This window comes from Arachis hypogaea, chromosome 3 (assembly GCF_003086295.3).
Source record: "Arachis hypogaea cultivar Tifrunner chromosome 3, arahy.Tifrunner.gnm2.J5K5, whole genome shotgun sequence".
Lineage (NCBI taxonomy): Eukaryota > Viridiplantae > Streptophyta > Magnoliopsida > Fabales > Fabaceae > Arachis > Arachis hypogaea.
This window is the reverse complement of record NC_092038.1, coordinates 5817905-5956697: the sequence shown is the minus strand read 5'-3', so window position 1 is coordinate 5956697 and position 138793 is coordinate 5817905. Positions and strand designations below refer to the sequence as shown.

Here is a 138793-nt window from a genome sequence, read left to right as displayed (position 1 = left end):
CTATGTCATGATATCATTCATTTCAAAAGCTTCAACTGATGAAAAAAATTAATACTAATAATTATATCTCTAATACTCCCTAAACCTCCATTGTACATATTGTACAAATATTCCATTGGCTCCCTATACTTTATATATATATATATATATATATATATATATATATATATATATATATATATATATATATATATAAACTTAGGGAATTTGTAAAAAGTGTTAGTAAAATATTTGCATTAAAAAGTTAAATATTTAAAATTTAAATGTAGTATTTTTGTATGTAATAGAAAAAACTTAAAAAAATTAAACCCTTTTTAATTGATACTAATTAGTAACATTATTAACAAACAAGTGTCTTTAGAATAATTCCTAGAATAAAATCCTAAAACTAATAATTATTACTCTAAAAAAAACACGCATTTGTATTGGAAAATTTAGTTAATAATTTAAGAATTTAATTTTGATATATTGATATTGTGGAAATGTTAGTTCAGAGAGAGGGAAGGTTCAAGAACAGAGAGAGTTTACAGAGGAAGCCCTAGGTCAAAAGCAAGTTACTTCTGACTGAGGCAAGAAAAATGAGACTTACAAGAGCAAAAACTCAAAACTCTAATTACTCCATCTACTATATATACTTCCTTAACTAAATCTGCTAACTAACCGTTCACCACTATTAACAACTGTATAACAAACTTTTCCAAAACTGCAAAGTGTGTAACTAACTTGCTAATTAATCTGACTCCTCATGTGATAGCCCCTCTCAAGCTGGAATTGGCAAAATCAACCATTCCAAGCTTGCTATGACATCTCTCAAAAATTCTTGGAGCTAGAGCCTTTGTAAATATGTCTGCAGTTTGGTTTGCAGTGGAGATTGGGAGTAATTTGATAACGTTTTCTTGCCATTTATCTCTCACTATATGACAATCCATCTCAATGTGCTTTGTTCTCTCATGGAAGACTGGGTTTGCTGCAATGTGTAATGCTGATTGGTTGTCGCAATATATGGCTATTGGCTTCTCCAACTTCACTTTCAAGTCTTGCAAGATGTAGGTCAGCCACTGAGCTTCCCTAGTTGCCATTGCTAATGCCCTGTACTCTGCTTCGCATGATGAACTTGCAACTGTATTTTGTTTCTTACTCTTCCAAGATACAATTGAAGTTCCAAAAAAAAAACAATACCCAGATATTGATCTTCTACTATCCGAACATGTCCCCCAATCACTGTCTGAGTATCCCACTGGCTCTAAGTCTGAATGAGCTGAAAACATCAACCCAAGTGATGGTGCTCCCTTGAGATACCTTAATACTCTAATGGCAGCTTCAAAGTGTTTATCTGTGGCACAATCCAAGAATTGACTGAGTTTTCCAACTGCATATCCAATCTCCGGTCTGGTGTTGGTCAAGTACAACAATTTTCCAACTAACTTCCTGTATTCTGAAGTTGAGCTTAATGGAGTTCCAGAATTCTTTGACAACGGCACTGTGTAGTCCATAGGTGTCGAAACTGTTTTGGCTTCGAGTAATCCATACTCTTTGAGAAGGTCGATGCAATATTTTCTCTGACATACAGTGATGCCCCTCCTGCATCGAGCCACCTCCAACCCCAAGAAGAATTTAAGCTCTCCCAGGTCCTTGATTCTGAATAGCTCATGCAAGTGATGCTTGATGAATTCAATCTCCCTTAAATCTGTCCCTGTTACAATCAAATCGTCAACATAAACTAAAATAACAGTGAATCCTCCTTTTGAATCTTTAGTGAACAGGCTGTAATCATTTCTGGATTGTTGGAAGCCAACTGCTCTTAGAGCATCACACAACTTTGAATTCCACTGCCTGCTTGCCTGTTTTAGGCCATAAAGAGATCTGTCCAACCTACACACCATGTTTGGTGAAGAAACATTCAACCCGGGTGGAGGTTTCATGTAAACTTCCTCCAAAAGATCACCATGTAAGAAGGCCGTATTTACATCTAGTTGATGTAAGTGCCAGTTCTGCACAACTGCAATGGATAGCACAATCCGCAATGTACTCATCTTCACTACTGGACTATAGGTTTCGAAATAATCAACACCAGCAGTTTGTGTAAAGCCCTGTGCCACCAACCTGGCTTTGTACCTGTCAATGCTACCATCAGAATTCATTTTGAGCTTGAACACCCATTTGCAGCCTACCGCCTTTTTTCCATTAGGTAGAGAAGTCAAAGTCCAAGTCTTATTTTCTTTCAATGCAGAGAGTTCAGCCTCAATTGCCGCTTGCCAACATGGATCACTGATGGCCTCAGCATAGCATTGTGGTTCTTTAATGGGATTTGGCAATAGAGGGTTTGTAGAGTGTTGAATTTGTATATTATGAAATTGAGACTGTGACTCACAAAAGAGAATAGTTGACTCTTCAAAAAAAATTTCAAAAACTTTAGGATAAAAATCTTGTAAAATTCCAGGATTGAATTGAAGATTATTGATGTAGTTGTGATTTATATCCGATACAGTGGTCATACAATGATAGTCTGCTAAATATGATGGTTTTCTCCTGGTCCTATTTGATTGTCTAATGACTAAGTGTTGATGTGTTTGTGTTGGTGCATTGTATATGATCGAGTTGTCATTTCCAATGGTTTCATGAGATGCTAATGGATAATTGTGTTCTGGTCGTACCACAGAACTTGATAGATGCAGGTCTTGTCTAGTTGAATGAACTAAAGAGCCATGTGATGTATGTGATGAATCATTGAATGAATTAGATGAATGCAGGTATGTTCTATTTGAGTGGTTTAAAGGGGCTTGTGCTGTATGTGAGGGCTCAATGAATGGATCCTCAAAATTTACCATGATACTTGGTTTTGGAGTTAGTGTCATAGTGTCAGATACTTGGTTATTGCCATTGTTGAAATATGATAGAAAGGGAAATTCATGCTCATAGAAGTATGTGTCTCTAGATAAGAATATCTTCTTTTCATTTAAATCATACAAGATGTAACCCTTAACTCCACTTTGATATCCTAGAAACACACACTTCTTTGCTCTTCCATCCAATTTGGATCTGCGAGCGTTCAGCGTTGAGGCATAAACCAAGCACGCAAAGACCTTCAAATAACCCAAGTCTGGTAACTTTCCTTTTAAAATTTGATAAGGTGAAGTGTTTTTCAGCAATGCACTTGGAATCCTATTAATCAAATGAATCGCATGTGCTGCTGCAAAATTCCAAAAACGTTTTGGCAAGTTAGACTGAAACAACAAAGCTCTTGTGACAGTCAAGATATGTTGATGTTTCCTCTCCACAATGCCATTTTGTTGAGGAGTCTCAACACAAGAAGTTTGATGCAAAATTCCTTTTGAAGCAAAAAATTTTAAAAGTTTAAATTCAGGTCCATTCTCTGACCTAATGCATTTTATTCTTGTATCAAATTGTGTCTCAATCATGTTTACAAAATTCTGAATTAAAATTCCAGTTTCACTCTTGGTTTTCATGAAGAACAACCAAGTGAACCTACTTTTATCTTCAACTACTGTCAAAAAATATCTATGACCTGACAAAGTTGCTGTACCTATAGGTCCCCATATATCCATGTGCACTATGTCAAACAATTTTTCTGATTTTGTAAGTCTTATTGGAAATGGTAATCTTTTTTGTTTAGCATAGTGACACGGATCACAAGGTTTATTGCAATTTGTGTTTTTCAGGAACTCATAGTCCCTTTTCATTACATTTATTCTCTCATTTGGCAGGTGCCCAAGTCTGAGATGCCACAGAGTGCTTTCAGCAGTTTGTGAGGGTTGTGAGATGTGTGTTGTGAGTGCAGATGCATGCGCAATGTTGTTATGTGTAGCTGGAACAGGAATTAGACTTTTAAATGCATAGAGTCCCATTCTTTGTTCAGCTACACCAATAATCTTCGTGGTAGCTTTGTCCTGAATTTCACAATTATCCTCATCAAAAACCAATTTGCATTTTAAATCTTTAGTCAACTTTGACACAGCAATCAGATTAAACTTAAAGTTTGGTATGAAAACACATGGTTCAAGAAAAACTGGTCTGAAAACATCACCTTTCCTGCTAATTTGGCTATGGTGTGTGAATCATCTGGCATATTTATCAAAACAGGTTTAATTTCTTCAAGAGTTTGAAAGGACTTAGTTGAAAAAGCAACATGATTAGTAGCCCCTGAGTCAATTACCCAGGAACCTGGAGAAAATACTGAAAGAGACATGATGTATGAAATACCTTCATTGGATGGAAGAGTTGTGGTATAGATCTGGTTAATGCTATGCCTTGGTTGTGCATCCTGTTGGTTCAAACAGACACTTGGTGCTTCTCTTTGTTCTGAATTAAAATCAAACTTCGAATTTGCTTCACTATCCTTTTGGATTTCATTGCTGATTTCATCACTGTTCTCATCAGCTATCACATTATTGATTGCATTCCCACTGCCTCCATTTTTCAAGTGTGGGGGAAATCCATGTTTCCTATAACAAACATCCACCAAATGACCATTCTTGCCACAAAAAGTGCAGTACCTTGAGTTTCTTCCACCTCTTCCAGAATTTCCTCTTCCAATTCCTGATCTGCCTCTGCCTCTTCCTCTAAAACCTCCAGAATTTGCCATTAAAATTCTGTCTTCTACCATCTCACCCGCGTTCAGTTGCCTTTCTTGTTGCAGCAACAAAGAAAATGCTTCATCTATACCTGGCAGTGGCTTTGTCATCATGAGCTGTGGTCTCGCAGTGGAGAATTGTTCATTCAGCCCCCTTAGGAGCCTCACGACACAAGAATCCTCTTTGTATCCTCTAACCACGCTGTATTCACAATTGCATCTTCCTCTACAGTGAGAGCACTGAGGGATTGGGCGATAGTTATCCAATTCTTCCCAAATTCTTTTCAATTTCGTGTAGTATCCCGTGATCGAGAGATCACCTTGCTTCACAGCGAATAACTCTTCTTCTAGCTCAGCAATTCTGAAGATATCACCTTGTTGATACCTGTGTTGTAGCTCCTTCCAAAGCTCCATGGCTGAATCGATCCATAGCACACTTTGAGCAATTTCTGAACTCAAAGATAGGCTTATCCATGAAATCACATAGGTATTGCACCTTTCCCACGCTTCAAACAAATAATCACTACTTTCTGGTTTCTCAATTGAGCCATCTATGAATTTTACTTTGTTCTTCGATCTCAACGCACGCCACATCGCTCTTTCCCAAAGATGATAGTTGTTCGTTCCAAGAATTGTAGAGATTAATGGTGTACCTGGACTTTCTCCAGGATGAAGGAAATACGGACTTGTAGGATCCAGAGATGGATTCATCGCTGTTCTGTTATGACTTTGCAAGATATTGATCTGATTCACCAGATTCGCGAGCGTTTGAACGTCAATCGGCGAAAATGACGATGCTGAGTTGCCTGAGGATGCTGAGTCGCGATCCATGGTTTGAATCTTCAAGGATTCTGGTTCTGCTCAATGCTCCTTCCAATTTTCGCTGTTGATTCCTTCTTTCTCCCTTCCACGCTCACCGCACCATGTGGAAATGTTAGTTCAGAGAGAGGGAAGGTTCAAGAACAAAGAGAGTTTACAGAGGAAGCCCTAGATCAAAAGCAAGTTACTTCTGACTGAGGCAAGAAAAATGAGACTTACAAGAGCAAAAATTCAAAACTCTAATTACTCCATCTACTATATATACTTCCTTAACTAAATTTGCTAACTAACCGTTCACCACTATTAACAGCTGTATAACAAACCTTTCCAAAACTGCAAAGTGTGTAACTAACTTGCTAATTAATCTGACTCCTCATGTGATAAATATTATAAAAATTATTTATGAAGTTAATATAAAAAAATAATTATTTTTATCGATGTTAAAATATATAATTAAATATGCATATAAAACTATTTTATACTAATAGTACCTTAAAATAAAATTCAAAAATAAAGTAAATAACTATAAAATAGAATAGTTGGAGGCTATCCAAAAGCTAAAAATAATTTTGAGTCATAGTTCATACTAAATATATATTTCACTTAATTCATTTGTAATTGATAAGAAAATTGAGTTCTGAATGAAATTAATATAGATTAATATTATATAGAGCATGGGAGAATTGAAAAGGAAGAAGCACTTTCCATTGCATATGCATGGGGCGTTGTTGAATTATATTGCCTAATGGCTGGTACCACCTTCCAAAAAGTAGGGATATCTTGCTTTCATAATTAACTAATTAACAAACACTAACGTGATTAAGGTATGAGTTAGGCATCTATCTATCTCTTCAATTTCTTCCAGACAAAGTGGGGTTGGCACTACTTATTATTATTTAGCAATACATACAACTTGTACAAAATTTTCTTTTTCTCGTTATGGTGGTAATTATTGTTTCCTCTCTAATTTGACGACTTAATCATTCATAAGCACACACTTCTCCACATAATAAGATAACCATGGATATATATTTACATTATATTATCCAATGCAACATACACAACTTGGAAAATTCACAAGATACCAAAATGTAAACGTGATACTTCAAAATTCTTCAACCTATATATATATATATATATATATATATATATATATATATATATATATATATATATATATATGCCTACCTACTCATCACCAACGATGATGAATCTCCGCAGATTTGGATCACCGTTAATGGTAATAATATAATTAACAATTCAAAATAAACACTATAATCTTCTAGAGGGCCGGGATCTATTATCAAACCTCACAAGTGATGTAGACTTATTTAAAATAAAGTATTAATTTACGAACTTTAATAATAAGGAGCTGGTTAATATATAATTAATTTATACTCTATCTACTCCAAAAATAATATATAAGTGCTGTATAGCGAGGATAAATTCTATTTATTTTTTAAATATTATTTTTTATCTAATCACTAATTTTTTAATTAATTATGTTTTTTATTTTTAAGAATTTATTATTATTTAATTAAATTAAATATTTATTATTTTACGGTATTAATTGTTTAAAAAATAAAAAATTGTTTTTAATTTTTTAATTTTTTTCTCCTTTAATGCACCACCGTCGCATTACATTTATAGATTTCTCTCGAATTCTTTCTCTTTTAATATATTTTTGAGTTACTGTTTTTTTAAATTTTTAGGATTTGAATCTTTTAAATTTTAAATTTTATTTTAGAGATAAAGTATGATTTATCATCATTTATTTTATAAGTAAAATAAAAAAATATAAATAAAAAATATTTAATAATAAAAAATTATATTTTATTTTTTAAAATAAAAGTCTAAAATTTAGATGATATAAATTTAAAATTTTATCATTTTGAGGTAAAGTATACAAACTTCCTCTTATATTTACGATGCATTTTCCATTTATTTTACTGTTTATTATTCTTTATTTCTATTGTTAGTATTAGCTGGTATATATGAGTATTGCTGTGTTTCTTAATTTTGATGTCTTGTACTAAGTTTTTATTTAATTAAATTCAATTCTTCCATTACGGATAAAAAAATATTTTAATTTACATAGACGTTGTAATATTGTAAACATATGTAAATTGAAATATTAGGCATTTTTAAATTTGCAATTCAAGAGTTATACGGTATATACTGATAGAGTTTGGATACAACTTATCATTTTTAGAGTATTTATCTATTTTGGTTTTTAAAGAATTTTATATTAGATATTTTAATTTTTAATTAAAATTAATTATTCGATTGGTCGCTAACAATTAACTTCATCAGTTACTTAGGTCTTTTATTTTGTAAATTTTAACAAAAGACAAAATAATCCTTGAAAATTCTAACAGAGGACAAAATGGTCCATGATCCCTTCTATTCGGAAACGACACTGTTCTCCCTCAATTTTCGTTATATCTCGCATAACTCTAGCATTTATATTATCTTTCTTCACCTTCACAATCCTTTTTTTCCATCTTTTCCTTCCTTCTCTTTAGTTCTAAGATCAAGTCATGGTTTAAATGCCACGCGTGTCGCACCTACTTCAACATGTCATGGACCATACACTTTCCAAATCTCTATAACTTGTACACCTATCTTTTCTGTACTTTATCCACCAGAAGCATCCACCTCCACATTCTTGATAACAGCATCACCTCCAACCCTGACAATGTCCACCACATCCTCAATACCAAATTCTACAACTACCCTAAGGGCACACCTTTTTCCATTCTCTGACAAATAATATAGATTGTTGGACATTAGGACATCATGAGAAGATTCTTCTTCGACATCATATGCAAATTCTCATTTAGAATAGACCTTGAATGCTTTATTCCTTCACTTCCATACTCCAAGCTGGCAGACAGCTTCGATCTTACATCCAAGCTATCAGTACAGCAAGTAATGTCGTCGTAGAAGAAGCTGAAGGAAGCAATTAGAGTGGTGGACAATGTAACCATGGAGATGATAAGATAGAGGAGGGGGAGATGGCGACGATGACGGGTTTTAACAAATCGAACTTGCTGTCTAGAATCACGGGATCCATCAAAGACGACAAATACTTGAGAGACATAGTCCTTAGTTTCCTGAGTATGAATTGGTTGAGAACAAGTTGAGGATTTTTTTTTATTGTGAACATTGAAATTGCAGAGTGTGCATTGTGTAGCCTGAAATTGTACTGTTAGACTGTTAAGGTTATGCGAGATATGATAGAAATTGGGAGAAAATAGTGTCGTTTCTGAACATATGGGGTCAGGGACTATTTTGTCCCCTGTTAGAGTTGTCAGGGAATATTTTGTCTTCCATTAGAGTTGACGGAGCAAAAAACCTAAGTGACAGACGAAATTAATTGTTAGGGACTAATTGAGTAATTAATTTTAGTTGGAGACTAAAGTGTCTGATTTAAAATTCTTTAGGGACTAAAATAGGTAAATACTCTAATTTTTAATTCTTTCGATTATAACACATCTGAAATTATATAATTACACACAATATTTTCTGCACACATCTAAAATATTACAAAAAAATTAAAATTTAAAAATAAAATATAATACCTTATTTTATTATTAGTTGAGTTTTTTCATTATTTATTTGAACACTACTATTTTTTGGACCAACACAAATATTTTTGTTGTTGGTATTTTTGGGTATAGACTACATGTTGGATATAAAAAACTAAACTTAAATACACATTCAAATAATTTGTTTAAGCATTTAAAATGATAATAATACACGCTAATTATTTTATCAACACATTCAAAACTCATATTCATATGATTTGTTTACAAATCCAAATTTATAAGATTACACATTTAAATTTATAATAAGATTACATAATCAAAATCACAAGATTATTATACACTAATAAATAATTGATAGACATAAAAAATTACCAATAAAAATGAACAAATTCTTAATACAAATATATGAGAATAGAACAATTAGACAACTCTAAAACATTGAACTCGGATCCTTTGTGATTAACAAACAATGTAGCAAATTAATCTTTCATGCTAACAAACAAATAGAGAGGCATTCAAAGAGAATCATTACAAAAAGACCAAAATTAAACTCAAAAATCACAGCCTCTCAAATGATTTTTTCTTGTTACTCTCAACCCAATATTCAAGCATCTTTCAATTACATAATTTTTTTTTCAGACAATTAAAACTCACATAATTGATTTTTTCACACAATAAATTCTTTGAGTCACTCATACTTTTTTTCTTTCAATTGCAAATCCCACTAACAAAATTTTTAAGCTAATGAATACTTTCAAGAACAATAAAACTCTCATACATAATTTTTAAAAAATTAGAAATGGCACAACACAAAAATATAAACACATCTAATATTAATATGAATAATATAAACACATTTAAAATTAAATCATTACATATCTAAATTACACTAATATTTCAAACTCGAAATTAACATAGTAATAAAAGTTAGATGTTTAATGTAGAATTGTAAATGTGCTCAAAACACATATACAATAACAAGTATATATAATGCCTTCAAAACAAATACTCAAGCTCATTGTTTGATCTCACAAATCTTATATAAAATTATACAGATACACAAATATATCTATAATTAATTAGACAACATAAACACATACAAAATTAGGGTTTAGCATATCTAAATTATATTCATACTATAAAATCTTTCAATCATATATAGTTGTGCAAGTAGAATTATCAGAGACAAAGAAAGAACACGATGGTAGAAAAGACTCGAGACAGAGGAGGCACGCATGGACGGAGGAGACGCGCGTTGCCGATGGAGCTGCACCTCGTGGATGGAGAAGTCCTCCGCGGGGGAGGTGGGGGGTGCGCGGTGCGGGAGAAGATAGACGGCGAGAAGAGGAGGCGCTGCAGCTCTGAATTTTTATTTTTTACGGAAGAAAGGTTTTTTTATTGTTATTGTAAAGGAGAGGTAACTAGCTAAAATCTGTTTAAAATAATATTTAGAATTTTATTTAAGATGTGTTAGTGTTTATAAGATATAAATTTAAAATTTAAAATTTTAATTTAGTTATTCTGTTTTTTTATATTTGTATTTAAATTAAAAAAACAATAAATTTATTTAGATGTATTTATTTTAATTTTTTAATTAATATCATAAAAAAATTAAATAAAAGACAATATTTAAAAAATATCTAATTACATTTTATATATAATACGCGCCTTATCGTTCTTAAAAGTAAATTATATATTTTAATATTTTAAGTTTGGTTCATAAGCCTAAAATTTTCTATCAAAAACTTGTTTGAGAGGGGAAAATATCCAAAATAAAGTAACAAATTTCAATTGAAAAACGACTCTGGTGTTTCAAATTGGAAATTAAATCTCAAAAGAATATTAATTACTAGGTAAAGTACTAGCAGCTATTATAGGAGTAAGATGATGATAATTACGAAATTTTAATCAAATTTATATCCCCTTGATATAAATAATAGAAGAGGATGCTTTTGGTTATTTAGATGGACAATAATGGTTTATTTTATTTAGTTGAAGATTGTGGTCACATGGTGTTTCCAACAAAGTTCAGATTCTAAACAGCATGGTATTAAAGAAAGTTTCAAATTTTTAGTGCTAAATTATTGATCTGAAGCTGATAAGTTGTGTAACATGATCCTCCCATCAATCCGTTTTAAAAAAATTAAAGAATTTTATAACAGCACGAATATCTTGAACTAATAGGGTTATAGCAACCAAAAGTATTTGCATATATCATACTTTTTACAAGGTTGGTTTTGCTAACTATAGTGCCAACAAAGTTTAGTTTTACACTATTGATTATCTAATGAATCTTTTCTGAAGTGATTCAAATAGTTTATATTAAAAATTATTTTTATTAATGTAAACAGGAACGGATGCAAAGAGGGTGAATAGTAGTCTCAATTTCCCAAAATTAAAAATAAATTATATCTATATATGAGATATATATGTGCTTATGTAATTTAGTGACTATATATATATATGTCTTAATTATTACTTTGTTTATTAAAAATTTTCACTTAATTAATTTAATATCATACACTAAAATTTTTATATTTTTTAAATTGATTTCTACATACTCATTTTTATATCTATTTTTTTTAAAAAATTGTTTTTTCTAATAATAATATTAAAACATTAACATATTTAATACTATATTATTATATAAATATTAATAATAACTTACATCGTTATATATATTTTAATAATCACATTATATATTTTAGATATTTTTTTAAATATATATTATATTTAAATTATTTTTATGTAATAAAAAATATAATAAAAAAAGAATAATTAAAAAGTTCATATAAAATTTGATTCTTTCGTATTAAAATTTCTAATTCGTCCTTGTGTAAATAATATATATATATATATATATATTAAAATATATAAACTTCATATATTTTCGTTTGTTAGTTTAAATTTTTTTAAATAAGTAATTTTATAATATAATATTTTAATTTGTAAAAAAAATTAAAATTTAATCCTGATTTATTCTCTCAAAAATAAATTTAACCTAAAATAAAAAATTTACAGAAGTTAATGCTAATTGAAAAGAATTTGTAGGTAGAAAATGGTTAAAGATGTAATAATTTGTTACTATACAAGTTAAACTGATGAAATGAAATGATAGGGCAATTTACTTATTTAAATAAAATGACAGAATCCTTTACTTAAATATGCAAAACGGATTGTTGTTACGTGCATGTGCAAAACTCTATTCTATGTAATCCGTGGCAACCCACCACGGTTTTTGAATTGTGCATAAACCGTGGCAGGCTGGGACGGTTTATGGGAAAACTTATATGCTTGTAAACCGTGGGAGGTTCCAGCGGTTTATGAAGGGGGCGTGGAAGGCATAAACCGTGGTAGGTTACCACGGTTTATCAAGAAGGTGCACTAAATGTAAAACCCTGTAACCCACCGCGGTTTATGAAGAATAAATTAAGAATAAATTAATTTAAACTAAGAATAAATTAATTTAAGAAAATTAAAATTTTTAACTTTTCTAAAAATATTTTTTTTATTTTTTTATTCATCGGATAATGCTATACCCAAACAGTTGACTTTTTTTGCTGTAGTTGTTTACAAATTAAGAATAAATTAATTTAAAAAAATTTAAAATTTTTCAATTTTTTATTTTTTAGATATTCTTGGAATCATTTATTTTTCGACTATTAGAAAAATATTTTTATTTTTTTATTCATCGGATAAGGCTACACCCGGACAGTTGAATTTTTTTGCTACAATTGTTTACAAATTAAGAATAAATTAATTAAAAAAAATAAATTTTTTCAATTTTTTATTTTTTAGATTTTTTGGAATTTTTTATTTTTTGACTATTAGAAGAAAAGTATTTTTTTAGTTTAAAATTTAAAAAAAATAAATTTACAGATTTGTTATTTACTAGATATTGCTTGACTTTATTTTATTTTTTTAATTTAAATAAAAATATTTAATCTTATAATCTAAAAATATAAAAATAAAAAGTTAGGTTTTTAAATTTTTTAATTTTTCTAAAAATATTTTTTTATTCTTTTTATTCACCGGATAATGCTACACCCGGAGAGTTGACTTTCTTTGCTGCACTTGTTTACAAATTAAGAGTAAATTAATTTTAAAAAAATAAAATTGTTCAATTTTTTATTTTTTTGATATTCTTAGAATTTTTTATTTTTCTACAATTAGAAAAAAGAATTATTTTTTAGTTTAAAAATTAAAAACTAATAAATTTACAGATCTGCTGTTTACAAGATATTGCTGGCCTTTATTTTATTTCTCAATTTTAATTAAAAAAAATTAATCTTACAATCTAAAAATATAAAAATAAGAAATTTAGGTTTTTAAAATTTTTAAATTTTGTAAAAATATTTTTTTATTTTTTTATTCATCGGATAATGCTATACCCGGACAGTTGACTTGTTTTTATGTAATTGGTTACAAATTAAGAATACATTAATTTAAAAAAATTAAAATTTTTCAATTTTTTATTTTTTAGATATTCTTGTAATTTTTTATTTTTCTGCTATTAGAAAAAAAATACTTTTTTTAGTTTAAAAATTAAAAAAATAATAAATTTACATATCTGTTGTTTATTGGATAGCTGGACTTTATTTTATTTTTCTAATTTAAATAAAAATATTTAATCTTATATTCTAAAAGTATAAAAATAAAAAATTTAGGTTTTTAAATTTTTTATTTTTCTAAAAATGACTTATTTTGCTGCCGTCTTCATAAAACCGCGGTGAGTTACAGGGTTTTACATTTAGTGCACCTTCTTCATAAAACGTGGTAACTTACCACGGTTTATGCCTTCCACGCCTCTTTCATAAACCGCTGGAACCTCCCACGGTTTACAAGCATCTAAGTTTTTTCATAAACCGTCCCAGCCTGCCACGGTTTATGCACAATTCAAAAACCGTAGTGGGTTGCCACGGATTACATAGAATAGGATTTTGCACATGCACGTAACAACAATCCGTTTTGCACATTTAGGTAAAGGATTCTATCATTTTATTTATATAAGTAAATTGCCCGAAATGATATATAGGAATTGATAGATATTGTTAGAAGATTATCCTTAGAAATAAAAGATTATCCAAAGAGTGTATGAATATAAATGAATGAAGGTGAAGATTGAGTTTAGAATGGTTGAAGGCTACCAACTCGTTTGTTTGTTGATGAAGGAGTACGGGTAGTTGGTAGCCACATGTGCGTTGCTGCACCACCTAGCCCTAGTGGGCTCCCCCTCCCAACCACCGTCCATCACCGCTCTGGCCCCCCTCCATCCCCACCGCCCCACCTTAATCATCACCTCATATAATACATCATGCATTAATCTTTCATTAATACATGCCCTTCAAATTCTATTTTTATGATGACAATCTTTTATCTTATAAATAAAAAATAGAGAAATATAAGGAGCCAATAGAATATTTGTACAATGTGTATAATGGAGATTTATGGATATCTGATTCAGTATTAGAGATATAACTATTAGTATTACCTTTTTTCAATAGCTAAAACTTTTGAAATGAGTAGTATCATGATATGGTATTAGAGTTCTAAATCTAAAAGATCAAGAGTTCGATTTTTGAAGAACCCCAAAATCAGTTTAAGTTCATTTTTTAACTTTTTTTTGTATCAACTAATACAACCATACAATGGACTATTTGTACAATGAGCTATTGAGTTACAAAATGAACATCTTCCATACTATTTAGAATAACCATCCGAATACTAGGGACCCATACTATCTAGAATAACCATCTGAATACTAGGGATAATAAACATCTTCTCAAAAGAAAGAACTAATTTTGGAGTTCGATTTTGACCTTTCAGATCTAGCGCTCTAATACCATATCATGATACTACTCATCCCAAGAACTTTCGCTGATGAAAAAAGGTAACACTAATGGTTATATCTCTAATACTCCATAAACCTCCATTATACATATTGTATAAATATTCCATTTGCTCTTCATATTTTTCCTAAATTAACACTACAATAATATAGATTATTTTTTAAGGTTATATGTGTAAAAAAAAGAATTAAAATTTATCAAAAAAATAAAATTTGACACTTTTAACTATGAAAATATGTTAATAAAAATTTTGTCAAAAATAGTATTTTTAACATATAAGCAATTGTGAAAAAAGTTTAAATCTTATTTTGATAAATATTGGCTGTCAAAAATAATTTGTTAGAAAAATTTAAGAACATATTTTCTATGATACTTATTAACCATCAAAAATACTATTTATTTTGACACTTATTGATCATAAAAAATTCTCAACAAAAATTTTTAACAAAGAATGAGATGAGATCTTGAAACTGAAGAAAAAACTGAGATTTTGAGAGCAGTGTGATGCTAAAATTGACGGAGTCCAAAGAAAAAGAGGAATAATGGAGTAAACTGAAAATAAATGAATGTCAAAATTGATGAGTAATTTTTACTTATCAAATTATTCATCAAAAAAACATAAAAAATTTGACATTTGTGATATTTATTAAAAATATATATTAATTTTTATATTTAATTATGACTGTTAAAAAAAATGTTAAAATAACTTTTTTTTTGTAGTGTAATTATTCGACCAACTCAAATTTTGATTCTCCTCCAATCCATCCTAATCAACATGCTCTTCCCATGATCTCAGCACACTATGTAATCAAACAATCTAATCTCGGTTTTAAGAAAAGTCTATAGCTAATTAATTGAGACTTGATTTAAATTAAGCCATATAATTGTTCTGTCTCTACTCTCCATATATGGTACGTTGTTGATCGATGATGATGACGATGGAACGGGCGTAGAAAAAGTTTATGGATTAAGTGATGTAATCAGCTATAAAAAAATAATTAAATGATTAAATTAAATTAATTAAAAGATATTTTTAAAAAAATTATATATTATTATATATCGTGGTTTTTGTTGTCTTCTTTATAGTTTCTATAATGACCAAGCTAATATTTAACATATCTAGCGATATAGGTAGATTTAGTACGCATCGCAGTTGGTTTAATTTGAAAGTTCCCCTTGTTTCTTAGTCTTGTTTAATCTCCAAGGACTTACTAGAAGCTAGTATTATAAAATAATCCCATAGAATCAAAAATATTTCATTCTTTTATAGTTTTGCCATGTTAGTTTAATATATATGCAATAATTGCTAAGCGACAGTAAGTGGTCCTCGTCTAGATTTTTCTTCCAATTATGATAATTAATCTAGTGACACTTGGTTTCATGACTAATTTCATCTTCGAATATAATCTAATACTTCACTGCATTATTCTAGCGGTACAAGCCAAAGTACTTTTCTTAAAATAGCCATAATCAAGTTAATGCAAAATATAATTAATTTGAATTTTTCACTTATTTGTTTAAAAAATATCGAATATTTTAATTTTATTTTATGTATGTAATAATTTATTGGTCAATAACAAATTTTTAAATAGAACTGACAAATTAATTATTGACCTACTTAGACTGAAAAATACCGTAAAACATCCAAAATATTAAAAACCCAAAACTATTATCAAAATTTAATTATCTTAATTAATTATCAAACTACAATGGAACTTTTTATTTAATATTAGATCCAGTAGTATGGTTTTACAGTGTTGTGTAATACGCCGTTGTGGAAGATAGTAACAGTCAACTACAACTTGTCAACGCCGTTTAAACGGAAAATGACATTGCCGTTACTCTCTCTCCCACCCATAATTAACCTGAAATCATTTTCATCTACTCTCATTTTTTCGTCTTCTTGGGTCCTCTCCTACACCCTAACTGGCTGAATAAAATGTCAAGGGAGGCTAAATCACTAACTCAATCACTAAAGTAAATATTTTATTGTTTATTATTATATTAGTAGTTAGTTATTGTGATTATTTAACCTTTTTAAGTTGAAAGTAGTTAAAAAAAAGGTTTATAATTTATTAATATTATTTTGCTGTTGATTAATACTAAATAAAGTTGTTGTTAATTACTTGATTAGGACTAGTAAAAAAACATTGTTTTTTGTTGTATAGCTGTAGCTAGTAATAGTATTAGTATTAATGTTAGTTAATTGTTGTTAGTATATATTATTAATATTAATTGTTATTACATATTTTTATTAATTTTTATTTTGTTTTAAATATTTTTTTCAAAAACAGATTTATTTATTTATTTAATCGTTGTTATTAGTAACATGTTTTTTAGTAATGTAGCTTTTATGTTAACATTTATTAAAATAAATATGCTAGCTTTGATTATTATTAATAATTAGTATTTATTTTTAGAATTTTTTTATTTTACATAAATGTTAGAAGTTTCAAGTATTATTAATTTATCTTTTTAGTTATTATTTTAGTTTTATTTTAAATATTTATTAATAAAATTGAATTATTATTAATTGTTAGCACATAATTTTAAAATTTTGTCACTCCCTTCATATGTTATTGACTACTTCTATTTTTATAATTAAAAAATAAATAAAACAACAAAATGATGACAATACCGTTTTTATATTTTCAAAATTTTTAAGCGACATCGTTTTGCTCTTAATGATTTTTATTTTTCTTTTTGCTACACACAAAATGACACTGACATTTTGTATCTTTTAAAAAGTAAAAATTCTTACATATAGTAGTATAAAACTCACATGCATAAAAATAATAAAGAATATCACACATCTTTTTTCAATATAAATTTTTTTTTGAGTCTGCTACAATGTATATATCTATAATTTTTTTATTTAAATTTTCATTTAACCGATGTTACTTTGACGTATATTATTAGCAAAACTATTTTTTTATTCTTTAGAAACATTAATATAAATGAGAGAGTCATAATTGAGTATCAGAAAATACTGAGACCAAGTATATTTACATTTGTATTATTTCTGGCTATTTATGTTTTTTCATTCTGCACTTTTGGTTGGTACCAAATTTTTGTAGCATATCTGGGGTCAGTTGGGGGCAAATTGGATGCACCACCCTCATTAAATACTATAATTGGATTATATCTCTCATCTTTTTTCCCTTTCCTTGTTCTTATTCTTCAACAATAAACACTGCCCGAATTTGTGATGCAATGAAATAACAACTTCATAGTTTCAAAGCCATGCCACTTGTCAGAGATTGAAAGGAACATCCCAACCCTTCCCTGCTTCCCAATTCTTATAAATGCAAGACTGTGATACTTTCTTGTTTGAATTCAATTTACAAGTTACATGTTTATTTGTTCCATTAATATCATTTATTTGACATCATCAGATTTTTTGTTTTTGCTATCTATAACCATTTATTTAATTAGCAAAACTTGAAAAAAGTCAAGACTCAAGACTACCTCTTCCCACCCATAACTTAAAAGTGCTTTAATATGCTTTCATTTTCCTTATTAGCTTCATAGCAATTATAAATATACATTATTTAATTCATTTTTAATATATACTTATCTTTTAACATATAACATGATATTTTTTTATTTATTTAAATGGGTTTAATAATGTAGGGCATTATTTGTTAGGTCTTGCTTGGTAGCAGTAGCAATGGGAGCAATTAAATAGAGTTGGGCCACAGAGGGAACTGAGTGTACCAAACCATGACAATGACAATGACAATGGGACACAAAAAGCAGCATTATGAGCACTATGCGCAAGATAGCAAATATGTAGCTGGTAGGAAAAGTTCATTTAGTTTGGTGAGATGTCTGTTATTAAAATAATGGCCTCATTCAGATAAGTATAGAACAAAAAGATAAAAAATATATATAATTTAAAATGGGTCTATGAGGATTTGTATGTTCTACAACCACATAGAGATTTATGTTCTTTTTTATTATTCTAGGGACTTTGTAATAAAAAATTTTACACTACTCCTATAAATATTTTTAAATTATTTTTGTATCATATCTTAAGAATTTATCTAAAATTTAAAAGTGAAATAAAAAACAGGGCTAGAGTATATAATATATGTTATATGATAGGATATGGATATTATATTATGAATTATGATAGTATGTGGAAGATAAGCATGGGTGGCCATGTTGTTTGGTAGTGTATTGGTTGGGTTTAGGGATTGTGATTGGTGTGAGTATGATCCTCTCTATATAGGCCCATCCATCTCCAATCTTATACGTATACTTTAATTTCTACAGTCAACTATCTATCCCTTTCACTCAACAGAATCCATATATAAATATAACACTTCTTCCTTATTTATTTATTTTTTCATTAATTATTATGAGCTATAATTGTTATTGCATCCTCGGCTACAAATTTTACTAACCAAAAGTTCGTCTTATCTATCTATCTATTTAATTTTGATCACACGTCTTCCATTTTCCTTTACCTGCCCAACATAATAATAATCATCTTGCCAAGTATTTTGAACAAGAATAATATATTGAGAATACGACTAAATGAAAATATTATGTTACTAATTTAATAAAAATTAATACATATTTTATTAATACGAATAAAGTTGTTAAATTATGAAACTGTCGTGACATCTAAAATACATGTTAAAAGTTAAAAAAAATTAATAAATAACACATTGTTTATTATTGTTTTTGTTTATACGTTCTGGGGAACAAGTCAGCTCTCAGTAATGGATGATTGTCGAGCTGTCGCTTTTAATACCGAATTATAGATTTTGCTAGTTCTAACTCTTCCTTTAATTGCGAGCGATAAAGAGAGGAAGAATGTATCTGCAAAGACACTTCAATGATTAAGTCAGTATTATGTTCTAATTCTGTCCGAAGAAATACTTTACCTTGTTTTTATATATAGTGAGGTCTTTGTCGATTACATTTCGAGCAATTAACTCGATTTGAGAAAGATTTGTAACGTATCTAATTATTGTGCCGTTTGGTCGGACGTTGGAATCATGAGTATTGTTTAATCAAATTATAGCTCCTTAATCTGAACTATAACGCATAATACCGAATTATAATTTATATTTGTAACTGCCATATCAACTATTATTATTAAAAAATATTATTGACTTAAATATCAAAATATTTTTACAGATTATCCTAAATTACCCTAACTTAATCTCAACAATACTCAAGTTAGGATTTTCGAATTTCGTAAACTGCTGGCCTCACCAAAAGTACAAACACCAACATTAATTTTCCTCTTTTAACCCTGTAGACTATAGTTCATGGGAAGATTAAACTGATTTTATATATGATGGAATTTTAATAATTTCTCTAAGGATGAGATATCGGTAGGGCTCATGAAATTGAAATTATGTGGTCCATTTGACGCCAATTCTTAAACTTGGAAAAGTAGTCCTTTTGAGATATTATATATACATGCGCAGTCAAGATGGACGTTTATTTTCTTATTTTCTTAGTTTGGTAAATCTTTTACTTTTTAAAAGTAGCTTATAAAAGTTAATTTTTAAAAGATGGCTTTTTAAAAGTTGTAGCATTTATGTTTGGTAAATCAAATCAAAAACAACTTTTAATAAACATAAGTAACATCAATTGTGTTTGGTAAAATAGCTTTTAAAATTTAAAAATACTATAATAGACATAAATGCAAACATTAAATTTGAAAATTAGTTAACATATGAGGTTATATTAGACTTTTAAATTTTGAAAAGCACAAGCCAACTTTGAAAAGTTCTATCCTAGGTGCTTTCAAAAGTACCCCGATCTTTTAAAAGCTGCAAGCACAAGCACATGATCTTTTTAATTTACCAAACACAAAATGAGGAGCTTAAGTTTTTAAAAAGCACAAGCACATCTTCAAAAAGCTTTACCAAACCAAGCCTAAGTTGAGTTACTTATTTTTTATTTGTTTAAGATATTTGCATTTGATTAAAAATATGATAGTGAGAATGCCAACTATTAGGCTTGTTAATCCTAACTAAAAAAAGTTAAGATTATTATTCTTAATTATTCTATGTAATAATTTAGTGGTGAGTGACAAATTCTTAAATAGAATTCAATACCACGATGAATTAGTTCTTGAGCTATTGAATTGAGAGATACCGTATAAAAGAAAATAAAGAGCTTAACAAGTATTTGAGATTAGTATCCGTTAGGATAACAGAACAAATATAGTGATATATATCATTTGGAATTTGATACTATGATTATTGGTCAAGTTTGGTCCTCCGAAATTTGGCAAATTTCAGTTTCGGGACCTTACATAATACTTTAATTAAACTTTGTTGCTGACCCCAAAAATCCTTTGAGTAAATTCCAAACATCTCTGAATCTGAATAAAGCTCCAAATTAGAATTGGCCAAATATTTTTATGAACACATGATATTGGCATCACATGGTGTTGAGGGACCTCTTTATCTCCTAACAATTAAAACTAAACTTTCCTAGACATAACACCAACTTGTCTCCAATTGTGACATTGTTGACATTTTTAAAACGGCTCAAGCTACAATAATAATTATTGGATTTAATTCTTTTCTCTCAGTTTCTACACTTCCACCCATACGTTCACATGTTCAAGTGTTGTTTCATATCTCAATTCCCACCACTTTAGCTTAAGAAACAAGATAAGTTAATGTATATCATGTATGTAATAAAGGTTATGTTATTATTATTATTATATTTAGATTTAACAACCGCTAGAGTTGAGTTTGACAAATTTAAAAATGTGTTAGCTCTTGTACCAACTAGCACAATCAATCAATTTGATATCATTACAATCACTGCTTGCTTGGATTGGGATGTGGATGTGACATTAGGGTTTTGGATCATTTGGGGCACAATATTAACTCCTCTATACCAACCAACCAACCAACCAGCTTTCTAATTTGATTCCACACAATTCACTTCCCATTTATGTTCATCTTTCCTCATGTGATAATAAGTAGCCACTCCATAAAGCAATGTGAACATTGAGTAACTTCAAAATCAAGCTATTCCCCTCCTCAATTCTAAGTCTTTTAAAATCACTAAACTTCAATTTATTAGCAATTAATAATGAAAGCCAATACTTTATCTATATAATAAATAAATTGGTAAAGTTTGTTTTTTGTCACCGATGTTTGTGATTTTCTTTAAAAATATTTCTAATGTTTAATTACATTTAATTGTCTCTAACGTTTTTGGTTTGTATCAAAATTATCCTGAATGTTAATTTCATTTGAAATGTTGGGGACAAAGTTGAAAACGTTTAGAGATGGTTTTAAAACAAATCGAAAACGTCAATGACAAAATTGAATAAAATTAAAAGTTAGAAATACTTTTGAAAAAAATTACAAACTTTAAGGACAAAAAATATATTTTATCCTAAAAAAAAAAAGTCAAATGGGGTGTTGTAATTTATAAGCATGACCTTGCTAGCGAGCTCTAATTTAGATTCTAAACTCACTTTTAACTAAACTGCAAAGTAACATGCTTGACAAATTATTTTAAGAAACTTTAGTTTCAAACAAAGAGACATCAAAGTTATTAGCGAATTAGATATCACAGAGCAAAAATGATTTGTATAGAGGCCTATTGCGTCACCCCACCAAATAAATAAAAACAAATTATTAATTTCCAACCCAACAACTATTATAACCAATAAGTCAATAACGGTTTTTATTGTATCCCTTAACACGAACATAATTTTCTAATAAAGGTTTACATGTCAACAATTCAAACTTGAGGATCACAAAAATATATACAATTAGCTTCATGTTATCTCTTGCGTTTCAAACACTACTAGAATTAAAAATAAATAAATAAATCATTCACAGGATAGAAAAATCAAATCAAATAAATAATTAATTTTATAATGAGAAAGTGAAGAAAATAAAACTACATGTGCCTACAGAAAGAGATTGCTTATAGAAGCATTGAAAAAAAAGGAAACTGGACATTTCGTAAAAATAAGAAAAGTCCATTTATAATATTTTGGGCTCAAAAGTTGTTTGGGCTTTAAAAATAAAAAATAGGCCATAGTATATGCTTGGCCGAATATTGAGAAAGAAAGACTGGGACAATAAGCTGGGTCTGGATTCGATCCATATCTTAATAATTTTGTATAATGGATCCTTAATTCATTATTTAGATCCAATTTGGGCCCAAAACTAGCTCTATATATTAATTTAATTTTTAATTTAGCCTCTAATTTATTTACAAGCTTGCTCACGTTATTTCCAAACCCAACTTTTTATTGCTGTGTACCAGTAATTAGTCAGAATAGTATGTGATTGGATTATTAGTTTAATTATTAAATTATTAGTTGAACTGATGATTATTTTAGTTATAATTAAATAATTATATAAAATTATATTTTATTTTTTATAATAATAATTTTAAATATTAATTTTATATATTAATTATTTTATATTTATTATACTTTTAAGTATTTATTTTTTTATTCATAGATATTTAGTAACATTTAATATTATTTTAGTAATCATGTATAATTAAAAATATAATTAATTTAAAAAAGAATTAGTATAAGAGTAAAACTAAAATTAAATAAATATGAAACACAAAGTTTAATTTAAGATTTTAAGTAATACGTCTTAAAATTTGATTTGATAAAGAAATTTTTTTTAAGTTTTACGTAATATATATACTTATAAAAATAAAAATTTGTATATAATTATTTTTATATAAAATTAATATTTAAAAATTATTAAATAATTTAATAAATTTTACTAAATTGTAATTATTAATTTTATATAAAAATAATCGCATGTGACATTTTACTTTACTAATTAGCTCATGTAATAGCAAAGGCAAAGTTGATGCAGTGGTGAAGTATGCTTGCTAAACTTCCACGTTGCAAGTTTGGATTTTTTTACCCGTGAGAAATGGATATGGGAACCGTGAAAGAAATGGAATTAGGGCCGGTAAGAATGTTTATGAGAATGGATAATTTGATTATTCGTCTAAAATCGATCCAATTTTATTATATTAGTTTTGGATTTTTACGGATAATGGGTATAATTAAATTTAACTTTTAATCAAACTCGACTTTAATTGGTTTAAGTATGTATTATAAAATCGTAAAATTCGAATCTACTCAATTATTTAATTAAATTAATATTAATAAAAAAATAAATAAAATCTAGTAATATATATACAAATTTATCTCTTAATTCTAAAGTCTTTTAAATTATAAGTGATTTAAGTTTAAATCGATGATATATTATTTTTTTAAAAAAAATACTATTCGTACATTAAAATTATTCATTAAAATCAGTCACTAATATATATATTTGTGTATAAATATATGTGTAGTTTAATTTATTTTTAATGTATATTTATATTTTAACATGTATTTTATATTGATAATTGATTTTAGTGTACATGTAATATGATTTTTTTTAATATTATTATTACATATTTATAGTATTTAGATGTTTTTATAATTTTTCTTTCAAATTTTTTTAAATTCATTTTCAATCAGGTATCCAATTATCCGAACCGATTCAACCCAAGTTTAATCGGTTCTGAATAGTTTGGATTTACTCATTAAAAATCACAAATTCAAACTAACCTAAATCAATTAAAATTTAATTGGTTCGGTTGTTATTTTTTTCTAAATCCGAATCAGTCCGACCCATGAGCCCCCTTAGGAGCTAGGGCAGCTATATCCTCTTTTTTTTTTTTTAAATTAAGAAAGTAAAGTGTAATCTCTAACATTTAAATGCTTTCTCTTTCATGTTTTTTCTTAATTTCACTTATAAAAATAATGGTGAGAGATCACATTTTACTTTTTCTAGTGAGAAAAAATTTTGAGAGAATCCATTCCCAAAGTGAGGTACCCATATAATACCCGTGTATAGAAACAATTCCGCTACATATCCAAAATTTTTTAATAACTAAGTCCAACAAAGTTGGCTCGTACCCAACAAAAACTACTTTCATTACACGTGTGCACGCATGCGCGCTTCACTAACACAAACGAAACATCCACTTCACTGACGTTTCGGATGCCGCGTTCAAATAATATGAAAAATGGTTCCTATCTTAGTGTGTCCCCTCTTTTTTCTATTGGTGGTGTTGTATTTTGTTTTTGTTTATTCTCCTCCTTTTTTTTATGTTATTTCAGTCGCTTATTCTTTCTTTTCGATTTTTTTCTTTTTTTTTTGTTTAGTTTTATTTCTCTCAAGAGTAAAACAAGAAGAATTATGAAAAATTAAAATAAGAAAAAAGAAGAAGAAGAAGAAAACAAAGCAAAAAATGAAGAGGAGGAGGAAGAGTTTTGAATTGTATAAAATTTATCAGAAATATAACACTAAAATTTTTTAATAATAACACACAATTGTCTTAATTTTTATACTAAATTTTTGTTACAAAAGCACAAAAATTATATTTTTTAATACTATTCTATCTTCTTTCTTTTTTTCTTTTACTCTTCTTTTAGTAGCATTGTTTCTCGTATTAGGTTTGAATGAACATGTTTTTATCTGCGCGACAGTTAGATTTGAAACACTTGGTTGTACTTGATTGAGACTTGAATTCGAAACTTTTAGATAAAGTGAAAAGACTATGCCATTTGAGTTATAGTTCGTTAGCAGTTCTAGAATCTTTATTATTGAGATAGTAAATCACTAAAATATTCTTATTATTTTTATATATATATATTTTCTTTTTTTGTTTTTTTTTTTTTTTGAGAAAGAAAACCCTAAAATTCAAATCCTCTTTCAATCATAGTGGTAAGAATCCGATCAGATCGGTCGGTTCGATCGAAAAATCGGTGAATCGGTCATTTGACCGGTCCCTTTAAGTAATCTAATCGGATAAGGAACAGAACCGGGTTGAACCGTCCGATTTTGTGAAAACCGGAGAACCGGCGGTTTTGAATAACCCATCCGGTTCGAAGCTCTTTTTTTTTTCTCCCTTAGCCAAAGCAACGTCGTTTTGGGTTTTATATATAAAAAAGAATAATAATAAACACACAAAGCACTCGAACCTACCATCCCCATCCCCATCTCCATTGACCCATTCCCCCATTCCCCCTAACCCTAATCCCCAACGGCACCCATTCCCCAGTAAGGCAGCAAGCCAGCAACCCCTCCAGGCTCCAACCCCGCCGGCCGTCTCGTCGTCTTCGTCCCTCCAGACACGGTGCGGCTCCGACGAACTCCTTGCACGTCGCGTTTTGGCTCGCAGCCTCGCAGGTCGTCTTCTTCATCGCAGCTCCTTGCTCCGTCGGCGTCGTCGTCGCGTCCTCTCTGTCCACTGCCTCATCTGTCGGACAGGTTGGTCCGTTGGTGGTCTCCTCGCATTATGCCATTATCTCTGTTTTTGTAGTTATTATGTTCTGTTTATGTTAAATGTTTAATTATAATTGGTTGAATTTGTGGATTCTTGATTATGAAATTACTGAATTTGTTGAATTTCTTATTGTGCATCTGTTTAGTGTAGTGATTGCTGGATTGCTGGATTTTTTTATTAATTTTTTATTATGCCATTATGCCTGTTTGCTTTAGAAGATGGATTGCTGGATTTTCTAGCAATTTTTGTTGAATTATGTGCTGTTGAACTATTATGCCATTGTGCATCTGTTTAGTGTAGTGACTCTGAGTCTTTTTGTCGAATTATTTGCTGTTGAACTACTATGGTGTTGCTTTTAAATGTGTGTTGACTTGAATGGTTATTTTCAAGTTGAATGCAACTATTTTACTTGTGAGTTAAGTGCTTGTTATTCATTCATCAATTTCTCATGGTTGTATGTCTTTGTTAGGTACCAATCTTGTTCATAATTTAAATCATTCGGCAAATTTAGGCTTGAAAACATGTCGGCAAAACTGGTTTTATGTCCAAAACAGATTTTAGTGAATGCATATATGGTTGCTTTTGTCTTGCTTAACCCGAACCCTTTGAATTGAACTGTTGGAAATAGGTTATGCTCCCAACATTGAACAATTGATGTGAATTTGTATTTTGTAATAGCTTTTGTTTTATACCTTTGCTATTATATTTTTTATTTATGTGAAACCGGTTTTACCGGTTTAACCAATAATTTATTGGTTGAACCAATAAACCAGTAAATCAGTAACCTGATCGGTTTGATCACCGGTTCGGTTCTTACAACTATGCTTTCAATTTCAGCCCCGAAAGTCAGGCCTCTCCGGCTTTTCTCTCACCGCCGTCTGCCATCCTCCTCCCCTCTCACTGTCACGCTCGCCCCCTCTTACCGCTACCGTCTCTCACTCTCACAGTCTCACCGCAGAATCATCGTCTTCTCACGTCTGAGGCAGAATCGTCGTCTCAGCCTGAACATCGCCGCCTCCAGTCCGGTCTTAATCGCAGCTTCCAGTCCGGTCTCCGTCGCCGCCTCCAGCAAGATCTTGGCCGGTCTTCATCGCCACTGCAGCAGCATCTTTGCCGGTCTTCATTGCAGCTCGTCCATCAGCCTCTTCGCCATTCGCCGCTCTTCCTTCCGGTAAGTCTTCTGTGATTTTATTCGGTGTGTGTGTGCGTCTCTTGTGCATGTGTCTTCTGACCTTGATGGAGTGTGGTAATTGAAGACAAAGGAATGCTGATGAAGAAGATTGGAACCATTCTTATAGCAAGAATGTTGTTGAGGGTGCTGTTTAGTTTTAGTGATTGATGATGATGATGATGATGAGATGATTGTGGGTGTTGTTGCTGAAGAAGCACTATTACTTGTGTTTGTTGTTTTTTTTTCAAACAGAGTTAAGGATGATTAAACAAAATGGTTCAGTGTGTGTGCCTATTCTGCCTTTTGTGCCATTGTTGAATTTGAATTAACAAATTAGTCAGCTGCAGTGCAAACAACTAGCTTGTGCCATTGTTGAATTTGAATTTATCGTTGTCAGTTGTCACGCATATTTGTATCTTGAAGTTTTTGGGTTTGGGAGTGGTAATAAGAATTGAATACGCAACGGAATTACACAAGATATGCTAGGGGAGATGACAATTCAGCTACTTGTTAACTATTTGGTTTATGTATATCAATATATGTTAGAGACAGTCTTTGTTTCTCTAGTTGATTTTATTGAAACATCCACTATAAACATGGATGGATAAAAGTGGAATTTAACTTGAATGTCTCATTGATATAAAATTATTTACAAGGGTATAATATTATTTAAGGTTTTTATGAATTGACTGTTAGTTAATTTTGCAGGATTTTCTAGATGTATTATCTTCAAAAAATAAATTATAACATGATTATCAAAGCTTTTCGAAAGTAAGTATGATAATTTCTTATATGATTTTTCATATGACATACGTATGTGTGTAGGTGTGTTTTGTATTTGCAATGTAGATCTTATTGCCAATCCAAAACCTATAAATACCCAATCCCGAGCTACTTCATCTTTCTCTGCTTTGTTTTGAACCCTATTCCCAAAATTCTCTTCATTTTTCATTGTTGATTAACCTCTTGTCTTACTTGACCTTGGCAGCTACAGGAACTCGTCTTTATTTGTTCTTTGAGTAATATCAGCTGCATTTCTTTTTAAAAACATTGTTTCATGTAACATGTGGTGATTAAAGACTTATGGATTGATACAAATTAATTTGGATCATAAAAAGAGTGTTTTCTTTGCTTTGTGTTCAAACAGAGGCAAAGAAGGTAGGTGAAATGAGCAAGTACGGCTTAAACCTTAGGCCTGCAAAACAGAAGCAACAGCCAAAAAGGCCTCCCCTTGCAGCACCATTTGGATTCAATGATGAAGAAGAGAATGACGTTGAGAGAGAAATCGCTCTCCAAGCTAACAAGAAAAAGACTCTTAAGGACGTAAGTTGATGCTTCTCTAGTATAATAGAACTTGTGAATTACATGGTTATTATATTTTTTAGTTTATTTGCTTAAGTAAATATAATGCCGACCCCACCAAGTGGAACAAGTCTTTGTTGTTGTTGTTTGTTGCTTAAGTAAATATAATCTCACATCCTTGTGTGTGTGGGTGTTGTTTGTTAAACTTGAAGGTTGAAGAGCAGCAAAAGAAAGCCTTAGAAGAAGATCCAACTGTATTTGATTATGATGGAGTCTATGACAAAATGAAAGAGAAAGTTGCCCGCCCATTGATACAAGATCGCGAAGAGAGAAAAGTATGGTAATTATTTTCAGAATGACGTGATCTTTGTTCTTTTAAATCATTTTTGTGGACTAATTTTCAGCATGTAGAATTTCAATACTTTATGCAACATAATCTTTTGCCAAATTTTCTTCTCAAATCCCCTTTGTTTCGGGGCTTGAATTATGATACAGAACAGTGAAGATGGACACATTCGCATAGGAAAAATCCAATTTATAAAGATATAACAACATAACCTAAAATTATATATATATCAAGTATGCAAGTAGCATATGAAGCTCTATATCTAAGATTAATAAATGTAATATGGTAGTGGTAGTGGGATTCTCACAATGACATGCAGCCCTTCTTGAAGCAGGGTTGATTCGTAAGCAGCACTTTGTTTTAATACTTTAGTCTTTGGTCTATATGCTTCTTGTTTTATGGTTAAAAATTAATTTTTCGTGTTATAATTTTGTGAATTAGTTATTATTGTTATTATTATTATTTCTATTGTTTTTCCAAAAAAAAAAAAAATTCAGTTTCATGCCAATTGACATTGCCACTCATCAGTCATCATCCTGCAAATTTTGTGATGCAGCCAAGGTATATCCAAAATCTGATTAAAAAGGCAAAAGAGCGAGAACAGTATCGCGATATTGTTTATGAGAAAAAGATTGCCAAAGAGAGAAGCAAAGATGACCACCTCTATGCTGACAAAGACAAATTTATTACTGAAGCTTACAGAAAGAAGCTTGCTGAACGTGAGAGACAGATGGAGCTAGAACGATTGCGTGAACTTCAAGAGGAGAGAGATGATGTAGGTTCTAGCATTTTAAACATTTCCCATATTAATTATCATGTCTTGGTTGCCAACTTGATTGGTAATGGAAGAACAGTCTTGCTTTTCGTTTTCTTCCATATCGCCTAATTGAATTGATGTACTTCTCTATGGTTCAATTCCTATATTTCCAATTCTCTGTTTCTTGCATACTGCTGACATACAATTTTCATATTTGTATATAGGTTACAAAGAAGAAGGACTTTTTGCTTGATTTTTATACAAACCTTGATAAAAATGTTGCATATGGTGCACAAGATCCTTGGGGGAGGAAACATGAGAATCGAGCTGAGCAAAGAACTGCAGAGACACGCGAAGACACAAAGCATGATGCACCTGATCAACACCAGCATAATGATGTGCCAGATGAATTGCAGAATTCACCTGTGAAGTCTTCCATGAAAAACGATGTGGATCAGGGTGAAACTTCTAATCCTTCCAACAGAACCGTTGATCACTCAGATATGAAGCCAAATTCTGAAGCGTCTGTGGAAGGAAAGGATTCAGTTGAACAGTCATCAACTTGCCAGCCAAAGCCTGATCATCACAAAAGAAGTCAAGATGCTGTGGCCGCAGCAAAAGAACGGTTTTTGGCCCGTAAGAAAGCAAAGGATAAGGATAAGGAGCTCTGATTTTTTCTTTTCCCTTTCTAGGCTTTGTCCAACGTCGGGTGACAGATCTTTTATTCATTAGTGGATGATATTATGTTCCTACCTACATTGTCAAAGAGCTTAATCGGGAAGAAATAGTAATGTAAGTTATTTTGCCAAGTTTTTATGGTATGCAATATTGGTATCGGTTTCTGAATTCATCATATTGATTCCCCCGAGTAACATTGGTGATCACATGTTGAATTCATGAAAGTAGAGTTTGAAATTAGGACCTCCTTTATATTGTTCAAATATCTAACTGTATATCATTTTCCAATATAAATTTTTCCGTTTTGTTTTTGGTTGGTATGTTCATTGTACTTTTCTCATAGCAATTCACTTGGTTTAATTTTCAATATTATTTATCGATGAAGTGAGCAGTGACATGAGGGCAACGATGCGATAAAGTGGTAATATCAAAATTTTGCAGCTTCAAAGCAAAATTTAGCCTCTAATTTATTTACAAGATTGGCCACGTTATTTCCAAACCCAACTCTTTATTGTTGTGTGAGCATGGTTTGTACTTTGTAGCATAACACAAAATCCAGAAGACAAAAGAAAGTATTCAAGTGAGAAAATTAATAAACCCAGCTATTAGAACCACAATTTCTCATTTGATCCAGGCTAAAAGACTTTGTTAAGGAACTATATAATAAGATTTTTCTTTTTTATATATTAACAGAGACAAGTATTTTAAAATTTTACTTCATTTTGTGCGATAAAATGGTTTGGCTTCCATCCATTTTAGACAGTACTCCCCGTTCGTTTGCATAGTTACATAAAACTTGTAGGTAAAAACTCGTGTAAACATATCTTAATGAAAGATAATTAAAAACTACTAAATAATTTAATATATTTGATTAAATTACTTAATATAATATATATTAATATTTTAATTATTATCTTCACATATAAAAATATTTTTATTTGAGTATAGGCACGCAAAAAAACTTATAATCTATCTACATTCTTCAATGGAGTGACTAAGTGGGAGGCACACGAATATAACCTAAGAATCAGGCTTTGATACACGTGGAAATTAGTTTTTGGATTTATTCAGAACCATACTCAGGAACTTAACCTATTCGTCAAGTTGACATGACCTAATAGTTATTACATTGTTGATCATAAGCTTATTTTCTTGATTGAACCGATTATCTTTTTCTCTTCTTCATAATCTCCAATAATCTCTTACAGTTATTGTCAACTGTGCATCCGTGTTTATCATATAGAATATAATAATAATTCCCCTACTCCACCAATATCAAGCAGCATTGGTTTTTGGTACAATAATCACCACTTATATTATTGTTACCTTTTCTTTTACTGATCAAACTAAGGTAGGTTAAACACCCATGTTTAAGCACACTTACACGACATGGAATATCTTGGATTAGATATCGGATATGGATAAATATGACAAATTAATTAAAAGCAGCTAATAACTTCTAAATTTTGAATATGTAATGTTTTAATTTTTGGATCTGTTAATTTGTTAGTGACATTATTTTATGAAAGGCTTTGTTTGTCGTTGTTATTGTTGTTTTTTTTTTGCAAGTGGTGTTGTGTTATTGGCACATGCATGAAAAATTAAAATCAATTTTTTAAAACTTTTTTAAGTGGTGTTTTGTCATCGGCACAGGAGAAAAAAAAGGTAAAAAATCCAAATAAATCAGAGAATTTTTTTATTTAAATCAGTCAAAATAAAATTTTTTTCGGCAATCAACCAATGACCATTTAAATGTAATTCGAATCAACATGTAATTCAAATCATATAGATTTGAATTACTCACTGATATTCAAAGCAATAGAATTCGAATTCAGCTGATTCGAATTAAGCAGCAACATATAATTCGAATCAAGTTGATTCGAACTACTTCCATGCATGCCATTCAACGTAATTCGAAGTGGATTAATTCGAACTACAGCTGAATATTTTTTTATAAATTTTTTTAATAAATTTATTTAAATTATACCACAAAAAAAATATTTTATTATATACAAAATAATTTTAAAAAATGACTTAAAATATGTTATGAGTACTACAAAAATTTGTAATGTTCTAATGACTTAGAATATTAAAGAAATACTCTACATAGTCAACAATAATTTAAAAATTAAAATAAATATAGTTATGATCAATATTTACTTAAATTACTAGAATATTACAAACTTTTATAGTACTCCTAATATTTTTTAAGCCATTTTTTAAAATTGTTTTGCATAGAAAATGGCTTAAAATGGCTTAAAATGCCCTTTGTTCTATAGAAAATAATTTTAAAAAAAATGGCTTAAAAAATGTTAGGAGTACTACAAAAGTTTGTAATGTCCTAATGACTTAGAACATTAAAGAAATACTCTACATAGTCAATAATAATTTAAAATTTAAAATAAATATAGTTATAACCCGTATTTACCTAAAATACCAGAATATTACAAACTTTTATAGTACTCCTAATATTGTTTAAGCCATTTTTTTAAAATGTTTTGCATAGAAAATGGCTTAAAATGGCTTTAAATGCCCTTTATTCTATGGAAAATAATTTTTAAAAAATGGCTTAAAAAATGTTAGGAGTACTATAAAAGTTTGTAATGTCCTAATGACTTAGAATATTAAAGAAATACTTTACATAGTCAATAATAATTTAAAAATTAAAATAAATATAGTTATAACCCGTATTTACCTAAAATACCAGAATATTACGAACTTTTATAGTACTCCTAACATTTTTTAAGCCATTTTTTAAAAATTGTTTTGCATAGAAAATAGCTTAAAATAGCTTAAAATGGCTTAAAATGCCCTTTATTTTATGCAAAACAATTTTTAAAAAAATGGTTTAAAAAATATTAGGAGTACTATAAAAATTTGTAATATCCTAATGACTTAGGACATTAAAGAAATACTCTACATAGTCGATAATAATTTAAAAATTAAAATAAATATAGTTATAACCTGTATTTACCTAAATTACTAAAATATTACAAATTTTTATAGTACTCCTAACATTTTTTAAGCCATTTTTAAAAAAATTATTTTGCATAGAACAAAGGGCATTTTAAGCCATTTTAAGCCATTTTCTATGCAAAACAATTTAAAAAAATGGCTTAAAAAAAATATTAGTAGTACTATAAAAGTTTGTAATATTCTAGTATTTTAGGTAAATACGGGTTATAACTATATTTATTTTAATTTTTAAATTATTGTTGACTATGTAGAGTATTTCTTTAATATCCTAAGTCATTAGGACATTACAAACTTTTATAGTACTCCTAACATTTTTTAAGCCATTTTTTTAAAAATTGTTTTCCATAGAACAAAGGGCATTTTAAGCCATTTTAAGCCATTTTCTATGCAAAACAATTTTAAAAAAATGACTTAAAAAGTGGTAGGAGTACTATAAAAATTTGTAATATTCTAGTAATTTAGGTAAATACTAGTTATAACTATATTTATTTTAATTTTTAAATTATTGTTGATTATGTAGAGTATTTCTTTAATATCCTAAGTCATTAGAACATTACAAATTTTTATAGTACTCCTAACATTTTTTAAGCCATTTTTTAAAATTATTTTGTATATAATAAAATATTTTTTTTTGGTATAATTTAAATAAATTTATTAAAAAAAATTATAAAAAAATATTTAGGTGTAGTTCGAATTAATCCACTTCGAATTATGTTGAATAGCATGCATGAAAGTAGTTCGAATCAACTTGATTCGAATTACATGTTGCTGTCTAATGCGAATCAGCTGAATTCGAATTATGTTACTTTGAGTGTTAGTGAGTAATTCGAATCTATATGATTCGAATTACATGAAATCCAAGTTCGAATCATGTTGATTCAAATTACATTTAAATGGTCATTAGTTGATTGTTGAAAAAAATTTTATTTTGGCTGATTTGGATAAAAAAATTCTCAGCTTAGTTTATTTGGGTTTTTTATCAAAAAAAAAATTAACATTCTGCCTTTTCCTCGTGAAGAATAGTCAAAGGGCATGTCTTTTCTTTTAATAGTTTTGTTTTTCACCGAATACTCATCATTATTATCCTAGGTTACAAGAAGTATGGTGGAGGGAACTAGTCACCATAACATGCAAGTGTTGGATTCATTTGTTGTTGACTGTTTAATTTGTAGAAGTAACTTACTAAGAGAAAAGTTATTATTAGCACGCTTTTAAATTTCTATAACAAAAATAGTAGTTCTTTATATAGAAGCTGTATTAGTTTAATTTCTTAAGAAAACTTAGGTAGAAATGATTATTTGTATGAATAAGATGCGTCATCAAAAGGTTCAAAAGTAATGTTACACAAGTAGTGGACTAATTATTACTAAACTAAGTGGATTAGGGAGGTCAGAGCAAGATTATCCCCAATATTGCTACACAGAGAATAGTAATCTTAAGCCTGAGATTGTATTTTATGAATGGAACACTCGAGAGGTCAATGTTTTGTTGAGAATAATAATATCCTAGGATTACTATCTTCTTCCAATTCTGCAAAATCAAGTCTACAATTTTTTGTTTTTATTCAATTCTTCCCTTCATGTCTAATACCTAATAGAATACTTATTTTCTGATGAATAAGGGTTGTAAAGTGAATTTGGTATATTAGAGACCAAAATTTAAAGACGTTATTTATACTTGACTATTATTTTTAATTAAATTCTGAAAATCTAAATAAAATAATTAATATAGTTATACTTATTTAAATCTATAAATATATCTCAGAAAATAGATAAAGAAAATAAAATATCCTAATATGTCTGTAGATATTAATAAAGTAATTGTTCATGGACCCATGCACAGATGCAGTTCTTGGCAGCTTGTAATCCTCAAATGAAACATGGTCCAAATGGGCATTGATTGGAAGCTAAAAACTAAAAAGTAAAAGCTAATCTTTCCCATAAGGGAGTAATAATTCATATTCTGGAATGATTATAATGTTCTACCTAACAATGAAACGTGTTACATAGAAGGAAAGTGCACAATTGCACATAATATAAAGTGTTTTCACATCACACTTTACTAACAGTAATACAGTTTCAACGCATATTTACCTATAAAACCCCATCTATTTTCTTTATAAAAGTATCCCTCACATTTTATCCACTTTCTTCTAATCAATAATTAACCATGTTGTCAAGAAGTAGAACACTTCCTAGCAGAATTCACCACGGAATTGTAAGACCAAGTTAACAAATATTCACTCTATCATTGTCCTTAGTTTAATCATGACGTTGGGTTATACTAATGTTTGTTACTTGTTTGTATATAACAGATAGAAGAGAGGCATGATGTGAAGCATTACTTACAAGTAGAAGTGCAGCCAAAAAAGCCAACGGAAGCTGAAAAACCAATTAACATTCTCTCCAATTATTCTAAGTGCTTCGATGATGATGGTCGCTCCAAAAGAACAGGTTATAAACATCACATTTATTTTATAACATACCTGCATATGACTTTCAACATTCAAAGCTGATGACATTTATTTTACTTTATTATTGTAGGGACATTTTGGACAGCAAGTGCTCATATCATAACTGCAGTGATAGGGTCAGGAGTGCTCTCACTAGCATGGTCAGTGGCTCAACTTGGTTGGATTGCAGGACCTCTTGTCATGCTTCTCTTTGCATTGGTCAACCTCTATACTTCCAACCTACTTACACTTTGTTACAGAACCACTGATTCTGTCACTGGACACAGAAATTACACCTACATGGAAGCAGTCAAGAACATCTTGGGGGGTAGAAAGGTCAAGATATCTGGCCTAATCCAATATTTCAATCTCTTTGGAATTGCAATTGGGTATACTATTGCTGCCTCTGTCAGTATGATGTGAGTAATAATAGCATGTTAAATGATTCAAGTATACTAAAAATATCAGTATTCGAGACTAATGACTAAAATTACCAAAATATCTGTTACAATTGAAAACTTTCCTTAATTCTATATGTTTTACTCATTAATGTGAATGAATTTTGTTCTTATATATATATAGGGCAATAAAAAGGTCAAACTGCTATCATAAGAGCCATGGAGAAGATCCATGCCACATGTCAAGCAATGGGTACATGATAACATTTGGTACAGCAGAGGTGATATTCTCTCAAATACCTGACTTTGATCAAGTATGGTGGCTGTCCATAGTTGCAGCAATCATGTCCTTTACATATTCATCAGTTGGATTGGGCCTTGGCATTGGAAAAGTAGCAGAAAACAGAAGCTTCAAAGGAAGCCTAACAGGAATAAGCATTGGAACAGTGACACAAGCTGGAACAGTCACAGACACACAGAAGATATGGAGAAGTATGCAAGCTCTGGGAGCAATGGCTTTTGCATACTCCTTCTCCATTATCCTCATTGAAATTCAGGACACCATAAAATCTCCCCCTGCAGAGTACAAGACCATGAGGAAGGCCACTGTGCTGAGCGTGGCAGTCACCACCGTTTTCTATCTGCTCTGTGGATGCATGGGATATGCAGCCTTTGGAGACAATGCACCTGGAAACCTCTTAACTGGTTTTGGATTCTATAATCCTTACTGGCTTCTTGACATTGCCAACTTTGCAATTGTTGTGCATCTTGTTGGTGCATATCAGGTATTACTCATTACTCTTATCATATATTGTATTAATTTTGATCCATTTTGTTTGTTCTTTCAATAAACTTGCAGAATATGCAGGTATTTTGCCAGCCTTTATTTGCATTTGTTGAGAAATGGTGTGCAAGAAAATGGGCAAAGAATGGTTTTGTGACCTCAGAATATAAAATTGCTGTTCCTTTTCTTGGAGTATACCAATTGAACTTGTTCCGGTTAGTATGCAGGACCGGTTTTGTGTTGTCAACAACCATCATAGCCATGCTCATGCCTTTCTTCAACGATGTAGTTGGAATACTTGGAGCATTTGGTTTCTGGCCCTTAACAGTTTACTTCCCAATAGACATGTACATTTCACAGAGGAAGATTCCTAGATGGAGTAATCGATGGCTTGGACTTCAGTTACTCAGTTTCACTTGCCTTATTGTTTCAGTTGTAGCTGCTGTAGGTTCAATGGCTGGGGTAGTGTTGGATCTCAAGACTTATAAGCCATTTAAAACTAGTTATTAAGCTTGTTAAATCTTGTGCTTATAACCTGCTTAGTACTCAAAAGTTAAGAACAGTAGGTGATGATGATGATGATGATAAAGAAAACTACACATAAGTAATTGTTATTATCTCAAGTTGTATGTGAGTTATTATCACTTTTTTGAAGTTACCATGAATAATTGTATACAAGGGTAACCTTTTTTGGCCATTTTTTTCATCTCCTCAAGGTTGCTACTTACCTACTACCTTTTTCTTCATTATATTAGATTTTAACTTCTGCTATAGGACATTATAATTAAACGAATCATAATTCATTTTCCAGAACATCTATTATTACCTGAACTTGAATACAGTCCTATCATTCAATACTATATCTTTGATCTGAGTGCTTTCCAAATCTTGAATACAGTCCATGCTGTCCCCATTGCATGCCCCGCTGCATCAAGCCCTTCATTTATCACCTTACCTGCTTCCTCTCCATATATACAAAATAGAGTCAAAGCCAATAGTACTACTACATCATAGGACATATAATTGACAATGAACAAACACTTGGTTGGAGAAGGGAACTTACTTATGGGAAACAAGTTCTGTGGTAACAACAGATGAAGTAGACATTACATTCCTTCCAGCTACTTCCACAGCATCACACACCTTATCTGCAGTCACACAAACACACAACATCCAAAATCCAATTCCTTTGCTTCTATGCATTATGCATGCAGATACGTAAAGTAATCAAGAAACTCACTGAATCCATCCATGGTAGCAAAAACAACTTCCCCCGGAAGAAAGCTAAAGAATTTTTTCCCTGCTTTAGAATTCACTGCAGAACTTGTGAAGAACCCAGGCACCTTCACCACCCCAGATAGGACACCTATGGCCACTTTCTCTGACATCTCCGTCAACCTCTTAACCCTGTCCAAATCCAAATAAATATTACACTACATCATAAAACTGAATACATAACAGAGAAATGAATAGAATAGAATAGGTTAATTTCTTGGAAGGAAGAGAAACCTTTTCAGGCTCTCCATTGCTCGAGGACTAATCTGAGATTGGGAAGAAGCAGGTTGCATCCTCCTCTTGAAGAAGTCATTGCCGGACTTTAACCTCTCAACAGTAACATCCCCACACCAAAGAATCCCCCTCACAACCTGCCCCGAACCAGCGGCTATCCACCGAGCGAACCGGCTACTGTAGTCCTCCACGTTGGGTGCCACCGTGGTCCAGTAAGCTGCAGAGCTCTCCTCCACCAACTCCCTCTTCTCGCCGGAAATCTTCATCTCCTCCGGCGAGGTCTCCCTCGGCGCCACCACCTCCCATCCTAGCACATTCTCCAACTTCTCCACTGAAAGAATACTATACCTTTCCAGAGCCTCATCGAGTTCCTTCAGGACACCCTCTTGACCCTTTGAAGCCACGGTCAAACCATAGCTCAACACATCGTAATCTTCCTCTCCTTCTTTCTGATTATTATTGGGAACGCGAAGCGTGAAGAAGTAGTGGGACTCGTCGAGTTTTACAGCGGAAACATCCTTCGTCAACGGCCACTGAACTTGGTCGCCGACGCGAGCGATGACAGCGACAACGCTTTCAGCTTCGTTTATGGTGGTTATGGTGAGATCGCCGGAAGCAAGTTGGAGGCTAGAGTAATTCTGTATGAGGTGGACGAAGACGCCGGGAATTGTAACAAGAACATGGTCGAGTGGTTGCTGTGACGATGACATTATTGTTTGGATACAGGAAAGAAAGTGGAAGGAAAGAAAGTGGGACGAAAAGTAGAGTTATTTGTATATTGTTTGGATTAAGAGAAAATAGATGAAAAAAAATAGAAAATTTTTTTTTTTTGTTGGATGAAAAGAAAAATAAAAAAAATAATCATAATAATATAAAATTACATTAATATTTTTATATATTATATATAAATTATAATATATTAATATATTTAAATTATTTTTTTAATAAAAAAAGTGTTTCTAATTATATTTTAGAATTTTAATATATTATTATTATAAACAATAATACTTTTTAAATTTATTTTTTTTATTTTTTATTAAATATTATAAATTTGTTTTTAATTTTAATAATGGACATGTTAATAATTTTACTTTTACTTTGAAACTCTCAGCAGTTTTCTTCCCAAGTTGGGAAAGAAAATTTGGATGTGAGCCCTACGTTACTATTTTCCTTTTCCATCTAATTTCTGTGCTGATCCAATCAAGAGAAAATTCCATTTTCCTTCAATTTTCCTTCCTTCAGTTTTCTTTTCTTCTAATTTCCATTGATCCAAACATAATGTTAAGAGAGCAATGAAAATGAGTAAAAACACAAACGACAAACCAGCTCCTTCTCCATTTTCACTTCAGACAATAAAATACGAGTAGTGTTAGAAGGGTGGAAATTTTGTGATTTGTAGTTATTAATTATTTTAATAATGTAAAATTTTATTTAAAGATGTGAAATTACTCATTTTATTTTTAATATCTTACTAATCAAGTCCGAACAAAATTTTAATAAAACTGCTAGTTTCTATACTTTTTTATAAAGTATATATTTTGACTCTAAATATTATTATTTTAAAAAAAATCTTTTTTTTTTAAAAATCAATTAAATAAGAATAAAAATTAATTTTAATGATGTTTTTATTTATAATTCAAGTACTCGAGGATTATTGTTGAAAATGGCCATGTTGATGGTGGTAGCTATTGATATTAATAATTGGATAATTTACATCAACAAATTAAATAGAGAATAATATTACATGAATATTTTAAAACGAAAAAGCTTATATACGCATATCTGTTTTTCACAGACCTTTATGTAAATAGAAGCTATTAAACTTACTATTTCTATAAATTATTATAAATTATTAATTTTTTTAAAATTAAAAATAACAAATAATTATATAATATACAATAATAAATTTTATTTATATAATATATAATTTGATAAATAATTAAAATATTATATTAATTAAATTATCATTTAATTCGTAAAATTCAAATTTTGAGTCAAATGTCATTAAAATAATAAGTTTTATATTTAATTTTATAAAATAAATAATAATTAATTGATATAATATTTTCTTTAACTCTTATATTATTTTGGAGGGTTCTACTTAATATTAATTTTTTTAACATAAAAAATTCTGATAGAGTTAAAGGATAATTTTTAATAATTAGAAATCGTTTATCATTCATGTTATACCCACACAAAAAAAGAGAAAATAGAAGTGCATAGTCACGTGGGTGGCACATGCCCCCACTTAAACCCCTTCCCCCTCTTTATTCTCTGGAGCCTTCATTGATCCCTCCCTCTTTCTTTTATTTTCATTTCCTTCATACAAATCAAAACCAAACCCTCTCTTTTCCTTCATCTCCTCTTCCATTCCATCTTCTTCGTTTCAAAATCTTCATCCAACCACAACACACCAAATTTCATTTTACCCTTTTATTTTATCTCTATTTTAATATATCATCTATATCCAAAGTAAATTTTTATTTTTCACAACCCCAAATCAAGAAGCTCATATTAATGAGTGAAGGAAGCATTTAAATTTGAGTTCCAATTATTATTGAGACTTCAAGGTAACTCTTTGACTCAATAATTAGCAATATTCCCAATTTTTGTCATCTATATATTTATGGGTATGTATAAATCCGAATTAGGGTTATTAGGGTTAGAAAATTTGGGGCTTTGTCAAGGTGAGTAAGATTATGTTAATTGACAATATTAGTAGCTCACAAATATCATTATTGTCATATTTCTAGAGTTGTAGAACTATTGGACATCATTTGGTAGCTCGTTGATGCGCTCAGAGTTGCTTCCGGTTCTTTTGAATCAAGTTGTGAGTGGATATTATATCTATAATTGTTTTTAAATATATTATTATCAATATCTATGTTGAATCATTAATTTTGGAGTTTGAAAATATTTTATTATTGTGATTTTGAATTTCTAAAAATAAATATTGATTTGTGAAACTTACAATTTTATAAAAATACACACGAGACGATATTTATATATTTTGTAAAGTATAAATATTTTCTTATTTGACTTATTTAAATTTTAATTAAATTTTAGTATGCAATCTTATATATATTAATTTGCTATGGAATTTGGTAGTATGTTACAAGTGATTTGGTTTGGATTGGTTTGGGAGACTCTGACTAGAAACCCGTAGTTAACGGCGATTATGACGTTAACCTAGATGCATCTGGCTCAGACCTCAGCTAGCAGGGGCGTTGCTAACCTAACGTGTAGGCCACACGTTGGATCTGTTATACCGTACGGGCACACTAGAGGAAAGGGCTACCCTTAGAGGTGGAGCCGCCCTAGGTGTGTAATATTTGATTTGATTTGACTTCTTGAATGAGAACTCCCATTTCAGTTCATCCGCTTAACTATTTATCTAATGTTTGTATAATTAATTAATATGAATTCCTCATCTCTGAAAAGAAATATAATTTTCAAGGTAAACTCTATATTGTCTCGTGTGGGTTATAGATGTAATGTTTGCTCACTGAGTTGCAAAACTCACCCTATTATATTCCCATGTTTTTCAGATACAGGAGTCATTTCAGGTTCCATTCCACCTGCCCCTCAGTAGATCTTAGTCATTTTGGTGAGCCCTTCTTCTTTCCAAGGGCTAAATAATTATGTAATGGAACCTTTGCTCAAAATCTAGACTATGTCAATGCTCCATATGTCACAGGCAGGATCTTCGTGTGGGTTATGTTATTTTGAATCTTGAACTGTTTAGGTAGTGATTATGATTTGGTTATGTAAGACTTAGGGTTTTAACTATATACTCTAGTTATCAACTTGATATATATATATATATATATATATATATATATATATATATATATATATATATATATATATGATGCGTATTTTGGATATATTTGGTTATAGATATAATTTGGAGTATGTTGTTGTTGTTGTCTTGGAAATGGAGGTTTATTATTAATACAGGGAGTTAATATTTATGTTGGTAAGGTCCTAGAAACAGAGGAGATTCTGTCCATTTTTCTGAAAATTTGGTCGTTTGGCTTGCTGAGGGACTTGTCCCTTGAGCGCCAGTCATGGCTTGGTTCGGGCCATGACAAAGTGGTATCAGAGCTTTAGGTTTTCCTGTGTAATATGGAGCAAGTGTCCTTTAGTAAGATCACAATTGTGCAAATAGAAGCCGGCCCATTTTCATAAAGTGTGATATTACTAGAGGCCTATAGGAAGTTGTCCTCAATCTTTTGGTCTCATAATTCTTTCTGTCTGTCCTATTGTCTTCGAACTCCATATATATATGTCGTTGATGATTCAATCGCTCTACTTACTCGATAGGTAGAAGATGCCACCTAAGAAAAGACGTGGTGGAACTGTTGGTGCTCCTGATACTGCTGAATCCAATAGGGCAGTTTCTCCGCCACTTGGAGCGCTTCGACAAAGGCCAAGGAGCCAAAGGATAGCTGATAGGCGCGAAGGAGAGATACCCCGCGAGAGAGTTCAAGAGAACCCCGCAGTAAGAGAGGCTCAACCGGACTTAGCAGCTGAATTGAGGGGAATGAATCAAACTCTTAATGCGGTGTTACAGGTTCTAACAAATCAAAATAGGGGTGAAGCGAGACTTCCTAATGCGCCAAATCCTCAGCCTCATAGGGTTCATCAATTGTTTGGGGATCAAGAGCCGCCAATTGAAAAGTATTTGAAGTTGAATTCGTCCACTTTCAATGGAGATTCATTGGATGAAGATCCACAACAATATCTAGAGGATGCAAAGAAAGCTATTCGAGCTCTCAAGTGCACCAAAGAATGGGCTGTTGAGTTAGTATCCTACAACTTATGTGGTTCAGCAAGATATTGGTATGAGTCTCTTCTTGAGAGCAAAGAAGCAGCTGGACTTCCTCCTCCTTCCTGGGAAGAGTTTACTGAAGAGTTTCTTGCTCAATTCTATCCAGCTAACAAGCAAGCAGAAGATGCAATTGCCTTTGAAAGATTAAGGCAAGAGAATATGACAGTGACTGAGTATGCTAAGGAGTTTACTAGACTTTCTAAGAGTGCTCCGTACTTGGTGAATTCAGAAGAGATGAAAGTTCGTTGTTTCGTTCGTGGATTGGCAGAACCTATGTTCACTACTCTTATGCCTGAAGTCGGACGCATGTCTTTTAAGGATGTCCTAAACTCTGCCTATGGAATTGAAGCTGGGATAGCGGAGAGAAATGCTTTTAAGGATGTTGGCAAGAAGCCCAAGATGAAGGGACAATTTTCTGGTGGATCTAGTTTAGGAGGATTTCAGTCTCATCATGGTCAAACTAATCAACAAGGTTATTCGGGGTATCGAGCTCGTCCTCAAGCATCTTTTGGTGGGGTTGATTCTTCTGGATCTGCTCCCATGAGTGTTTCGAATCCCAGACCTTTTGTTAAGAGCACCTCTCAATCTAGTGCACAGGGTTCAAATCAGACAAGGCCAGCTCAGCCCTATTGTCTTCAGTGTGGGAGTTACCATTCCGGTATATGTTTCAAGGCTACTGGTGCATGTTTTGGTTGTGGTCAATCTGGTCATCTTTGGAGGGATTGTCCAAATCCTAGAGGAGGCTTTGCTCCAGGTATTGCACGTCCTACAACACCAATGCCATCATCTTCAGCTATGTCTCTTGGAAATTCTTCTGGTCCTAGTGGCAGAGGAGCAGGTGGCAGGGGTCAGATTTATAACAGAGGAGGGAGCCAAAGAGGAAGAGGTCAGGCACGTGTGTATGCCTTAACACGTCAAGATGCTCAAGCTTCTCATGCTGTGGTGGCAGGTACTTTACAAGTTTGTTCTTTAGATGCTCGAGTGTTATTTGATACGGGTTCTCATTATTCATATGTATCTCCACATCTTGCATCTCGTTTCGATAAACAACCTGAACTGTTATCCCACCCATTTCATGTTGGCACTCCGCTTGGAGTCTCCACGATGGTTCGAGTCGTATTTCGGTCTTGTGTTGTTAGAATTAATACCGTTGAAACCTTAGCTGATTTGATCCTTTTAGAACCAATGGAAGATATTGACGTCATCTTAGGCATGGATTGGTTAGCAGCTTGTCATGCTGATGTGGGCTGTTACTCTAAAACTGTGAAGTTTGACATACCGGGTATCTCACCTTTTGTTTTTAAGGGTGATGACTGTCCCACTTTAGCTAGCATCATCTCATCTATGAGTGCTATGCAATTGATGGATAAGGGAAACCAAGGATTTCTGGCAGTTGTTAGAGATGTTGATGCCGAAGTGCCTAGTCTTGATCAGGTTCCTATTGTTAGAGAATTCCCTGACGTGTTCCCTAATGAGCTACCGGGGATGCTGCCTGACCGTGAAGTTGAGTTTTCTATAGAATTGGCTCCGGGAGTTCAACCTGTGTCCATTCCTCCCTATCGTATGGCTCCAACTGAGTTACGAGAATTAAAATTTCAATTGGAAGATATGCTAGAGAAAGGATTCATTCATCCTAGCACTTCTCCGTGGGGAGCTCCTGTTCTATTCGTAAAGAAGAAGGATGGAACGATGCGACTATGTGTGGATTATCGTCAGCTCAATAAGATAACTGTTCGCAACAAGTATCCATTGCCAAGGATTGATGATTTGTTTGATCAACTTCAAGGAGCTACCTGTTTCTCAAAAATCGACCTGTGTTCAGGGTACCATCAATTGAAGATAAAAGAGGAAGACATTCCAAAAACTGCTTTTCGTACTCGCTATGGGCACTATGAGTTCTTAGTAATGTCCTTTGGTCTGACGAATGCGCCTGCAACTTTCATGGACTTAATGAATCGAGTCTTTAAACCTTTCTTAGATCGTTTTGTTATCGTCTTCATCGATGATATCTTGGTGTATTCGAAAAGTGCTACGGAGCATGAGTATCATTTGAGGATTGTGTTACAAACCTTAAGGGATCACAAGCTCTATGCTAAGTTTTCTAAATGTGAGTTTTGGCTTGATCAAGTGACATTCTTGGGGCATGTGGTATCAAAAGATGGAATCATGGTGGATCCAAAGAAGGTTGAAGCCGTTCAGAAGTGGCCAAGGCCTACTACAGTGACAGAAATTCGTAGCTTTCTAGGGTTGGCCGGCTACTATCGGCGATTCATCAAGGACTTCTCGAGAATTTCTGCACCATTAACCAAGTTAACTCAGAAGAATGTAAAGTTTCAATGGTCAGAAGCTTGTGAGGAAAGTTTCCAGACACTTAAGGCTTGTCTAACCTCAGCACCAGTTCTTGTTTTACCTTCTGGGTCTGGGGGATTCTCAGTCTTTTGCGATGCATCTCGGATAGGACTTGGTTGTGTATTAATGCAGCATGGCCGTGTTATTGCCTATGCCTCGCGACAACTCAAGAAGCATGAGCAGAATTATCCAACTCATGACCTGGAGATGGCAGCGGTCGTCTTTGCTTTAAAGATTTGGAGACATTACCTTTATGGTGAGACCTGTGAGATCTATACGGATCACAAGAATTTGAAGTATATATTCCAACAAAAGAATTTAAATTTAAGGCAACGGAGATGGATGGAGTTGCTAAAAGATTATGATTGTACCATTTTCTATCATCCTGGAAAGGCAAATGTTGTAGCAGATGCCCTCAGTAGGAAATCTATGGGTAGCTTGGCCCATATCACTCTTGGAAGGAGACCAATTGTTGAAGAAGTCCATCAATTGGAGGCCAGTGGAATTCAATTTGATCTTGGAGAATCAGGAGTTTTCTTAGCACATGTTCGAACCCAATCTTCCCTGATAGAACAAATCAAGGTTGCACAAAATGATTATCCGAAACTAAGAAAGCTTATGGAAGATGTTCGCAATGGGAGGAACTCAGACTTTTCTCTTGATCAAGATGTTTTGCGTTGTGGTCAATGCTTATGTGTGCCAGATAACCCCGACTTGAAGAAAGCTATTTTGGAGGAGGCTCACAATTCTAAGTATACCATTCATCCAGGCTCCAATAAGATGTATCAAGATTTGAAACAATTGTTTTGGTGGGAAGGCATGAAGAAAGACATAGGAGTTTTTGTTTCTCATTGCTTAACTTGCCAACAAGTTAAAGCTGAACATCAAAGACCTGCTGGGTTATTACAACAGACTGAGATACCTGAATAGAAGTGGGAAAGGATTATAATGGATTTTGTAACAGGTTTACCTCGTAGTTTTAAAGGTTTTGATTCAATTTGGGTAATTATGGATAGAATGACGAAGTCAGCTCACTTTCTTCCGGTGAAAACAACTTTCAGTGCAGCTCAGTATGCTCAACTTTATGTTGATGAGATAGTTAAGCTACATGGAATTCCAGTGTGTTTCAGATCGCGGGCCCCAGTTCACCTCTCATTTTTGGAAATCTTTTCAAAAAGTGTTAGGAACTTGTCTAGATCTTAGCACAGCTTTTCACCCTCAAACTGATGGGCAATCAGAGAGGACGATCCAGATATTGGAAGACATGTTAAGGTGTTGTGTTCTAGATTTTGGTGGGAATTGGGACAGCTATCTACCTTTGATCGAGTTCTCTTATAATAATAATTATCAAGCCAGCATTCAAATGGCACCATTTGAGGCTCTTTATGGGAGAAGATGCAGGTCACCTATTGGGTGGTTTGAGGTTGGTGAGGTTAAGCTTTTAGGGCCAAATTTGGTACAAGATGCGGTTGAGAAGGTTCGCATAATAAGAGAACGTTTATTAGCAGCTCAGAGTAGGCAGAAGGCTTATGTTGATAACAGAAGGCGTAATTTAGAGTTTTCAGTGGGTGCTCAGGTATTTCTGAGAGTGTCGCCTATGAAGGGAGTGATGAGGTTTGGGAAAAGAGGCAAGCTTAGTCCTCGATACATTAGTCCATTTGAGATACTGGACAGAATAGGTGCAGTTGCTTACCGCTTGGCTTTGCCGCCTGAGTTGCCTATGATTCATCCAGTCTTTCATGTATCAATGTTGCGCAAATACCTTCCTGACCCATCTCATGTGCTTGCACCACAAGCCATAGAGCTACAGGAGGATTTATCATTTGAAGAGGAACCAGTGGCTATAGTTGATCGCCAAGTAAAGAAACTGCGTTCTAAAGAGATAGCATCTGTGAAAGTTGTTTGGAAGAATCATTCGGTAGAAGAAGCAACTTGGGAAATGGAGGATACCATGCGCGACAAATATCCATATTTATTTGAGTCCGAAGGTAATAATTACATCTATCGTAGTATATAAGTCCAAAATTCGGGGACCGAATTTTTTTAAGGGGGAGAAAATGTTATACCCACAAAAAAAAAAGGAAACAGAAGTGCATAGTCACGTGGGTGGCACATGCCCCACTTAAACCCCTTCCCCCTCCTTATTCTCTCGAGCCTTCCCTGATCCCTCCCTCTCTCTTTTATTTTTATTTTCTTCATACAAATCAAAACCAAACCCTCTCTTTTCCTTCATCTCCTCTTCCATTCCGTCTTCTTCATTTCAAAATCTTCATCCAACCACAACACACCAGATTTCATTTTACCCTTTTATTTTATCTCTATTTTAATATATCATCTATATCCAAAGTAAATTTTTATTTTTCACAACCCCAAATCAAGAAGCTCATACTAATGAGTGAAGGAAGCATTTAAATTTGAGTTCCAATTATTATTGAGACTTCAAGGTAACTCTTTGACTCAATAATTAGCCATATTCCCAATTTTTGTCATCTATATATTTATGGGTATGTATAAATCCGAATTAGGGTTATTAGGGTTAGAAAATTTGGGGCTTTGTCAAGGTGAGTAAGATTATGTTAATTGACAATATTAGTAGCTCACAAATATCATTATTGTCATATTTCTAGAGTTGTAGAACTATTGGACATCATTTGGTAGCTCGTTGAGGCGCTCAGAGTTGCTTCCGGTTCTTTTGAATCAAGTTGTGAGTGGATATTATATCTATAATTGTTTTTAAATATATTATTATCAATATCTATGTTGAATCATTAATTTTGGAGTTTGAAAATATTTTATTATTGTGATTTTGAATTTCTAAAAATAAATATTGATTTGTGAAACTTACAATTTTATAAAAATACACACGAGACGATATTTATATATTTTGTAAAGTATAAATATTTTCTTATTTGACTTATTTAAATTTTAATTAAATTTTAGTATGCAATCTTATATATATTAATTTGCTATGGAATTTGGTAGTATGTTACAAGTGATTTGGTTTGGATTGGTTTGGGAGACTCTGACTAGAAACCCGTAGTTAACGGCGGTTATGACGTTAACCTAGATGCATCTGGCTCAGACCTCAGCTAGCAGGGGCGTTGCTAACCTAACGTGTAGGCCACACGTTGGATCTGTTATACCGTACGGGCACACTAGAGGAAAGGGCTACCCTTAGAGGTGGAGCCGCCCTAGGTGTGTAATATTTGATTTGATTTGACTTCTTGAATGAGAACTCCCATTTCAGTTCATCCGCTTAACTATTTATCTAATGTTTGTATAATTAATTAATATGAATTCCTCATCTCTGAAAAGAAATATAATTTTCAAGGTAAACTCTGTATTGTCTCGTGTGGGTTATAGATGTAATGTTTGCTCACTGAGTTGCAAAACTCACCCTATTATATTCCCATGTTTTTCAGATACAGGAGTCATTTCAGGTTCCATTCCACCTGCCCCTCAGTAGATCTTAGTCATTTTGGTGAGCCCTTCTTCTTTCCAAGGGCTAAATAATTATGTAATGGAACCTTTACTCAAAATCTAGATTATGTCAATGCTCCATATGTCACAGGCAGGATCCTCGTGTGGGTTATGTTATTTTGAATCTTGAACTGTTTAGGTAATGATTATGATTTGGTTATGTAAGACTTAGGGTTTTAACTATATACTCTAGTTATCAACTTGATATATATATATATATATATATATGATGCGTATTTTGGATATATTTGGTTGTAGATATAATTTGGAGTATGTTGTTGTTGTTGTCTTGAAAATGGAGGTTTATTATTAATACAGGGAGTTAATATTTATGTTGGTAAGGTCCTAGAAACAGAGGAGATTCTGTCCGTTTTTCTGAAAATTTGGTCGTTTGGCTTGCTGAGGGACTTGTCCCTTGAGCGCCAGTCATGGCTTGGTTCGGGCCATGACAGTTCATAAGTTTATAAAAATATAGATTTTTTTGAAATTTTAACTAAAACAAAAATTGTATACTTATTCTTATTTGTTTTAATTTTTTTATATTTTATTTAAATACAAATGAGGGTATTTTTTTATTGACATTTATGTTTTAAATTAAAAAATATTAATAATTTATACAAATAATAAATCGAATCAATTAGATTGAATTTACATGCATATGCTGCAGAAATATTTAATCCAAGAGTTGATTTGATTTATCATGTGCTTTTATTATAATATAATGGATTCCATTTATATTAAAAATGTGTAAATCAAGTTTAATTGTTTCGATTTATATAAATTTATTTTAGAACATGCATATAAACTAATTCACTTTAGTACATTCACTACATTGGTATGATTTTGATCCTCAAATAATTGGTATGAATTACCTGAATTTTGTTAATAATATAACCTTACTTTTATTAAAAAAAAAATACTAGATAATCAAATATTTTTAATAGCCAAATTCAACCAAATCTTGTTATACATGACTATAGCTATACTTACGTGGCTTCCTCCTCCACCTTCTCCCTCTTGTTGGTACATATCAGGTATTAGTGTATTGCTCTCTGTCTCTATCATACATTATATCAACTTTGATCCATTTTTGTTTGTTCATTCAATAAACTTGAAGAACATACGTGCAGGTATTTTGCCAACCTTTATTTGCATTTGTTGAGAAATGGTGTGCAAGAAAATGGGCGAAGGATGGTTTTGCGACCATAGAATATAAAATTGCTCTTCCTTGCATACCAACTGAAATTGTTCCGGTTAGTTGGAGGACAGTTGTTTTTGTATTTTCAACAACCATCATAGACATGCTCATGCCTTTCTTCAACGATGTAGTTGGAATACTTGGAGCATTTGGTTTCTGGCCCTTAACGGTTTACTTCCCAATAGACATGTACATTTCAAAGAGGAAGATTCCTAGATGGAGTAATCGATGGCTTGGACTTCAGTTACTCAGTTTCACTACTTGAGTTCTTGTTTCAGTTGTAGCTGCTGTAGGTTCAATGGATGGGGTAGTTTTGGATCTCAAAACCTATATAAGCCATTTAAACCTAGTTATTAATCATGTTCAGTCATGTGCTTATAACCTGCTTAGAACTCAAAAGAACAGCAGGTGATGATGATGATAAAGAAAACTATAAATATACCAAGAAATTGTTATTATCTCATGTTATATGTGAGCTATTATCACTTCTTATTTTTGAAGTTACCATGAATAATCTTGTATAAATGTGTTGATGTGTAACCTTTTTTGGCCATTTTGTTCATCTCATCTACCACCCTTCTTTTTCCCCTTCATTATTAGATTTTAAATTCAGCTACAAGACATTATGGATCACAATAAATGAAATGAAAACAATTCATTTTAGAGAACATCTATCTATATCATTCAATACTAAAATGCTAGACACGTTGAAAAATATTGGAGAGATGAATTGAACATTAAACAAACAAACTGGAATAGCAAAACAACTATGAATCCCTTTACTACGCTAGATATCAAAATTTTGCAGCATTTAACTACTGGTTTGCTTTGAGTTGAGCAGAATTTGCTTTGGCAGCAGCTTTGGCTAGTGTAGTAGGCTTCATGACACTCTTTGGATTGAGTGCTTTCCTAATCTTGAATACAGTCCATGCTGTCCCCATTGCATGCCCTGCTGCACCAAGCCCTTCATTTGTCACCTTCCCTGCTTCCTCTCCATATCTACAAGATACACTCAAAAGTCAATATTACTACAACATCATCGGACATTTAACTACCACACACTTGGTTGGAGAATAGAACTTACTTATGGGAAACAAGTTCTGTGGTGACAACAGATGAAGTAGACATTACATTCCTTCCAGCTACTTCCACAGCATCACACACCTTATCTGCAATCACACAAACACAACATTTCAAAACCCAACTCATATAATGATAATCAAAGATGTGTAAAGTCATCAAGTAACTCACTGAATCCATCCATAGTAGCAAGAACAATTTCCCCTGGCAGAAAGCTAAAGAATTTTTTCCCTGCTTTAGAATTCACTACAGAACTTGTGAAGAACCCAGACACCTTCACCACCCCAGAAAGGATACCGGTGGCCACCTTCTCTGACATCTTTGTCAACCTCTTAACCCTGTCCATATGCAAATAAATATTCATAAAACTGAAAACATAACACAGAATTTAATAGAATAGAATAGAATAGTTTAATTTCTTGGAAGGAAGAGAAACCTTTTCAGGCTCTCAATTTTTCGAGGACTAATCTGAGATCGAGAAGAAGCAGGTTGCATCCTCCTCTTGAAGAAGTCATTGCCGGACTTCAACCTCTCGACAGTAACATCCCCACACCAAAGAATCCCCCTCACAACCTGCCCCGAACCAGCGGCTATCCACCGAGCGAACCGGCTACTGTAGTCCTCCACGTTGGGTGCCACCGTGGTCCAGTAAGCTGCAGAGCTCTCCTCAACTAACTCCCTCTTCTCGCCGGAAACCTTCATGTCCTCCGGCGAGGTCTCCCTCGGCACCACCACCTCCCATCCTTGCACGCTCTCTACCTTCTCCACTGAAAGAATACTATACCTTTCCAGAACCTCATCGAGTTCCTTCAGCACACCCTCTTGACCCTTTGAAGCCACGGTCAAACCATAGCTCAACACATCGTAATCTTCCTCTCCTTCTTTCTGATTATTATTGGGAACGCGAAGCGTGAAGAAGTAGTGGGACTCGTCGAGTTTTACAGCGGAAACATCCTTCGTCAACGGCCACCGGACTTGTTCGCCGATTCCAGCGATAACGGCAACGCCGTTTTCACCTTCGTATATGGTGGTTATGGTGAGGTCTCCGGAAGCAAGTTCGACGCTGGAGTCATTCTCTATGAGGTGGAGGAAGACGCCGGGAACTGTAACAAGAACATGCTCGAATGGTTGCTGTGACGAAGACATGGTTGTGAACTTGTGATTGGAGTATAATCAATGCGATGATGATGACGGTAAGTTAAGAAAGCGTTCTTATATAGCGTAGCATTGATGGATAAACCGACATGTTGAGAAAGGGACACGTGGCAAGTAGCGCGGTGGAGCAGGCGTGTTACAACCGTGGAGGTGGAGATGTCTGCCATGTGTGACGGTTACATTGGCAGTTACTTACCCACAAAGAAAGAAGGAAAGAAACACAACTAAAAAAAAAATTCCCGCGTCTTCAAGTATGGGCCCAACAAAGCATACAGTTGTTTATATTGGGCTTTTGACAAAAACTGGGCCCAAATAGTACAAATTCAAGACGAAAAAAATTTAACAAGGGAGTGAGGGAGGGACCACAAAAAAAAGCTGAGAAAAGGGGAGAACGTATCAGAAGTGTGGTGGTTTTCTCTGACGATCAGTGGACATGGTTGTCAACATATGCGGATTCTCTATAGCTTACAAAACAAGACCTGTTATATTCGTTGGAGCAATACAGAATCAGAGTAAATAAATGGCAAGAGCAAAATGGAAGCCTTGTAACTACCAATCGCATCAAAGGGAAGGACCAATCTATATAACGTTTTTCTACTACATGCTCCCTAAATTATTATAGTCGTGAATCATGACGAACATAACAAGAAATGAAAAATACTACTACTTCTAGTACAATTAATTAATAATGTATGATATAATGAATCTCCCATGACGCCAAGTATCAGATTTCCTTTGCTTTTAGTAGCTAATAAGATTTATGTTATGGACCCAACGTCTGCCATGTATGAACCAACAATAATGGATTAAGAAATTAGGGTAGTTATTGTAATTCGTTAAAAAACTATATCTAGTAAGAAAAATGAATGAATAAAGGTTGTTTTTCCCAACTACTTCAACCTCATTTCCGTTAACAGTGTGGGTGCCCCAAAAGAAAATGGAATAAATAATTCAGAGTTAACGGTAACATCATTTATATAATGATCCCTGATGACTTATTGTAATCGCGTACTTGTGTTGCTCAATGCGCAAATCCAAAAACTTTTACCAAGAATATTTATTTAACAATTAGGATAAGAGTTGAGATACCATGTGAACCGGTAAAAAGACGGAGAGAACAGAAACAACAACAGGACAAGATAAGATGAAGATTCTAAACAACCCTGGTTACTTCAATATGGAATTATTTATTGTGATAAAATTAGGAATATATTGGGAATTGAGGGGAAGCTAGCAAATCCCAAATGGCATCGTAATTTAGGTTTGTTGTTCTTATATTCCTAGAGTATAAATAAAACATTGATAAATTCGTAGTGATGACTAATGGTTTATATTCCTAGAGTATGAATAAATCAATGATTCCTTCACGATATTATTTAGAACAACTTAAATTTGACATTTAAACCACTAGTGCTTATGCAGTTATGCACTCGTGTTTCCTTCAGCTATCATCATCTACTAATAGAATTGAAGAAAAGGAAACGACTGAATGGGGGCCATCAAACTTAAAAAGCTAGAAAATATGGTAAGTACTAATTAAATATGATATTGAAGTCTTGAAGGTGTTCGCGTATTACTCTCTGTATAAAGGAATTATCGTTCTTTCACTCTTTCCTAAACTCACAAGTCAAAACAGCTTTCAACTTCTACTGCGTACGTATGACATAAGATGTCCAAAAATTCAGTAAATAAATAAATAAATAAAATTGAATATTTGAAAAAAAAAATGCACTTTAGATGGGAACTTTAATAAAGTATAAACAACCAATTAACACTAGCCAGCTTGTTAATGTTAATCCCTATCGAGTCGAGTCTTGTATTGTTCCCCATTCAAACTTGAAGTCAGTTAGGTCTACAGGGTTTGGGGGACATCCTTTGATGTTAAAGTCTATTTTAGATAATAATATTTCTAGATAATTTAGCAAGAATTAGAAACTACACACTGAGATTAATTAAAACTATAACAACAGCAGAAGCAAGATGACTCGTGCTCTATTGAGACACAATTAAAATTCATGCCACAATTTTCTTTTTTTTTTCGGTATAAATAGACATCTACATGCCTACAAATACATTATAGAGCTATAGCAAACCCGAAACATTATCTTATCAAAAAAAATAAAAAAGGAGTGAAACAACAGAACTACATCTCCTCCGTAGTTGTAATCGTTTTAACAAAGGGGTTACACACATCCCTAATTAAAATAATAATAAAAAAGAAAAAAAAGCTTAAGAAATAAGAGGAATCTCTATTGTGTCTATTGGTGGGAACAGGAACAAGAACAAGTTACGGAAGTGACACTCCCGAGTGAGCATCGATCAAAGCGACAATGACCGAAAGCGCTTTATAACGGTTCTATTTGAGTAAGGACGATGGGGCTCCGAACCACGTGCTTTCCATCCGTCCACGAAAGCGACCCGAATAACGCCCCGGAAGGACCCATTTTCAGATTTCGAGTATCCCCCGTCACCGTCACCACATAGCTCCGCTTCTTCACTGATTCAGTGAACACCAACCGCGATGGCCTCACCGACACCGTCACACCCGTCGCCGGCGCCTGCACCCTTACGATGTAAACCGAGTTAGCAGGTCCAACGTTCGTCACAGTCCTAATAAACATCTTCGTCGACGATCCCCTCGAAGACGCCGGGAACATTGCCACGAGCGAAGGATAGTTTAGATTTTCCGGTAATGGCTTCCTCGCCGGGCAATTCGCCGGTGATCGAGTAATCACTTGAATCACCTTTGGACCATAACCAATCGCACATAGGAAATCAACATAATCATTGTTGGTGATATCGTAAACCAAGCCAGGATCCATTGCAAGACCTAAATTCAAATGTCCAGCACCGAAATCGTAGGGCGTGGAAGCGTTTCCGGTGGCTTCATCGATCATAGGCTGGTTTCTGTTGTCAAGTATGGTGGCGGTGGTCATCATGGCGGATCTTATAGCGGCGGGACTCCAATCAGGATGCGCTGATTTCAGCAACGCGGCGGCGCCACTCACGTGAGGAGCAGCCATTGAAGTTCCAGAAAGGATGTTGAATTCGGTTCTCCTCGAATCTGAATCGAGACCTGTAGGTCCAACAGCATCGGTCCAAGCCGCGAGGATGTTGACACCAGGAGCAATCAAATCTGGTTTGAGAATCTCAGGGTTCAAGCCGTTAGGTCCTCTTGCAGAGAACGATGCCAGAACCGGTGCCGGTTTGATTCCGAGGATCGTTCCTTTGAATTCGAGAGTTGCAGTAGGATTTGCGGTAGATGAGATGTAGGATTTGATTATGTCGCCTTCATCTGCGCCCACGGCGCACGTCGGAATTAGGTGAGCGTCGCCGACGAGGCCCTCACCGTTGGAGATTCCGTTTGCCAGGATCATTCCAACTCCACCGGCTTTCTTCACCACCAAACCCTTGGCAACCCTAGGGCTACTTCCCCGATCGCAAACCACGATTTTGCCTCTCACTAGTCTCGGATCCAGTGAATTCTCCATGCAGAGTGAATCAGATAGAACACCAGATTTCCCAGGGTACACTAATTGGTACATTTTCCCCCTCAATGGAGCTCCGGCATATAGCGATACTCCGGACAGTGTCTTTCCGTTTCCGAGAATCACCTCGGAGGGAAAATCGCGATCGATTGTGCCAGCTCCCACTGTCGTCAGCCACGGAGCAAGGTTCGTCACTGACATTCCACTAGGTCCGTCGTTACCGGCGGATGAGGACACAAAAACTCCCCTGGAAACGGCGCCGTATGAACCAATTGCAATTGGATCAAGGTAGTAAGGGGAGGCAATACCGTCACCGCCGCCGATGGAAATAGAAATCACATCAACGCCATCGTTGACGGCGGCATCGAAGGCGGCAAGGATATCAGAATCAAAGCAACCAGCATTTTTCCAGCAAACCTTGTAAACCGCCAATCGCGCTTTCGGAGCCACGCCTTTCGCGATTCCTGAAGCGTAACCGGACATGTTAGCCTGGAAAGCGTATCTACCAGCGGCGGTGGAAGCTGTGTGAGTTCCGTGGCCATCAGCGTCGCGAGGTGAACGGAATTCGATTGTTTCGTTGATTGGATTCAACGGACCAGAACTAGCACCAGCTTCGTGTCCTTTGGAGAAGTACCTTGCTCCGATGAGCTTCTTGTTGCAGCTTCTGGGCGAGAATCTCGCTCCCCTTTCACAGACACCTTTCCATCGGCTAGGGATGGGACCAAGGTTCAAGTCGGAGAAGCTCCGTCGCTCCGGCCATACACCGGTATCAAATACTCCGATGATGACGTCGGAGCCATAATCGGACTCTGACCAGAGGCCACGCTGGTTGCGGAGGCCAAGGAACTGGGGGGAGCGAGTGGTGTGGAGTTGGCGGCGGCGATCCTCGAATACAGCGAGAACCGAGGGGTGTTGGCTTATGGATGCAACCTGGTCGTCCGTGAGGACCGCAGAGAAGCCATGGAAAACGGTGTCGTATACATGGAGGATGCGGTGTTGGTCGGTGAACTCTGAAGTGTACCAGTGATAGTGTGTAGGGAAAATGGAGGGCTTGGATTGAGAATCAACACGGAAGATGAAGGTCTTCTTGGAAGGTTGATCTGAAGCGTAAGCAAAAAGGGTTTGTGAGAGTAAAATTGCAAGAATTACGGTGAAAAGAAGTGGTGGTGGTGTGGATTTCCACACAAGCTTTCCCATTGTTTCAGTAAGTACAGAGAAGCAGTGGGGGAAGTGAGTGAGAGCGAGTGTGGACTGAGAAGAAGGCTGTGTTATAATGTCCACTCAGAGTGGGACACCCCTTTCTTTTCTTTTCTTTTTTATTTTTTAAATTCACTAAAAAGTACTAAGTGAAATAATAATTGCTGCTTGTTTCTATTAACTTGATTAATTAATTAATGTGGCTACGTGTCAATAGTGTATCTCTGTGGATATTGGATCCTCTGCATAGGAGCTTCATTTGTCGTCACTCAAGTCTAATGAGTCAGCTAAATTATCCGTTGAACATTGTTTTCTGACGAAAAAAGGAAATAAATTGGGCAACGTAATAGTACAAAACTTACTCGTATCCGTATTCGTACTACCTTTATAAATTTCGTTTAGATTTCATAGTTATTACCTTATTGATATGATTAAGAACTTTTAATAAGGTTATGTGCAATTAAATTCTCTAAGTAATGGTAATGATAGAAACATAATATTTAAATTTATTTTATATAATATAATATAAAATTAATTAGTAAATTTCGATTTAGGGTTGTTGGTAGTAAATCTACCTTATTAGATTCGATTTACCTAGTATGTTGAGTGTACTAAAGTAAATTGAATGAAGTGGGTTTGATTTACGTAAGAAAAGACTATAAAAAAATCGACTATTTTATCATTTATAAACAACCATATTAAATCGAATTAATTAGGTTTAGACTATACGTTCAACTTATATAAATACCAACAACATGTTGAATCCGTAATGGAGTTACACTCAACATGACTATGGAGGATAGCTTTCTAGTTCATGTGCACTACAAAGGCACGATTGAGATAAAAACACAATCAAAAATTAAGTATGCTGATAAAAATTCGTTGAGAGTCTTTCTCAGACTTTCTATGGGTGATGGGTCTGGTTGATTTTTATAATACCGTACTATAAAAATTGGGACCGCATGGAATGAAACGAATCGATAAGTTATATTAACGAATACCTATTTCTGTTGTTCGAGATTGGGTAAATTACGACTCGTTTGTGATAGGCAGTGACGAAAATTTGCAAGTTTTATTTCATTATCATCGCCAATTTTCGAAAGTGAGAATTCCTGAACTATTGGCAAAGCTTGTGAATGTGGTCTCTAATTCAGGAAGATCGAACCGGAATCATCAATTAGTACCTTTGACAGCAGCCTCCAGTTCAACCCCTGTTGTTGCAACTTCATCTGTACCTGTAATTACATCTGCGGGAGATATGGTGGCATCTCCATCTTTTACAACTGAGCTACACCGTGACGAGATTGCAAAACAAGGTGCTAACATGAATACCCCTGTTAAGATTTCGATTTTTGGGGCGGTTGGAGAAATGGAGGCGATGGAAGATGTCCTAAGGGATGACAATGATGTAGAGCCTGCCACAATTGCTGATGACAGCGATGATGATATAGGGAGGAGTATTCTTGTTGGGCCTGGTTGAGCATAGAACTCGGAAACTCAGCAGGGGCCACACTTTTCAACTCTAGGTTTTGATGCGATGAGACCAGAGGGTTTCCGGATGTACAGTCTGATTTTGGCGCGAGAGATTCACAGGACACCGCAGGTCTAGCTGAGTTCCAAGTCGGTCAACAATTTCAGAATAAAGAGGAAGTCGTCTTATGCGTGAAGACTTATAGCATCTGTCGTGGGGTTGAGTATAAAGTGATGGAATCGAACCATTATAAGTATTCCAGCAAGTGCAAGTAGTTCGGAAATAGTTGCAAATAGTTGATTCGGATTACGCTGCGGTGGCGGAAGGGCATCTGGTGGAAGGTCAGATGATATAACATACCTCATACATGTTTGGTCACCTCGATCTCTAGTAATCACAAAAAACTTGACTATCATGTGATATCTGCTTATACCCTTCCTATGATCAGAGTTTATGCATTCGTATCCATCAAAATTCTGCAGAATGCAACGAAGACACATTTTGAGTTCAGACCTACATACAAGAATGTATGATTGGCTAAGCAGAAGGTATTTAACTAAAGCATAGGAATTATATTAAATTTAAAAAGTTAAACTAATTTGCATCATTTTCTTATTTGTACTGTCTATTTAACCTAAGAAACCTACTTAAACTCCTGAAAAACTACTAATTTAGTTAATCACTACTCTAACTAAGTATTGTTAATCAGTAAACAACTAATCTAACTACCATTTGTAGTTTAATCACAATAGTACATATAACAAAATTCTAAGCCACTTAACATCACAAACTATTATTGATATTCAATTTCAGAAACTAACTTTTTCGTCGATCGAACCAGCAATGTGGGCGATACCGTCTAACCAATAGATATGGTTGGGATCGTCTTCAATTTTCACAGTTTCAATCCTAGCGTTTTTTGGCGCAAATGTTCTCTGCATTTGATTTTTTGGATTCGAATTCCTTATATAAGCATAGAAGTACTAACCACTAGCTTCCATTCGATTTACTAGTGTTGAATTTGAATCCAATCAATTTAAATTACTAGGGCCAAAAACTATGATTTTAATTCGAAGCTAATGGTTTCGATTTGCAATGGATGAAGTTCAAAATAGTAGTTGATTCGATTTATAGAAATTTCTAATAATTTAAATTTAATTAATTCAATTTATTACTACAATGTCTAAATCAATTTTAATATATTTGATTTACATAAAAGTGTGTATTAGAATATACACTTAACGTTTTCTACTTTAGAAAATTCATATAATTTTGTTCACCAATTAATTTGTTTAAGTGATTTGTCCTTAAAATTATATTATTATTTTAAAAATAATTAATAAATATTAAATAAGATAAATTTAAACTAATATTTTATTATTAATCGAATATTATTAATAAAATAAAAAGTGAATGGAAAAATATCAGTATAAGTACAGTGATGCTGCAATACAAAACAAGACTTAACACTTCGAATGCCGGCATGAATACGACGTTGGCTGAGGCTTTCCAGTGTCCCCAATCCCATTCTCATTAGGTTTGGATCAACCCCGGCCCGTTAAATGTCAGCACTGTAATTCTTCCATATCTAGATAAGATCGTCGTGATAACAAAAAGAAAAACTAAGACAACGATATTGTACAGTTATATGGGCCAGAATTTGGATGGAAATTAATGCCATGTATTGGTCCTTAAAATCACAAGATTTGTGCTAATTATACTATACTAGCTATTAGATCAATTCCATGCTTTATAAGATCGCATAGCATCAAGATGATGTTGCATGTTCCTCTCTTTAGTCTTTATTTACTTTTTCTTTCATGGAAAAAGAAACACATTAACAACAGAATGATGTTTACCCACATTTAATAATGATGTTTATTTTGGCTAGGAAAGAAAACCGAAAATCATGTCAGAAAATCATGTGGAACATAATGAACCGTGTGGGAGCCAAATACAACCAATAACTCTGGCCCATCACATACATCCTATTCTATCCCTACATTGTCATACTTTATCCATCTTTCAATTCTTTAGGATAATGAATAATTAATGACAAGAAGATTAATATTGCTTCTAAACCACTTACTTAGATCTCATCAACAAGATTAATTAGTTGCTATAAGATTTTAACAAATTCCTTTTCATTCAGGCTCAGGTGGCTATGTACGTAGAGTTCCATTCTACATGCAAGGAGATTATACGTGTCATCATGGATGCGGCATGAGTTATCTTCTGCCCATTGAAGATAGTTCATGCACTTTTCTCCACATGCATGCCAATTAAGAGCCTTAACTACGATAACATTTTACCCATTCATATGAGAATAAGGTTCGTCATCAACTTTAAATTCTCTAATCCAATGAGTAGCGAATTACTCTTACTACTATGTATACATTATCCACTTCGAAATTTAATTTTTCAATCTGCTTAATTATCCAGTCATTAGTGAAATCTTATTAATTATTATGATTATTAAATTCTATTTCACAAAATTGAATCTATCATTTTATTAAAATACCAACAAATCAAGTACGAGTGTGCAGGATTTTTAATTTTAACCAAAAACTTCGGAAGAGATTAATACGAACGAAGACAGTTTTCTCTTTCCGATACCACATGCAATGTGGGAGTGAAAACAGAGGATCAGAAAGGTTGGAAGTTCTGCACGCAACAAAGCCAAAAGAATTAAAATTTCAAAACTAAAATCTGACCTTTTTTTTAATAGATTTAGTTTTGTCCCAATTTTTATTATATAATAAATAGGGAAAGTCTATGGTAATTAACACAACCGACAGATGTATCATTCTCTCTGTTCTTTTTTTGTGTCAACCGACAGACACATTATGAAAGCTGAATATTCGGTCACTTAATTTGATCTTCTTTTCCAAATGTTTGCCACATGATTTTTTTAGCATTTATAAAGAAAAATAAAGAAACAGCCTGATAGAGAAATCCAATTAGAATGAAAAGCAAGTGAAAAAGAAAGATTTAATAAAAGATAACAGTAAATACTAGTACCAAACTAAGCAAAGTTAAATTGCAGTACTTCTATCATCATCACAGACTTAAGCCAATTTTTTCCGAACTAATAATTGAACACGTCAATTATATAAAAATGTGAAAAATTTACTCTCTTGCGGTCAAGCTGTGTAACAAACACACGAAGAATGTTCCGACTTCCGAGTATCATTTGCTTGTCTGCAATTAAAAATTAAAGATAAAAAATAAAATATTTTAATTTTGATAATTTATTTTAAAAAAAAATTCTTAATTCTTTTTTTTTTAATTTATATAGCTAGTTGATAAAGGATAAAAATAGAAAATGAAAAATAAAAAACGCATGATTGAAAAAGCGCTAGAAATAATTAGAAGTGGATTTGTGATATTTAACTATGCATTTGTTCCTAATACTTGACTAGCAGCAGGATAAAATAGAAATAGATTAGTCTTGGCCATTATTTTATATGTGACGGTTGATATGAGTGAGTGGACTATCATCATTGAAAATCAACGATGGTGGCCGATTACTTTGTAGAGAAATTTGTGGAGCATATAATAAATATAAAAAATAAAACAAAATTAATTTTTATGATTTATTCTAAAAAAAATTCTTGAAAATTTTTTTTAGATTTGCATAGCTGGTTGATGAGAGGATAAAAATAAAAATGTAAAAGTTAGAAACATGTGGCTGAAAGGGTGCGTATAAATAATTGAAAGGAGTTTTGTGATGTTCGACTATGCATTTGCCCCTACTTAATTAGCAGCGAAAAAAAGGCAGAGGTATCAGAAAAAAAGTAGAGGTAGACTAGTGTTGTCCATTATACTATATCGAACGGTTGATACGAGTGAGTGAGCCATCATTATTGAAAATCAACAATAGCTTATTGCTTTAGTGAAAACTTGTGGGGCGTACACTAAAGATAAAAAATAAAAATATTTTGATTTTGGTGATTTGTTCTAAATTTTTTTTTTAAAAAAGTTCTTTAGGTTTGCATAGCTGGTTGATCAGAGGTTAAAAACAAAAAATGTGAAAGTTAGAATCTTGTGGTTGAAAGGGTGCGTAGAAACAATTAGAAGAGGTTTTGTGATATTCGACTATGCATTTGTCGTTACTTGACTAGCAACAGAGAAAAAGTAGAAGTATATAAAAAAAAGCAGAGGTAGATTAGTGTTGCCCATTATACTGAATCTGACAGTTGATACGAGTGAATAGGCCATCATCATTGGAGATCAACAATGGCTGATTGCTTTTCAGAGAAACTTGTGGGGAGTGCACTAAAGATGAAAAATAAAAATATTTTACTTTTGGTAATTTATTTTAAAAAAATCTTTAAATTTGTATAGTTGGTTGATGAGGGATAAAAATAGAAAATGTGAAAGTTAAAAGCGCGTGGTTGAAAGGGCGTGTAGAAACAATTAGAAGAGGCTTTGTGATATCCGGCTATGCCTTTTCCCTTACTTGACTAGCAGTAAAAAAAAAGTAGAGGTATCAGAGAAAAAGCAGAGGTAGGCTAGTATTACAGATTATCCTATATTTGACAGTTGATACAAGTGAGTGGGTCATCATAATTGGAGATCAAAGATGGCTAATTGCTTTGCAGAGAAACTTGTGGGGTCGCATTAAAGATAAAAAATAAAAATATTTTAATTTTGGTGATTTATTCTTTAAAAAAAAATTAGATTTGTATAACTCATTGATGAGGGGTAAAAACAGAAAATGTGAAAGTTAAAAGCGCATGGTTGAAATGGCGAATAGAAACAACTAAAAGAGGCTTTGTGATATTCGATTATGTATTTGTCCCTACTTGACTTGTAGCAGCAAAAAAGTAGAAGTAGGCCAATATTGTTCATTAACTTATATCTGATGATTGATACAAGTGAGTGGCCCATCATCATTGGAGATCAACGGTGGCTGATTTCTTTGTAGAGAAACTTATGGGATGTGCACTAAAGAATAAAAATAAAAATATTTTAATTTTGGTGATTTATTCTTAAAAAAATATTCTTAAAATATTCTTTAAATTTGTATAGATGATTGATGAGAGGGTAAAAACAAAAAATTGAAAGTTAGAAGTGCATGGCTGAAAGGACGTGGAAATAATTGGAAGAGGTTTTGTGATATTTTATTATGCATTTGTCCCTACTTGACTAGCAGTAGGAAAAATGCAGAGGTATCAGAAGAAAGCAGAGGTAGGTTAGTGCTGTCGATTATCCTGTATCTGACGGTTGATACGAGTGAGTGGGCCATTATTACTGAAGATCAACGGTGGCTGATTGTTTTGCAGAGAAATTTGTGGAGTTTGCACTAAAGATAAAAAAATAAATATATTTTAATTTTGGTAATTTTTTCTCAAAGAAAAAATTTTGAAAATTTTTTTTAGATTTGTATAGCTGGTTGATGAGGAAGTAAAAATAGAAAATCTGAAAGTTAGAAGCGCATGGTTGAACGTTGCGTAGAAACAATTGAAAGAGGTTTTGTGATATTCGACTATGTATTTCTCCTACTTGACTAGCAGCAGAAAAAAAGTGACCATTGATACGAGTGAGTGGATCATCATCATTGGAGATCAACAATGGCTGATTGCTTTTGTAAAGAAACTTGTGGGGCGTGCACTAAAGATAAAACATAAAAAATTTAATTTTTAGTGATTTATTCTTGAAGAAAAAATTCTTGAAAAAATTATTTAGATTTGTATGGCTGGTTGATGAAGGGATAAAAATAGAAAATGTGAAAGTTAGAAGTGTGTGGTTGAAAAGACGCGTAGAAACAATTGAAAAAAGATTTGTGATATTCGACTATGCATTTGTCTCTACTTAACTAGTAGCCAGAAAAAAGCAGAGATAGGTTAATGTTGTCCATTAACCTATATCTAACGGTTGATACGAGTGAATGGACCATCATCATCGGAGATCAACAGTGACTGTCTGCTTTGCAAAAAAAATTGTAAGACGTGCACTAAAGATAAAAAATAAAAATATTTTTATTTTGGTGATTTATTTTTAAAAATTTATTTTGAAAAAATTCTTTTAGACTTGCATAGCTGGTTAATGAAGGAATAAAAATAAAAAAATATGAATGTTAGAAGCGCGTGGTTGAAAGGACACACAGAAATAAGTAGAAGTTTTATAATATTTTACTACACATTTGTCAGAAATTAATTTAGTTATGGATCAAATAATGGTGATAATCATCAATATGGATGTATGGTGTGTTGTCCACAAATGTGGACCTGCGTACATCAATCACCTGCAAAACGCAAGTAACGTTTTGCTTGGGACGAAGTACAAAATTCTGCCACCTACTGCAAAACGCAGGCTGCGTTTGGCAGGAAAGGGAGTCCAAAAAGCAAAACGTGTCTTGTGGCTCCCTGCATGCAGATAGGAGCAGTCTTTGGCCAATCTGGGGTTCATAAAACGCAGGTTACATTTGGCCAGCGTAAAAACAAGTCGCAGGTTGCATTTGGCAGCCTCCAGCCTTGCATGCGTGACATGTGTTGACAATAGGAGGTGAAACCAGTCTTTTTAAAGGCAAAACACAGGCAAGAAAAACAATGTATTGAAAAAGAGTGAGACATTGTGATGTGAGAGTGAAAGAGAGGGTAAGTGAACATTATAGTGAATACTGAAAGGGAGGGTTAGGGGTTAAAATATTGTGCTGATGTGGAGAAAGAAAAAGACCGAAAAAGAGTTTAGGTTCAACTGAGGAAAGAAGAAAAAATATGGTGCGTAATTTTACTAGACCTGAAGAACGCATCATTGAATATTTTGATCATTTTTAATGGATAATTTTTTTTTAAATCTTTTGATCAATAGATAAATATATTTATTTGTATTTTATGTGTTTGTGTTTTAATTATTATTATTATTATTATTATTATTATTATTATTATTATTATTATTATTATGCTTAAGTCTCGGAAAAATTCAAAAAAATTGTTACGATGGTTAATGTATATATAATAGAATACTGTTTAGGGTTCCGAAAAAAAAGGTTATCATGGTTTTTTAATAATAAATAATAATACTGTTAATTAAATAAATGTTTATCATTTTTAATAATTTATTAATGTTTTTTTATTAATATAATAATAAAATACCGTTTAGGATAATAATAATAATAATAATAATAATAATAATAATAATAATAATAATAATAATAATAATAATGATAATAATAAATTGTTATTTATTTTCTAATAATACAAAATTAAAGGTTAATATATTTTCTAAATAAATTATTAATCGATATTATATAGAATTTAAATAATTATTATTTTTTTTGTAGGTTATCAGGAATTTATTGTCTAAGAAACTCAATCTGTCAGATATCTTTAACGAGATAGCTGCAGCAGCACTAGTATTGACTGGGTTTCAATACGTTTCGCGAGTAGGTGAAATGAGAGGTCATTCTGCACTATTGACTACCTTGGTGGAACGCTGGAGGACAGAGACTCACATAATTTAATCATTCGGTCGGTGAAGTGATGGTGACGCTAGAAGATGTGAGCTATATTCTTGGTTTCTCGATTAATGGGGAGACCGTTACGGGTAGATCAGGCAGCAGTCACTAGTTTTTGGTGGAGAACTGCATTGCGTGTTTTGGTCGGGAGCCTGGTCTGCAAGATCACATGTCGGGGAAGGTTAATCTTGCATGAATTTGGCGGTGCAGAGACACCGAACCGTGTGACACTCAGGAGTCTATTGAACGGTACGTCCGGACGCACATTTTCTGCATGCTCGGAACAGTTGTGTTTCCGGATAAGTCGACCACTTCATTGAACTCGAAGTTTCTACCGCTACTTCGGAATTTCCACCGAATTTCAGCATACAGTTGGGAGCAATCAGTATGGCGTACCTATACAGATCGCTGTGCCTTCACCTACGACATGCGCACCACTATCAGTCAGACAAGGCAAATAAAATAAACACTACAAGCAACTTGAATTAATAATCATAACATACCCATGTTCGTATACTCAAGAAATTCCGGGGCATGCATGGTTTCGAAATCTAGAGTCCACATAAAAGATGGAACACCCAATGGGTGCTGGCTTACAATCGCATCCGCCTCATTTTGCATCGTTGGATTGCCTGCCAAGTCTCCGTCATCGTTTTCTTCATTGACTTCATAGTTGGCTTCGAACTCCTCTTCACTGTCACTATTATCTTCTCCCCAATCTATATCCCCGAGCTCATCAACATTGACCTCCTCGCCAACCGCGCCCAACCCTGACTGCTGTTCGAATTCAACGTACAGCTCTATCATCGGCACGTGAAATCGGGTTTGTTGATAAATACATAACTTCTGCTGCATATTGGCATCGTCTGTGATGGGCATCATTTGAAACTGTATCAGCCCACCAAATACTTGTACAGGATTCCTATATAAAATATTGCTCACCCTTTTCGAAATGTGGTTTTGAATGTTATTACAAAGTCCATTTTGCAACTCTACAAAACTCATGGTACATGGAATAGAAAATGACAACGGACATTCACAAACAAAAGTCACTCCTTCATGTGTGTTTGATATAACCTCACCATTATAATACACTTGTAAATTTGCAATATTTTCTATAACTTCAACCTCACCTAATCCAACTTTTTTGACACACCTAATTGACAAAAAAAGTTAGAACTACGGCATATGTGCAAGAAAGAAGAATAAAATGAGTAAAAATGGAGTGAGTCAAGCTGAATGAGAGTCTTACTTTATATTTATAGGCCGGACTCTTAGTTAAAATATTTTTTTTAAACAAAATATAACTTACGTTTTTAGTTTTTTTTTTTTAAAAAAGGCTGATAGCACATGAAACGCAAATGAAAAAAAAAAGTGTGCCTTTATCACTACTTAAAAATGAAAAAAATAAAAACAAAACTAAAATGTTACATAAGTTTTGACCAAATATCATAGCAGTGGAAATTTTATCTATGCAGCTATTTCATTGTTCAACACCAATATCAAATCTATAACAAAAAAAAAAGTCTGCATTTGTCTCTACTTAATTAACAAAAAAAATATATCAAATAAAAAATAAATATAAATTAATATTATCTATTATCCTGTATGTGACGATTTATAAATGAGTGGATTATTATTATTAAAAATTAATAATAGCTGATTTTTTTTGCAAAAAAATTTGTGAGATGTACACTTCATGTAGTGATTTTAGTCATTTACAGTCTTTAAAATAGACTGTTCATGCTCCTCTTCCATGCGGTATAGATCTACTTAAATTAACATGTTTCTTCTTTTTTTTTAATTAAAATTTTATTTATTCTGTTAATATAATAAATAAAATATATTTATATTTATCTTTTTTATACTATAGATGAAATATGTATTACGAATTAAAATTTTAAATATTTTAAAAATATTTATCTCGAATTTATTTATTTGTTAAAAAACTCATTATTTTAATAATTTTATGATAAAATATGATCAGTAATTCAGTATCTCCCTTTTTCTGTTAGCTGGAAAGTAAATATTGTCAGAGGTTGGTGCAAAGATGCCGAGTCAACTAGGAATAGAACTATATTAAAAGAGAAGAGAAATATCTGAAAAAATTCTGAATTCTGAAGCATTAATGTGATTGACAATTGACAAACGAGACATTATTTCAAGCCATTCATGTGCGCAATCATAGCAGAGATAAATGGAAGCCTCCAACACAATAATCATACCACTTTATTATCAAATATTTATATTTTATACACATAAATAAACTGTTCAAGTGTCAATAATTTTTTTTTGTACTGAAAAAACTAACATAAAAATGTGTTGATTACTATTTTGAACTAGGTTGTGGATGATCTTTAAAAAAGGGTGTTTAGATTCTTCTTTTGACCCATATTTTTCAAACAGATCTTGTTATTTATAATCTACCTCTTTTTAAAGTTCCTTAACTAGAAATCAATTCATGTGGCTTTATTACTTGTTGACTAGATTATACTACACAATAGTATTGTCTGCTATCATTTTCAAAATTGGTTGGTACAAGTGAACTGTCTCCCTGAATAGATTTTACATACAAGATTATGAATTTACACATTCTCTTTTATTTTAAAGAGAACTTACCTAATGATCATTTTCAACATAAACTTGCATAGACAGTTCTTTACATAATTTTTTTTTCTGATTAAAAGGGGGCTAAACGCCCAATATATGATGATATACTCTCTATAGTAAATGCTTTTTTTTTTTTGGTGTACTATAATAAATGCTTTTTGGTAAAGAAGAGAGTATCATAGTATCATAACTATCATCATGTTGTTATTTGTACCTTTTGTCCGCAAGGACCCAACCCTTGTCAATTATGGGTCCTTCGTTTGGGCCAAAGTTTAATTGCAGGTGCGCGACCAGTGGGCCTAGTGATCCCTGTTGGAGTTGATAAATTGGATCATTTATTCTGGGCTTATGGCCCAAATTTTAAGAAGATAGGCGATATGTGGGTCCAGTTAAAATTTGAAAGGTTATGGTCCATTTTGGATGTACATCCAAATAAATCCTCCTTAACAAATTTTTTAACAATCCATCTTAAGGAATACTCTTTAGTAATGACCCAAAAAAAAAAAGGAATACTCAACGGTTTAACTCAATATTTTTAAAAATACAAAAGTTATTAGTTGAACTAATTAATCTAATTATAATTAAATAATTATACAAAATTTTATTCTATTTTTTTAAATATATTTTTAAATTTTATTTTTATATTAAATTAACTATTATTTTTAAAATTTAATAATTTATTAATTAGTTTATACTTCAAAATATCATATAATTATAGGAAATAAAAAGTATATTGTACCTAATAAAGAATATTTTTGTCTCCTCTTTTAATTTGCAAATATGTAATAAAATTTAATATTATTTTAAAAATTTTGCATGATTAAGAAAAATGGTTAATTGAAAAATAATGAATACAAAACTAAAATTAAAATTAAATTAAAAATATAAAAAATTTAATTGAATAAGTTATATAATATAAGAATCACAAGAACTAATATAGTTAAGTTGTACAACTGATATTAATGAACTATAACTCAAATGATATAGTTTTTTATATTTATCTAAAAATGAGGTGTTTAAGTCTCATTCTTAATTTTAGACAAAAAAAAAAAAGAATTGTACAACTGATATGAAATAGTTTAATTTATTATGCATTTTCAACTAATACTTAACAGTGTACAAACTAAACACTTAAAAGTATAATCAACATAGTAAGTCTATTAAGATTGAATTGGCTAACTAGTTTTTTTTCTTTTTTACTTAAGTTTAGAATATCCGACCAAAAAAATTGTTTAATGTTTAGAATATATACAATGTAATTTTCGAGTGCATAAAAAAATTGTATATACTTGATATTAAGAATTCAAATTGGTATTGATAATATGATAGTCTTCTTTAATATATTCTTGTCCGGTGTATAAATATAAGAATAAAATATTTATATAAAACCAAAACTAAATCAATATTATTTAATCATTTAATATATGAATTCGATTTATGTTTAAATATAATGTTTTATGTAATTCGGTACATATTAATTTGATTTACTACTAAAATAAATAAATTTGATTTATATAAATATATAAATGAAGATATTTAATAATATTTTTTATTTTAGATGATTCAAATAATATTGGATTATTTTTTGTTTATATAAATGTTTTATCCTAGATATAATCTAATGAATAACCATTTGAAATTAAAGTAGTGGATAGAACGTTGCTTAAAAAGTGTTCGAACTTTGCAAAGTCCCACGTCGACCATGAACTTTTAATAACAATAGGAAGTAGCCTATAATCCTATATAAGGTTTACCACAATTTTCTAAAATGATCGAGCCAAAAAATTTTAATAATAAAGATAAAAATAATATTATAAAAAAAAATTAGTGTGCATATATTTAAATATCCAACTAATTAGGTATATTAATCAAATTTTTAAAATTTTAATTTTAATATACCAAAAAATATATTAGTCTATTTTTTTTAGTGTTTTGACAATGTTACAATATATATTTATTATTAATATTAGTGTTTTGTATTACCAAGTATTCTGTGCCTATTAAATCACATCTTTATTAACTATTTTTTATATAATACATAAAAAATTCATAACTAAATAGTTAAAAGATTTATACAAGATTCTACTCTAATTATATAAGAGATACAAAAATAAATAAATATAATAAAAAATAAAGTATATTTTTGTCCTTAACGTTTGGGGTAAGTTTTAAAGTTATTCCTAACATTTCAATTGTCATATTTAAGTCCCTAACGTTTTAAAATTTACTCAATATTGTTCTGCCGTTAGGGATCCATTAACAGAATTGACAGCAAGACAAAATTGAGACGATTTTAAAACGTTAGACACTTAAATAGGACAAAAACGTTGGCGACAAAAACAATACATAGAAATAAATTTTAATTTTATCCTTCAATAATATCAATTTTTTACTATACATAGTATTCAATTATTTTTTAATCACATCTAAGAAAATTACACCTAATCACATTACTTTCATTCTAAATAAATTAATTTTTTTATAATTTTACACTTAAAAATTTTTAATTATCATGAAATATTTATAAAATGACTAGTACATAAATTTGCAAAAAAAATAATATATATATAATAAAATATAAATTGTACTTTTTGTCTTTAACGCATCAAAATTCTTTAATGTTTAATTTAGTTAAACTTTATTTTTAATTTTATTCTTCAATAATATTAAATTGTTACGATAAATAATTATTTAATTATTTTTTAAATTTTATTTTTAATCACATTATTTTTTAAGTGAAATTATTTTTTATTAAGAGTAAAATTAAATAATTTTAATAATTTTAATTTTTAATAAACTTGAAAAAATAATTATGGTAATAATAACAACTAATTAAATCACGTCGTGTAATTATTATGATTCGGCTGTTATATTGTATTGTAATGTTAAAAACTTACATACCTCTTGCAATTAATAAAAAATATTGAAGTGATAAATTTAATTCAACTGATAAAATGTTGATGAAATTGTCAATTTTAAATTTAATAAAATATTATATAAATTAAACTTTATTTTATTTAATTATATAATATATGTAAAACATGTGAGATAATAATTTCAATCATTTTAGTTTTTAATAAATTTTAATTTTTTATTCGATAATTTTAATTTTATTTTTAATAAAAAATAAATTCACTTAAACAAAATAATATGATTAAGAATAAAATTAAAAAAATAATTGAATAATTATTTATCATAAAAATTTGATACTATTCAAGAATAAAATTAAAAATAAAGTTTAATTAAATTAAACATTAAAAATTTCAATACATTAAACATAAAAGGTACAATTTATATTTTATTGTATATATATATGATTATTTTTCACAACTTTATATACTAGTCATTCTACAAATATTTTATGATGACTAAAAATATTTAAATGTAAAATTATAAAAATATAAATTTATTTAAAATGAAAGTAATGTAATTAAGTGTAATTTACTTATATCTAATTAAAAAATAATTGAATACTATGTACAGTAAAAAATTGATATTATTGAAGGATAAAATTAAAATTTATTTTTATGTATTCTTTTTGTCTCCAATGTTTTTGTTCTATTTAATTTCCTAACGTTTCAAATTCGTCTCAATTTTGTCCCGCATTCAATTCTGTTAACGGATTCCTAACGGCAGGACAACATTGAGTCAATTTTGAAGTTGGGGACAAAAATGATACTTTACTCTATAATAAATAAAATTATGATGTGAGACCTGTTTCGAGGGACAACGTTTGACGTCTGTTAGTACTAAGGTACTGCTGTTCGAGTTGTCTATTAGTATCAAGGTACTGCAGTCCGAATTTCTCGTGAGGAGGCAGAGATGATACCCTTACTGTGATACTTAAGTTAACATAGGTTTTAGGATTAACATAGGGTGTAGTATATTTTTATTTAATTGGTGGTTGTTCATGTTGTTCAAAATAGTCATTGTTTACTTAGCACTCTCCTTAAGTTAACATAGGTTTTAGACAGGTTTTTAGTAGATTGGGTTCGAAGTATACCTGAAGATATCAACGTATTTATAGTAATAAATATAAAATTGATAGAGTAGTTTCACCTTTAATTGTGGATATCCGTTCTTTTTTGGTAGAAAAGTTATTGAGATCTCATTTTTAGATGAGTTGAAGAGATTGCAGAAGTTAGTTACTGATTCGAGAAAGTAGAACTTGCATTGTATAATAGCGTCGCGCACGACTCTATGAGGTTGGACAAGTGTTGATCCAATTATAGTTGTTAGAATCGAAATCGGTGATCGAACTAATCAGATTACTGAGTACAAATATAGATATAAACTAAATTATATATTTTTTGTGTGTAAAATTTCTATAAATATGAGTATAAATTATTACTGATTAAATACTAACCAAAAATAAAAATTTTTGTTGATGATGTAATATCATTATTTATTTATATGTTATTTTTGTTATGTTATATCAGAGACTTGGGTGCATTCTTCTTTATTGATAACTTGGATGGCCTAAAGTTGAGTCTGGGATAAAGGTTTCTTTAATGTTTTATTTTCCCCTGCGTGCCATTGATTGAGCAAATTAGAATGTGAAACATTTTTTTTGGTTGTTACAAAACATAATAATGAATAAACAAGTAAACAACAGACTAAGAGTATTAATCATTGACCACTTACTAGTTACTAACTTACTACTGTATCACTCTTCATTATTATTCCTTATTGAGCATTCCATGGGAATAATTTTTTTTCACACATTTCGCTATTAAGAATAGTTAATATAACAAAGCTATGTATCGCCATGTTAAATTTTCGTGCCGGTATACCCTAAAGTTATAAACAACACTCCGAGAGTTCGTTTTTTTTTTTACTTTACTTTTTTGGTAATTAAAAGTCAGCTATATATGTGTGGGTACTGGGTTATTAGATTATTAGTCACTTGATTCGGTTGTTATGGCAAATGATTCCAATCAAGGGGCAAGACTGATGATACCATTATTAAGAAGAATAATCAGCAAAAATTTAAAAAAGAGAGTTGTTGAGGTGGGGTTGTAACAAATAATAATTAAAAAGATAAATATGAATAGGTGATAAGCTTTCATTTCATATGGTCACAAGTCGATGTGTCCACAGCAACACGAAAACGACACACCATTAAAAAAATTAAAATGAAAATTACTTATGAACCTATATATATGAAAGAATTTCAGGTGTTCTTGAAATATTAATATTTTAAAAATTTTAATCGTTAATTTTAATTATAAAAAATATATATAATATATAAATTAAAATTAACAGTAAAAATTATCTGAAAATTTTTTCATATACATACATTTATATCTCAACCAATAATACTTGTTTGGGAATATGTCATGTCATATCATATACGTAATTACTATATATGTTTCATGAAGACTACGTACTCGAGTAACTAATTTGTTTCCAGAATGCGATGCTTTTAATGGATATTTTGGACACAACTTTACTTATACATAAATACGTGTCTCAATCGTGTTTTTAATTAGGATTATTGAATCTTCATTCGTTGCGTGTACAAATTAAAGTGAAAATGGAATTTTAGAGAGAAGATTAATAATGGCTACACCGCTACGGCTTGTGGTTAAACATTGCAAGAGATTCTTAATTTATCGCATTCATAGAAAATGAAAAATGATGCACTCATATCTTCTCAAAAGTCGTCATCATATGCCATACTCAAGCACAATGGCATCATCATCGAAGATTTTCAACCCATAACACTTCAGAGTTTTTATCAACCAGTAATTGAAATTATTAGGCAACATAACAACAAATAATATAAATCAAAATAGCTTTTGATATGGCCTTATATTATTGAATTGAAGTTAGTTCGGTCCAATTGAATTTCGTAAATTTAATCATTTAATGACTAACTAGTGGTGCGAACATTTTCATGGAATGTTTAGCATAATTGTAATTGAGTTTATAAGATAAGATGCCTGGCATGTTGAGAAAGACAAAGTAAGAATGAAACCATAGTAGCTTCCGATAATTATTTCCAAGAAATTTCACTATGATGGTACATATATATACAACCACATTGGTAATCAAATGATACAAATTTGTGCACGGCATTACATACTTTCAATTTTGTTGGCTGTTCAAAAGATAAAAAAGACAATCCCCCCTCTTTTCCTCTGCCTCTCGCTACCCAAAAATAAAAAAGGGAAAAAAAAGGGGGGGGGGGGGGGGTTAAAGTCAAAAGTAGAAAAAAAGCTCAATCTAGAAACAATTCATTTATTAATAAATTTCATACATAGATGTATCTAATCTAACACCTACATTTGACTTATTAAGGGTTTCCGACGGATGCTTAATTAGTATTAATTAATTTAAAATTCGTATTATATGTCATACATAAAAATATTACTCCCACTCTATGAGTAGAGGCAGCAACCATTGTGGAATGTGGACTAAACACTAAGAAACCCAAAATAGCAAAGTGACAATTAAGGGATAAGGATGAATATATATAAGAATGCAAAAGCATTAATTACATAAGTGGCAAGGCATAAACTTTGCTTGTCAAAAGTTATATGCATTCCTTCCATTGAACAATTGTGTTTCATGATTAAAAGAGATTACAGCCAAAGTTTTTATGTCCTCATCATACACCCGACACTCATATTTTACACATAAATAACTCAATTATTATATCATGACACTAAAGACGGAAGATTAATTAGATGCCACCCCCACTCACATTATTATTCACAATGGTCCCAGATTCAAAGCTAGCTAAGAAGGGGGTGGCACATGGCACACAGTCATTGGCTTAGCTTGGAGTAATTGTAATTTAATTTACCCGCTTGATTTAATAAAAGAGAGTGAGATTGGTGGATTAATTGATTAGCTTTGGGACATAACATAAAGTAGTCCCATATTTTCAGACTGAAAAAGATAAAAAAGAAAAGAAAAAAAGGGCATACGTTATTTTATTTAGCCCTGTCTTGAATTACATCGAATCCCATCTCAGCTGGATCCGTGGCCTGAAGCTCATAGCTGATTCCATCCAATGCTCTTCTCAGACCATCCTTCGATGTTGCATATAGAATCTTAGCTCTTATCCTTGATGCTGTTGGAGACCTGCACAAATTTCAAGTCAGGTTGGATCGAATTGGGTCTAATTAGTCAAATTTCTAATAGAAAAATGCTAGAAGACCGTCACAATTTATTATTTTTAGTCATCAGTTAAATATAATTAAAAACAATAAATTTTGATGGTGTTCTAAAATTCGTCATTCTGATAAACACATACCATGCAATGAAGAATATCTTGCTTTTGCGGCAGTTATCAACCGTGACAAAATCGAAGTCGAAGACGGCATATCTGCAGTCATCTTTAGGCAAGGAAGCGGCAAGATCGGCATAGCCCTCGCCGGGAGCACCGACCTTGTCGACTTTGACAAGCCTTGAGCCTTCATCGATCTTGAACACTATGTATCTGTGAACCTTCTTCCACTTCATCTCCATGAATGAGTTCTTGCACTCATCCGTCACCCACATCCCTGTTGTCGCCTATATAAACCAAACAAATTAAAAAACTTGAAGAAATATTGCAGATGAGTGAGAAGAGAAGAAGTGGAGGAGTTACCATCTTGAATGCCATCGCCATTTTGATGAGTTGAGAGGATCGGAGGAGGAGGACCAAGGAATTTAAGTATATCAAAGTGTTTGCTTTTTTCTAAGTATGTCTGAGTGGGTGAGGTGGAATATAGGCATATATATAATGAGCAAGTGGTCGATAATGCCACTGTTATTTCTTTTTATTTACAGCTATGTCCTCGATTCTGCCCCTTGTTTTTTAAGCTCGCTTGGACTTATTGAGAAGGACTACTAAATAATGTTAACATGTACAACCAACAAATAATAATGCTAAGTGAAAATTTCTCTTTTCATATTAATTATTTGATAAAATATACCTCAAGTAAAAATAACTTTTCAGCCTTTAGTTCTGTATTGGTTATGCAAAAAAAAAAAAAAACTTTTCCCTAAAGTTTTTGTTTTTCTTGTATATATACTATATACATTTTTATTTGTTAATGCTTAAAAGAATGTTATGCATGCAATAAAAATAGACAAAAGGATCGTTTCTGTTTATTAAAAGGGTGGGAAAATGAATCTATTTGAGTGCATATGAAATCTTGATCAGACGTACGAAGAGGAAGGCATTTCTTTCACAGTGCTCGGGAATCGGAATTCCAACGTCCTATTTGAAAACAGAGTATTATGTGTAACATTAAGCATTTAATTTAGGAAAAGGATAGGTGGTCTAACATGTTTCTTACTCTCAACTTTTAGTTCTTGATTCATAAATTAAATTTAAAGCTTTTTATATTGTTATCATTTAAAATTTCATATATATATAATTATTTATATTTTATTACTTATTTTATTTACACTGGTTGCAAAAAAAATACATACATGGAATCGATATAAATAACATATTTTTGTTAAATATCTCGTCAACAAATAAAATATGTTATAAGATAAAAACATTCACGCTATTCGTACTATTTACATATGGAAGAGGGAGATGAGCGCGGAGAGAGTGGTAGTGGGGTTTCCCAAAGATTTACAAACTGAAATTTGAATAAAATTGATTTTGCAAATTTGATTTTGATAAAAAGTAAGATTGTGTTAAGTGATTTATGTTTGTAATATTTATATCAAAATGAATTTTAGTAAAATAAATATTGTTTAGATTACACTACTCAAAATCACTTTTAAATACAAAATTACTAAAATAGATATTAATTTAAATAATTTTTATATATTATTTTATCATTTTAATTTAGATATTTAAATAGATTTTATTAATTAATTCTATAATAAAATTAATATTTATACACTAAAATAAAAATAATATATAAAAATTGACAAAATATACTTTTAATTAAAATTAACAAAATATAAATTTTAGAGAGTACTAAGAATAATAAAAAAATTAAATATTTACCTTGGTAGTAATTGAAATAAATAAAAAAATTGTTATGATTTTTTTATATAATATATTTTTAGTACTTTTAGTACTCTTTTTTAGTATGCTATAATCTTTTATTATTATTATTTACAATTAATTTTTTGTTTAATTTACTTTTTTAATAGGATCAATAAATTATATTATAAAAAAATAATAAAAATAATACAAAAAAATTTACAATTATAAAAGTGTATAATATTAAATAAATAATTAATAAAAAATAGTAAATAATAGAAAAAAATAGTTCATATAAACAAAAATAATATAAATAATACAATAGTATAGATAAATGATAAAGTTCGTAAAAGATAAATAAAGATTGAGTATTGATGGCTAAAAGTCCGTTGGTGAAACGCAGAAGTTTAAAATTGTTACTTTTTGAAAACGTGGTTTTGAATGCAAAATCACTTCTGCGTTCATGAACCAAAAGTTTGTCAAACCAAAAATTGAAGCTTTCAAGATGTCTAAACGCACTTCTTCTCTTTGAACGCGTTCGCCAAACACACCCTTAATCAGCCAACTTAAACAACTAAATTAATTATATTAATTTTAATTTATTTTAGTAAATTATAATTTCAATAATTGTTATTAATGATTATTTTAAAAAATTAGGATTTAGTATTCATCGCGCACGAAAAACGTAATTAACGTGATTTATGGTTCCGTTATTGTGCTATCTTCTTTTACATCCTGAGAGTTCCATCTCATTAATGATTACGTTTTTTTTTTTCTTCAAGTGGGTTGCATTTGGTTAGTCTTATGTAAATGTTTCTTTTGTATACTAAATGGATGTTATTTTTTTCAATTGATTGGATGTTTCTGTGACGGAATTGATGTTATTTGAGAATATAAAAAAGAAGTTTTTCTGTAATTATTTTTTGAAGCACCCAATGACAAAACTAAAAAAGATAGCCATAGCTCCGCAATTTAATCTCTTCCATTTATTCATTGATTTCATTGAATAAGTTGCTCTTAGTTCACTAACACAAGTCACAAATAATTTATCTAACAAATATTGAAAGAAACATCCCAAACCCTGTCGAAGAAACATTCGGAGATTTTAGAAGAAAACACCAGTTAACTAACAGATAGTCATCGATGAGCGATTCTAGGAAAAACATTAACATAGAAAGAAACATGTGAAATCCTATGCGAAGAAACATCCATTTTCTCAGTAAAGGAACATCCGAAAACCCAGTTCAAGCCGTTGAAAAATTCAAGCAAAAAGTCAAAAGAAACGGCAAGAAGAGGTGTTAGAAGGCCCGACTTAGGACTGATGGAGGGCGTGGTTAGGCGTGAGGCCGCCAGTGACTACTGGAGATCCTTCTCATGGTTGTTGATGTCCAAAATGCACGACGCAGGGGAGGGTTCGAGACGAACGGCGGCGTTGCTTGCAAGGAGCATGGTAGCGGCACAAAGAAGGTGCAACTTGGAGGTGGGTGTTCACGACGTCGCAAGCTTAGAAAGACGACGAGTCCATGCCGACGAGGTTGACCCGAGTCCGAACCAGCGAATGGAAGGGATGAGAAGCGCTGTTGACCACAACGGCATCCTCGAATGTGGTGGTGATGTCGTCTATTTAGGAGGCGAAGATGACGACACGTAGCGGCGTTGTTGAGGACAACATTGACGGCGTGAGGAAGAGGTTTGCGATGCGCCGCAGTTTGCTGGAATTTGAGCGACGAGACAGAGATAGAGAGGTGAGGAACAACAGTGGTAATGTTATTAGGGTAAATTAGGGCAAATGAAATATAATTAGGGTAAATGGGGGTGGTGGGGGATGATTTTTTTTTGTGGTGGGCTTTGGAGTCCAACCCAATAAGGATTGGCAGGAGTTGGCTGATCCCTTATTAGTTCCCTAGTATTATTCAAGGAATAAAGGAGAGAGTGGGGGTTGGGTATTTCTGGTGTTGTGGAGGGGGGTAAGGGTGTTGGTACGGGGAGTGTAGGATTGAATGGTGAGATATCTTCGAAGACCTTATTTAGGAAAAAAGTTATTGGTTCTACTGTTTCAGGGCTTTGAGGGTCACGGAATCTTTGGTGGGCAATAAGATGGTGACTATTACAGCAAGGAGCGGGGAGTCTGGTATCCCTTGGGTCCGATTTATGCTAGAGGTTCGTGCAGCGTTAACCGAACCTTATGGTTCTTGGGAAGCGGTTTAGCTATATCGCCATCACTTTAAAAGTGTTTGGATAACCAAGGGTGGCTATGAAATTTTAGATGTTGAGTCTGGCTACTTCTTGGTGAAGTTTGATCTTTTGAAAGATCTTGATCAGGTTCTGTTAGTGGGGTCATGGATGATTTACGGATAGCTATGTCACTGTCAAACCATGGAGCACCTTCTTCAAGCCCTTTAAGAATTCCTTCGGATCGACATTGGTGTGGATTCGGATATGGTATTATGATGAGGAAGATGCGTCGGATAACGGCTACCATTAGAACATCAATCCGTGTGGACTTAGCTACAAAGTCAGCGAAAAAGAGCAAGTATGCAAGGGATTGTGTTCAAATAAATTTGGATCAACCTGTGATTACAAAGATTGGAGTGGACGATGAAGTTTATGATGTGAAATATGAGCATCTTCATCTGATATGCTCGAAGTGTAGCTGCTACGGGCATATTGACAAGGACTGTGATAAGGGGAAGCACACAAAATCTGCTTGTGTCGATAACATGGTGGAGGGATTGCGGGCGTCTCCAATGAGCAAGCCATCGGAACCATCACTGGTAATCCTCATTCGAAAACGATAAAGCTCCAACTTTCGAATTTGGTTCTGTTTCCGGAAAGGAGGCGCCGGTTATGGAAGGACCAGATTCCATGCAGGTGATGAGGGGTGGGTCAAAGTGAATAGAAAAGGAAATAACAAGATGTCCCAATCTTCCACAGGGCCATTACAAAATGGCACTAAGACTAGGAGCATTGCTGGAGAAAAACCAAGTCTTTCTTCACTTGGGCTTGAGGATAAGTCTTCTTCTACTCCTTTAAGGCCCAGTGTTGGAACCAATGCTGATGCCAAAAAGGGTATTTTAATGAGATTGTATGTTCGGATTAGGTTAGGAGTGGTAATTTTTATTCTTCTCGTGGTGCTTCTTTGTTAGATGCTCTAAATTTTTGCAAACTTTTTTATTTAGCTACTTTCGGATGGATGTTTCCTTGGTTTCAAAGAACTAAGGGGTTTACAGAGATTGCTAAAAGGCTTGATAGAGTATGTAGCAATGGTGACTGAAAGTTGCTTTTTTCGGAGACTTATCCTAAGATTCTGTGTCACCTTCACTCAGATCATTGCCCTTTTTTAGTTCGGTGCCTCGGAGCCTCGATGAAGAGGGGTGTCAGACCTTTCAAATTTCAGGTGGCATGGGCATCTCATATGGAGTATAAACCATTAATAAAAAAAATGGAACAGAATTTCTGCTGCAAGGTGTATTCAGAGGAGTTTGAATTCAATTCAGAGTGCTTCGTCAAAGTTCAATTCTAAAGTCTTTGGAAACATTTTTGCCAACAAGAGAAATCTTGAATTTTAATTAGAGGCTGTTAAAAACAGCTGAAATTTAGTGATGATGCTAAATGAGGGAGAAGGAGGAGGATTTAAAGGTGATGCTGAATACTATTTTGACTCAAGAAGAATTATTCTAGTTCTAGAAGTCCAGGAAGCTGTGAATGCGATATGAGAATCGTAACACTAAATTTTTTTACTTACAGACTATCATTTGGTGGAAGGCCAATAAAGTTCACGTTCTTCTTATTGGTGATGGTTCTTGGGCTACGGATTAGAATGTTCTAAAATCCAAGGCTCTGAAATTCTACAAAAAGCTTTTTGTTCTACTGAGCAAGTTGATCTTTTGTGTTTGAGAGTGGTTCTGTCTCCTAAACTTAGTCAAGATGCTTGTGTTTCTCTTACTCAATTGGTATCCTTCTTGGAAGTTAAGCAAGCGGTTGATAGCATGAGTCCCTTGAAAGCTCTTAGTTCTAATGGGTTTCAAGCGTTTTTTTTTTTAAAGAGTATTGGGAGGTTGTTGGTTGGGATGTTTGATAAGATGTGCAACGTGCCTTTCTTGGTGGCCCTTTAAGTCTGTCCTTGGTTGAAATTCTTATAGTTCTTATTCCCAATTGCGAAACTCCTAGTGCTTTCAAGGATTTTTTACCTATTAGCCTCTGCAATGTCATCTATAAGATCATCACAAAGGTCTTGGTTAACAGGTTGTGACCCTTTCTTGATAAAATAATAAGCCCTACTCAAGGGGTTTTATTCATGGTAGGGTGCTTAGAAGATGCTACATTTTCTCAAGAAGATTAAGTTGAAAAAAGAGCCATTGTTTTCAAAATTGATTTGGAAAAGACATATAATCGAGTGAATTGGACTTTTATTGTAGAGTCTTTGGGTATTTTTGGCTTCCCCCAGTGTACTATTAATTTGATTATGAATTGTGTTCAAGCATCCAACCTGTTCATCTTGTGGAATTGTGCGAAATTGGAAGGTTTTCAGCCTAGGAAGAGACTTAAACAAAAGGATCCTATGTCGTTCTATCTCTTCGTTATTTGCATGAAAAAGCTAGCTATCTTCATTAAAGTCCAAGTCAGTTTTGGAAACTGGGAGGCTGTGGCTATCTCTCAAGGTAGGCCGCAGTTGTTACATCTTATGTTCGCTTATGACTTACTCCTATTTTGTAAGGCGACTAGGTCTCAAGTTCAGAATGCCACGAGAATTATGAATCTTTTTTATAAAGCTTCGGATATAAAAATTAATCTTGAGACGTCAAAAGTTCTTTGCTCTAAGAATATATCCAATAGTCGAAGAGAGGTGCTATGAGAATTTCTCAAATTCAGTTGACGAAAAATTTGAAAAATATTTGGGTGTTAACATTGGACACCCACATTCTTCTAGTATTTTTTTTTTTTGCAAAAACTTTGTCCTATATTAAGTCTTTTATATGAAGTTCCATAATATTTAGAAGTTGTCCTAAGTTTAATTTTTTTTGAATTTTTTTTAAATAATACATTTTTGAAAATATCATAATTTTTTAATGACAATATATATTATTTCTACACAATTATACTCTTTTTGTTCTTTTTAATTTGTCACTCTTATTTTTTAAATGAATAATTTATTATTCCTAAATTTCCAATTATAATTTTAATCAACAAATATATTATTTAAAATGACTATACTATTATCTTTTTTTTTAATTTAATCAAATCCTATATATAATGAACAAATTTGTACTGCATAATTATATTTGTACAAATAACTTTGGATTTTCCTCTATATTAATTTACTACTGTAATAATATAAGATCTTATAATTGAATTTCGTTCGTTTGACTCAAACTTATATATATATATTATGGTGCTGAAAGCAGCTGGCAGTGTTAGATAGGGGCACACATTGGAGACTGACATTCATTTCCTGGTGAGATTAATGATATTACATGACTCAATTAATTAACCAAATTAAAGTGGTGGTATAATAGTTGATTCTTCCTATACAATAAAAAGTGTGATGATGCTGTTGTGTGTCTACAATATCTAGATTGCACGACGGTTAGCTTAATTTCACAGGCAAAGCAGAGCAATGAAAGAGACAGCAGTAAATAAAATCAATTTCCCTAAGTAGACCATTGTGGATAATATGAACAATAAATTATATTTTAAGCCCATTAGATATGAATAAATTTAATTAAGTCAAAATTTAAATTTTAAAATTAAAATTAATTTTTTTAACTTATTCAAAAAAAGTATTGTTTTTCTATACTTTTTCCAATAAAATCTATCAATCTAAAATTACTAGAATTAAAATGGGTAAATATCCATCCAGTCCTAATAAATTTTGTCAAAAAATCATAAAATTTTTAACAAAAAAAAATAATTCTTGATATTTAATTTTATAAAACTAATTAGCCATTTCATTAATAAATTTTCTTTAAAACAAGCTTATATAATAGGTTAATTACTAATATATTTTTTATTTAAGTAAAAATAATTTAAAAATTACTAATATTTTTACATAATAAATTCAATCAATATATTTAAAAAAATAATATAAATTTTAAAAAAATTAAATGGCCTTAACAATTATCTCTAAAAAACGAGATATAAAAAAAAACTATCAATTTTAGTCGATTCTTAACAAATAAATCAACCGTTTAACATGTCATATAAATTTATTCTGTTAATATAAAAAAAATATTAACAAAAAAAACTAACTAATTTTACAAAAAATAAAAATAAAAAATTGAAAAAATATTTTTTTTTTCTTAAAAACCTCATTGCCTTTTGAAATAATTTTTCTCAATTAAAATTAACCATAAGCTTAGGAGCATACCGACATTTAAGAAGCAATACTAAATATAACACATTGCACTATACATTGACTATGCCGTGGTCCCATCTCGGATCACAAACCACACATTCTCTTTTTTGAGTTTCTGAAAATAGTCTTTGCGTGAAAGTAAAGCATAGAAGGTAGTGGTGGTAAAAGAAAAAAAGAAAGTTTTTGTGATTAACAAATTAGTTCATGTACGTCTCTCCAATCACCAATCAGATCGTTTTTCCAACTTGCTCATCATTATATGCTTGTTTCTTTTATTATTATTATATTCCCTGGATCGAGATTTCATAGAATTTCGACGAATTTGTCTAATAAAACGAAGCACAAAGAGTTAACCCCGCAACCAGTTGATATAGAATTCGGTGGAAATTATCACATGCAATGACTCAAATATAATGAATCTAATTTAGTTGTTTGTGCTTGGCATTATGTTGGATCATGGTGATGAATTGGAGGTTACAATAAACACTAAAAGCCAGCATGAGAGGCTATGTTGGTGGATTGGGAGGCATGTATGTGTGATGGTTCATGGCATCGTTCATTTGTCCCTTTGCTATAAAATGGAAGATTTTCAACATTGTTGTGCATGCATTATGATGATGATGATGAACAATACCTACTTACTTTGGGACTAGCTACTACTATATTAATATGCATGGATGCACTCATTTTTGTGGTGCGTATTGATCCTCGGGATTTGACATGAGAAAATTAAAGATAATGATACAATTATACGCTGACTTTTTCTTCTTGTTTTGATGTTAAATTTATATGATGACATTTCATTCTTATTTGAGATAAATGTAATTTTATATATAGGCTATGGGTACTTGTACATTTTCATTTTCTAGAATTATCTATGTTGTAGATTAGATCCACGTGAGGAGACATAACAAATCATATGATAGCTAGGAAGAAGAGCTGAAGAGCATTGATCTCTATGAGTACCGGACTAGTTACTTCAATTTCGGATACCTTTGTTGAGAACCACATTGGTTGCTTATGCAATAAGTGGTGCAAATTAAAAGAGATATATATGGTTATGGACCACCCCATTAAGAAAGCTATTGGCCCTTGAAATGTCAGAATGCATTCACTGTTAGTTCCTAATGGGACTGAATTTGTTTATCAATTTATACTCTCAATTTGATGTTCAAAATTCAAACAATAGTATGCATTCAAAAACTATGATTGTATGATCAGTTGGTCACATTATACCTTTACAAACCTGCCAAGCAACCAGAAGCTTCTCTTTATCCTTTATATTTTTTTTTTTGGGCTAGCAAAGTTAGTTGGGTGAGTGTGTGTGTATGTATGTATATATAGACACACACATACCTGCAAGGCTGCAACATATTTCTTTTTCCTTTCTACTTTTGGATCTAAAGTGCAACAATTTCTTGAGGTGGGAAAATGATCTAAACACATATTGGCCCAACACTGGCCCATATTTGAACTACAGTTGGCCGAACCAATTTTAAAGGTCCAAACCAATTTAACATCTAAATAATAAATTTTCATCTTCAAATATTGGGAAAAACCAACCTTTTATTGATTTACTTCCTGCCACATTAAGGCTTATTATTGCTGTTGACTGTAGAGGAATTATCCTAGGACAGTAGCCGCGTTGTGGTACCAAGAAAACAATATATATATATATATATATATATATACGGAGAAAAATGTTAGGGAACCATCTGAAACCCAACAATGATTTATGCTTTGTATACCTATAAAATACAGAGTCACATATTTTATATTTTCATTTTCATCTGTTCATTTTCTTTTCTTTCGTTCTGGTATCAGAGCTTTTTCACCTTCTATAATAACATATTACATTGTTTTTCTACAAAAAGATTACATAGGTTTCGAATAATATAACTTGGGAGATATATGAACGAGTCAGAAATTGTCAAGTGTTGACAGCTTTCTGAAATAAGAAAAATAAGAAAGGAGTATCTATATTGTACATCAGTATCAGTATCTTGATTGTGTATCTAGTTACTGGTTCATTCTTAGAATGAAGTAATGCAGAAGACAAGTTGACAATAATGAGAAAACAAGAAAATAAGCAGAGTCATCCTTTCCCATGAGATTGCTAGACTAAAATTAAGCTAACCATTCTTTTTCTTTGACATGACTTGGATAAGAAGCAAATAAACGAAAGCACTACAAACTACAAAGTAGCACAAATTATGCTTAGTCGTTGAACAAAATTGTTTGATTTATGAGCTTCACTTGTGCTCTTCAGTCTTCACCCTTACAGAAGAAGTATAGTACATAGTTCAGGTTACATGGTAAACTTAAAGTCAGCATTCAAATCAACTTAATTTCCCTTGCTCTCTACAACTATAAATTATTAAACTACATTTCTAAAAGAAACACTCAGAAGTATGCACAATAGGCTCACACACAGCTCTAACTTAAGAATGCCCTCAAAGTAGCAATTCAAATGTCTCAAAACATTTGACTCCTAAGAAGAACTATTTACACACCTAGAATTCTTGTTACAACATTAGATTGTCTGCTACTCCTGCTAATGGGCAAGTGAACATAAACCTCATGGACATCTTGTTTGCAGACTTCTCCGCTATCACGGTCTATGGCATAGCAGACATAAATTGAGTCGATTACAATGTCTAGTACATGCACAAAGAACCCCAGCACTATGATCAGCAGCAACCAAGCTAGCGCTGCTACTAGATATGAATCGGACCCAAGACTCGTTGTGGTCTTTAATATAACACATACCTGCTTATACAAAAAGAGAGATAGAAAACAATGAAAGGAGGAAAACAAACTAGTAATTGTTGGACCCCAACATATCATTTTTAAGATATTATAAGTCAAAGAGTTTCACAAGATGGTCACTAAGTTAAATTATCCTACATTGTTCATCTCATCCCCAAAAAACAAAAAACAAAAAGGAACAACAAACTGCAAAAGCGAAAGACCATAATTTATGGCTGTCAATTGAACATGGACAATGTTAATGGAAGGATATGTTGTAAGTTGTTATCAACATCCACAGGCTACAAGCATAAGAAAGCTCTTCAAGTATCTCATGCTTCAAGAGGATTGTTGAAATTTATATCTAGTTATGCATAGTAGCAAGCCTCTAATTGAAACAAGCATATAAAGAGAAATATCAACAAAACGTACCACAATTGTGTATATTGCCGACAGGACAAAGATAATTCCGGCCAGGATGCGAGATGAGATGGTCTCCACAAAAACAGCAGACAGAAGATTACGTCTTAGAAGTTCATATGTCATCCTTGCAGATGTGCAGTAAGCCTCACCAGTTATTGCGGCAAAGTTGATGGTAAACTTATTAAGAAAATCCACTGCTGCCAGGAAGGCATTCACACAGCATCGCAATATCAGGTTAACTATCCCCGGAGCATCTTCTTGTCTAGCACTATCAACCGCAGAACGAACCATTCGGACAACACACATAAGCAATCCTGACAAACATACGGTTCCCACAGAAGGACCAAAAGCATTTCTGCCAACCAAATTCTCATAGTCAATGTCTTTCTAACTGTAAAGCAGCCATCTAACTATGCCTTTCTAAACGTAAATCAACTATTCAGTTCAACTCAATTGAACGCATATTTTCCTTTTTCTCTTCCTGTATCCTAATCAAAGAGTATGCTGCTTTGGGAATCACAAAAAATTTGCAAGTAGTAGGACACATCAAAAGACAACAAATTATTTACATTTCGTAACCAATCCATTTAAACAACTGATATTAACCAGAATTTACAAACGACAACAGAATTAACTAAAGATTCTCAAACTAAGCATTTTAACATTGGATGTACAACTTGATGGGGAAACATTATTATATCCGAGGTCTTGCTATTTAGTACCAAAATAGGCAATACCAATAACAACAGAAAGACAATACTGAGATATTGAAGCCACACTGTTCATCGAATTGATCATATGATTTCTTCAGTACCAAGAATAATTTTCGTTATATTATAATCAAAATGCTCAATTCTGGTTAATCAACTACTCTCATCAAAGATTCAGCACATACTACTTATGCATTTTACAGGCAGGACAGGGGAATCAAGTTATCTGCTTTTACCATGAAAGAATACTATGATCATTTACTTCTATCAATCACCACACAGCATCAATGATCATGCCAACTAAATAAACAAAAATGCGCCTAAATTCCTCAACTTAGTAATGTAAGCAAGCAAATGCAAAGAAACATGAGCACAGCAATGATGTTTGTTTTCACCTTATAGAATTTGTAATACTCTTTCTTGGAACTTGATCATCCTTTGAGAAATACCAGTGAGCAATAGTCCCACTGATCACATAAACCTGCGCCTCAACCATCGCCGTTGCGGACCACAGCATAGTGAGTATTGCCAGCGCAAAATAAGCCGGCACCCAACTATCCTGCTTCCAAACACATCCAATTTCATCACCTTCCAAACCTTTCGGCACAACTTTGCCGTTAAACGTGGCAAAAACCATGAATACCACCATGGGAACATAGTAGAGCAAAAGGCCAATGGTCAAACAGGGTAGCACCCCGAACAAACCCAGGTTCCAAGAAAGCGCGTTTGATGCCACACCGATTATGCTGATTGTGAGCTCAACACGGTGCCAATTCGCAACGAGGATCCACACGATTACCCCAATCACGAGGAAGAGGAAGACGAGAACGAGAATGCGGTATACCATGGGGAAAACATCGCTGCAAGTGGAGCTGACAGTGCATACAACGAACCAGTAAACGTTGAGGAAGATGGGGATGACGATGAAGAAGGGGAGAGTAGCGTAGACAAGGTGTTTGGTATAATGCTTGAGAAAAAGGAGGAGTAGCCAGCAAATGGGTATGCTGAGAATGAAGGTGATAACGAGGGTCCATGTCAAGTCCTCAACAAAATTGGAGGAATAGTAGGTAGAATTGAGGGAGAGGAGGAAGTAGGTGGTGGAGGTGGAGGTGGAGGTGGTGCAGGTTTGGGTGGTTGGGTTGAAGGAGAAGGAAGAGAGGGAAGCAGGGTAGTTGGGGTTTCTGTGGAAGATGGAGAAGATGCCGAAGGCGAAAGTGGAAAGAGAGAAGAGGAGAAAGAGGATGAAGAAAGGAAGGTCCTTGAAGGAACGAGGGCCATGGTTGTATGATATGTGAATGAAGGATTCTTGTGAGTCAGGTGAGTGAGGTTCAAGAAGAGGGTGCGATGGGGAAGAGCTTGGGTCCTCGTTGTTGCTACCCATTGAACAAGATACTCTCTAACAATTCAATTCACAAGACAACTGACTCACTCAGCTGTGTTTTCCCATGTTTTTGTTTGTCTTTCAATCCCAATTCCCAACACACAAATCTAAAACATGTCTGGAAGTCTCAAGATTTGTACATGTGTTGAGGTAGATTTACTTTTTGTGGAAAATTTTCCATTTTTTTATTCAATTTTATAGAATAGTTGAATTTAAAGGCTTGAAGCTTGATTGTTCTGCCCTTTCAGGATATTCTCTTATTCGCCTAATATTATTATATTGAAGATTATAGCAAGTCTTGGTTAAGAACTGCAAAATCCATGTGCTATGAAAACTCAAGCTAATCTGGCTTTGCACTTTATGCCTCAGCCTCACGTTGTTTCAGTCTGGATATATCCAAACCGACAATTATTAAGAAATTAGGATAAGATTTGATATTATTTATTGCCACAATAAACCACCACTTTGTTTTCATTATTAGAGCAACTTCTCTTCAATTTGATTCTCTCCAGACTTCAACATATTTATTCATTCATCACCTTCTTTCATCTCTTCAATACAGGAATTGCCATTTTTTCTTTTAAAATGTACTGTTCATCATAGGATTTAGATGAATGAGCTATTGGATCAAGTTGGTAAAATGTAAATTATTAAAAAATAAATTGAAGTCAATTTTTTCATTATTAATTTAAAAATATCATTGGCGTTTTGTTACACCAGTTTTGACTTTTTGACTCCCTTTTTTCTGAGAATTCTAGATCAGACAATGTAAGAAAGACTACCGAACAAAATAGCTTTGAGACAACAAAATAATGACAATATATTTGTGCATAGAACAAGTAAATATTTCTGTTAATTTCTTTCCCTTTCTCTACAGCCAACCCTAACAGCTTTGTTTATATAAGGTGTTAAATACAAATACACAAAATGACTTTTGGGAAAAATACAATACACAGAAAAGGACTTGAAACAGACTATAAATATCAAACAAGCTACTAAAATGGTCATGCTAAAAATTGAACTAAAATTTTATCAGAACTAATTTCTTAAAGGCTTTGGCTTAACGGATACTAGAGTTTAACCTTACTCATCCCATTAGTTTGAGGTGTGCAATGTATGATAAAAAAAATATGCTTATGTTGTTGTCACTGATTTGGAAGTTGAAATTTCCTCATCCCACTGGCTCTTGGGTATCTCTCCACAATCTGCAATCACCACCTTCTTTCTGGGTTTTCCGCTATACGTTCCAGCTCCCCCTTCGATCGCAAACACATTATCCATGCCTTGAATAACCTTTCCAAAGACAACATGCTCACCATCCAACCTGCAAAGTTCGCATGTAAATCGCCATATCTAGTTGTGATGGCACAATGAACATGTATTGACCTTTCAAAGAACAAATTTGAACTCGGTATTCCTCTACATGCAAGATTGTCATACAATATGAAATTGTCCATACCAAGCATCATCAAGATATAACTTACCAATAGGCCTTCACTGTGGTAATAAAAAACTGGGAGCCATTTGAATCAGGTCCTGAATTTGCCATAGCAACAACACCTGCAACAATTGAATGACTAAATTTTAATGGAAACAAACATATAGACTAAAGAAACAAAGAAACATCACGGCTGTTTCAGGAAGATTGGTAAAGTGAAATACTAGCATCCAAGTAAATAATGTTACACACCAGCATGAGAGTTTTTTATCTTGAAATTCTCATCAGGAAAGGTGCCACCATAAATAGATTCAGATCCTTTGCCATCACGATGAACAATGTCTCCACCCTGAATCACAAAACCAGATATTATCCGATGAAGTGGTGTTCCTTTGTAGTGAAGTTTTACGCCACTAGAACTCTTGCCTTTCTCCCCTACAGAGTTGGGAACCATCCACTTCAGTAAATACATGTAATTGGGGCTAATTAATAAGCAACGAAAGAAGATATTATAAATACCTGTGCACAAAGCTCTGAAATTTTCTGCAAGCAGGAAATTTTCAACCATTAAAAAAATTAGAATAGAATTATGAAGAGTATAAAAATGACTGTATGTATAAGGCATACAAATCCAACTGAGGTAGCTTCAACAGGAAGATTTAATTTTGAATTAAAACCAAGTTTAGATACCCTGAATATGGATGATCCCATTAAGGAGGCTCATCCTCGACTTCCATTTTGCATATTAATCACTAATAATTCATATAGAATATCAACAACTTACCAACAGTTTTTGGTACAACATGGCCATATAATCCAATCACGATCCTACCTACAGAAGTAGTTCTGTAATTGTTAGTAGTAAACAATGAAGGGCATATATATACTAGCTGAAAATAACTTGTTATTTCTGTCTTTCTACACTCAAACAAAAATATGAAGCAAGTCAAATTGGTTCGAATTAAAGCAATTAGTGAAAATTCTAAAAGATTTCTTAACTACCTAAGCGCTGTTTATCAATATCAATATCCAAAAAAACCCTGTGTGTAATTTCAGGATCCTCTTCTAATATCATCACCTCGTCCTACATCAGAAAAGGCATAAGTTTATCACTGAATGAACCAATAAGCAATACAGAGGAAAATTAAAATAAAACAAAATATAGCCTTTTCCGAGTCAGGTACTTGGACTAAAAGTTCCATCATAAACTATGTCTAAATACAATAGAGATGAAAACATATGTGGAAAAAAAACTTACAAATAGATCTACTCATCAATTTTCAATCATATGATGCAGAATAGTTTGTGCAAAAACTTAAAAGAGTTACACATAATGCTCTTAATACAATTGAACACATAATATAGTGGGGGAAAAACCTAATTTGTGTCTTCAATGGTGTGCTTAACCAATGAGCCAACTAGAAAGGATTTAGAAAATATAAATACTGAACACCTTATTCTAAAATCTAGCATCTACAAACACTGGAAACGGGGAATGCCCACAATAAGCTGGGGAAAAAGAAGGTTTCAATGGTATATGTAATATAACAATGACATGTTGACTTCGACCAAAAACTTAGACTCAAAACATGAATAAAAGGTTACAGAAAACTCTAGCTGAAATGATTGCCCTGAGGGTAAAATCTTTTCCCTATCATCTTTGTCTTCACATTATATCACTGTCTTGCTATTTTATGTACATCAAGTAGTCCACACACCTTCCAGACCTAGTAACATTATCTTCATCACTTACACCATATTTCTACTAAATGCATAGCCTCCTATAAGCACCAAATGATACCTCAATCTGGATCCCAAAGAAAGGGATCACAAAGCTAATACATTATGTGTCTCTACCCTCCTTTGAAGATATCATTATCCTCTTTTTCTCTCTTAAACCGAGTCAAAAAGATTAGTTGTGCAGAGCTAACCTATCCCTTATTGAACTGTCCAACCTATCTAGATTCATAATTCAAGAAATAAAATACATGCACCCCTCCCAAACACAACTCAACAATAAAGAAAAGGGAAGACATTGCAGGGTCATTATAATACAACACAAAATCTTGCCATAGGAAGAGTTCATCCATGATGGAATTAGGAAGCACATTGATCAAGACAATGTAAGTAAGAACAAAAGAACCAGAATACTCAAATCATGTTCCATTCTGTCAGAGAGTTAAGACAAGATTCAAAACCAACCCCATCAAAATGATAGCAACATAAACAATCACAAAGCAAACATCTTGCGGCAAAACCGGTCCACTACCCAAATCAGATCCACAATGCAAATATGGCATAAAGTAAAAAAGGGGGTTAAAGGGCATACTTGTTTAGAGCCATAGAGCGCGAAAATGATGAAGATTGAAAGCACAAGGTATAAAAGGACGAATCGCGGCTGAACGAGGAAAGAGATTACTCTGCCCATTGCTTCCTTCGATGCCCCTCTTTGCTCAGACACATCCAATTAAAGAAAAATTGAAACTTTGCGACCGCCCATGGCATATAGCTTAATGATGCTATATCCGGATCGCTGAATCCCCAAAAATTGGGGCAATTTTTCTGTGCAAATTTGCTGAAGCCGAAGGTTCAAGGTGGTTCAAGGAGGTCAAGGGGGTTCAAGTTTCCAGAAGAGAGGGCAGAGGGGAACGCAACCTGTATATCAAGATTCATTTTTTAATTTTAATTGGTAGTTATTAACAAAACAAATATTAATTCATTATTTTATTATAATTGATATGAATAATTGTATTCAAAATAATAATTTACTAAGAAGATTAACTGTGTTTTTTAAAGTAAGTAAATGGACTATAACTATTTAAATAACAAAATATGTCATTTTATTTATTACATCAAATAATAAATTATTTTTATGAAAAATTTATGTATTTCTACTCTATCTAGATTGCATTAGTATTTGTTAAATATATAGTTTACTATTAAATTGATTGTTATAAAAAGTAGAACTCAAATAATTTAGGTTATACTCTTCCTTTGTTTCCATTAAATACATTAACTATTTAATAAATTTAATAAATTAAAAAATTATTTTTTAAATAAAAGTCAAAATTAAAACATACTTTTTTAGTTTTTAAATTTTGAGTTATAGTTAATTTTGTATTTTTTTGTGACTTAAATAAACTGAACAAAAGAAAAAAATAAGAAAGACAAAGGAATTGCTTAAATAGAAACTACTCTTAAACTCCTCCTAAGAAAAAGGAAGCTCCACGTGATGAAGTTGTAATCTCATTGTCATCTTTATCTGTGTCATCGTGTTTATATTTTTCATAATCAAACGAAAGTCAACACGCCAATTCCAAAGCATGATATCCTTTATTTTGAACACCAACGGATCAATAAACACAAAACTATCTTGGTGATTAGTAACAAGATTAAACGCTTTCATACAATCTGTCTCACAAATAACATCTCGTTGACCCACATCTTATCCTCTCCAAAGAGCAAACAATTCCCCTTGAACTCCTAATTATTTCTAAACACCCAATTTGCCAACTTCCATTACAATCTCTAATAGCAAGTAAAACCAACGAACCAGGATAACTAACATCATAATTAATCTTAAAAGTATTAATAGATGTGAGATTTCAAAAACCATTTAGAATAGAGGGACGGGACATATGTTGTAATTAAAAAATATTCCTAAACTCCGTTTCTGAAGTTAATGCCAGACAAATCACTTTTTCTGGAGGTCTCATGAGGATTAAAGATGTCATTATTCCATACTTGCCATATCCACCAAAGTCTCGAAAAAAACTTGAACGGATGCTCTCTTCTATGATACAAGAACCAGTTCTTCAAATCCAAAGGATGACAAGAAATATTCAATATATGCCATACAAACTGAGCTTTTGGACAATCTCAAATACAATGTAAAATTGATTCTTGTCTAAAAAGACATCTTGGACACATATCCGATGACGACATCCCTCTTATAAAGCGAAAACTTACAGTAGGAAGAGCTTCCTTAAGACACAGCCAAACAAAAAACTTGTGCTTTTGCAGAATAAGTTGGCGTTAAAGCCAAAGCCAATTCTCCTACTCCTCCTAACCAAACAGTTGCTTACTCAACCACAAATAACCATTGCGTGAGTCATAGGCTTTGATAGTAGACCCAAACCAATACCAACCCTTTCCGGACCTGCTTGCACATCTAGATTGTAAGAAAGAATATTACCTTTTAGATTTTGAGATCAAAGAGAATAAAGAGTATCTAAATGTCACCTACCAACCGACCAGATATCCTATATCTAAAGATTTGAATAAAAAATGTGAACATAATCCATCTCATTAGATAACTGTCATTCTCTTCTCCAACTAGAAAACTAAAATTCTGGTTCAAATTCTCAATATACTAAGCAAACCCATCATTCAACACTTTTCAAGCCTTGCAAATACTCCTCCAAATGGAAAAACTCTTATTCTTAGGACAACCAAAACAGTCATATAAAGATTATCGGTATTTGGCATCCAACAATTGGACCCATAACTTGTTTGACTGTTGGAAAAAAATCAAAACTAACTTTTCAAGAAAAGCAATATTCACACAATGAGGATCTCTAATCCCCAAACCTCCATGTTTTTTTGGAGTAACTAGTACCTTCCTACTAACAAAATTCAATCCTCTTCCGTCAACTTGTCCTTTCTAAAAAAAATTCTCATCATAGACTCCAATTTACTAATGATTCCTTTGAGAAAAATAGAGACCTGCATCTGGTACGTGAGAATAGCGGCTGCAACGGAATTAATCAAGTAGGGTCTACCATCTTGATTGAGTAAACTCCCTTACCAACTTGAACGGTCCCTAGAATGGCTAAGGGTAACCCCAAGATCGATACTTGCCCAAGTTCTTGACAAATCTAATAGAGGACACTCTAGTGAAAACCTCTTTCATTGTTATAGAGACATTCTTGGAGTAAAGCGCTTTAGACATTTTCACATTAATCTTCATCCCAGATGCTTTGTAAAAAGTCTCTAAAACTAACATCACATTTTGCACTTATTTCTTTGTAGTTTTACAGAATAAACGCAAGTCATCCACAAAATATTAAGTGGGATATTCTTGGTCTCTCTCTAGAAACAACAACTGGCTCCCACAAGGTTAAATCAACCTGATGACTAATAAAGCATGACAATCTCTCCATACACAACACAAAAAAATAGGATGACATAGGGTCTCCTTATTTAAGACCCTGACTAGCTAGGAGTAAAGTCATTCAGATGATTTTCATTCCAAATAATAGATAAGGAAGAAGGAGTGACACAATTCATAATCAAATTAATTGTAGGATTGAAAAAACTAAAGCTCTTAAGGGAATGGGCTAAAAACCTCCAATACTTTCTCGAGATCAATCTTGAAGGCCAATGTGCCTTTTTTTGATTTAGTCTTCTTCATAAAGTAGAAGACCTATTGAGCAATAATGATGTTGTCAGGAGTTCCTCGTTCCAAAATAAATCCTTTTTAAAGTGGGTCAACAATCTTTGCAAGATGAGGACAGAACCTATTAATAAGAACCTTCATGATGATCTTGTAAACCACATTGCAGAGATTAATTGGCCTGAAATCTTTCATCGATATCGGCGATTCAACTTTTGGAATAAGAACCAGTAAAGTTTCCATTATTTTCGGATCAAGAGCAACACCGGAAAAAGCCTGCTTAACCATCTTTCAAACATCAAGACCAATGATCTCTCAATATTTTTCGAAGAAAAAAGCTTGAAATCCATCAAGATCCAGAGATTCAAAAGAGTTCATGTGAAAAAACAGGTATTCTGACTTCTTCTATGGTAACTAGTGTTATAAGATCATTGCAAGCAAGCTTTCTCATTCAAAAAAAAAAAAGACACATTACTAAGATAACCCAAATCAACATTATTCAAATAATAAAATAAGATTTTCTATAATTAATTTTATATTATTACCTATACTTTTATATCTATATTTATACTTCCTGTAATAAGAATTGCCTTATTCGTGATTTTTTTATTTTTTGTTTTCTATTCTTTTCTTTCTTTCTTTTTTAATCAATTTTTGTTATTCATTTTGTACTCTTATATTTTTATTGTCAAGAGAAAACTATATAATATCATGAATATATAACTTTACGGCATTATTGGTATGGTGCAGAAACAAATTTTTTTTTACATATACAGACATAAGATATCAAATTAATTATAGAAAATTTTTAAAACATAATTATAAATATATATTAAATAAAAAAATATATTAAAAATATGTTATTATCAAAATTTAAAATACTTTTAAAAAATTTATAATTTTATATTATCTAATAATATTTTTAATAAATATTGTTATCCAAAGTATTTTTAGATCAGATCATATGTAAAATAATTTGAACATGTGCCAAACAATATAATAATTTATTTTTGATATTTTTATGAGATGAACATAACTAATATCAGATTTACAAAAGTATAATTTGGTGTAAGATGTGTAAATATAGTTTATATAAATTTATTATTCTCTATGAAATAAAGTGAAGATATTTCATTTATGAAACAATAAAATTTAATGAATAACTCGATATAGTCACTTTTTATAGATGTTTCTAACAAGTTTCCTAAAGACACTAGTAGTTAGGATACTATAAAAATAATTTTCTTATAAAAATACAAAGTGATGACTGTTAATTTCAAAATATAGTATGTATCCTAAATGTTGGAAAAAAATTCCTCATTTATTCCCTTAACTAATGTTCTTATTTCTTAGAATATTCCTTTAACCAAATTATTTTCTTAAAGATTAAACACTTCATTATTTAATATAATCCAAATTAATTTGAAAATACAATATATATCATTTATTTCACTCTATGTGTGTCAGTGTGTAGATATTGTGGTGGCTAATTGGCTATTGTTGTTATTTGTTGATCAATTAGGCCTTTTGATTTCACACTAATCATGGATTAAATATTAAGAACAAGTCTAATGCATGAGTCATCATTTTACTTTTCACAAGGAGATACTAACCGTGGGAGAAAAAAAAGAAAGTCTCTACACAAATTTCTAGAGAAATCAGACCTTTTGAACAGGGACTTTGAGAAGTCAATAATAACTTCCCAAATGACAAGTTATTATTTAAATAAATAATTATATAAAATTTTAATTAATTATATTAAATAATTATATTATAATAAATAATTATATTAAATAATTATTTTTTAATTAATAATTAAATAATTATTTAGATTAAATAATTAAATTTTTATTTAATTAATGGTTTATATTATTATATTTAATTAGCCGTTGCAAAATTAGCTGTCGCAAAATTAGCCGTTGAAAACTAGCCGTTATTATGTTACAGTTATTATTAATAAATTAATATTTTATTATTCTATATATACCACTTAGATACTCTTCTATTATCACACTTATGCAGGAAATTTTGCTCAAGGCTTAGAATATGATGATGTCAAAAATGGCTTATCACAACCTCAGCTGGGAGAAGAAGATTTTGCACCATACCATCAATTTCTCCAAAGAAATGCCCAACTTCAAAATAGGCAGCAGTATAGACAATTAAAAGAGGACTTGATTGAACACATGTGGCAATTTCACAATGCTTGTCGTTAACTATAGAGCTTAATTATGTTTTTCTTTGTATTAAGTAATTTTACAAATTAGTGTAACCCCGAATTATATATTGTGTATTATTTTTATATATGAATTTATTTAATATTAATATCTTTTAATAGTGAATTATTTTTAAATTTAAAAATTTAAATTACATTATTAAAAAAATTAATTATATTAATTTTAAATATTTTAATTAATTAATTAAGTGGAACCACAACAGGGACTAAAGTTAGTTCTTTATAATGGAGAAGAGAGAGATGCTTTGAGTTCCTATTTACTATTTATAATGCAAAAATTGATGTAAAATTACTTTTTATGACAAATAAATTATTAATAAAAACTGAAATGAGTTCTCTATTGAAAATAGTCTAAATCTCTGTGATCTAGTATGTTGTATTGTTGTGTGGGAATTCAAATTCTCAGCAGTGGTGGCTGGTGGCCATGTTTGCGTAATGACTAATACATACACTAATATTCAAAGGTTAGTTACATTACACGTTAGGCTTTTAATAAGGAAAATGTTTAGAAACTAACAAATTTTAGCTTGTTAAGTGCCAAAAAAAATATTTGACTTCATTGAAATTACTTCTGTATATATTTTCTTTTAAAATCTACGCGTCTTATTACATATTGGTTTGTCATTAATTATTTGATTTTCCTACACACTAATTATAATAAAGAGTAATGAAATAATATCTTTTAATTTGTATTAATACTAATTTATTTTTGTTTAAAGGACTCAATGAAACCTTCATAATCGTACAACAATAAATTTATCTTCATGCATTAGTATGTACTGATATTATTATGATTTTTTACAATTTCATTAGGGGAATAATAAAAGGTTGTAATAACGTGAATAATAGATTGGGTTTCATCTATCTAATTTCACTTTTATTTTGAAGGTTTAATTATTCTGTTGGTTTTTATAGTTTTGCGAAATTTTTAATTAGATTCTTGTACTTTTTTTCCTTTTAATTGAGTCCTTACACCAAATTTTTTTTTATTGGATCCCTACACTTTTTTTTTCTTTTTATTTTGGTCCCTGTACCAATTATTTTTCTTTTAATTGAGTCTCTATAAAATTAAGCCAATTATTGCCAAAAAAGACCTAATTGAAAAAAAAATTGGTGCAGGGACCCAATTAAAAGAAAAAAAAGTATAGGGACTTAATTAAAAATTTCGCAAAACTATAGAGACCAACAAAGTAATCAAACCTATTTTGAATTCATTACTTTTATCTAATTTCACTTTATTCTAAGGGGTAAGTATGATTTTGGTCCCTAAAGTTTTCAGCTAGAATTAAAATCGTCCCTCATCTAATTTTCGATTTAAAATGGTCCTTAACGTTTTTTTCGTATTAAAATCGTTCTTTTTATTTTTTCTGGACAAAAATACCCTCACCACTTTACATAATTACCTCCTCCACCATCACCACCACCAACACCAACACCACTGGCACAACCTCCACCAACACCATCACCAACACCACCACCAGCACCACCACCACCACCAACGCCGCTGCCGTCCCCCTCCCACTCCCCTTCCCCTTACCCCCACCCCCGTCTCCCACCCCGCGTCCTTTCCCCTTCTTCCTCCCCCTCCCCCACCCCGCGTCCCCTCCCCTTCCCCGTCTCCCCTTCCCCCCACTCCCACTCCCACCTCCACCTCCAAGAATAACAGCATCAACAGAGAAGCAGAAAATCAACAAATCAACATAAATTTAACACAAACAGAAATAAAAAGCAACAAATCAACACAAAGCCAAATCAACAAATTTAAGTACAAAGCCAAATTAACAGAGAAGCACAAAGCCAAATTAGAAATTCAAAGCACAAAGAAGCAGATGCAGAAGGCGAAGCAGGACCACTGGCAGCTCATGGGCGACCGAGCGACGGCGGCTGGGTAGATCGGCGGTGGCAGGAGCATGCATGAACAACGGCGACACACTCCACGACTGGGTAGATCGGCAGCTCGGGCTCCCCTTCCCGGCGACGCGCTCCACGGTGGCGGTAGAAAGATACATGAAGGGAAGGAGGCGGCGTCTTCCTCTGGTCGTGGTTCTGGCGGTGGCTCGTGGGCGGACCGGCAACGATGCAAGTGTCAGATGGTGGCGGCGGCTATGGTGATGGACTCCTCCCCTCCCTCTTGCGTTTCCTTTTACCTCCCCCCACCCCAACGCGTTTCCTTTACCCCCTCCCCAAAACGCGTTTTTTTTTTTTTTACTTTTTTTTAAAATTTTATTTTTTTATTAAAATAGGGATAGTTTAGGAATTAAATTAAAAATCTTATTTAAAAGGACGATTTTAATACGAAAAAAATGTTAAGGACGATTTTAAATCGAAAATTAAATGAGAGACGATTTCGATTCTGGCTGAAAACTTTAGGGACCAAAACCATATTGGTTTGTCATTAATTATTTGATTTTCCTACACACTAATTATAATAAAGAGTAATGAAATAATATTTTTTAATTTGTATTAATACTAATTTATTTTTGTTTAAAGGACTCAATGAAACCTTCATAATCGTACAACAATAAATTTATCTTCATGCATTAGTATGTACTGATATTATTATGATTTTTTACAATTTCATTAGGTGAATAATAAAAGGTTGTAACAATGTGAATAATAGATTGTGTTTCAGTCCACTATCTATCTAATTTCACTTTTATTTTGAATTCATTACTTTTATCTAATTTCACTTTATTCTAATTATGCCCTCTTCAAACCCAAACCGTATTTTCACCGCACCCTAGCATGCAACCCCCTCGCCGGTGAGAAAGCTTTCTAGCGCCACCGTCTCATGCCGTTACCAACCCCAAATGCAAGTGAGTTGTTTCGTATGAAGAATAAACGTCTCATTTACATGAAGAACAAACATCTCATTTGTATTAAGAATAAATTTTTCATTTGCAAGAAAAATAAACATCCGCATGCATATAAAACTTTTACTGTGAATCGCAATGACAACAGGAGCACGGGTTCGGAAAAAATGCATGGCTGCGACTGCACGGGATGCGAAAAAAGCGGCGTTTTCAGAAGAAAAGGCACCTCAACACAAAGTTGGGCTTTTTGCAGCGGCGCGATGGAGGCGCGACGAGGTTGGACTGCATGCAATGACGAGGCAGGGCTGCGTGCGACGGTTGGGGAGACGCGACAAAGCGCAGATGCGTGTGGCGGTTGTGGACGCAAGAGGAAGCCAAAACGCGGTGGTTTGCGAGAGATAGTGGAGGTTGTGGGGGAAGAATTTGTGATTGTTGAAAGTCAAATTTAATGTAGAGGATAAGCATCTTTAGGACAAGCTTTGTTTAAATTCGTAAAGTCGACGCACATGCGTCATTTACCTGTGTTTTTCCTTACCATTACCACATTTGAGAGCCATGTAGTGAAGCGGAGTTCCTTGATGAAGCCAGCATTGAGGAGTTTCTTAGTCTCCTCAAGAGCTGCTTTTGTTTTTTCTGCTCCGAGGTTCCTTTTCTTCTGGGCGACCGGCTTGTTGGATTTGTTTATGGCGAGCTTGTGGCAAATTACATTTGGATTTATTCCTGGCATGTCTGCTGGTGTCCAGGCGAATAGGTCGGCGTTATCTTGGAGTACTCTTATGAGTTTGCTTTTTTCTTCTCCTTCTAGTGCTCGCCCGACGTAAGTGAACTGCTCGTCCCTGGAAGTCAGAGGAATCTTCTGGAGCTCGCCTATCGGCTGAGGTCTTTCCTGGAAGTCCTCTCTAGGGTCTAGTTCAACAAGGGTTAAAATCTCGGATGTTGATCTTGTCCTCTGGTGAGCCACTGTTTGCGTATCAGTTTTCTTTAGGCTGGTATTGTAACACTGCCGAGCTTGTTGTCGGTCTGAATGTACGGTTGCTATTTTGTTCTGTACCTGAAACTTAACACACAAATGTAATGTAGATACTACCGCTCTGAATTTATTCAGGGCGGGTCTTCCGAAAATAATATTATAAGGGCTAGGACAGTCGACTATTAGATATTGAATGTCAATGGTTTTTGTTAATGGGGGTCGCCCATAGTCGTTTTTAGCCAAATGTGTCCCTTAATTGGAACTCTTTCTCCGGAGAACCCAACCAGCTCTCCGGTTGATGGTTGCATGGCTTTCTCAGACAGTTGCATTTTTATAAAGGTGGAATAGAAAAGTACATCAGCGCTACTACCTGGGTCTAAAAGGACCTTTCTTACCAGTAACTCTCCTGTCTGGACGGTTATGACGACTGGGTCGTCGAGGTTTAGGCTTGTTGAGATTAGGTCGTCCTGGCCAAAGGTTATTTCTGGCTCTGTTGTGTTGTGTTTTGTTGGGGGTGGTGCTCCTTCAATTGCTAGCATTGCTCGGTAGCTTCTCTTTCGTGCCGAGCTTGTTTCACCTCCTCCAGCATATCCTCCGAATATACAGTTTATGATTCCTCTAGGGGATCTGTTGTTGTCCATCTTTCTTTACTTGTTGTTCGCTCCTCCGGTTCCCTTTTGGTTTCTTTGCCTTTCTGTCCTTCGACATACTTGTCTAAGAGCCCTTGTCGAGCTAGCCTTTCCAATAGGTCCTTGGCTATCACACATTCGTCTGTTGTGTGTCCATACTTCTGATGGAAGGCACAGTGCTTGCTTTTGTCCACGAACCGTTGGTCTTGATAGCTTCCCGCTCTGGCTGGAGGTTTAACTATTTTGGCGTGGAGAATTTCCTTGATTATGTTCTCCCTTTTTGTGTTGAATTTGGTATAAGTATCAAACTTTGGGGTGAGTTTGAAGGGTTTCTTTTGATCTTTCCTGCTCATTGGCCTGAATGTCTTTTCTTCCTCCTTTCTGGTCGGCAGCTTGTCTGGCTTTTGTGCTTCGCGTAGTTCCTCGATTTCCATTTGACCTGCGGCCCTTTCTCGGAATTCCTCCAGTGTTTTGGGTTTAGTGATCGCTATTGTTTCTCTGAACTTTCCTGGTCTGAGTCCGGTCTTAAGTGCATGTAGGTGGACGTTAGGATCTAAGTCTGGAATTTCCATGGTTGCTTCAGCAAATCGGGTTAGGTAGTCTTTGAGACTTTCATGTTGTCCTTGCTTTATTGTCCCGAGATAGTCTGATCCATGGACATATATCCTTGAGGCGGCGAAGTAGTCAATGAAGGACCTTGCCAGATCCTCGAAGGACGAGATTGACCCTGCAGATAATTTAGAAAACCACAGTAAAGCAGCACCATCAAGGTAAGTGGGAAAAGAACGACATAGTATAGGTTCATTATTAGCGCCATTAAAGAACATCATAGACTGAAACTTTTTAATATGAGCTCGGGGGGTCACCAATCCCCCTGTAAGGCTCTAGGGAGTTAGGTAAAACGAAATTTTTAGGCATCTTAAAATTCGTGATTTCCTCGGAAAAGGGATTGTCCAGCGTCAATTTTTCTTTTGGTGGAGTGATGACTAAAGGGTCCGAGTTTCCCTGGGCTGAGCTTTTAGAGCTATTCCCCTCATGTTTTCCTGCGTTATTCTGTGCGGAGAGCTCGGTTAATCTCCGGACTTCTGCTTGAAGCTCGGCCATTTGGGTTAGGAACTCGGCTTGATTGAAGGGTTGAGCTCCGTTCTCATCCATGTCTAGGAGGTCAGAATCCCTGCGTAAAAGAAAAGAGGCAGAGCGTTTCAAAAGATATAAGTGGGGTTAGATCGAATTAGGGCCCCACGGTGGGCGCCAAATGTTACGTCCTGTGGGTGCCGAGGTATAGCAGTCCCTCCTGCAGATCACAATGCTCGGCGGAAGGATAATACTTCGGCTGAGGAAGAACACGACGGCGGGAGCACCTGCAAAAAGCACTCCGACGCTCAAATAAGAATATGAATTAAGTGAGAGTATGTTAACTAAATAAGAATGAGTGTGTTGTGTAACCTGTCTTCTGTGAAGTTACTTTATCTGTTTATATAGGCGTTGGAAGTAAGTTGGTTAAAACTTGTTCTGGAATTTTCCGAGTTTGCCGAGAGTATCCCGATTCTAGTTAGTTGAGATTCTGTGTTTTGTTGGAGCTTTTAGATTTTTTAGTGTTAATTATTTACTTGATTCTGTTTGGTGAGGTATCATGGTTATCGGAGTTCTGTTTCGACGAGATAAGCTCTGTTGACCGAGCTTATAGGCTACGTATCAGTATATATTGAGTGTTTTTTTAGCAAAAATAATTGAATTTTAATGGTATCTTTGAAGAGAACTACTCATTCACTTTCTCAATGAAAGATTTTAACTTCTGAACTTATACAATGAAGAGGTTGTCCATCCCACAATTTAAGTATATATAACATCTATAATCACACATGCATTTAAGTATATCAATATCTATAATTTGATGTATATATATAACATCTATAATAATTACACGTGTATTTAAGTATATATAACATCAATAATATCCATAATTTTATATATGTAGTATCTATAATTTTATACATACAACATCCATTTTAATAATCAAATAATATAATATCATACATAAATTAAACTAAAATAAAACATTTTCATAATTGAATAATGATTATTAAAACATTTTCATAATTAAAAAGTACAAAAACATGGAAAAAGGTATAATTCATCAAAATCCAAATAAAAATAATGAATAATTATATATATTTATTTTATGCATATCAAAATTTAAATTAACAATGAAAACTAAAAAAAAAATACAATGAAATTAAAAGAACAAATTCAAAATATATATATATATTTTTTCCTTCTCTTTTCTTTTGTTTTCCGTCAACCCTCATCATCATTATCATTATTCATGCATGTCTTCCTTCTTCTAAATTAATATGGTTCGTTTGATCTATTTTGTTGTTCGATTTCAATTGTTTGACCTGTGCCGTGTCGCACTTCAACCTCTCTATTCTATGTTATAATTTTTTTTACCGACAGTCATTTATATTAATGTTATCATATTTTTTGAGAACGTAATCAATCTCATTTTTTACTTAATATAGATGAATTTACACTATGAGTGTATACTCTCAAGTTTCGTAATGTTTAATTTAGAAATTTTGGGATGTTTTTTATGAGTTGTGCTTTGAAAATTGTAATTTTTATTTTAAAAGATTGGATAATTATTATTGACATGATAAAAAAGAAAGTCAATTTTATGGTTGTATTTAAATTTTGTCTAACTTATTTTTTTAATAAATTTTGATTTAAAAATTATTTATTTTTATATCTTTTAAAGTAAATATTAATTTTTAATTTTTTTTAATAAGTAAACATTACTTTTTAGATATCATAGCATTTACCAAAAAAGAATATATTACTGAATTTAAATTTTCTAAATTTCGCATGTAATCCATAAAATCTAGAATTTGATATGTAGTGTAATTAATTGAATCAATTATTATAATAACAAATATATTAGATTATTTTAGAATGTGATAACGCAGTCCTTTAAGTGAGAGTATTATTTAAAAAATATTTTTTTAATTATTGATGAATTATTGTTTAGCTAGCAGTTAGCACTACTATTTTAATAAATACCTCAACTCTGAGAGTATTATGATAAATCTGACCATAGCATCTATAAGCATCCAAATGATTATTATTAGCATTGGAAAATCCGCTTTATAAATGGGTTGCCCATTAGCAAGATGAAAGAAGCTGCTACTATATTTACATAAGCCGAAACAAACCATAAGAAAAAAAGAAAAGAAAAAAGAAATTAGAAGTGCTATATAGATCATTTCATTTAATTAACAATTATTTAGGCAATAATTAATGATTGTAATATCTTTATTTATTTATGTATCTTTTGTACAGGAGAATATACTCCAAATACACTCCCCTTTTTTGGAAAAAAAAAAAGCGTAATTATTTATGGCGTCATAAACTCCAAAATATATACAAAGCACTCTTAAAAATTAGAAAAAAAAAATTGAAGAAAGATAGCATTTTCTATTTTTCATCTTCGGTAAACATCATTGCAAAATTTTATAGATAAGTATAGAGGCATTAGCAGCTTGCTCATTGATACGGCCGTTACCATAAGTATAAATCGGTTTTATGAGCTATAATTCGATCAAACCGTTATAAATCATTTCGAACATTATAAATTGGCCGTTTATTCAAATAATATCACTTAACGAAAACGACGATAAAAAGTGTAACAGTTGATGCTCGATTATAAAAGGTAAAATATCATATCTTCAAGATATATAAGAAATACACGATACTAACATAAGTATCGGAGTGTTTTTTGCAGGTACATTCTCTTATACTCATATTGTTTGAAACGTGGAATACCTTTGGACAAAAAATTCGGATCCTTCAACTTTATAACTCGGCGTTGGAGATATTTGTTCGGCGGCGACTTCTAGGAACCAAGGTAAAGTCCAGATACTTAATCAAGAACAATTGACGCCCATCGTAGAGCCGAGTATGAAAACTCCTTCCTACTCATCGATCTCAAAATTTTACGCATTAATCCATGCTCGGGTTGACCAACGTATGGCGGAGGCCAATCAACGTATGACTGAGGAAAATCCAAAAATGGCTAACCAAATTGCCGAGCTAGTCAATGCTCGGGTTGAGAATAATAATAATCATCGCCGTGAACACCTGGAGGATGAAGAACACCAGTCCGATCCGGCACACATCTCCGAAACCCCTTGAAATGATGAAGATGGGCAACCACGAAACGAAGGAACTCGGCCGAATGACGAAACTCGGCACAATAAGCTAAGGAAGCCTAGCCAGAAAATGAAAATGTCGAGCCTGACAACTCTGTTGGACCCTTCACAGCTGGCTTAATGAACTTTGAGCTACCTAGGAGGTTCATTCTGCCAACAACCCTAACACCCTATGATGGGTTGGGAGATCCAATGACATACATAAAAAAATTCAGATCCATAATGATCGTAAACGGTGCTTCTGATAACGTTTTATGCCGTCGCTTTTCTTCTTATTTAGATGGTCCTACACTTGATTGGTTTTGTTCTTTGTCTACAAATTCAATTTCTCGTTTTCAGAAATTAGCAACACTGTTCGAGGATCATTTCACTGGCTCTGCTATTTATTTGCATGACTCTGATTATTTGAACACCATAAAACAAGGACCAAACGAAAGCCTCAAAGACTACATGACCCGCTTCACAAAGGTGGCCGTGACTATACCAGGTCTTCATCCCGAAGTACATTTGCATGCCATTAAGAGTGGTCTTCGGCCAGGCAAGTTCCAGGAATCTATTGCTGTCGCCAAACCAAAAACCCTGGCCGAGTTTCAGGGGAAAGCGAAAGGGCAGATTGACATTGAAGAGTTACGGTAAGCTTGAAAATCAGACAAGACCCAATACAAGGAGGATGATAAGCCTCGGAAAAATAAGAAAAACTTCAAATTAACCCCACACTATGAGAGCTATACCCAGTTTAATACAAAGAGGGACGACATCATCAAGAAAATCCTCAACCCCAAACTGATCAAACCACCTCGAAAGGCCGGAACTTATCAAGACGCAAAAAATGGAGACAAATCCAAATATTGTAGCTTCCATCAAAAGCACGGACATACCAACGATGAATGTATCATTGCTAAGGATCTGCTAGAGCGTTTAGCTCGGCAGAGCCACCTGGACAAATACATCGGTGACCATATACAGAGACGTCCCCCTTATTCAGCTGACAATACCTCGGCGGGACAACACTCCCGAGACAAAGACAAAGCAACCTCAAGTCACCTCGACTAACCATGAAGGGTAATTAACTGTATTTCTGGTGGTTTTGCAGGTGGAGGACCCACAAGTTCGGCGCGTAAGCGTTCATACCGAGCCATCTTTTCAATTGAAGGTGGTTCTGCCCAAGATCTAGCACCACCACATCTTCCGCAGATGGCGTTCCAGGCATTCGATCTTAGTATGAACACTCCGAACTTGGACGACCCGGTGGTAATTGCTATTCAGTTAGGCGATCTTCTGGTACGCAAAATACTATTGGATCTGGGAAGTAGTGCGGACGTCCTCTTCTATTCCACCTTCCAGAAGATGAAGCTCAGCGACAGGATCCTCCAACCTTCTACTGGAGATCTGGTCGGTTTTTCAGGTGAACGCGTCCCTGTGCTAGGGTCTGTGTGGTTAAAAACCACACTGGGTGAGCATCACTTATCCTAAACCTATGATGTACAATATTTAGTGGTCGACTATTTTAGCCCATATAATCTGATACTTGGCCGTCCTTTCTTGAACAAATTCAGCGTCATAGTATCTACAATTTATCTCTGTGTAAAGTTTCATGTACAGGATGACGTTGTCGCCACCATTCACAACGACCATAGAGAAGCTCGCCAATGTTATAATATCAGCCTCAAGCATACCAACTGACCTATAACAACACAAGTGAACAACATCCGCAATATCGGCGAATCACCAGCCTTATCCGATCTCGATCCTAGAGCCGAGTTTCTTGAAAGGCCACCACCTACAAAGGATTTGCAGAAAATATATTGACACTGACTCACAAAAATTTACTTATGTAGGTACAACTCTCAGCCTCGAAGAGAAGAGCAGGTTCTAAAAGTTTTTGTCCCAACATGCCGACTTGTTTGCTTGGAAATTGATCCCTCGGTTATCTCAGATAAGCTGGCGCTAGACCCATCAATAAAGCCTATAGCTCAAAAAAAAAAGGAACTTGAGAGCCGAAAAAAGGCAAGCCTCCTTGGAGGAAATCAGGAAGCTACTTCATGCCGGTTTCATCAGAAAAATTCAGTTCACCATTTGGCTGACAAATGTGATAATGATAAAAAAACAAAATGGTAAATAACGTATGTGTGTTGGTTTCACTAATCTCAATAAAACATGCTCAAAAATGCGTATTCTCTATCCTCTATTGATTGCCTAGTTGACAATGTATCAGGTTATCAAACTTTGAGTTTCATAGATACATATTCTAGTTATAACCAGATTCTCATGCATCCATTCGATCAAAATAAATCTGCTTTACTCAAAAACACTCATAATTCTGCATATTTAGTTAGCAAAAGCTTTATTGCTTTTCGGGTACAGTATCCAAATAGGTAGAGGAAATATTCTATAAAAAAGGCTCTTTAGATTCTTTTTTTTTTCCCTTATATTAGTGGTGTTGTTGGCGTAATTACTTTGCTAACTTTCTTGTTTAATTGGATTTCATTCATCAGGTCATCCAGAAACATGTGTTAGTAGTAATCATATATAAATCATTATAATTCCTACCATCTAAATTTTTTTATAAATAAAATCTAACTAAATTAAATAATAAAACTTAAAATAATAGTAATTATAAGTAATTTTTATTATATTAAATCAATTTAATTAAATTTAATTAATAAAAAAATTTGAATATATAGTATTATTTATCATAATTTGTCTGCTAATCATTTTATTCGAGTTTTACCTTTTAACTGATCAAAGCACACTTAAGACTAAACCCTCCAAGAGTTGCAACTTGCATGATCTATAATAAGTTATCAATTTTTGTCGCAACTCACTAGCCACATCCGAATTCCGAACATAGTTCTTAAATGCATCTAGGTACATACTATGTACTTGCAATAATATCACCAGAATTGCACCATACAATTTTACCTTTATTATTTTAATAAGTTTAGCTAATGAAACACTGTTTGTTAAGATTGTTTAAATATTTTAATCAAGATAAAGTTTAAAACAAATTCAAAAAAAACTGTTTATTTAATTTCAATTTGTTTTAACACAAAAAGCATAAACTTTTAAATTTTAGTTAATTTCTCAACGAATGCGACACTCATCATGGCAAACAAAATTCAAAATTTTAAATACAAGTGCATAGAATTTTCATAAACACAGACATGCACAATTTTTCTCATCCTTAAAGTCGGCTTGTTGATTAATCCATGAGAAAATTATTGTAATGGGGCCAACACAAGAAAATTCTGCAATGCAAGTTTCAGTGAATGAATGGTGGCTATTGAACTCACAAGAGCTACTTGGAAGGCTCTCACATCACATCAACTCCAATTAGTGATTAATTAATTAATTAGTGAATAATCAAAGTGATGTATAAAAATCAAATGGCGCGGGAGGACTGATCAATAGGCGCAGGATCTTATCGATAAGAAAAACAAGCAATTAATAAGGACTGCTATCAAATGGAATCTAATCCGGTCAATATCAATGCTTCTTATTATCACATGCCGTACACACCAACTCATCATTCTTGTCTTCTACTACACCACTCATCCCACCACATGCAGCTGTTTTTCCCTTTTTTAAAATATTTTTTATTTTGTTTTTGTTTGAATGAACTTTTGAAATATTCTTGAGCTGTTGTAATATGTAGCTAATTATTTTTGATATGTTTATTATAGTTGTGTAATATGTATAAATGAAGTTTTGGGTATGTAATGCTTAATTATGGGACTCATAATTAGTTTTAAAGAAATCGTTAGTGTCGATTTATTTAAAATCATTACCTACGATTTGAGTGAAGAAGAATAATAATTAGAAAGCTTTGGATTAATAGCTAGAATTAACTTAGAAAATGAGAGTAACGATTTCATGGTTGTAGAAATTCTGAAAAAAAAATTTGTCTTACTTAAAATAGTTAATTTCATTTTTACAATTTTTTTGTCTTTTTTTAAAATCGTAAATCACAATTTTTTATGACATTGAAAACTCTCATATCAATGCATTACATTAAATTAGTATAATATTAATGTATTACATTCTTTCAATTGTAATATCCAAAAAATTAACCGTAATATGTCGCCTTTTTTTTATAAAGTATATAATTTGGATGCTAAAAAATATAGTGAATAATATTTACAAAAAGTATTTTGATATTCAAGTCAATAAATACTTAAGAAATATATGAATTTTATGAATATAAAATATTATAAATTATCATGTTCTCTCTCTTTAAAATATAGAAATAAGTATTTTTTATAAATATAGAATTAATGTTATGATCATTGATCATTAAATTAAATAATAGTTATTAAAATAATCTGTTATAAATTTAGAATAATAATAAATAAAATTGAATTATAAAGTGATGGATCAAAATTTTTTTATTCATAAATAACGAACGTGCTAGTGGGAAATTTGTCCATAAATACGCCGCTTTATTATTTATATATAGAACTATTGGACTGATTAACTTCCTTTTTTAATAGGAAAACAGGGTATATAAGCATATGCCATATAGTATAGTATATAATTATGTCAATGAGTATATGTAGTATATATAGTATAGTATATATAATTATATAGTATAGTATAGTAGTATATATAGTATAGTATATAATTATGTCAATGAGTATATGTATGTACTGTATATATGTACCGTTATTGATGATGAAATTTAACTACCTTTTTCTAGCTAGTTGATATGAATGAATCAAAGTGTCAAACTCAAATCACTTTCCCTGTCTAATTAAAAATTTCCACTTTCTGATGCTAATTAAATCACATAAGACACTTTTGAAAGTAACCTACACCTAATGAGCCATGATTTTCTGCATGCAACTTGTGCAGTAGATCAATAATATTACATACCTAATAAGTTGACTACTTTTAGAGAATATACTAATAAATAAATAATAAATCATATATATAATTTTTTTTAATTGTTTACAATATCTCTCAACTTGATATATTAAAGACTCATTTAATTAATAACATTAAAACATGAAAACCGAAATTATAGAAACATATTTATTATATGTAAAGATGTCGATAAAAAATTTTATTTGTACAATAAAATTCTGAATTTTAGAAATTAAATTATGAGCTAATTGAAATTTATTGATATTTATTTACGATTTGTATTTTTAAAAATTTATAAAAAAGGTAATTAAAGTTAAGCATGAGATTTTGAGCTTTAAATTAATTAGCACGCATAATTTTTATAGTAATCGAGTATTTTTTATTTATAATTTAAAGTTTTAGTAATTAAAAAATAATAAAAATTTTATATGCTTTATTTTAAATATTTAAATTTTAAACCTTATTTTATAAATAAAGGAGAATTAATTTGATTATCTCCAATTTTTATATTGAATGAGTATTTATTTGAAAATAGTTTACACGTTGATAATTAAATGGTATTTTAAAGATAATTATTTTGTATTTAATTTGATTTTAAATTATTACTATACTTTTTTATTTTTTATTAAAATTTTTGCTCTACCAAACCTCAATTTTCAATTTCATACACAAATTCTAATCCTAACTTCATCACACACACTAATTCTAACTCCTTCACTCACAGCTGCCACCCTCACTCCGCTCACTCTCTCACCAACGGTCACACCACACACACAAACACACCCACGCAGAAAGAAGATAAGGAAGGAAAAAGGAAGAAGAGAAAGAGGAGGGAGAAGGAGACCGCGCCGACAACACTGGACTCACCGCTATGTCGTGTCACCGTCGGAAAACATAACCGCAAAGAGAGAGAGAGATTGACGGAAGGAGGTGCTGAGAGAGAGAACCACGCTGCAAAGGACGAGCCCCTCACTGTTGTGCTTGTCGCTGCCATCCATGGAGAACCATCGTCGTCGCTGGAGCTGGGCCACTGTCGCAGGTGGGATGTTTCGCCGCCAAGCCGTCGTCGCCGTAGCCCATGTCGGTGATGTGCCTTCATCACCATTGTGACGCGCGGAGAGGAAGACATCCTGCAAAGATGGAGGAAATGCGACGGTGGTGGGTGGTCACAGTGATGCTGCAGCTACCGTTGTCTCCGTCGCCATTGTCACTGTTTGGATCGTCATTGGAGGAAGCCGTCACTGCTGCATGTGTGAAAGAGCTGTGAGAGGAGTTGGTATGCCGTTGTTGTTGCTACTTCATCGCTGTCGGAGTTCCTCGTCGCTGTTTTGGTTGCTAAAAAACATAGCTAGAGCTACTGCCGCTCTATTGTCTTATTTCTCTTTAGCCGCAGTAAGTCGTTTTTGCCTTGAAAACTCTCATCGCTAGTGTAAGAGTGTTCTGTTATAAGTTTGTTAAAGATGATGAGGTTTTAGTAACGTAGAGTTGAGTTCCAGTTATTGCATGTCGCGATTAAAATTGCTGTTGTTGCTGTAAAAATAATATGGAGCTATGGTTGTAATTGCTGCTGTTGCGGGGCAAAAGAATAAGGATTTTGATGCATTTTATGACTTATGGATTTCAACTATTCAAGTTAAGGATTTTTTTCTTAAAACTTTTTTTTTATATTACGGAATTGTCATAAGTTGACATTGATGCGAAAAATATATATTTGATGATTATGTGAGTCTTATGGATTGACTGGTTTATTTTAAATGAATATGACTGTTTATTTGATTGAATTATTAATTGATTGAGTTGGCATGTGGTAGTTAATAAAAGTTGATTTGGATGTATATATTGAAAAGTGGTTTTATGTTGAAAATAGAATTTGTATATCTATACTGAGAAAAATGATTTTGTATTGAAAATATGATTTATATGTTATATTGAAAAATGGTTTGGTTTTGAAATTATTGAGAAGGGTTGAGAAATGTGGTTTGGATAGAACCTTTGAAAGGTGGTAAAGTATGGGTTTTAGGGGAAATGTTGCCGAAATTTCTATAAGTTTGGATTTAATTAAGTGATTGATTTAAGAATAAATAATTTTTGAGTCTTTTAAAAGAGGTTTAAACTTGAAATAATTTTGAAGTTAGTTCAAAAATTTTGGTTAAGAGAAAATTAGTTTTAAGAAAAGACAGATGGTTTTAAGTGAAGTTGTTTTGGAGTTCACTTTATAATTTGAATATGGAAGTAACTGTGGTGTTGAACTCAGATATAGAGAATACAGGTGCTTTACGGCCATGTGGTGTCAACGGAACAACTCGGAGGGTCCGAATTATGTTGGATATTCTATTTCATGAAAAAATTGACAACAACAAACAACTCAGAGAGTCCGTTTTCTAGCTTCTGAAATTCATATTTGCCCAACCACAAGTCGGACCATACGATTTCTTAATTAAAATTTTAAAATCAAACAACTCACATGGTCCAATTTATGTACTCTAAGTTTTTTTCAATTTTTTAACACAAATCGGACCTTCCGATTTGTGTATTCTGAATTTTTTTCCACTTTTTAAACACAAATTGGAGGGTCCGATTTGTGCACTCCCACAATTTTAAAAAATACCAAAAATTACCATGTTAAAGTATATTACTCATCTTACTTCTATATTAAAATTTTTTAGCCTTTGGAGTTTTCGAAAAATATTACAAAAGTGATATTAGTTTTAAAGAAAAAAGATTTAAGGAAAAGTGTTGAATGGTGGGAGGTACGAAAAGTGAAGTTTTAAAGGATGAAATGAGGATTTAACTTGTTTTTAAAAGGATAAACTTGAAAAGAAGTCTATTTAAAAGTGCTAAGTTTTTGGGTAAGAAATAATTTCTGACTAAAACTGTGAAACGATTGAAGACTAGGCTTTAAAACTGAACTTTAGAATTTTGTTAGTATGCACGCGCATAGAGGTGTGCGTGCGCATTAGACAGGAGTGTGTTGGAAGTTATGCGTATGCACAGGGTGGTGCATACGCATCTGTCGAGAATTGGTTCTGATCTGTGCGTGCACACACGTCCTGCTCTTTTGAAAGAACTATATTTTTTAGTGTTTGCCTTCCCAACAAATTTGTAATCCCCTGTAAATTTATATGATGTTTGAAAACTGGTTTGTAAGCTTTGAAATGAGCGTGGATAAATTCTATGAAATGAGTTTTTAAATGGTTTACACACTCGACAGTAAAATTTTTTATTGAATGAGATATAAAAGTGATTTTTTGCGAGATGTAAACTAAATATATTTTAATATTGATTGAATATAGGCCAAGTATGATCCTTAAAAAGAAAAGGTGTTTAATTATGATTGGGATTAAGTTTGACTATGCTTGTGAATGTGATTGAAAACTGCGTCGGACACTATATTCTATGAGTGTGTATGAGCACTATATCCCAGTCATATATATATATATAAGATTATGACTCCAGTGATATAGTGGAAGGAGAGGATCTCCTTTTTTTATTCCTCCTGAAAATATAAAATCGCTTCAAGAGAGACGATGGAAGATTAGAATCCCTTTCCTGGTTCCTCCTGGATATGTATACATTCAGACAAGGATGCTTACTTGAAGTATTCATGATTGATTTGTGTTTGAGATTTAGTAAAATATTAAAATTAAATTGGTTTAGCATAAATTTAATGAACCTATGTTTGGAAAATGTTGGTCATTCATACATTTTAGGTAATTTTTAAGATTTTTATAAGAAAAATATGAGTTAGAATTTTGGATAATTACCTGTTTTCAAAAAAGTTCATAAGACGAGCAATGATTACTACAGTAGTATGGTTGAAAACAACTTTTTTTATATATCTTCTTATAACAATTCTAAACTATTCTAATAAGATTGTGTGGTTATTTTTTCACCTTTACAGACTTTTCTTTTTAGGATGGACGAAGTAGCCTATAAAATTTTTTATGCACATCTCGTTATTTATATAGTTATAATTTTTTCCTTGTCTTTATTCTTATATTCTGGAAAATGGATAGGAGTCGTGATTGTAATGATATATAATATTTGTATGATATTTGTAAGTTATTTTGTAAGAATTTAGATTAAATTTGGACTATAAAAAAAGGGCAATTTACCTAAATAAATAGAATGGCAGAATTTTTTACCTAAATGTGCAAAACTGATTGTTTTTACGTGCATGTGCAAAAACGTACTCGATGTAATCCGTGGCAACCCACCACGGTTTACGAAACCTGCATAAACCGTGGCAGGTCACAACGGTTTAGGGGCAAAAAATATTGAGTGTAAACCGTGGTAAGTCACCACGGTTTACGAAGGATGGATGGCATGCATAAACCGTGGTAAGTCACCACGGTTTATGAGGAAAGTGGCTTACACATAAAATCCGGTAACCCACCGCGGTTTATGTGTGTGTAGCTATATAAGTAACTTACACATAATAAACGCTTCACATTTCGTCGATATATCCTGCCACGTGAGCGATGCCATTTAGTTGGTACAAGCGATCCTCACCCTCCATTGGCTATTCAAGCAACAACTGCAGCAAAGTGGAAGTGTTCCTCTTCGATTGAAGGCCAAGCAACCGGTGAGAATTAAGTTTGGGAAGTTGAAGATATTCAAGATCACCTTCAGGGTTAGGTGCTGGATTGTTGTGGATAATCTTAATGCTAATAACTCCATTAGAATCAAGAGCAGTAGCTGCAAGTTCAGGCTCAAGTTATAGATCATAATTCTTTGGTGCTTATTATAACTATTGTTGATTATAATTACTAATAGTACAATATATGCCATATATATTGCTATGTATTACTATATACTATTTTTTTTATATGGTCTCGGATTGAGATTATTATTTTATTTTTTTATTTTTACTTTACAGATGGAGATTTATATTTTAAGATTTTTCTTAGTTCTGTACTCTTGATTCTGTATTTTTCTGCCATTATTCATGCCCATATTATTTTTTGGTGATCATGCTATAGCTTATATTATATTGTTATATCCTTTATACTATTTTTGGTAACATGCTATCCTATATATATGTTTAATACCTTATTGTTAATTTTTTTTATTATTTTTAATGTAACATGATACAAAGTGTACTAACAAAATATTTAATTACAGGATTTTTGTGAAAAAATGTATATAGTAGTACTATCTTTGGAAAAAAATAAATGTTTTGTTTGAATTTTCTATATTAAATAATTACCTTATTAACAAAAATTTAGACAAGATTACTTATATAGCTACACACACATAAACCGCGGTGGGTTACCGAGTTTTATGTGTAAGCCACTTTCCTCATAAACCGTGGTGACTTACCACGGTTTATGCATGTCATCCATCCTTCGTAAACCGTGGTGACTTACCACGGTTTACACTCAATATTTTTGACTCATAAACCGTTGTGACCTGCTACGGTTTATGCAGATTTCGTAAACCGTGGTGGGTTGTCACGGATTACATAAAGTACGTTTTTGCACATGCACGTAACAACAATCAGTTTTGCACATTTAGGTAAAGGATTCTGACATTCTATTTATTTAAGTAAATTGTCCATAAAAAAAGATAATAATAACAATAACAACGAAATGAGAAAAATGATGATAAGAATTAGGGATAAAATTAAAAAAAAAAAGTTTAATTGACGGTTTACTGTTAAAAGATTAATGACATAGATAAAATTAAAATTTATTGAAAACATTAAAAATTAAATTAAATTAAATTAAACGTTTAAAATATTTTAAAAAAAAATTCAAAAACACCAAAAACAGAAAACATACTTCATCCCGTTAAAAAAAAACTAAAATGTCTATTCATCTAAATCATACCTGAATTATATGAAATTTAAAATTTGGAAAAGGACGACACGTGATTCAACAAGAATATATAAGGCATAGAGCAAGACAATGTAGGTGGGGCCTTTATTTGGAGTTCACGATAGCAGACGAGAAACGTGCACTCCTTTTGGTGGGACTCAATTTATTTTAGAATAAAATAATAAATAAATTTTTAAAATTTACATTTTGAAATTAAAAAAATTAATAAATTTTTTTAAAATAATAAATATGATATATTATTTTTAAATTAATTTTTATAATTAAAATAAAAAATTTAATTTAAATTAATTAATTTATATTTATTTTTAAAAAAATTTTTGATCTTTTTTTTAAATTTTTTTTGATATTTAAAAAAAAATTGTAGTTTTTTTTTTCGTGTTTTCAGGGAAGAACAGCCATCAACTCAAGGCATGCTAAATTGTTAATTAAGAGATATCAATCACAACAACAAAAAATTTGCACACGTCTCTTGCTAAATGAAAATTTGTAATATGGTCCCATACTTTTGTCCTTTAATCTTTTCGCCATGAAAAGCGAAACTCCATTGTCTACACTTTTCAGCAACACTTTACGTTACTTGTAATCCTACTGAATTTAAGATCTCCTCTATCATCATTAATTAATCAACAACATTTAACACTTTTCTTCTCTCATATATATAATACACCATCTTAAATTAAAATAACAACATTTTAATAATATTTTATATTATATAATAAAATTTAATGCAATAATAAATATAGTTTATATTATTGTTTGAATCAACTAAATTATTATCACTAATTTATATAAATATTATTAAACATTTCTCTGAAACAAGAGAAGTGTTTGTCATTTTTTCATCAATCAAAATTTTAAGTTCTAAAGTCAATATGATTTAATGTCATTATTATTTGAAGGATGTACTTGTGGTGGAGACGATGCCTCATTCCCAGCTATAGTTACTGTTGAAAGCGAATGAAGCCGAGTAGCCAACATTGTGCTGACTCATTGTTGTACATTGGAACTCATCTCTATTCATGCTAAGCTTTCTTTTTATTTTTTTATTATTTTATTTTTATTTCACCCTCTGTTCTCTAATGTCTATGATGATCTGCCAGTTCACTTACCATGAACTTTGCTCCACCTACTATCAATTTCTGTCCTGCTGTAACTCATCCGTGTTTTAATAATTTATAGGAATTTAATTTTGATGCATAACCAAAAATAGTTTTATACGCTAATCTAATTACGTAAAACACTATATTAGTAAAAAGTAATTATTTTTTACACTAAATGCGTGAATATATAGTCATCCAAAAAATAAATGTGATTGCACGACTGTGTAAAATATTTTACACGATTAATACATTAAAATTAAACTCTAATTTGTAGTTTAAAATTTCAAATATTTCACATCATTTTGGTAAAAAATAAAAGCTTCAAACTTAATTTTAAGTTTTAACTACTTTGACTATGGACACCTATGAAGCACGGACACTTCAGTCTTAGTTAAGTTGACGTGTTCGTGTATCGGACACATTTCGAACACGATACTCGTCCGACACACGTGTCTGTTGTGTTCAACCGTATCTTAATAAAAGTTTAAAAAAATTATTCGGACACGCCTGAACACACCTAAATACCATCACGTGTCAGCGTGTCTTATTCTTAACATATATTCTTAAAATAAATTTAGATATAGTATATATAATTATTTATTAAAACAAAAAATATTTTAAATACTTGATATAATTAAAATAAAATATTAAAAATAATTAAAATTTTAATTTATATTTTAATATTAATAAAATATTAAAATATCATTACGATTTATTTAAAAAATACTTTATATTTTATATGTATACATATTCCTGTGTCATGTAAGATTTTAAAATTTGCCTATTAGTGTATTTTGTGTCATATCGTGTCCCATATTCGTATAAATGTACGTCATAAATATACACACTACTTGTCACTTGAGAAAGGGAACCTTTTTTATTGTTTTTCTTTGAAATGTATCTATGAAATGTGAAATCTATAGCATAATAATAAGTAGGTAAAATAAATACTAATAAATATTTTTAATGTCTTTTTTAACCATATAAATCTTTTCAAGAATAATATATGTAAATAATAAAATTAGACACATTAACACATAATAATATTTAAGTATGTTTAAATATATTAAAAATATTTTTTATTTTAAATATTTATTAACACACGCAAATATAATAGCTCAACATAATATTTATGTTTGGTAGCTCTGAATCACAAAATATACGAATTAAATTATGAGGAGTGTTAGGAGACAGCAGAATTTGTGATGTTTATCAATCAAATAGCCATCATCAATATTTTCAATGGTGTGAGATGACATCTAATGGTGTAAGATTAATCATTTTCTTTTTAATGGTTAAGTGTTGACCAAAATTTAACAAAATGCTGCTTCCTAAACTTTCTCTTAAATTATATCTCTCTGAATATTTTAACTAATTGTTTTATCAAAAACATAATTTAGCTTTATTTTCAACAGTAATGTATAACCAAAAGAAAAATATAATTGAGGACCATGATGAGAATGTAATTCAAATGTGTATAGACATTGATTATGAATAAAATTCATACATATTTCACATTCATAAGGCATTTGTCCTATCAAGTTCCAGTAGCTAAGATCGTTTCAAAGATGATAAAGATCTACCTAGTTTGTCATCATTTTAAAAAGAAAAAAGAACCCCCCGCCCCCCAAAAGGATGATATGAACTGAATTATATCCAAAAAAAGGGTAATTTATCCAAATAAATAAAATAGGTAAAAATTTTATTCAAATATATAAAACAGATATTTCTTACTTGATTGTGCATTTTCATACTTCTATGTAAACCGTGACAAGCTACCACGGTTTCCAATTTTAATATAAACCGTGGCAGCTAGCAACGGATTATGTGTTGTGTGGTTTGTGTGTAAACCGTGGCAAGCTCCAACAGTTTACGAAGGGAGAATGCGAGGCATAAACTGTGGCAGGCTCCCACGGTTTATGAAGGAGAAATTTTGCTCACAGTGTGCAGTCTAAGTGATATGTTATCTGCTATGTATTTGATAGTTTAAGCAGTTTGAGATTCTATGATATACATTATTTCCGTCACAGTTATCATGCGCAGTCTAAATGATACTACATTGATGCAATCAAACATCTAAAATAAACGGATTTTATTCATATGAAATTAATGCAGAAAATCAACATGGTGACATTCATAGACTTAACCAACCATACATAACTCAACTAAATAGTTCATAAAACAAGTAAAACAACAAGGTAATGACATCTACGCATCCCCTCCGGTAGTATGTCTTCGCTGGTCACAGTTCCTCCGCGTATGCTCAGCCTGACGGCATAGCCCACAGCGCTTCGGCTGGTTCTCCAGATACTGATCCATACTACCACGGATCCTGGTTGCCCTTGGACGACCTTCCTTTGCACGCCTCATGTTAGGATCAGGAATGATGGTTGGCCCAGCATATGGAGGCCATAGGGCTTCTGGAATAGGCGGAACAAAACCCTACTTGTAAACGTTGAAAACTTCACTCATACGATACACCTCGTGAACATAAGACGCCCAATCATAGTTGTAAGAACCGGACCGGTGATCGAACCGGTCAGATTACTGGTTCACTGGTTTATTGGTTCAACTGATAAATCGCTAGTTGAATCGATAAAACCGGTTTCACATGAATAAAAAATATAAAATAGTAAAAAATTTAGTAAAGTGATAATTAGGTTCTTGAAATTTTTGACTTCGGATTAATTAGCCCTTGAAAAAAATAAAGTATCAATTTGGTCCTTCACGACAGTAAACCATGGATACGTTATGTTCCTCTATCAATTTATTATGTGAAATTTAATAGTGATACTTATATATCTCTTTACTAATTAGTCCTAAGTCAAAATCTTCGAAGACATACTACTTAACTTAATATTTTAAAAAATTTAAAATAAATATATTAACTAACATTTTAATAATGGTATAAATCCTAAATAATTATATATTAAAAAAAGGTGAGTATAAAACTAAAATTAAATTAAATAAATATAAAACAATTCAATTATATATATATATATATATATATATATATATATATATATATATATATATATATTAACTAGTACATAAAGTATAAAAGTGACAAAGCAGCTTGGTGGCATACCTTGTTGAGTGCAACAAGAGAGACATGAGTTCGAGTCCTGCAGCATGCATTTTTGATTATTGAATTGAATGAAATGCTAGGAGCACCATAAGACCGGCCGGTTTGCGCATTTGTATCGAAATCAGCCAGACCACTGGTTCACCGGTTTTCCGGTCGAACCGGCCGGTCCGGTCCGGTTCTTACAACTATGCGCCAAATTAAGGCGGGAGTATGCTGGAGCACCGAAGATGCGAGGGAAAGGAGCACAGGAGTAAGTAATGTGCGCTGGACGGCTGGAGCACCGTAGACCTGTGAAATGCTAGGAGCACCATAAGACCGGCCGGTTTGCGCATTTGTATCGAAATTGGCCAGACCACTGGTTCATCGGTTTTCTGATCGAACCGGCCGGTCCGGTCCGGTTCTTACAACTATGCGCCCAATTAAGGCGGGAGTAGGCGCAACATGCAATGGCGTGGCAACAAGGATAATGCAATGCCTGAAAGTGGCCGGCCACAGTCACATCTGTGATCCCGGTTGGTGTTGTCTCGGCCACGGTGTACTCCGATTGATGCCTGTCGTATAACGTGACAGTTGTAGATCCGAGTTGTGCCTCTGCTGTTTGTCCCCGTACCACAAAAAGCTGAGCAAGCCTCCTGTAAGTTGACTGAACCAACAATGTGACCGGGAGGTTTCGAGTTTCCTTTAGCACCGAGTTCACACATTCACTGATGTTGGTTGTCATGTGCCCGAACCGTCTACCACTATCCTCATGTTGGGTCCATTTGTCGTACTCCATCCGATTGGTCCATTCACACATTGCTGGATTCTCAGTCCGCATGATGTCAAACCAGTAATAAAACTCTGCTTCAGTCTTTGTGTAGGCAGCATTCACTAACATCCTCCTTGAATCTTTACCTTTGAAAGTTAGGGCAAAATTTGCTGCCACATGCCGAATACAGTACGCTCGGAAAGCACGTGGAGGCAGCCACCCAGTCTCAGGTGCCTCAAGCGCTGCCTTGATCCCGTTATGCCTGTCAGAGATTACAAGGATACCCTCCTGAGGAGTCACATGCTCTCGTAGGTTGGACAAGAAGAATGACCACGACTCTGCATTTTCTCCTTCCACAAGGGCGAATGCAATGGGGAGGATGTTGGAGTTCCCATCCTGCGCTATCGCCAACAGCAGTGTCCCTCCATACTTGTCATACAAGTGGGTACCGTCAATACTGACGAAGGGCTTGCAATGACGGAATGCCTCGATACAGGGTGGGAATGTCCAGAATAATTGGTGAAAGTACACCGTCGACTCATCAACCTCACCACGAAGCCAAACAGGAGAGGTCTTCAACACGGTTATTGTTCCGGCCATTGTTGACTGTACTCCTAGCATCCAACGTGGCAACTCCGCGTACGACTCTTCCCAATCTCCATATATTTGTGCCACTGCCTTCTGCTTCGCCATCCAAACCTTCCTGTAACTAGGCCTGAAACCATAATCGGCTTCTGTAGCTTGTTGTAGTACCTTTACCGTAACTGCAGCATCTGCCCTAACCAACGGAAGAATCCTCGCACAGATGACGTGGTAATCCAGTTGACGGTGATCACTAGAAACAGAGGTTGCCAAGCATGTGTGTGGCCCGTTGTACCTCCTAATCTCCCAAGTGCCCTTTCGTGCACGCAACGCAACGCGAATCAACTAAGTACAACCCTTGCCGAATTGCTTGCATTTTCCATGATACTTTAGATGATCTGATTCGATGACTCTGTACTCAACACCTCGCCGGATGCTATAGTCCTTCACACTCAGCACAGCCTCATCTTTATTCTGGAAAGATTGCTCAATCTGAAATTCTGTAGAAGAGCCCCCGACCGTGTCACCACCGTCCTCCTGTTGACCCAGAACCTCCAAGTTTAGTGTGGAGAAGTGTGGAGGGTACTGTTGAGAAGCAGAACTTGAAGGCCCATGCTGCGCATGTGGATTGGCACCTGTGTCGTCGTCGCTGTCCCCGATGATATCGACAGGCTCCTGGCAGAGTCATCGTCACACATTTCATTCTCTACTCTATCAGGTTCACCAAAGCCTTCCATATAAGGTAACTGGCAACCACCGGTGCCCACGACATCAGGCGGCTCAAAGATTCCTGCATTCTCCAACTGTACAGAACCAACAACAACCGTTCGCTCTAAATCAGCAGCGAACGTAGGGGAACCCACCGGCGGAAGATACGGTCTGACCGCAGGCATCGAACTAGACGCACCTCCCGCGGCAGTTGAGCTATGAAATGGAGCTGATGCCCCAGAACTATCGACACCAACCTCCAACTTCGCAAACAACTCGTGAATTCGGATCTCTGGAAAACTCCTAACACAATGGAACAAAACCCTAATATCTTCATCAGCCGCTAGCACAAAGGTATCATACTGAATACCGATCGAGACAACTGCGATGGGAATCTTGTAGAATAGCTTCTTCACCCACTTCGTACCAAAGATGCCAAGCTTCTGCAAGATGTTGTTCTTTAGATCTAACAAAGTGCTTGACGAACTGATGAATACACTCAGTGGTTCTTTGTCAGTGAACTTCACACCATAGCTTTTGCTTTTTTTAATTTTCTCAGAGCAATGCACTAAGGCAAGAACACTCTCCTCCTCACTTGCCATTGTGAGAATGATCTCTTATGCAAGTAGAATTTCTCTAATCACATATATATAGAATTTCGGTGTTCCTAAACCGTTGTAACCTACAACGGTTTATGATCAAAATTTCTCCTTCATAAACCGTGGGAGCCTGCCACGGTTTATGCCTCGCATTCTCCCTTCGTAAACCGTTGGAGCTTGCCATGGTTTACGCACAAACCACACAATACATAATCCGTTACTAGCTGCCACGGTTTATGTTAAAATTAAAAACCGTGATAGCTTGCCATGGTTTACATAGAAGTGTGAAAATACACAATTAAGTAAGAAATATCTGTTTTGTGTATTTGAGTAAAGCTTTCACCTATTTTATTTATTTGGATAAATTGTCCTCCAAAAAATGGTTTCGAAGTTTGTACACATAAATACATGATAACCCCTTATTACAAACAAGCATTACCGATCGTGTATTGGCGTATACAGTTACTGTAGTTTCATTTTAGAATATTATTTCCCTGTATATGTATAAACTGAAGATATATATGCAAGCTAATTTAGAATATACCGAAGCTAAGCTAATGTATAAATAAATTAAAATACAGTGATTCAGTGAATATGTATACAGTGATTGGAGTTTCATTTTAGAATATACCCAAGCTAAGCTAATTTATTCACGATCAACGACTTCTTACGTGTATAAATAAATGCGGGACAGTACGTAGAAATTAAAGTGCGTATGGACCGATATGGAGATGTACAAGTACAATGCAAGTGCAAATAATTGGAGCTTGAAAGAGATTTGAACATAACAAGTCTATCGTAATTACTAATTAATAACCACAAGCAGAAATAATTTTCTGTGGAAACATGGAAACGCTATATCTATGGCCACGTACCATGGATGGACGCGTGTAGTTACGGTTTTTTTTATCTTCTTTTAAACCACCATTAATCGTTTTTTTTTACTTAAATGTATGGAATATTAATTATTAAAAAAATTGAAAATGATCAAAATCAAAGTTATATGTTTTTCTAATATTTTTTGTCATATTTATAATTTATTTTTTTTTAAATACAGAGATAATAACTTCAGGCTCATCACTTCGAAATGCTTATATATAGGATGATGATAGTATTTTATTGTTCAATTTTTTTTTTTTAGAAATTGTTATTTTTTTTATTAAGTTTAGTTTGTGGAGGAAAGAGGAATTGCCGTTACTTATTACTGGATTTGAGTAATTTGTTTGATGATTTCGTTTTAATATTGTAATTAAAAGAAAATGTCATTATCATAGTGGCATTATCCAAGCCTTAATTGTACATAGATACGATACTGTATGAGTATGAATCGAGTGGAGGAGAATGGTTTTAGGCCCTACAAGGTCGGCGACTGCGGCTGCCTCCGTTATGTACGGTCAAATACAATAAAATATCGAAATTGAAGTGTTTCCAAATGGTACCACGGCCTCCAAAGGCAGGCCCCACCATAAATCCTCTGTCTACTCCAGGTCATACTCCCCCAAGTTGCGCAACTTACCACTTCTTTAATCCACCCTTACCGTTAACGTTATTTACTGAGTGCTGCCCCGAATCTTCTACCTCAAGCTCTCAAAACGTGTTCTTATTTGTTAATATCCACCTATAAGATAACCGGTGGCCGCTACGAATGCGTCCCAAACCCAAACCCCAAAAGAAAGAAAGCAAATCTTACCAGAAAGCTTCAATTTTTTTAGAATAGAATGGGAAGCTCCTCCTTCTCGGCGGGATCCCGTGTCTCCACTGCCAGCAAGTGGCTGGGCTTCGTGGCTGCCGTGTGGATCCAGTGTATCTCCGGCAACAACTACACCTTCTCCAACTACTCCGACGCACTCAAGTCCCTCATGCACCTCACTCAGGTGGAGCTCAACTCCCTCTCCGTCGCCAAAGACATCGGAAAGGCATTCGGCCTCGTTGCCGGCCTCGCCTCCGACCGCCTCCCCACGTGGTCCATCCTCCTCATAGGCTCCCTCGAAGGCCTCATCGCATACGGCGTCCAGTGGCTCGTCGTCAGCCAGAAAATCCAACCCCTCCCTTACTGGCAGGTACGAGTTTGTTACAACAGAATTTGTAAGTTGTAACCGCTCTAACAAACTAGTAAATAGTAATTTGATCTTACACTTTCACTGAATCATTACTGTAGATGTGTGTTTTTCTCTGCATGGGAGGGAACAGCACCACGTGGATGAACACTGCGGTGCTCGTCACTTGCATACGCAACTTCCGGAGAAACCGTGGTCCCGTCTCCGGCATTCTCAAGGGCTTTGTAGGGCTGAGCACCGCCATCTTCACCAGCCTTTGCTCCGCTCTCTTCTCCGATGACCCTGCTGCCTTCCTCCTCATGCTCGCTCTCATCCCCCTCGCAGTTTGCGTCTCCGGAATCTTCTTCCTCCATGAGGTTCCGCCGGCGAAGTCGACCGCCGCCGCCGATACAGAAGAGTCCAAGTACTTCGGCATATTCAACGCCGTTGCGGTCGTCGTCGCAGTTTACCTCTTGGCCTACGGGTTCATCCCCAACCCTAGTACCTTGTTCTCTCGCGTGTTCACCGGAGTTTTGCTCGTTTTGCTGGCGGCGCCGTTGGCCATTCCCATTCACGCTTACTTCTCAGAGAAGCTATTGAAACCGGTTCTGGACATCGAGGGTCAGAACGGCCAGCGGGTGAACGAGCCTCTGCTTCAGAACGGCAACAGGGAGGAGGAAGCGGCGGCGGTGGCGGCTGCGGCGGCAGAGGAGGAGACGGCTGTGGTGATTCTAGAGAAGGGAAGGGCGGCTATCGGGGAGGAGCACACTATATCGGAGGTGCTGAGGAGCGTTGATTTTTGGATACTGTTTGTGTCGTTTCTGTGTGGGGTTGGAACAGGAATGGCGGTTCAGAATAATATGGGTCAAATCGGTTTGGCCCTCGGGTACACCGACGTTTCTATCTTTGTGTCTTTGACCAGCATTTGGGGCTTCTTTGGAAGAATCGTTTCGGGTTCGGTTTCGGAGCACTTCATCAGGTATCTTCCCGTAATATTCTATGTATCTGCGTGGTCAGTTTTGTCAATTCCAAATATTCCATTAAACAATGCTCACATTACGTTATTTAAATATCAGGAAATCTATGATGATACTTTGATCATAAGTAACCATCATATACAGTTAATTACTTTGTTTTCAGTCACTTTCTGATGCGTATATTTGATTTATAGTATTGAATTGTTCTAAGATAAGATATGTGGGATCGTCCCTTTTTTGGTTTAAAATCTTATTGGATTCCACTGTTGTGTTTCTAAATATCCCGTTTTAGAAGGCTAGACCATAACTTTTGTTGGAAGGTAGGAAAATTAGGTGAAAAAATATTTTCAACTGCTATAATTGACAATTGAAATCCCAATACCTACTTTAACCAACGATGCAACAAGCCTAATTCTAGGGACTACACTAGTGAGATTGAAGATGTTAGATGGATTCTACTGAACTAACTATTTTGTTCCTTTTGGGTTCTCACAGGAAGGCTGCAACTCCTAGACCTCTTTGGAATGCAGCATCTCAGATTCTGATGGCTGTGGGTTACATACTTCTGGCAATGGCTATGCCTGGTTCTCTCTATATTGGGTCTACTGTAGTTGGCATATGCTATGGAGTGAGAATGGCTATTACAGTTCCAGCAGCCTCTGAGCTATTTGGGCTCAAATACTATGGTCTCATCTACAACATTCTCATCCTCAACCTTCCCCTTGGATCTTTCCTCTTTTCGGGCCTGCTTGCCGGCATACTCTACGATATGGAAGCTACCACCACTGCCGGAGGAGGCAACACCTGTGTGGGAGGCCACTGTTACAGGCTAGTCTTTGTAGTCATGACTGCAGCATGTGTACTTGGTTTCTTCTTGGACATTTGGATGTCATTCAGAACCAAGCATGTTTACAAGAAGATTTCCATGAGCAGAAAGTCCAAGAAATCTTCCTCGGTCACATCAAGTAGCTAATGATATCAGTGGTGGGGGATTGATGAGAATTTTTCTCTGTGATATCCCATTTCCACATAGTTAACTCATTGTTTTTGGTTTCAAATAAGGAGGGCTATTTGTTCATCTCCATTCTGAAGCACATAAGCATTCTATTCCCTTGATAGCATCAGTGATATAATTCATTTGATTCGATTTTAAGAGAACATTCAAAGATTGTGCGGCTTGTTTGGTTGATAAATGTTGTGCTGTTATTAGTTCTGTAAAATGTGAACTGGTGTGGTGTAATACTGTAATGTCAGTTGTTGTTGTTGTCATATTCCTTAGCCATTTGTAATCATTGTAACTGTAAGTTCGTTTAAGAGTAATGATATATTAGCTATCCTCTTAATTTCTAAACAAGGTAAAAAGTAATGGATGACTTAGAAATATACATTATTCGTTGTCCAAATTTCTGTGACAGTCTTGGAATTGAATCAAAGAGGCAGCAGCAGTCAGAATTATTGTTAGAAGGAAATGAGAAAAATAACATTAAAAATAATGTTGTAGCGGTGATAAATGTGAAGGAACAGAGTGCATAGATACATAGGCTTGAATGAAGGGTATCTGAGACAAGGCATCGCGAGACCATAGTTTGCTTGAAGGCAAAGATAGTAAGGAGCTCAAGTTTTGGTTTATGAGGGATCTGTCTGATTCACGTCACATTCAAGTTTCATCCATTGGGTGATGTCTGTCCAAAACTGAATCAATGTCATTTATTAATCTACTAGTGTGGAGACACACCAGACTGCTCTGCAATAGTCATTAATATCGTGGTCCCAATGACCGATCATAAGAGGTGCTTGTGTGTAACTCCAATCTGTAACTCATACCCATGTGATAAATTTTTAGTTGTTTTTTTTCTCTTGGAGTGATACAAAGAAAGTATGCATCAGAATTCAGAAAAGCTAATATAAAAGATTTTTTTTTATCTTTTTCTAATTTTTATTATCAATCAATTTTAACACAATATATATACACACAACAATTATAAGAATAATAAATCAAAAGAAAATAATTGAATTAATATATATTAAAAATGAATAAAGCTCATTTAAATTGAGAGAAATCGGTAAAATAAGAATGTGAGAATCTAATTATTTTTAAACTAATGTTGTAAGACTCACATGTGATAAAAATTATAAATTTTAAAAAATTGTTTAGTAATATTTTAATATTATTAATTAAAAAAGTTTGTATAAAAAATATAAAGTTAAAATTTTCAATATATTTGTTATTTATTTATTAAATAAAAAATTTAAAAACTTCTATATACTAATAATAACTTTATTTTAGGGCACAAATTAATTAAATTCTTTGAAAAAATATCCTCTAAAATAAACAAAAATATAAAGTAGTAAAATAAATGATTAATTATCATTAAATTTTTTTAATCGAAAAATATTAGAGTCAACACTTTTTTATTAATATTAGCACTTTTATCCAATATTTTATTTTTATATTATTAGAGTTTAGGATTTATGAATTTTTTATACAACTATACTAAATGTATTCTAAAAGGTAAAAACTCAGGTGTAGTCGACTTCATGTGAAGTTGATACTTGAGAGCCGTTAGATGATTAAATTAATTTAACTAAATTTTCATTTAATTTAATGGCTCTCAACTATCAACTTTACGTAAAGTTGACTGCACTTGAATTTTCACCATTCTAAAATTAATCACCAAAATCAATTTTTATTATAAAATATATCTTAGGAACTTACACAATCTAGAGCCGCTTCTTATTCTAATCCAACAAATTATCGAGCAGTAGTTGGTGCTCTTCAATATTGTACTTTGACAAGACCCTAAATATCTTACTCAGTGAATAAAGTAGCACAATGAAAGCTGTTAAACGTATCCTTAGATACTTAGCTGGAACAAGTGACCAAGGACTCTTATTCCACATTTTCCACCCCTCTTCTGACTTGCATATTTTTTCCCTTTCAGATGCTGATTAGGCCTCTGATTCGGATGATCGAAGACCTCAGGGTATTGTGTTTATCTAAGACAGAACCTAGTAGCATGGTCTAGCAAGAAGCAGCCGTGTGTTACAGAAATCACCTGGTTACAGAATTTGCTATGTGAATTGCACTTCAAAACTTCCAGCATTCTAGTTATATATTGTGATAACTTAAAGCACGGATCAACTCTTAGCAAATCCTATCCTTTCATCATAGAAGCAAGCACTTTGAACTTAAGACTTTATTTTGTAAGGGAGAAGGTGAATCAGAACCAACTTCACATTGTGCACATTCCGGGTGTTGATCAAGTGGCTGATCTTTACACTAAACCTTTATCTCTACACACATTCACCAGATTCAAACGCAAAAGTACCCTTGAGTTTGAGGGAGAATGATAAAGGAATAGTCCACAATGTAACAAAAAATGGTTGAAAGGTCTCGTCTCCATTCTTGATTCTATCATATGTATAAATACCCTTTACTCTGCAGAACGTAGACACGATATATTATTAGTTGCAATACAAGCAATAATATCAGCTTTATTTTTCTATTCATCAAACACCATTTTCTCTTCTATACTTTTATCGCAAAAAAGGATAACAATAAGATTCGCAGCCATGAGATCTTTCAAGCTACCACCAGTTGTCTTGCCACTTTAAGGAAGTCTCCTTCTCATGATCTTCTAATCAGATGGTCTCTCCCCAAACAACAATGCAACCTGCAATGGAATTCTGAGGGACAGTTTGGGCAGATTTATAGTGGCCTTTATGTGCAACTTGGGAAGTTGTTCTATCATGCATGCGGAGTTATGGGGAATAATCAAAGGATTGCAGATTGCTTGTGCTAAATAAGTTCAACAAGTGATCATTGAATCAAATTCTACGACGGCTATCAATTTTGTCAAGTGTGTCTGATATAAATATACTTACCAGCAGAATCCAAAAAGTGGAGTTTATTCATACCCTTCGTGAGGCGAACACAGTGGTTGATATTCTTGCCAAGAAAGGCCATGACCTCCCCTTCGACCTTCATCTTTTTGATGCAGCACCCCCGGATACGTATTATGCAATTGCCATGGATAGTCTAGCTAGGATCTTTTAGAATAAGAGGAGCTTGCTTACTAGGGCAGGAAGTGAGTCAAGCCTGCTCACGAGCTAGTTTGAGCTCGACTCGTTAATAGCTCAATAAGCTAAGCTCGTAAGCTAGTGAGTCAAACTTGAGCTTGAAATTGAACTCATAAATTAAATGAGTCGAGCTTGAGTTTGGATAAGCTCAACTAATTAGCTCATGAACTGATTTGATTATATATAATTATTAATACACATATCTTATATGCATTTGATATATACTTTTAATATTATATACATACATATGAAATAGTAATATATATATATATATATATATATATATATATATATATATTAATGATCATAATTATTTAAAATTTTATATTTATTTTTTACATATAATTTTGATGTAGGGCATAAATAAAAAATTTATAATTTATTGATATATAACAATATATAAAATTGATTTTTTAAATATTTTTTAAAATATATAAATTATAATTTATTGATATAGAATTATAGATTATATATTTATGTTTCTATTATTTGAGCTAGCTTGTGAGCTCGAGCCAGCTCATGAGTTTTCGGTGAGCCGAACTTGAGCTTAAGAAATAGGATCGATTATTAATGAGTCGAGCCGTGAGTTAAGTTCAATTTTTGTGAGTCGAGCTTGGACTTGATCTAGCTCGGTTCAGCTCGGCTCACTTTCAGCCCTATTGATTACTCAGCCCTGTTTTGTTTTTCTGGTTTGTTTTTCTAGTTTTTTGTGCTGTCTTGGGTCCTTCACCCCGTTCTCCCACCAAAAAAAGTAAAGTTAATTTGGTATATTAATTTAATTCAGATATTAGAAGAACCAATTAACCTACACAAAATTTGAAAAAAAAAATTAACATTTACTCTTCTTGTTTTGCTTGTAAATAACCTTTCGAAATTAGAAAAGGAAAAAGATTAAGCTAATATGATTATGATTATTGATTAGTAAAAGTTTTTTAAAAAACTTTAATAAATATATAAAAACTTTTAAATTTTTTATATTTTCTGATAAAAATCCTCTTAATTAATAAGTTTCTGTAAAATAAAAACCAAGAGAAAATAGGTGAGTTCAGAAGAGGCATTCTAGGCTCCTCCGTAACCTTGACACCAAAAACAATGGTTATGTGGATTTTTTTTTTGTTGCTTTTTTATTTCACCTTGGATGGTAACGTTAATTTAAAAAGTGACTGCGTTACTAATATTTATTATAGAAACAGGTTTTCTGAATTTACAATTCTTGACTGGTGGATTCGGCGATAATGATGTAGGGCGGTTCAGTGAATTATTTTTTAAAGTTGAAAATATATGTAAAGGTTTTTATATTCGTGTTCTAAAGTTATTTTTTGTTTTCGAATTGAGACTGCTTGACTATGCTACTGGGTTGAATCCACGTAAACTTTCTGCCTTAATAGAAGAAGGAAAAAGAGAGGGAGATTGATATATATTTTATTTTTGTAATGAACTGCCAGGGCCACTATGCCCCTCCCTTCTACACCCTGGCCTCAGCCGGTTGAGCATCAATTTCCACCACGAGATAGACAGTGAGAGGTGCAGCAAAATCCCACTGGAAACACTAATGCAAACACTAATACAGTAACTATTGTCTTTTGAAAATGATGGATTTTCTATCTGACTTTGGATCAAAGGGACTAACGTGATATCCATCTTATGGAATTATAGTCCTAACATTGCTACATTGATTCACATTTTTTTCATGTTATGCTTTTGCATAATCTGAGCTAATGCATCTTTTTTTTTTTTTTTTTTTTTTGAAAGAAAGAAAATTAAACCGTGAGGGAGAGAAGAGTGCTTCTCGGTGTAGAAAAGAAAAAGAAATTTGAGAGAAAGAGTAGTTCAATATTGCACACATTAAATTGGTAAATTCGTTTTATTTTTTATAAAATTTTAATATGTTATTTCTGGTATAGAGATAAATATTAGAATATAACTTATTAGTTATATTATTTTTTTTTATCTAATTTGAGATACCTATTTTTGTGAAAGGCTTTAGCTCAAACACTTTTAAAATTTTATTCTAAATTACATTAGGTTTTTTTTTTTTTTAGTCAAGTAGATTGGACAAACCCCCAATTCTAGACATTACATCCATACACCCATGTATTACACACCCACACAACTCACTCACACACATTATATGGGAGTATACATAAATAGTTCTATATTCCTCCATAAGAACTTGAACCCGGTGCAGCTCTATAGGAAGCACACAAAGTGGCCATCTAACCCAAGCCTCGGCTGCAATTACATTAGGTCTTATTCATTGACATTTTTTCTTTAAAGAATTTTACTAACATAATTCAAAAAAATATATAGAAGCCAGCTACCAAAAAGTCCATCGCTAATCTCTCAAAAGGTTTCTATAAAAAATAGGTCGCAATGCCCAACTGAACAGCCCGTCGTTCGTGGCAAAAAAAAAATCTTACTCTCAAAAAAATAGTTAAATGCTACTTGCGTAATATTTATGTATCATGTTTCCACCACAAACACACCAGCCAAAAATGTAATTAATAAAAAATGGGATCTTTCCGATTGCAGGTTTCACCGTTCTTCTCGTTGCACGAGACTAGCAGCTATATCATCACGTGTCAAATTCAAACGATGCCACGAAACCAAAAAATAACCGGGCTTGAAACGCCTCTTCTAAAGGGGCGCTTCCTAAAACTCACCCAAGCCTTTTCAGCATTTGGTCCAAGACACCAAAAAGAGAATTTGTAATGGGCATATCAAAGGGACAATAGGAAAGCATGCTTGATACTTCACTTAAAAGGTAAAGTTTGGAATTGTGTTTCAAAGTTCACTTCATGTGGCTTTGCTTGCGGGACTTTGAGTCTCCCATGCTGTGTCCCATACTCGAAGCATAGGCTTTATTAATGTTTACTTGTACAGAGAAACACTCCATCCCTTAAAACTTAAATGGAAATGCACATTCCTATATTTAAATGGTCCCAATATGAAGTGTGCGCATGCTCATCATCATGTTCTTCTTGGTGATGATTCTCATGTGACATTCATCACTTGATCAGCACTGTTTCATATTAATTTAATTTCATTATCAAAAACTGAAGATTTTAGCTACAACATTCTTGGTAGTACGGTTTTCCATCTTATTACCATGGAACCACAATTTTCAAGATATTTTTTTATTATATGTCTATATATATAACAACTGAAAATTAATGGGTTAATAATTATTTGTGTCATTTGGGAAGTGGTTTTATGAAGTTGTGCAACATCTACCAAACATATAGTCCTTATTTGTAAATCACTCAACTACTTTCACCAAAAAAAATTTATGCACCCTTCATAATCTGTAGTAGGTCAACTATAAACAGAAGTAACTAATATACAAAGCAGCTTATGGTACATGTTTTTATTACTACAAATTAAATACTGCACTTTGGAATTAGCAAATATCATTTTGAAGTTGATGCTATTGCAATAACATACTATAGCAAAAACGTGTTGGCAACAAGCTAGTTATTACATAATTGGAGTTTTATTAACAAGAGTCACATGAACCTCTCCTTCACCTTCAATCAACATGTGAATTGAAGAAGTAGAGGGTACACTGTACTGTTTCCCTTGTGATATCAAATATCACACCTCCAAAAAAATCCAAATCCACCTCACAATTTTTGTCGCATCAACCTTTGTTGGATTCACTGATACTATATATATACACGGGTCTTTGTGTTGAATTGTATTGTATTGTATATAATGCTAAACCACTTCCTTATAATTCCTTGCACTGTCAAAAAAGGTTTTTCATTCATCATTGTCATTCTATAGATTCAAATTAAACTTCAGGTCCAACCATGCAGGACATTATTCCATTCTTTATGGTTTTAGTCCTCTTCGTAGGGACTTGTTTGGTTTCTCCTTTACATGGTTCTTTCTTATTCCTATTTCCTCCTTTAAACTTGATTTCTATAAGTACATTTTTTTTATTGTGTTTTGTTTCTATGTGCTGCAGATGGACCCATGTATGATTCCACTGCTTACACTGAGGTACAATATAGTAATAAACTCATCACCTGATATCACTGATGAAGAAGTGCCATTTTCAGAAAGCTAAAATATATGTTATTTTTGTTTGTTTCAGTGCAAAGAGGAACCTGAGAAGCCACTTTACAATGGTGGAGTTTTTGAGAGTCAGCCACAATCTGGAGGAGTTCAACATGCCGTTGCCTTGTATGCAGTTGATGGCCCTTCATTCATTCTCCATAGCCTTACACAAGACACTATCTACTCTTTCTCCAGTACGGTTATGCTCTTTCTACACTCTTCTATATCAGAGAATTGAAAACAAAATTTTCATAAAAATTTTTCCGTTGCCGGGACTTGAACCCGGGTCTCTCGGGTGAGAGCCGAGTATCCTAACCACCTAGACTACAACGGATTGATGTTGCTATGGAAATAAGTTAAATAATGATTTATTAAAACCATGGATTTCCTTGCCCATGGTCTTTGTCAATCAAATTTACACCATTGAATATAGATGTTTCTTTGCACATTTTATATTAGAGTGTTGAATATGATACCTAATTGCACCTTCTCTGTTTATTAAAAAAACACTATAGTTTGGGTGAGAATTGAAGGTTCAAGTTCAGGTCTAATAAGGGCAAGCTTGCAAACAGAAAATGAAACCTATGATTGCATAGGAACAGTTTTGGCCAAGAGTGGATGCTGGTCATTTCTTAAAGGTGGATTTCTTCTTAATTGGCCTTCTACTTCATCTATGCTCTTCTTTCAGGTACTTTAGCTATGCTGTCTTTTCAGCATTATTAGTTAATGGCATTGTCCAAAAATTAGCATTATTAATGATTTTATAATGATGCAGAACACTGATGGTAAAGATATAAATATAGAGTTAGCTAGCCCATCACTGCAGCCATTTACTAAGCAGCAATGGAGATTCAATCAAGAGTACCTTATTAACACTGTTAGTACAATCAACTTTTTTTCTTTTTTGTAGCTCCAAGATTTCAGCATAACATAATGCACCATGTTTTCCTTCAAATATGCACATAACATTCAAAAATAAGGAAAAAGATACATGTGCCTATGACATGAAATGAGATTGATATTGTTCTAAATTATAAGTATTTTATTCCTTTTTTGTCTAATTCAGCATCCTAAACATATTTTAATCTTTTCCAATTTGATAGCATCGAAAGCAAGCCGTAACGATTCATGTGTCAGATAGCAATGGGAAGAGAATGCAAGGAGCCACCATCAATATAGAGCAGATCTCAAAGGACTTCCCTTTTGGATCTGCAATAGCCAAGACCATTCTTGGCAACATGCCCTATCAGGTTTTGCAACATTCTCCTCATCATGTACATTAAACCATAAAACTTAGTTACATTCAATTGGTAGTTAGTTAGTTCATACCTTTTTTAATTGTTCTGCACAGAATTGGTTTGTGAAAAGATTCAATGCTGCAGTATTTGAAAATGAGCTAAAATGGTATGCCACAGAAGCTGATCAAGGCAAGGTCAATTACACAATTTCAGATCAAATGCTACAATTTGTTAGAGCAAACAAAATCATAGCTAGAGGTCACAATATCTTCTGGGAAGATCCTAAGTACACGCCTGCATGGGCGCGAAACCTTACCGGAATTCAATTACAAGCTGCTGTTGATTCAAGAATTCAAAGTCTTATGAACCAATACAGAGAAGAATTCATACATTGGGATGTCAGCAATGAAATGCTTCACTTTGATTTCTATGAGAAAAGGCTTGGACCTGATGCCACATTGCATTTCTTTGAAACTGCACATAAATCTGATCCATTAGCTACCGTTTTCATGAATGACTTCAATGTGGTGGAAACATGCAGTGATGTGAATTCAACTGTTGACACATATATCTCAAGGCTCAGAGAATTGCAACAAAATGGTGTGTTCATGGATGGAATTGGCCTAGAAAGTCACTTCACAGTTCCAAATCTTCCCCTTATGAGAGCCATCATAGACAAGTTGGCAACACTCAACCTTCCTATTTGGCTAACTGAGGTTGATATTAGCAAGACACTTGATAAAGATACTCAGGTAATTCATCTAGTGTTTCAAATCAAGGTGTGTTTAGTTTGCATTTTCATTTTTTCGCAAAATCTAAGAAACAGAAAATACTGAAAATGAAAATGCAAATCAAAAACACCCCAATTTTTTTCTAGGATTGTAGCATGCCTCTACTAATGTGCCAACATCCTTGTTGGTAGCAGCATTTTCTTGATTTAGTGAATTTCTTTGCTACCATATTTAGGCTATTTATTTGGAACAAGTGTTGAGGGAAGGCTTCTCTCATCCTTCAGTGAATGGGATAATGCTATGGACTGCACTCCATCCACAAGGATGCTACCAAATGTGCCTCACAGACAATGATTTCAGAAACCTTCCATCAGGTGATGTTGTGGACAAGCTTCTTCAAGAATGGCAAACTGGTCATGCAGAAGGAGTGACAGATGAACATGGTTCTTACAGCATTTTTGGATTCTTAGGAGAATATAGAGTCACTGCCACATATGGCAACAAAACTGCAGATACAACTTTTTCTCTCTGTGGAGGTAGAGAAACTAAACATGTTACTATCAGTATCAGATTTTGATTTTTCAGTTCAAAATTATATAGCAGGTTAATCTAACAGGATATAATTGTTTTCCTGATCATGATACTGTTACCTTCATAGATCATAGACGCATGCAGTAATTTACATGATATAGATGTCAAATCTGTAAATTTAACTATTTGAAGAAATTGTTGAATGCTTGAATGGGGATAATTTTCATTCAGAGTTCTACTAGTATATATACATTCTACTTGACCTCAATATGTAAATTCTCTTGCACTGGTTAATTATTTCTGTCACATGATGTGTACCATAAAGTTTAGCTGGACAGGAAATCTTTATGTAACTTTAGTATCAATTTTATACCATGCTCTGATTATAACAAAGGTGGGAGCCGCATACTTTTTCTTTTTTTTTTTTAAGTTAGAAGTGAGATTCGAAGCGAAATTTCTAGACCATAAGGATGGAAATTTGTATATTTTGCTAGTAATATTATTTGCACATAAAATATACTAGATATTAAGCTT

At 33.0% G+C, this 138793-nt stretch overlaps 12 protein-coding genes and 1 non-coding gene across 22 annotated transcripts; 5 read left to right on the top strand and 8 right to left on the bottom strand.

Annotated features, from left to right (window-relative positions):
• Positions 1 to 3382: 3382 nt before the first annotated feature.
• Positions 3383 to 5682, bottom strand: LOC112789078 (uncharacterized). The gene is made up of 2 exons (XM_025830829.3): positions 4222 to 5682; positions 3383 to 3908 (listed from the first exon to the last, which is right to left on the bottom strand). The coding sequence occupies exons 1-2, from the start codon at positions 5420 to 5422 to the stop codon at positions 3874 to 3876; spliced, it is 1236 nt and encodes a 411-aa protein (XP_025686614.2). The 5' UTR covers positions 5423 to 5682; the 3' UTR covers positions 3383 to 3873.
• A 20125-nt stretch (positions 5683 to 25807) lies between these two features.
• On the top strand, positions 25808 to 30703 carry LOC112789077 (uncharacterized). 2 transcript variants are annotated; one of them, XM_025830826.2, is made up of 6 exons: positions 25808 to 26113; positions 26967 to 27300; positions 28448 to 28623; positions 28815 to 28937; positions 29505 to 29723; positions 29930 to 30703. In XM_025830826.2, exons 3-6 carry the CDS (start codon positions 28468 to 28470, stop codon positions 30374 to 30376), a joined length of 945 nt encoding a protein of 314 aa, XP_025686611.1. In that variant the 5' UTR covers positions 25808 to 26113; positions 26967 to 27300; positions 28448 to 28467; the 3' UTR covers positions 30377 to 30703. The 2 variants fall into 2 exon arrangements, with proteins under 2 accessions (XP_025686611.1, XP_072082472.1); XM_072226371.1 differs by lacking the exon at positions 26967 to 27300 and having other exon boundaries at positions 25818 to 26113.
• A 4722-nt stretch (positions 30704 to 35425) lies between these two features.
• LOC112789074 (amino acid permease 4) lies at positions 35426 to 37708 on the top strand. Of its 2 annotated transcripts, none has more exons than XM_025830819.3 (5): positions 35426 to 35576; positions 35674 to 35812; positions 35903 to 36230; positions 36394 to 36994; positions 37221 to 37367. In XM_025830819.3, exons 1-5 carry the CDS (start codon positions 35529 to 35531, stop codon positions 37365 to 37367), a joined length of 1263 nt encoding a protein of 420 aa, XP_025686604.1. In that variant the 5' UTR covers positions 35426 to 35528. The 2 variants fall into 2 exon arrangements, with proteins under 2 accessions (XP_025686604.1, XP_025686603.1); XM_025830818.3 differs by having other exon boundaries at positions 35427 to 35576; positions 37078 to 37708.
• Positions 36331 to 39249, bottom strand: LOC112789076 (senescence/dehydration-associated protein At4g35985, chloroplastic). 5 transcript variants are annotated; one of them, XR_011876891.1, is made up of 5 exons: positions 38503 to 39247; positions 38234 to 38400; positions 38057 to 38141; positions 37820 to 37957; positions 36331 to 37528 (listed from the first exon to the last, which is right to left on the bottom strand). XR_011876891.1 is itself a non-coding variant. In XM_025830824.3 (4 exons), the coding sequence occupies exons 1-4, from the start codon at positions 39210 to 39212 to the stop codon at positions 37945 to 37947; spliced, it is 966 nt and encodes a 321-aa protein (XP_025686609.1). In that variant the 5' UTR covers positions 39213 to 39249; the 3' UTR covers positions 36331 to 37944. The 5 variants fall into 5 exon arrangements, 3 of the variants coding, with proteins under 3 accessions (XP_025686609.1, XP_025686606.1, XP_025686610.1); XR_003196156.3 differs by having other exon boundaries at positions 37820 to 37948; XM_025830824.3 differs by having other exon boundaries at positions 36331 to 37948; positions 38503 to 39249.
• Positions 39250 to 40778: 1529 nt separating this feature from the next.
• LOC112772088 (uncharacterized) lies at positions 40779 to 50867 on the top strand. 4 transcript variants are annotated; one of them, XR_011876890.1, is made up of 7 exons: positions 40784 to 41072; positions 41256 to 41332; positions 42051 to 42109; positions 42829 to 44285; positions 49108 to 49166; positions 50296 to 50418; positions 50495 to 50867. XR_011876890.1 is itself a non-coding variant. In XM_072226370.1 (6 exons), the coding sequence occupies exons 4-5, from the start codon at positions 42836 to 42838 to the stop codon at positions 49149 to 49151; spliced, it is 1494 nt and encodes a 497-aa protein (XP_072082471.1). In that variant the 5' UTR covers positions 40784 to 41072; positions 41256 to 41332; positions 42051 to 42109; positions 42829 to 42835; the 3' UTR covers positions 49152 to 49166; positions 50296 to 50867. The 4 variants fall into 4 exon arrangements, 1 of the variants encoding a protein (XP_072082471.1); XR_011876889.1 differs by adding an exon at positions 41611 to 41823 and having other exon boundaries at positions 49108 to 50418; XR_011876888.1 differs by having other exon boundaries at positions 40779 to 41072; positions 49108 to 50418.
• Positions 50868 to 51021: 154 nt separating this feature from the next.
• Positions 51022 to 53304, bottom strand: LOC112789075 (protein EARLY-RESPONSIVE TO DEHYDRATION 7, chloroplastic). The gene is made up of 4 exons (XM_025830820.3): positions 51880 to 53304; positions 51615 to 51781; positions 51448 to 51532; positions 51022 to 51362 (listed from the first exon to the last, which is right to left on the bottom strand). Exons 1-4 carry the CDS (start codon positions 52587 to 52589, stop codon positions 51179 to 51181), a joined length of 1146 nt encoding a protein of 381 aa, XP_025686605.1. The 5' UTR covers positions 52590 to 53304; the 3' UTR covers positions 51022 to 51178.
• A 1306-nt stretch (positions 53305 to 54610) lies between these two features.
• Positions 54611 to 57491, bottom strand: LOC112789073 (subtilisin-like protease SBT1.6). The gene has a single exon (XM_025830817.3). The coding sequence runs from the start codon at positions 57281 to 57283 to the stop codon at positions 54944 to 54946; it is 2340 nt and encodes a 779-aa protein (XP_025686602.1). The 5' UTR covers positions 57284 to 57491; the 3' UTR covers positions 54611 to 54943.
• Positions 57492 to 75281: 17790 nt separating this feature from the next.
• LOC112789072 (actin-depolymerizing factor 5) lies at positions 75282 to 77015 on the bottom strand. The gene is made up of 3 exons (XM_025830816.3): positions 76427 to 77015; positions 76091 to 76350; positions 75282 to 75918 (listed from the first exon to the last, which is right to left on the bottom strand). Exons 1-3 carry the CDS (start codon positions 76445 to 76447, stop codon positions 75768 to 75770), a joined length of 432 nt encoding a protein of 143 aa, XP_025686601.1. The 5' UTR covers positions 76448 to 77015; the 3' UTR covers positions 75282 to 75767.
• Positions 77016 to 86342: 9327 nt separating this feature from the next.
• Positions 86343 to 89853, bottom strand: LOC112789070 (uncharacterized). Its single transcript, XM_025830813.3, has 3 exons — positions 88402 to 89853; positions 87306 to 87651; positions 86343 to 86894 (listed from the first exon to the last, which is right to left on the bottom strand). The coding sequence occupies exons 1-3, from the start codon at positions 89385 to 89387 to the stop codon at positions 86631 to 86633; spliced, it is 1596 nt and encodes a 531-aa protein (XP_025686598.1). The 5' UTR covers positions 89388 to 89853; the 3' UTR covers positions 86343 to 86630.
• A 329-nt stretch (positions 89854 to 90182) lies between these two features.
• On the bottom strand, positions 90183 to 93496 carry LOC112789071 (peptidyl-prolyl cis-trans isomerase CYP21-1). The gene is made up of 7 exons (XM_025830814.3): positions 93155 to 93496; positions 91828 to 91909; positions 91610 to 91657; positions 91345 to 91368; positions 91078 to 91260; positions 90872 to 90947; positions 90183 to 90711 (listed from the first exon to the last, which is right to left on the bottom strand). Exons 1-7 carry the CDS (start codon positions 93251 to 93253, stop codon positions 90522 to 90524), a joined length of 702 nt encoding a protein of 233 aa, XP_025686599.1. The 5' UTR covers positions 93254 to 93496; the 3' UTR covers positions 90183 to 90521.
• A 32323-nt stretch (positions 93497 to 125819) lies between these two features.
• LOC112789069 (protein NUCLEAR FUSION DEFECTIVE 4) lies at positions 125820 to 128971 on the top strand. The gene is made up of 3 exons (XM_025830812.3): positions 125820 to 126664; positions 126763 to 127619; positions 128113 to 128971. Exons 1-3 carry the CDS (start codon positions 126323 to 126325, stop codon positions 128588 to 128590), a joined length of 1677 nt encoding a protein of 558 aa, XP_025686597.1. The 5' UTR covers positions 125820 to 126322; the 3' UTR covers positions 128591 to 128971.
• Positions 128972 to 134657: 5686 nt separating this feature from the next.
• On the top strand, positions 134658 to 138527 carry LOC112789068 (endo-1,4-beta-xylanase 5). Its single transcript, XM_025830811.3, has 8 exons — positions 134658 to 135582; positions 135668 to 135702; positions 135797 to 135953; positions 136275 to 136447; positions 136535 to 136636; positions 136863 to 137009; positions 137111 to 137749; positions 137964 to 138527. The coding sequence occupies exons 1-8, from the start codon at positions 135510 to 135512 to the stop codon at positions 138303 to 138305; spliced, it is 1668 nt and encodes a 555-aa protein (XP_025686596.1). The 5' UTR covers positions 134658 to 135509; the 3' UTR covers positions 138306 to 138527.
• Positions 136021 to 136093, bottom strand: TRNAE-CUC (transfer RNA glutamic acid (anticodon CUC)). Its single transcript has one exon. It is a non-coding gene; the product is annotated as a tRNA-Glu (tRNA).
• Positions 138528 to 138793: the final 266 nt, after the last annotated feature.

Bases quoted from the DNA above. Each gene is read 5' to 3' on its own strand.
- LOC112789075 (XM_025830820.3), bottom strand. From the start codon at position 52,589: ATGTCTTCGTCACAGCAACCATTCGAGCATGTTCTTGTTACAGTTCCC. The intron at 51,782-51,879 runs GTTTCTCTTCCT...GCATATGGACAG, and splicing joins AAAATTGAGAGCCTGAAAAG to GGTTAAGAGGTTGACAAAGA. The intron at 51,533-51,614 runs GTGAGTTACTTG...GTGTGATTGCAG, and splicing joins TGCTACTATGGATGGATTCA to ATAAGGTGTGTGATGCTGTG.
- LOC112789076 (XM_025830821.3), bottom strand. From the start codon at position 39,212: ATGTCATCGTCACAGCAACCACTCGACCATGTTCTTGTTACAATTCCC. The intron at 38,401-38,502 runs GTTTCTCTTCCT...GGATTTGGACAG, and splicing joins GCAATGGAGAGCCTGAAAAG to GGTTAAGAGGTTGACGGAGA. The intron at 38,142-38,233 runs GTGAGTTTCTTG...GTGTGACTGCAG, and splicing joins TGCTACCATGGATGGATTCA to ATAAGGTGTGTGATGCTGTG.
- LOC112789078 (XM_025830829.3), bottom strand. From the start codon at position 5,422: ATGGATCGCGACTCAGCATCCTCAGGCAACTCAGCATCGTCATTTTCG. The intron at 3,909-4,221 runs GTATTTCATACA...TGTGAAATTCAG, and splicing joins AACTCTTCCATCCAATGAAG to GACAAAGCTACCACGAAGAT.
- LOC112789071 (XM_025830814.3), bottom strand. From the start codon at position 93,253: ATGGGCAGAGTAATCTCTTTCCTCGTTCAGCCGCGATTCGTCCTTTTA. The intron at 90,948-91,077 runs GTGTGTAACATT...CAATTGTTGCAG, and splicing joins GATAAAAAACTCTCATGCTG to GTGTTGTTGCTATGGCAAAT. The intron at 90,712-90,871 runs GTAAGTTATATC...CGAACTTTGCAG, and splicing joins ACCACAGTGAAGGCCTATTG to GTTGGATGGTGAGCATGTTG.
- LOC112789072 (XM_025830816.3), bottom strand. From the start codon at position 76,447: ATGGCGATGGCATTCAAGATG. The intron at 76,351-76,426 runs GTAACTCCTCCA...TGGTTTATATAG, and splicing joins TGGCGATGGCATTCAAGATG to GCGACAACAGGGATGTGGGT. The intron at 75,919-76,090 runs GTATGTGTTTAT...AAATTTGTGCAG, and splicing joins AAGATATTCTTCATTGCATG to GTCTCCAACAGCATCAAGGA.
- LOC112789074 (XM_025830818.3), top strand. From the start codon at position 35,529: ATGTTGTCAAGAAGTAGAACACTTCCTAGCAGAATTCACCACGGAATT. The intron at 35,813-35,902 runs GTTATAAACATC...TTATTATTGTAG, and splicing joins TGGTCGCTCCAAAAGAACAG to GGACATTTTGGACAGCAAGT. The intron at 36,995-37,077 runs GTATTACTCATT...CAGAATATGCAG, and splicing joins ATCTTGTTGGTGCATATCAG to GTATTTTGCCAGCCTTTATT.
- LOC112789073 (XM_025830817.3), bottom strand. From the start codon at position 57,283: ATGGGAAAGCTTGTGTGGAAATCCACACCACCACCACTTCTTTTCACC.
- LOC112789070 (XM_025830813.3), bottom strand. From the start codon at position 89,387: ATGGGTAGCAACAACGAGGACCCAAGCTCTTCCCCATCGCACCCTCTT. The intron at 87,652-88,401 runs GTGAAAACAAAC...TTTGGTTGGCAG, and splicing joins AGTATTACAAATTCTATAAG to AAATGCTTTTGGTCCTTCTG. The intron at 86,895-87,305 runs GTACGTTTTGTT...TTGTATAAGCAG, and splicing joins CGGCAATATACACAATTGTG to GTATGTGTTATATTAAAGAC.
- LOC112789068 (XM_025830811.3), top strand. From the start codon at position 135,510: ATGCAGGACATTATTCCATTCTTTATGGTTTTAGTCCTCTTCGTAGGG. The intron at 135,583-135,667 runs GTTCTTTCTTAT...TATGTGCTGCAG, and splicing joins TTTGGTTTCTCCTTTACATG to ATGGACCCATGTATGATTCC. The intron at 135,954-136,274 runs GTACGGTTATGC...AAAACACTATAG, and splicing joins CACTATCTACTCTTTCTCCA to TTTGGGTGAGAATTGAAGGT.
- LOC112789077 (XM_025830826.2), top strand. From the start codon at position 28,468: ATGAGCAAGTACGGCTTAAACCTTAGGCCTGCAAAACAGAAGCAACAG. The intron at 28,938-29,504 runs GTATGGTAATTA...TTTGTGATGCAG, and splicing joins AAGATCGCGAAGAGAGAAAA to CCAAGGTATATCCAAAATCT. The intron at 29,724-29,929 runs GTAGGTTCTAGC...ATTTGTATATAG, and splicing joins TTCAAGAGGAGAGAGATGAT to GTTACAAAGAAGAAGGACTT.
- LOC112789069 (XM_025830812.3), top strand. From the start codon at position 126,323: ATGGGAAGCTCCTCCTTCTCGGCGGGATCCCGTGTCTCCACTGCCAGC. The intron at 126,665-126,762 runs GTACGAGTTTGT...TCATTACTGTAG, and splicing joins AACCCCTCCCTTACTGGCAG to ATGTGTGTTTTTCTCTGCAT. The intron at 127,620-128,112 runs GTATCTTCCCGT...GGGTTCTCACAG, and splicing joins GTTTCGGAGCACTTCATCAG to GAAGGCTGCAACTCCTAGAC.
- LOC112772088 (XM_072226370.1), top strand. From the start codon at position 42,836: ATGCCACCTAAGAAAAGACGTGGTGGAACTGTTGGTGCTCCTGATACT. The intron at 44,286-49,107 runs GTACTTTACAAG...CATGTTTTTCAG, and splicing joins TTCTCATGCTGTGGTGGCAG to ATACAGGAGTCATTTCAGGT.